Source organism: Trachurus trachurus, assembly GCF_905171665.1.
Source record: "Trachurus trachurus genome assembly, chromosome: 3".
Taxonomy (NCBI): domain Eukaryota; kingdom Metazoa; phylum Chordata; class Actinopteri; order Carangiformes; family Carangidae; genus Trachurus; species Trachurus trachurus.
In genome coordinates, this window is record NC_139893.1 from 21,722,470 (window position 1) to 21,841,339 (window position 118,870).

The 118,870-nt window shown below is 41.4% G+C and overlaps 5 protein-coding genes across 8 annotated transcripts; 1 reads left to right on the forward strand and 4 right to left on the reverse strand.

Annotated features, from left to right (window-relative positions):
- Nucleotides 1-10,483: 10,483 nt before the first annotated feature.
- LOC311006064 (semaphorin-7A) lies at nucleotides 10,484-27,679 on the forward strand. The gene is made up of 14 exons (XM_083998714.1): nucleotides 10,484-10,625; nucleotides 12,749-12,888; nucleotides 12,970-13,023; nucleotides 13,110-13,214; nucleotides 13,473-13,581; nucleotides 13,774-13,881; nucleotides 13,999-14,141; nucleotides 14,344-14,516; nucleotides 15,277-15,385; nucleotides 15,471-15,666; nucleotides 16,874-16,989; nucleotides 17,167-17,312; nucleotides 19,952-20,013; nucleotides 26,007-27,679. The coding sequence occupies exons 1-14, from the start codon at nucleotides 10,502-10,504 to the stop codon at nucleotides 26,357-26,359; spliced, it is 1,938 nt and encodes a 645-aa protein (XP_083854840.1). The 5' UTR covers nucleotides 10,484-10,501; the 3' UTR covers nucleotides 26,360-27,679.
- A 4,464-nt stretch (nucleotides 27,680-32,143) lies between these two features.
- LOC311002016 (AT-rich interactive domain-containing protein 3B) lies at nucleotides 32,144-80,555 on the reverse strand. 3 transcript variants are annotated; one of them, XM_083993211.1, is made up of 9 exons: nucleotides 80,357-80,555; nucleotides 78,302-78,934; nucleotides 55,357-55,431; nucleotides 54,789-54,861; nucleotides 36,454-36,637; nucleotides 34,716-34,975; nucleotides 33,131-33,457; nucleotides 32,733-32,825; nucleotides 32,144-32,630 (listed from the first exon to the last, which is right to left on the reverse strand). In XM_083993211.1, exons 2-9 carry the CDS (start codon nucleotides 78,926-78,928, stop codon nucleotides 32,437-32,439), a joined length of 1,833 nt encoding a protein of 610 aa, XP_083849337.1. In that variant the 5' UTR covers nucleotides 78,929-78,934; nucleotides 80,357-80,555; the 3' UTR covers nucleotides 32,144-32,436. The 3 variants fall into 3 exon arrangements, with proteins under 3 accessions (XP_083849337.1, XP_083849335.1, XP_083849336.1); XM_083993209.1 differs by having other exon boundaries at nucleotides 80,211-80,555; XM_083993210.1 differs by lacking the exon at nucleotides 80,357-80,555 and adding an exon at nucleotides 80,044-80,143.
- An 810-nt stretch (nucleotides 80,556-81,365) lies between these two features.
- On the reverse strand, nucleotides 81,366-89,236 carry fam219b (family with sequence similarity 219 member B). The gene is made up of 6 exons (XM_083995795.1): nucleotides 89,042-89,236; nucleotides 88,462-88,570; nucleotides 85,809-85,902; nucleotides 85,619-85,696; nucleotides 85,098-85,149; nucleotides 81,366-83,983 (listed from the first exon to the last, which is right to left on the reverse strand). The coding sequence occupies exons 1-6, from the start codon at nucleotides 89,114-89,116 to the stop codon at nucleotides 83,834-83,836; spliced, it is 558 nt and encodes a 185-aa protein (XP_083851921.1). The 5' UTR covers nucleotides 89,117-89,236; the 3' UTR covers nucleotides 81,366-83,833.
- Nucleotides 89,237-91,699: 2,463 nt separating this feature from the next.
- cox5ab (cytochrome c oxidase subunit 5Ab) lies at nucleotides 91,700-94,202 on the reverse strand. Its single transcript, XM_083995666.1, has 5 exons — nucleotides 94,052-94,202; nucleotides 92,652-92,768; nucleotides 92,356-92,477; nucleotides 92,015-92,137; nucleotides 91,700-91,832 (listed from the first exon to the last, which is right to left on the reverse strand). Exons 1-4 carry the CDS (start codon nucleotides 94,122-94,124, stop codon nucleotides 92,024-92,026), a joined length of 426 nt encoding a protein of 141 aa, XP_083851792.1. The 5' UTR covers nucleotides 94,125-94,202; the 3' UTR covers nucleotides 91,700-91,832; nucleotides 92,015-92,023.
- Nucleotides 94,203-97,017: 2,815 nt separating this feature from the next.
- Nucleotides 97,018-116,838, reverse strand: LOC311003566 (synaptosomal-associated protein 25-A-like; the record flags this gene model as incomplete). Of its 2 annotated transcripts, none has more annotated exons than XM_083995333.1 (7): nucleotides 97,018-97,110; nucleotides 97,876-98,020; nucleotides 98,920-99,039; nucleotides 101,932-102,049; nucleotides 107,591-107,639; nucleotides 115,453-115,494; nucleotides 116,767-116,838. In XM_083995333.1, 7 exons carry the CDS (start codon nucleotides 116,836-116,838, stop codon nucleotides 97,042-97,044), a joined length of 615 nt encoding a protein of 204 aa, XP_083851459.1. In that variant the 3' UTR covers nucleotides 97,018-97,041. The 2 variants fall into 2 exon arrangements, with proteins under 2 accessions (XP_083851459.1, XP_083851460.1); XM_083995334.1 differs by lacking the exon at nucleotides 101,932-102,049 and adding an exon at nucleotides 102,282-102,399.
- Between the last annotated feature and the right edge of the window lie 2,032 nt (nucleotides 116,839-118,870).

Below are 118,870 nucleotides of genomic sequence, written 5' to 3' on the forward strand. Positions count from 1 at the left end.
ACACCACAAGATTGTTTCCTTGTCTTGTGTTGAGATGTTTGTGTGTGTGTGTACTGTATGTAATGTATTTTAATGGTTGTGAATATGTATGTCAATGTATTACTGTAATGAAAATATGTATTATAATTTCAGTGATCAAGACCCCAGGGAGAGTACAGTAGCTGCGACAAAACTTTAGATGCACAGTTGATCTGATACTTATTCTGATACACTTTTTAAAAAGTAGTTCGTAAACTGACACTTTTTCCACCACAATAAGGAAGTTAATTTAGCTTTGCAAAATGTTTGAAATGTTTATACTGAGTCAATTTGAAAAATGCTCTCTTACAATATTCACAGAACATGTGATTTCTTTTTCCAACAATATCTAAAACTAAGTGTGATTAAACTATGTCTGATATTTGAGCTCTCATACTTGGTTCATGCTAAAAAAGTCAACAGTGATTTTATGCTTTACACAGAGAGCGTTTGACTTTTCACCAGAGCCACAACCTCTACCGAACTTGAGACAAAGTGCTTTGGCTCAGGTTCGGGAGAGAGAAAAAAACAACAACAAAACAAACACAAACAAAGTGCTTTTGTTGCTTGGTCTCAACCACACATGGGAAATAAATAACATTACCAGTCAGCATAAAGTCCAGTTAACTATCAAGAATAAAAACGAGATTTGGACCTGAGGTCACTGTCTATATATAGTCTATTAATATTAACATTAATATTAAGGATAATAGATCCACAGTCAGTTACATAAAAACACTTAACACTATCCACAGGTTAGTGATTGGTGGTCTTATTATTAGTGTGTGCCGATGTTAATGGACTGTCCATCTGTAGCTGTTTAAGGCGAGTGGATTGATAAGAAAGTAAGGCAGTCTTTGTAGGCCAACACAATTTACACTTATTACGCTTATTTTAAATAAATGAAGTTGAATTTGATTGTGGATCTGTAGTAAAACAGTCACATTTAAAAAACAAAAAACAAAAGAACTTAAATTATTCAGATATATGAGAGTGATACTGCATGAAATAGAGAATGAATGAGTATAAGTACAGATAAGAAATATGTATGAGAGTGATAGAATAGCAGGATTTTTCCTCTGGACATGATTATTTTAGTAGTAGATCTCTCTTTTCACACGGCCACTCTTCAAGATTATTTCAGTTACGTTTAAGTTATGGTTGCAGTGGTTGCTAACTGGTAACTGACTGTCCAGTCCAGTACCATATTTGCCAATCAGAAGCCAGCAGCATTATGCACAGCCTACATTTTTGTACAATAAACTTAAAGCAGAAGTAAGCGATCCCGGTCGTTTTGGCTAATGCTGCGTTCCAGGCCGGCTTTTGAAACCGTAAATTACAGCTTCAAGTCACAACTTACGACTTTGTAGCGTTCCAGCCAACCCACTCGTGTTTTTCCGACCTGTTTTACCTGTGAAAGTCACTATAACGGCCACTCGTAACTTCCGACCCGTGAACTCGTACCGGATCGAACTGGTACAACTTCACAGGTCGGAAAAACACGAGTTACGAGTTGCCTTGAACACACCATCACAGTCCTCGTCCCTACGTCACCACATTCACGGCGTCCCTTGGCTGCACACACAGCCCTTCATGCCGTTCTCTCTCCTCATTGGATAAAAACTGTAGGATACGAGAAAAGTTTTCTCCTCGGCTCAGAGCAGAGCAGAGTGACTGAGAGACCCGTGTTTCGGTCCAAACACTCTATGTAAGTGATTGCTGTCGGAAGATATAACTATTTAAGACTTATATTAACACAAATATATCACTTACTTCTGCTTTAATATGATATATTTTAATGGTTGATTTGTGATATATGATACATGAAATTTTAACATACATATTTACACCATGCAGACCACCTTTACCAACTGCATCTAAATATGGTTAACATGTGAAAAGATTGATTGATTTTCACATTCTATAGATGACGACTGACATATGAAATAATAACAACCCACACAATTATGTCAATATTATGGTAATTCTGAGACATGATATTTTAAATGTGAAGACTGCATAACGCTGTCTCTGTAATTCTAGTGTTAGTTGTGTTATTTGAGGATCAACTCACTGATGGATAGTAATAGTCTGGTATACATTAAAATGCTAGCTCATTCATCTGTATTTGAATGAGAGGATATTTAACCCACACACACAAAAGCAACAGAGAAATGACCCTGGGTGGTAATAGGTTTTAATCTGGAGTGACATGAGGCTGCTCTGTCAGCCTGAGGGCTGCCATATTTATAGCATAACAAGGCCCATGGTTCATGTATAGTAGCAGTTTCCTTACAAGCGTGTAATCCCACTACAAGTTAAGAGGCTCTACAGACATATGTACTGTATCTGGCTAAACGTTGAACAACCTTATTTACTTTAAAGCTGCATAACACTTGGAGACAGCATAACAAGATGAAAACTCTCTTTAGCTGGTTATTGTTTCACTGTTTTTACCAGTTATTTGCTAGCTCTGTAAGTGTGTCAGCAAGCAGCAACTTCACAGCTGAAAAATGAAGCCAACACAAAGTATCAAAAAGTTCCTAATGGACACTTGAGGATGGTTCGAAAAGTGAGTCAGTTCCCAAAGACGACCATGTTAAAATGTCCAACTTTCCAGCAGAAATAAGCATGATTACAGCCTGGTACCAAAATGGTTTTGGTCTCTACAGCTAATGTCCATCTTTGTTTATGGATTTCAAAGTGTCCTAACTAGTCAGGGGGCTTAGCACCCTTTTTTGGGCTTACCGATACGTAGCGGATAAAAGCATGAAATTTGGCACGAGGCTACGTCAGTACCTATACGATTTTAGCCTAGGAGCCCACCAGAATTTTTTTTGAAATATCCATAAAAAGAACCATATTCTCTTGATCAAATTATATGATGAAAAATGCCATTTTTCTGAAGTCTTAAGAAGAAATTGATGGTAGCTCATTTTCTATTTTTAGGCTATTGTATAACCTGAATCTGCTTTTAATTTGTACACTGACCAGTAACCTTCCAAATGATGTGTATAAAACATGCATTACATTATCATTATGGATTAGTTGTGCACAGACGCAAAAGCATCTGGAAGGGGTAGAGAAGCACTGGAGCCTTATCATTCCAAAGTTATTATAAATTAAATTAAGTTAATGAATGTCGTAAATTGATAATCTATTACTAGAATGGGCAATCCTTTGTTAGATGATTTCAAAGATCTTGTAACTCTTGACAGTTGCAACTGCACAGATCTGCGGTACAGAGACATAATTGTAGCAAGACACAGACCTGGACAAGGCTACAAAAGAAGACCTGCTGCACTTATTGTTTGTAAGAGCACAGTGGCCTCCATCAAAGGTTTGGGTCAACCAGGACTCTTCGTAGAGCTGGCCATCCAGCCAAACTGAACAGTTGGTGGAGTTGGTTAGAAAGGTAACAAAGAAACCCCAAAAACAAAAAAAGCTGAGCTCCAGAGATCCTTTTGGGAGAAGGGAGAAAGTTAGATTAGTTAGAAGATGGCTCAGAAGATGAGCCATTGCTGCAGCCTCCACCAAGCCTCCACCAATCTGGGCTATACAGCAGAGTGGACCAATGAAAGCTCATATGAAAGGCTGCGTAGAGTTACTCACAATCTTAAGGTGGTTGTTTGCGAATTCAAACCTTTCATATGTCATTCACTGACCACCGCTTATCCTGCACTAGGGTCACGGGTGAGCTGGAGCCTCTCACTTCACTGACGAGAGGAGGGCCCCAGCCGGTGTGTTTGAACCCAGAACCCCCTTGCTGTGAGGCGACAGTGCTAACCACTGCACCACCATGCCACCCATAATTAGCAGCCTGAAAATTGATGGAGTATCAAATTTCTTTTTGTAGCCTTGCCCAGATCTATGTCTTGCTACAATTGAGCTCTTGGGGCAGTTCCTCGTGGATCTCACTTTGCTCAGATATGCAAATGAGCTGTATTAGCTGTATCTTATTGAGGTGTGTCTTTCAAATCATGTCCAAACTATTTATTTCAACACAGTTAGGCTCAAAGATAAATAAAATAAGTTGACAGCTCCTGAATGGCATACATGAGCATTGCAGCAAAGGGTCTAAATGTTCAGGTGATATTTCATTTTTTGTTCATTATTAAATTGCAAACATTTCTAAAATTCTGGGTTTGTGCTGTCATTAAGGGGGGCTGGGTGTAGATTGATTTTTTCTTTCTCGCTTTTAATATAAAGCTAAAAATATGCAATACGTACATTATGTAATAAACACACATACAGTATACACACATATACACTATGTAATGTACCCACATTTTGTGAGTATTCTTATATTTTTTAAATCATTTTATGGTGCTTAGAGGCTTGAAAATAGCAGGTGTTTTGGAAATATTTCATTGATAATGATGATCCGCTCCGTAACGGTAAATTCTGCTAAGCCCCCTGACTAAACCACAGGACTCTGGGTCTGGGTTCTGAATTTACAGCAAATTTGTCTTGTTGCATTTCCTCAGGGACACCACAGTTGTGGGCCTGAAGACTAAACAATGATCCCAAACTGGTTAAAAGGTAGAGCTGAGGGGGTAGGGGAGTAACCCTGTTCGCATTAGACTTAATTCTTTGTTTATACAAATAATCTGGACTGGTGCAGCTTGTAAGTATCTGAGTCTCCCCCTTCTCACACACACACATACCACCTCATGTTACACGGACGGAACACAGCTGACTTGCAAAGAAAACTAAAGGCTAACACTAACACGTGCATTTATCTAGATTTTAGTACCTTCATAATTCTTGACGAAGAGAATCTGAATGAGGAGCCAGAAGAGGAGCAAGAGCACAACACCTTCGATCATCCCACTACAGAAGAAAGAGATGACAAGCTGCCACACAGGGGGGTCGGGGTCATCCTCCTCAGTTGGACGAGGCATCATCTACTGTTGTTAAATCCTTGTAGGGGAATCAGTGGACAAATTAAGTGACCATTAGTGACAATTGTTTGTATAAATACCAACATTTATATCTACATACACACTGATGTTGGAATTTGGTTAATATCACCTAAAAGTTAAAGCCAAGTAGGCTATTCGGAGGATTACAGTAAGAACACAAAAACTATGAGCACTTCCTGTTGTTTGTGGCCACTTTTTTGGATTCCATTATGGAAAAAAAATTAACATCAATCTCAATTTACCTATAGTTTCAATTTATTTAGAAAATGATCACCCTCAGGCTCCATTTAGGTAAATGACTGATGAGATGAGACTAGCACCATCTACAGGCGCCTTTTCTCTTTATGTGCTAAATCCCCAGTCCTCCACATCCAAAACCTGTGCGCTGTTATACTAAGCAGATGATTGCTTGAAGAATAATCTGTAAAATATTTCACACTATACAGTAGGAGGAGAGGAATCGCTTTTTCCAGTGCAGTTGATAGGGATACAGTCAGAGGAAATTTCAGGCAGATACAATCGGTTCACTCACATCAGTAGGGCATCTTCACTCCTCATCAGAACCAGCATCCACTGACTGTTGGTCTGTTGACTGATGAAATCCTTATGAGTAACTCTAATTACTGATATAATACTCTCTTTTATGTTCCTTTCCATGGTGTCATCCTTCCTAGAGTGTCATGAGTGCTGGTCGACTCAGCTCAGCCACCTGCTCTGATAGCTGCAGTGAGCTTTCAGCACATGTGCTGCTGCAGCATCTACAGTACAGAACTTCTGGCCACCTTCCAGTCAGAGCTGCAGTCCAGTTACTTGCCCCTCTGTGTGTGTTGAGTAGGCTATCTCTACGCCTCTACGAACGCACAGCTGACACAGTGTAGATTTCCTCCACTACAGAAACTATGTTTTTCAGCTAAAAAGGCATCTGTCAAAGAAAGAGATAAGACCAAAGCACAGGTACACCGGCTGTGGACACCTGATCTTTACTGTAATTAGGTTTTGCCAACCAGTAATGTGAACAGTAACTATGGTTACAGTGCTCTCTGGTGGCGAGGCAGGGGAAGGTCCTATAGACTTTTTCTTCATGAGATTTATGATTCAGTCATTTGCAGGGAGTTAGCGCATGGGGCCCAGGGGTCTAAGCAGTGCAATGCTCCTGCTGCCAAAAAATAAAATAAAATAAAATGTGTTGATCTGTTTCAGGTTTATACTTTTAAACCTGTATTATTTACATCAACTTAACACAAACATGCATAACTCGAATTTGGCTAATGCTGTAACACCTGTGGAATTAATTAATATGATTTCAGATCATTCATTTGGCAATATTTGGTAGGCTAATGATTGATTGAAGTGTGGTTTATTAGAGGGAAAACAACTCAGTATCATTCCACCAGTAGCCTAAATGCAATCAGTAGCTATCATTTTCTCTGGGGACAGCAAGGTCAGGGTTCAAAATCCCAGATGCCCTAAAACTGCGGCAAAGACGGTTTATAATGGCCTATAGGCTATCTTTGACTACAGCCTACCTGTGGTAAATAAATGGCTATAAACTGCTTGGATTAATTTAATCAAAGTTTTTCATTTATTGTAACTAGATTTTGCATAATCACGATGAACATATACAAAAAACTTGTAAATATGCCAGATTTAGCTCTGGAGCTAATGATGAATTAGTCGGGGGGCTTAGCACACTTTTTTGGGCTTACCGTTACGGAGCGGACAAAACGTGAAATTTGGCACAAGGCTACGTCAGTACCTACTATACGATTAGGAGCCCACCAGAATTTTTTGAAATATCCATAAAAATAACCATATTCTCTTGATCAAATTATATGATGAAAAATGTCATTTTTCGTAGATAATTTGCTCTTTTTAGGCCATTGTATAACCTGAATCTGCTTTTAATTTGTGCACTGACCAGTAACCTTCCAAATGATGTGTATAAAACATGCATTACAGTATCATTATGGATTAGTTGTGCAAAGACACAAAAGCATCTGGAAGGGGTATAAGCACTGGAACCTTATCATTCTAAATTTATTATAAATTATTATAAATTAAATGAAGTTAATGAATGTAATAAATTGATAATCTACTAGAATGGGCAATCCTTTGTTGGATGATTTGGATGAAGATCTTGTAACTCTTGACAGTTGCAACTGCACAGATGCATCTGCGGTAAATACAGAGACATAATTGGAGCAAGACACAAGGCTACAAAAGAAGCCTGCTGCACTTATTATTTGTAAGAGCACAGTAGCCTCCATCAAAGGTTTGGGTCAACCAGGACTCTTTGTAGAGCTGGCCATCCAGTCAAACTTAACAGTTGGCGGAGTTGGTGAGAGTTGGTTAGAAAGGTAACAAAGAACCCCCAAAACAAAACAAAAACTGAGCTGCAGAGATCCTTTTGGGAGAAGGGATAAAGTTACAGAAGATGGCTCAGAAGATGAGCCATTGCTGCAGCCTCCACCAATCTGGGCTATACAGCAGAGTGGAGCAATGAAAGCTCACATGAAAGGCTGCGTAGAGTTACTCACAACCATAGCTCACAACCTTTAGGTGGTTGTTTGCAAATTCAAACCTTTCATATGTCATTCACTGACCACCGCTTATCCTGCACTAGGGTCACGGGTGAGCTGGAGCCTCTCACTTCACTGACGAGAGGAGGGCCCCAGCCGCAGCCGGTCGGTTCGAACCCAGAACCCCCTTGCTGTGAGGTGACAGTGCTAACCACTGCACGACCATGCCACCCATAATAGCAGCCTGAAAATTTAAGGATGATCGATTTTCTTTTTGTAGCCTTGCCCAGATATATGCCTTGCTACAATTGAGCTCTTGGGGCAGTTCCTTTGACCTCATGGATCTCACTTTGCTCAGATAGCCTATGCAAATGAGCTGTATTAGCCTGGTGTGTCTTTCAAATCACGTCCAAACTATTTATTTTAACACAGTTAGGCTCAAAGATAAATAAAATAAGTTGACAGCTCATAAATGGAATACATGAGCATCACAGCAAAGGGTCTGAATGTTCAGGTGATATTTATTTTTTTCTATCTTTGTTAAATTGCAAACATTTCTAAAATTCTGGGTTTGTGCTGTCATTAAGGGGGGCTGGGTGTAGATTGATTTTTTCTTTCTCGCTTTTAATATAAAGCTAAAAATATGTGTGTGTGTGTGTGTGTGTGTGTGTGTGTGTGTGTGTGTGTGTGTGTGTGTGTGTGTGTGTGTGTGTGTGTGTGTGTGTGGGTGATCCCTCGGTGTGTGAGCGGACTAGCGGAGGGTCCAGCCTCTCTCTCCCCGCGGTGACTGATGCTTATCACGGTGTGAACGTGGGCCGGTCGGGGGAGGACGGGCTGTGGCAGCTAAACTGAAAACTGTCGGAGTAACGTCAGGTTGTTGTCGGTTGATCCGATGAATGATCAACTTTCAGAGTTGATCAGAATTTTCCTCTGGATCACATCCAGACTGATGTAAACATGCTGTAAGAAATGATCACACCAGATCAGCAGAGGAGTCTTGATAACAGCTCCGCTGCTGCGGCGGCTCCTTAGCGGCAGTTAATGAAAACAGAGGTTTTTTTTCTAGTTTTTAACACTGTAAAACTAGTTCACAGAAGGAGCAACACAGTGGTGGTCTCCTCTGTGTCTGTTCTAATCCAGTGCCTACACAGTTTCATGTTTTACCGTCTCTGTCTGTAGCTATGTCATTCACTTTCACTGTCTGTGGCTGTCAGCCAGCAGAGGCAACCAACACCGTGACGTCACGGACAGTCGAACGACAAGATGGCGGCGCACAAGCTAAAAAATGCAATTTTCAACTCGCATTTTCTCCTAAATGCTTGTGTTTCATGTGTTAGTTTGTCTAAGTTTAAGCACACTGGAAATCCATTTAATGAATTATGTTAAATTGGCTGGCTTCACCTCCACTTTAAGGGGGGCTGGGTGTAGATTGATGAGGGGGGGGAAAGTTTTTTTTTCTTTCTCGATTTTAACATAAAGCTAATATGTAGGCTAATATACACACATAGCCGTAATAAACACACACACACACACACACACACACACACACACACCCCTTCTCACCGCTGTATGACAGTCGAATCTTCACAAAGTCCTCACACACACACACACACACGCACACGCACACGCACGCACGCACGCACGCACGCATTTTGTGAGTAGGCTATTCTTATTTTTATTTTTATTTTTATCATTTTATGCTTAGAGGCTTAAAAATAGCAGGTGTTATGGAAATATTTCATTGATAATGATGATTTTGTAATATTATATTTTACAGAAAAATGTTTCAGGGCTCCTAGGCTAAAAGTATTTGTTAAACATCATACATATACACATTTTTACGCTTTTATCCGCTCCGTAGCGGTAATTTTGCTAAGACCCCTGAATATCACACGCACGTACGTTGACGTAGGGGCACGACATTTGTTTTGGACCGACCTGGACGAAAGGTGACCTGACCAAAGTAAAGCTGTGGAGAAGGAATTCTTGGAAAAGTGAATCACTGGGAATCAATTAGGCTACTGCTGAACCACTGAGTTCATGCTTTGGTCAACAACCATTAAAGTAAGACACGTTTTCATTTATTCTAAAGTAACCAGACGGGGGCGGGGCTATCATCAATTTATCGACCTATAACTTTTACAAGTGGACTGTTGACACCATGTAATTCTGGGCCTAATGGTAAACCATGGATTTGGTTTAATTAACGTTAAATAACCCGGGAAATGTGTGGAATTAAGTTTTAAAAATGCTGTAGTGGTTGAAAACAGCGTTGCACTGGTACGTGTGATATTGTCCAAATTTGGCTCTCTAGCTAAAGCTAACAGAGCTCTTCTTGTTCACCATGGAAACGGTAGAACGTTGGAGCTGATGGCTCGTGTTGTGTTCATAGACTTGTGTTCAGTTCATCTATGGTTCAGTTCAGTCATCAAAGTTTGTAGATGACACGACTTTAATAATAGCGTGTTTTCTTGTGAGTGGAGACCGAGACCAGCATTTGAAGTAGCCCAAATAGCATTCACTTGTATTGTGGTACATCCTATCAAAGACGGTTTAGTAGCCTATCTTTGACCCTATCCATTCATGTGTTCCATTTAGCAATGGTGCAACACCACCATCTGCTGGATAATTACTTATTATTAATCCATAAAGGGAATTAGACCCCATATTCCCTTTGGGAATAATAGCTACTGTATATGTATGGCACAAGCCTAAGCTTAAATTTATGAAAATAAACTGATGAACTGTTTTGGGAAGAGGAAGTGCTGTCAGAAATGTTTTTTTTTCTTCAATCCTTTTGAACGTGAGAGTGCAAGACTTATATTACTTACTTATATCCAAATTACTTTAAATTTACTTTTCTTAAGTAGCTTTTTATGTCGTTCTCTAGATATAACAAGATCTGCTGTTTTGATGTTATATTAATGATCCAAATATGGTGTGTTCCGCCTGTCCTCTGTTTCCGTATCTAGAGGGTATGCACTATGCAGCATTTCATTGACGCGACCGGCACAACTCAAACTCAAGCAAGACTGAAAGATGGAGAGACGGCCGATGAAGATGTTACGCTCATTTTTGACGGCGTTTTTATTATTGTCATGCCTCCATACTTTGATCGAGGGTGACTCGACGCACTCACCGAGGATAATATTCTCAGTCAAAGGTAAGAGACATCTAGCTTTTTTCTCACATGCATTTGCTTATACATGAATGCACCGGAATGGAAACTGCCCCACAATGTTTGAGTACGTATACGTTAAACGAACTTTGACTGAATACTTCATTCATTCAAATAATGAATTTGAGGAGGAATTTAATGCATTGTTAATGTACCGTAATAGGAAGCAGAAGCAGAAGTTATTGGTAAACCATCGAGTTAGGAGAAACAAAAATGGGAAGTACCTAACTAATTAAAGTTCTGGGATATCTGCTAATAAGAAATAGATGATACTGAGGATAAAAAAACATCACAAATTAGAAAAATAGAATAAAATGTTGTTAAAGGACTGTAATTAGGCTAAGAGCATTTACTTCAAATGCTTAAAATAATGGCTTCTGGTTAATGCAGTGAGTGATGACAAATTAATAGGAGGTCATGTTTCTACAAAGAAAAGCATCAGAAACTCAGATTTGTTTGTTGTTTTCCCTTGACAATTATTACACATTCAATTTTTAAATACTTTGGCCTCACAAAGTAATATTTAAAATCTTTAAATTTGCAAAGAAAAAAAATCACATGTTTTCAAATTGTCATTGTGGATTTTTATTGAGTTTGGATAGATGATAATTAAAAAATAAGCCTTGGTTGAGCTTGCTGAGTGATTAAATGTAGCCTATATGACAAAGATTTGAATCATATGTATTGAACAGGGTTGAAGTTGTTTCTGTTGATTTACCTTTGTCAGCCAACTGTATTTCTTGTTATTTGTTTGAAAAGCTTAAGATCAATGGTGTGCATACTGCCTGGCTATTTCTGTACAGGACTGCTGCTCTGCACTGCGTCTTAGTTTCATCAGCAGAGTGCTTGTTGGGCAGTAACATCAGCAGATCCAAGCCTAATAAAGAACACTTTTGGACTTGTCAAGGACTTTAGATTGTGATGCCAGGAGGAGGAATCGATTACTACAGTTTTAGTCGACCTTCAGGAAAGATGATTTCATCATGGACTTTTTTCACAACAGACATTTTGACAATATCACATTATAATTGAAGTGTGTAAATAAACATAATGGTAAATAAAAATAATAATGGCTTAATTTAAAGGGGAACTACTGTATGCAAGTCCGGTCGTTTTTTCGACTGTTTTGCTAACCCTTCTCCTGGCCGTTGGTATTTGTTTTCAACGAAGTCAGCAAGGAATCAATCCTTGGAGCGGTGGATAACATTATTTATCATAAACACTTTATGATTATATTTGTGGGGTCTTATACATCATCACATCATAAACAAGAGATTAAGGGTTACCGGGTGCGTTTGCGTCATGGTGCTGCCACAACAAGGTTGGTTTTCGGCCAAGAGACGCTACGTGGAAGGCAGAGAGCCTCCATTCTCCCTCGTAACAAATTAAAAGTAATTTGTTTAACCATCACAATTACTCCAAAGCTGTTTAATTAGGGTAAACAACCTGCATAGATCCTCTTTAATTTAACTGCACAATTATCAGGGTGCAGTTGTTTGTAATGTCTTAAGTTTTCTGCTTTTCCTGTGAAAACATTTGGTTGATATTGGCCCGACTTTTAATTTTGAAACACTTATTTAGCTCGTAGAGCAATTTTGCTTTCATATTCAGATCCAGGTGTCAGCACTCACATGCAGTCTCCCATATCCACACTGCTGACTGCACTTCTTTTATACTGCTGATTTAGGAAGCTTAGTGGGACACTAGTTGTCAACTCATCGATCCTTCTGAAAATACTTTGAGGATTGCATTTTTTCTGGTGACAACAGTTGAAACACTAGTTTTGAGGAGCTTACAGGCTCAAATAAGAAAGACTCACCTGAAGTCTAACTAAATGGTATTGTGATCCACCTAAGAGTTGTTGAGACATTTGGGAAAAAATCAAGGCATCAGCAAAGTTTATTGTTCAATGTACAAAACTTTGTAACAATTCATCAAATCAATGTTAAGATATTTCACTGTACCCTTGACAACTTTGGCCTGTTGGTGGCACCAGTGGAAAACTCAGAGGGTACCTAGAGTTCATCCTCTGGGGACACCCGGTCCTCAGAGTGGATATCTAGTGCACACACTCAGCCTTGTTTTTCATGTATTCTGTTTACCTGCAGAGACTCCAGTTAAAAGGTTAACGATACATGGAAACGATGCACCTGTACAGATTCTCCATCAAGACCAGCCGGATGCTGTTACAGCTTTTGGACATGCTCACCTGTATTCGTTCAACTTCTCTCTGAACCCTCCGAAGGAAGTGAGTGACACTGAATGCATTGAAATAATACTTAACAGAAATATAGAGCAAAGCAATGACCCCCATTACCTCCCTTCACAGGTTACTCAGAAAAATATTTTGTGGAGCAAATGCAAGGGCGATGGGTCACAAACGGTGAGCAGAATAAAATGACAACAACAAACTGAATGATTGTTGATGACCGTGGAGAGATTACTGATCTGCTTCTTCGTCTCGTTCAGGTTGGGCGCTATGATACCACGGTGGTCCACAAAAGACAGGACACCAACGAGGCGTTTGTGTGTGGAAGCAATGCCAATGCCAGGGACACAGTGTGCTGTTTTGTGGTAAGATACTTTAGAACTGTACGGCAGATGTGTTACTGAGAATGGGGATGGTGTTTTGTTCTGCTTACTGTGCCCACTTCTCTGTTTGGTTTATTTGAAATGAAGCCCAAATGCAGTTGTGAACTACAGTAAATACATCAGACACTTTTTATTTCAAGATGGATTTCTTTTCTAAGGTCAACATAGGTGGCTACATGGTTCTTGTGCTATCTTGGGCATTTTTAAGTTGTGTTTTTTTTGTTTGTTTGTATTTTGTAGGGTTTAACATCGCAGTCACCTTCAGACAACCCCTCTCCAAGCATAATGAGCATAAAAGAAAGCATAAAGACATTTCTCATAAAGGATGGTTCCCCGTCAGCTTTTGTTGGTGAGTTTGGGAGTTTTTACTGTAAACAGATTCCTTTCTATACTTCACCAGGATAGAAAGTCCACAAAATTCCACAGATTTTGTGTAAAATGTGTCAACTGTCAGGCAGGTGCTGCAGACTAGATGCAGAGTTGGATGAAATATGTGTCTGTCACACCTTAAAACTTGAAATCGTGTGTTGTGTTTTTGCAGAGTCAGCAGACAGTGCAGACCTGTACGTTACGTCCTCTGAATCACATGGGTATCATGGCATCCACAAGTTTGGACAAAGCAGAATTGGACCTTCAAAACATGACAAAGGTAGCCTACTCCTGTATGGCTTAAAACTTTTCTTTATTTAAATGGTTTTCATTTAGTCAGTTCATTATGTCCCAAGGCTGTAGACGTAAGTAATGGCTTTGTTTGTCTGTCTTTCAGAGCAACATTATGTGGGTTTAGTGCTCAGCAGACGGAGAGACGAGCCCCTACAGGACAAAGTGTATGCCTTTTATAAAGAGAAACACAGTGACACGGACATGCAGAGTCAAAGGTGGCTCCCCTTTGTGAGCCAGGTTTGCATGGTAAGGTCTGATTATTTATAGGATTAAATGCACACATTTATTCACATATATTTGGTTAGCATATGAATAAAAGATAATTTCCACCATCAGATATGTGCATGAAGTAACCACTGTAAATACCAACTGTAGCCAAAAAAACAATATCTACAAACTAAGGCATTATGACCCAGTGATTGATCATATGATTTTGCTTTACTTTTAGGCAGATAAAGGTGGTCCAAAGAACAACCTGCAGTTCAAGTGGACGTCCCAGATGAATGCCAGGCTCGTCTGTGGAAACCATATACAGCATTTCTCTAATCTGGTAGATGTTGCCACTGTACACGCAGAGCGATGGCAAGACACCAGGGTTTATGCCCTCTTCACAAATGAGTGGTAGGACTCCATCCTCACTTCTGTATATAGGCAACAGTTGGAAGAATATTGTAAGGTTTTACTCAACTAAGAACACCGCTACTTTGATTAAATGTAATAGAGTTTGGGTCAAGATGGCAGGGGATGTCTCAAAGGTTACAGGAAGTGCAGTACAATGTAGCTGTGTCTCAATTTAGTGGCTGCAGCCTCTGAATTGAGACACAGCTTGTAAGTACTTAGTCATGGAGTGTTTGTCCATGACACTGAAGGCTGTAAAAACCAGAATGACTTTGCTCATCTGTTGTTTGTCTTAATGCAAAACAGTCAAACTGACTTGTCATGAGTCGGACCAACCACACTTTAGTCCACAACCACAAACCACCATGATTCATGTAAAATAAAAATATGGATTGTGTGTCATTAAAATATTCTTTTCCTCCGTGTGGTCAGGTGACACTTGTTTTCTTGCCTCCCCACACGGAAAGAACCTATAGGTTTTATTATAGGTATATATGCACCATATATATTAGCATATATGCGTATATATGAAAACGGCCAATTTTATGTATGTCACATACTGTATATTCAAACCTATATTAAAACCTATAGGTTATTCCGTGTGGGTCCTCTTGAGACAGTGTTTGCAGTTCTTCTTTTCGAAATGAAGTCTGTGTGCTGAGTTGTTTTGTTTTCACTATTATGGGCTAACTGACCTCTGAGCAGTGTCTTGTTGCTACAGATGTTTCCGTGCAGATCTGCTGACATCTGTGTCTCTCCACAGGGGTATGAGTGCTGTGTGCGTCTACACCATACGAGATATTGACCACGTCTTCATGACCTCCCCATTTAAAGGGTCCAGCGCTGATAACACAGTTGTCAGGCCTAGGAAGGTACAGTGCATGTCATGGTTGTCAGTAAGTGAACGTGGTCAGCTGATGTGCAACCAAAACCAAAACACCATGTTTTTTTCTTCAGTGTATTGGGGACAGCACACTGACTGATTTAAAGACCATTAGGTCGATTGAGGAGTCTTCAGATATAGAAGACTGGATCCAGCCTGTGCACAAGTCAGGCCCTCTTCTTTTGAATCACCACCTCTACACTCACATCTATGCTGACGGTTCCCAGAGCAAGCAGAACAGTCACCATACAGTTCTGTTTCTGTCACTGAGTGAGTAAAACAACAATATGAATAAGGAAGAAACAAGAATAGTTCACTGTATGTATTTTAGGTTCCTTTAAATAGTTTTGTCCTTGGTGACCACTCCCAGAAAGAGATCTGAGTAATGGCCAAGCTGCCGTAATTTAGAGCAAAATGTAATCCTGAAACCTCCGCACCCGCTACATGAACTCTGTAGTCCATGTAGCGGGTGCTGAGGGAGCAGCTAACAATGTTGGCCCTGGAGCTGTTTAACCACAGCTGTACGAAGAAAACCTTGACAACATGACCTAACATTAGCCTCGTGGGTTAGCTTGTGCCTTTTGAAATTTCCTTTGGCTGAGTGGGGTGACCTTTTCACAATGAAATGACCTAAAATCATTAAATGATACGACCCCTCTAAACCTTTATTTTAAAAAGTCAACTTCTGATAATTCCAAGTTACAGTTTGGGTCTTGCACTTTTCTACAGCCTTTTTGTAATGACTGAATATGGGGGAACTGGGTCAGTGTGTGTCATGTGATACAGTGATACCAAACATGGCTATCACACTAAAGTTGCGTGAAGGTCTGGTGTTGTTCCCCATGGCTTCCTTTCTGTTTCGTTGGAAATTAAATATTGACTTAATCAAGTCACAGCCCAGACACCACAAGCAGTATCAGAACATCACATACACATTATTTCTTTTTTAAATTCTTATCTGATAGTATGAGAAATAGGAAGTGAAAATTCAAACCAAATTTGGCCACCGGCTGCTTAAGCTAATACTGCTCTTTTTTTTCAAATCAGTCTATGAACTTAAAGTTCTCACTAGCAGAGGAGTAAAGGTCGTCAAAGGAGAAGTCAGATGATACATGAGTGTATATTTATATATAAAACAACCCACGTGTCATTAGTTCAAACTCACACTGTGAGTACTTGCTGCAAGACTGATGTATGATGACACATTAAGTGGTAAAGTCAAATAAATCTTGGTAATAAACGTCTAACACAGTCCAACATGAACAGGCTGCTTTACATCTCCAAACCACAGAGACTTCATCCAGACATTGAAAGACAGCTTGGTCAGCTACATTAGTATTTACCGGATGTAAGATTAATATAAGTTTTTTCAATCAAAAATGTGCTAGACTTTGTTGTAGGAGTCATATGAGATGAGAGACAAAGGGGTGGGGGAGATTACTGCCTTGACACATCCCACTGTTATGTCTCGAAACAGATAACGGGGGGATTCATAAGGTGATAATGGCGGAAAATCAGAGTTTAGTCATTGCTGAGTATCATCCATTCAACCACAAAGACAACATCCTCAACATGATCCTTCACCCACCCTCGGTGAGTAACACAGTCCTGCCTACACAACCCTTCTGCCCATGAGTAGTCAAACAAAAAACAAAAAAACTTGTAGTATTTCTTAAAGAAGAACAAATTTCAGCTGAAATCTGTACATTTCCCAAGATGCTTGTGTATGAATGTTCCAGTGCAATGTGTGCTGTCTGTGTATCATTGCAGAAGAAACTGTATGTGAGCTCCAAAAGTGAACTGGCCCAGCTGAATGTGGCAAATTGTGAAAAGTATGGAAGCAGCTGTGAGGATTGTGTCTTAGCCAGAGATCCCTACTGCGGCTGGAACGGGACCCACTGCTCCCCAGAGACACAGTAAGACCACTGAGCTTTATGGACCTGGAACCTTTATTTTACTTTTATTATTTTTTTTAAATACTTAACTTTAAAGGTGACGTTTGAGGTGAAATAGCACTTTAAATACTTAAAATAGTGTTTCGTTTTGATCCACTCTTCCTGTTATGTGCCTGTATTGCAGCATTGCTGTGTAACTGGCAGCACGGATGTGTATTTATTGTGTCACATGCATGCTCTCGAGTACATGATGATGAAACCAAAACTGGGATCGGCTGGTATAGACACTGGACATCAGAGAAACTACACAATAACTCATGTACAGGTTTAAGACAGGTTCAGTCAGAAGTACGGTGGTAAGGTGTGTACAGTGTGTCATAATCTGGCACTGGTACAACGTCAAGAGTGCTGTTTCGTCAGAGTTATGGTGTACTGTAATATCCTGCCAACTCTCTTATCAAGATAAGAGTCACATCCGTTGTAAAGAAACTCATGTTACCACAATGTTTCCGGTTCTGATCTGGCTGGTTGTTTTTGTGGTCTTGTCACAGCTGGCCTGCTCTCAAACTTTTGACATTATGACATTTTAAGTTATTATGATCTAATTTATCTTTTGTATGCCTTTAGAGGGTTCGGTTGAGCATAACTTAGTTTGCAGAGTGTAGAAATGTAGATCCTCCCACACCTCACTGTAATTGTAAATAACTGATATAAAGGACAGTTTAATTTCCATGTTCAGTTTCAGTAGAGCCAGCTAGTATCTTTGTTTTGCTTCCAAAGCTGCTTAGTTTTCCCCAAAACACGTGACGCCATCAGCTGTTGCTGCACCACATGCTCAAAGGCATCAAGCCAACAACAAACAAAAACACACGTTTAATAGTAGAAGGACATTAAGTGATAACCTGACTGCTGGTTAGAAATAACCCAATAAACACTGAGCATGTGAACGTCACAAGTTCTGGACAAACACGGTCACTTGACTGAAATCACTTTGTGAACTGATCTGACCTATGAAGCTCACTGTGTGTGATGGACAGCAGCCCAAATGTGCTATCATTGGGAACAAGGCTTATTAGAAGAAAGTATCACAGAGTGATAACATGTTCGTCTTTACAGTGAGTTGTCTGACATAGGGAGAGGTTGCCATATGATCACAGGGTCAATTTACACACACAAACAACTTCACACACTCACATTTACACCACGGGGGCTTTAGAATAGAATAGAAGTATAGTACTTTATTAATCCTTTGCGGGAAATTATTGTGTCGCAGCTTCAATAGAATAGAATAAAATATACAGATAAGATAATTAGGAGAATAAAATAATTTAGGCTAACAATATTATTAAGGATACAGTAACAAAATCTGTATAAAATTATAAGGAAACATAAAAGTTTAGTTTTAGAGTCTTCAATTATCTAGTAAAGGGAGAAAATGCACACTTGAACACAGAAAGGTACCAGGCCCAGGGATCAAACCCAGAAGCTTCTTGCTGTGAGTGTGAGTGTGTGTGTGTATGTGTGAGTGAACTTTCCACTACTGGTTCATCAACACTAACAGAACCGACCGCATTCAGCTGCATGCACCTACACACATCACACTGATGATGACACTGATATGATCATTTTGATTTGCAACATTAAGCCTGATTCACTTGCTTTGCTCCACACCTCTGCAAAGAGGAAATGGTTGTGAGGTGAGTCACATAGATGACATGTTCACACATCACACACTCACTCATAACTGGAAATGGGTGGGGGGTCTTGCTCTGCCCAAAGGTGTGAACAGGAACAAAGTTTAAACTGGTTGTACAGTCAAGTGATCGGAGTGAAGAATTTTACTTTGTGAATTTATGTGAAACGTCCTATTACTTAAATTGTCGACTTAATAGTGTTGAAATGTACAAGACATTTTATTAGAGAAGTGCACTGCACGCTGATAACGGTTTTTATTTTACAATAATCAGGAGCAGTCACATACAAGTAATTTAAATGGAGCAATAGTATTACATATACCGGTACACGGTACACGGTGCTAGAAAAAATTCTACAAATAAAAATGGTAACAAGATACTGTTGGTGCATTATGCTGCTTTTCTTAACAAAGCTACAAATCGATTTGCAAACAAAATAACAGAAGTGAAACCTGCACTAGTGTGAAACCTGCACTAGTGTGACTGTGAACACTGCGTCGGAATGCGTTGATGTCCCCGATGTTACAATAAAGGACTTTTAAGTTAACACATTTCAGAGAGAAAAACAACCCAAGTCAAACTTTTCTTAACGCCGTGGCAAAACATTTTCAGGAGGGATTTTTTTGGAAGCAAAGTGGGGGCTCTCCTAGAACTCCCACCAGCAGATCTCACTGGTAGAGAGGGGACATACCAGGTTAAGGTTTTTAGGATCAAGACCATGTAAGGCCTCAAAGATGAGCGAGAGACTTGTGGCCTAAAGTATTGACCTATTGTACTCTATCTCATACAATGCTGTGCCGAGTACTCGTAGAATAGTGTCAGATGTACTAAAATGGGCCGCTAACATCGGAGGTAATGGTTATACCTGGGGTGTGTATAAAGGTGGTGGTGGTGGATAACTTCTGTGCTTGCTGTTACATGGTAGCAGCAGACTTTTCTAACTGAGGTCTCTTTTCCCTCGGACAGTGACACTCTGCAGAACGTGTCCTCAGGGAACCACAGCATCTGCCGAGATCAACCCAAAAAAGGTATGAGAATATCTGTGTGTTCAGAGGCAACTGAAAGATTTGATGTACCGTCTCAATACAGTGGCCAAGTTTACATGAGAGCTTTAATTCCAAATAAAAATAATTTAATTCTGAATTAAAAAACATCATGTAACCGTGGCCAGTGTGTTTATAAAAGTTTCCACTTCTGATCATCTGATCAGACAACCCAGTGTTTCCTGTGGGTTAACACACAGCTTTGCGGTAGTTGTATGTGAACTGCAGGCACGTCCACACAACATTCAAACAGTTCTGAGTATTATTTCACTTGTTTATCATTTGATATAACATTAGAAAATGTGCTACTCCAAGCCAATAAGCCAGGCATATCGTAATTAGGTCACTGTTTGTGCAGCGGCCTGTTTTCAGTCTTTATGCTAAGCTAAGCTAATGTACAAAACTACAGCTTGTCCTGACTCTGACTGATGAGCTTAGTGTCAGATCTGTAGATACACACCACTAGTTCCTTCCTGAAACTGAGAAACTCTGAATGCAACTCCAACTACCTAGAAATTTTGTTAAACGTTAATCTGCCTTTTCTCTGAAAGGGGAACTATGCAAGTCCAGCGGTTGATAAGGTTAGATATCATATACAATGTTATGACGTGTATATTTGTGTAGGCTTATCTGTCATAAACAAGAAATTACAAGTTACGGGGACAAGAGTTGGGACACCAGGGTGGCGGCGATCTTGCAATGTTGTTTTTTGGCCAAAAGTCACTACGTTGACGGCATAGAGCCTCCATTCTCCCCATAACAAGTTACAAGTAATTTATTTAAACATCACAGTTTCTCCGAAGCTGTTTAATTAAGGTAAAAATGTAGCATAGTTAAGATGGAAATCTTGCATAGTTCCTCTTTAAGATCTTCAGCAGTGGCGGACTGGGACAGAAAATAGGCCCTGGCGTTTTTGACAGAGAGAGGCCACACATTATATATATATATATATATATATATATATATATATATATATGTGTGTGTGTGTATGTATATATATATATATATATATATATATATATATATATATATATATATATATATATATATATATATATATATATATATATATATATATATATATATATATATATAGGCTATTGCTTGAAATAACAGCAATATGAATGGAAAGCATAAGGAACATCCAGATCTGGACGTTTCTTATGCTTTCCATTCATGGTATTACAAAATCAGCTGACAGAGGGAGAGCAGCCTCCCCCCTCTCATCTCCCTCCCCAGGCTGAATGAACAGGCGATTGGGGGAAAAAAAACAAAAAAAAACAATTGCTAGTCGAAGCGTAAAAGCGTTAAAAGCATTTCGCGTTAACGCTTTAACTTTGACAGAGTGATCATAATGATGGGGAAAGAAAATGCATTATCCAAACTCAGACGGTTATGGACATAGATAAACGTAGATGCCGCGTTCTATATCTGGCGATACGTCAGCGGGGCCGCCATATTGTGCAGGACACAGAACGTCTAAAGCCTGTGAATATTCTCATTTGTCCAGGTCATTTGTCCTGGTCCAAGAGGCTTCATCAGTCTGATGCGTACATGAACTGATGAAGCCTCTTGGATGAGAGGTGAAACGTCTTCCTAGACAAAATAACCAAGTCCAGTTGCGTTTGATTTAAATTTATTTGGGAATATCTACAGGTCTACAGCTCTAGGTCACTGAATTGATAGACTACACTACAGTTTGGTCATTTCAATTTGCGTGTCTGTGTGTTTTCCTTTTTTATTTTTTATACAATATTAATTTATATGCGGATCAAGAGTGAGCGAGTGAGCAAGCGCGAGAGAAACAGCAGATGCGCACCAGATGCAGATGCAGGTTAGATGTTGATTTTGTATAGGGATTTTGTTGCACCCAAACATTAAGCATATCACCGTGGTGCGTCTTGAAATCCCTCTTCGTGCAAAGCGGGAGATGACAGAAAGAGTCTGAGAACTACTTAATTGAAGCTACATTGTTGCGAGTTGGCTCCGGCGTACAGGAAGCTCTGCGCCGTGCTCAGTGTTTCAGCTGCTTCTATGATAATGTAGTTAACGTCCCCAGCGTAAATGACGCCTGTGAATAGATTTAATCAAAATCTGGGGTTACAACCATGGTTACAACGTTTAGAACGTCAGTCCTTTAGAACTTATGCCCTGCACAACATGGCGGCCAGCAGACGCATGGTGGCGCAGTTCGGCAGTATGGAACGCGGCATCTATGGCTGTTTTCGAAACCGCATACTACCGTACTGCTTACTACATACTGCGTTATATGTACTGTATACTGCATACTGAATGTGGGATTCAGTATGCTGCTTCAGCAGACCGACACCGTTATCATCGCAGTATGCAGTATACGAGTTTCCCAGAATGCATTTCACGGCAACCGGTAGCAGCAGCTGTAAAACAGGCTAAAAGCTGTTTTATTTCTCGCTCTAGCGCTGTAATTATGTAACTTTTTTAAGTTTTAATATTTTTTCATGCGAGAAAGTAACTGTTAAGACCCCAAATATACGGCCAGTTTATCCAAATCACGGCTGTTTAAAAGTTTGATCCGATGTTTTTCGGAGAAGTGAAGCTCCGCAGCGACCGGGACATCACAGAGGCAGCAGCCCGGCTCCTGACGTGCTCGGCCGGCCAGCACTACGACGTCATTCCGGAGGAGAAAACCATCGCTAATTAACTTACCCGCAGGTTTTTAAAGGTTTACCACCGGCTGGTTAAATTATTTTTAGGAGAAAAATGTTGGTCTCATTGATGAAATCTCAATTGTGGCAGTAGCATTAGTTTGTTTGAATGTAAAGTGAAGCTTCTTGTGTGTGAGCAGCGCTGCCTCGGGGCTCTGGAGCCTAACGTTACGTACAGAAATCACCACATTTACAAAAAATAAATAAATATTTTACAATGAACCGATCAGTCTGCATTAAGTTTTATTTTATTAAACTATAGTTACGGTACACGGCTACACTACTGTCTTTGGTTACGCTCTGGTTACGTTAGGACGTCAGGGGAGCATTGCATTGTGGGATACAGTAGGCGATGTAGACTGGTCAGATGCATACTGGAAATATTTCCCGAATCAGTACGACATCCGGGAACTTTTCGCATACTGCAGATTTTGCTTTTGTTCGCATACTGCATACTACATACTACATTTTGGCCAAATCAGTACGTACTAGCAGTATAGTATGCGGTTTCGAATACAGCCTATGTTTCTATATCTATGGTTATGGAGGGATTCGTGTCAGTGCCCGATCCGTACCCGGAACACGATCCGTTCCAGCGCTTCTGCGCATGCGCCGTTTTACGGCATTAGCTTCAAAGCTATGCTAACTGATAGCCTAGCAGTAGAGCAGCTAAAAGTCCGCCGTAGCGTTGTTAAAACGTCACTTTATTAATTTTAAATATTTTTTCATGCGAGAAAGTCACAGTTTAGAGTCCTAATATCTGTGATCAGTTTATCCAACTGACATCTGTTTGGAAGTTTGCTCCGGTTTTGGGAGAAGTGCAGAGCTAGCTGGGAGCAGAGCTGGGAGTAGCCACCGGGAGCTAACGTTAGCTCGCTGCTCGGCTCATCTCAGAGGCAGCAGCCGGCCGGCTGAGGTGATCGACCGGTCACCCAGACGTCGTCATGCCGGTGGAGAAAGCGAGCAGATTAATTTATGGTCTCATTGATTAGTTTGTGTAAATGAAAAGTGAAGCTTAAGGAGGAGCTGGTCAGAGGAGCAGCGCTGACTTGCTGCTGTCTGTATGTGCAGAAATCACCACATTTACATCAATAAATAAATGTTTTACAGTTAACTGATCGGTCTACATTACATTTAATTTAATCAGAAATAGAACAGAGGGGAATTCGTTGCGCCGTGCTTGTGTTTTTCCTCATAGAACGTCTCTGTTTTCATCCATATCCGCGGTGTCTGCCGTAAACTAAAAGAAGGGGGGAGTGCGCATGTGCTTGCGCATGCGCAGAAGCGTCCTGGAACGGATCGTGTTCCGGGTACGGATCGGGCACTGACAATTCGATCCCACACAGGAGCAAGATTTTTGATTACAAGACGAGGTGCTTTACCAGTTGAGCTCATAGACTGTAAAAAGAATGGACGTAGCGTCCATGACGTCACCCATTGGTTTGGGGGAGTCTGTTTTGTGCCGCTACTACGGGGGTTTGAGCCGCGCCATGTTGGATTCTACTTGCCATATTTGGAGCGGTGCGGCCGTTGGCCGGCCGAGAGCCCGCCCACTGGCCTCGTAGCAGCGGTCGCCGGACCTGTCACTCAACGGTTCTGCGCCCTGATTGGCCAGAACTTTAAACCTAATAATAGTAAAACGGTAGAGTTTAAAAAAAATTCACCCCCCTCAGAGTGTGTGCGGGGGTAGAAACTATCGATTGAGACCAAAAAAATAAAATGTACCAGGCTGTAAATATGTTTTTTTAAGCTGTAAAATCGGCTATTTTAACATGGGGCTCAATTGGAGTTGCTCCCTTCTGGAGCCAGCCCCCAGCGACAGCCGGGGGGATTGCAGCTTTTTGAATGCGGAAGTGAGCTTCACTTCTCAGACCGACAACTGCCCCCTTGGTTGAGCTACACGTCACACTCACCTCTCACCGTCAACGGCTGAGTGACGAGTGAGCTTGCGCATCTATGTGCCTGCAGGCGCGTTGTTGCCACCTATTGGTCTGGACATGGAACAACAGCAAGAGAAAAAAAAAACTGACGGCTGCGCAGCGGCCGGCGGCGGCCATCCTGCCGTACCGGCCGTTCTGGTATTCTCCAGAACGTACAGATGGCCAGTCCGCCCCTGCTCTTCAGCCTTCGACCTATATATCACTCTTCTCAGACAACAGTTTGAGGAACCTTCCCACAACAAAACAAAAACAGAAAGAAAAAAATGACAGCAAGCATAAAACAAGTTCAACAAGTAAATACAGGAGGAGAGAGATAGAAAGCCCATCCCAGTTCTGTTTGTCCCCAAAACAACCAGCAGTGTGTTGTTTATGTCGGTTTCAGTTCAGGTTCGATTTCCATCACAGGTTTAGGGGGGCGTCTAGTCTTAATGGCTATAACACTGCTTCTTCAGCAGTGAATACATTTGCAGACATGTATGACACAGCACATAGCCATGGTCATAAAATGAAAATACTGTCGGCTAATGGTACAGCATTAATCAGATATACAAAGAGGGAAGAAACTGCCGTCTGTGTAGACTGCAGTTTACAGTCTGGCAAACTGATGTGAGCTAGCTGCTGATAACAGGCCCTCCCATCTCGACCTGCAGCTGCTGGTGTTATTGCCAGTGTAAACTTTCAACAGCTCTGTGTGTTTGGGAGTGGTGTCTCAGCTCTCTAATAATATCATGAAGCTCATTTTGCCAACCAAATCTCTCTGATGGCAAGACATTGTTGATATTTAGACCCAAACTTTTGCTTCTTGATTTAATTGTATTTATTTATATTTATATTTATTCATATATGTTAATCTGTTTTACTGATATGTTGTTTTATTCTATGACTATTCCTGGCGATATAACTATTTCTGGTTATTTATTTTATTTCTACTTTCATTTTCAGTTTTACTCCCAAAGAGCTCCTCTCTTTTATCATTTTATTAGTTTATCTTTACTATTTCTTCATTTTGATTTGACATTCTTCCCTTTATGATTCAAAAAGCCCAAAGTCGGTTCCTCATCAAACACAAAAGAGCATGTGAAGACTTCATCATATGATAATCATTTGATTAAACACATATTTGTGATAGTCAGCAGCTGACTCTGTCTCTTCCATTCCCACATTAGATGACGAGCGGTAAAACCCTTAAGGTACACAAATACAACCGCTCTTGTGACTCTGCATCCTGGAAGAAGATCCAGGAACCTTGCCTCTACTGTCAAACCTGTTTGATTGAATAAAGATTGAACAGACAAAATTAAATCAACATCTATCTGAAAGCTAATGTTCCCTAACCCTGAGTGTGTTTTCTCAGGATACAGCTCCACTAACACACATAAGGACAAGAATGTGGTGGAAGACACTGTGCCCAACCACTCCAAGTACTTCCTCGAGTGTCCAGTGCTGTCCAATCACGCCAAGTATTCTTGGCGTCACAACAGCAAGAGCTTGGAGCCCTGCAGGACCAAGGGTAAGGAGTGCCTGCATCTCATCGACAGCATGAGCGCCGAGCAGCAGGGAATGTACACATGTGAGTCTGAGGAGCTGGGCCATATAAAGGTCCTGGCCCAGTATCAGCTGCGTCTGGAGAACAGGGCCGCAGGTCGGTTCTCCAGCTCGCTGCTCTGGCTTTGTCTGATCCCTGCTCTGATGAAGAGTATGATATGATTCCCATCAAAGATGATACATGATGATACTGAATTAAAGCCCAATCCTCTCTGAGCGTCTGTGCATGTTCAGCAACAGTGTGCAACAATCTAAGATAAAAACAAATTCTTCTTTGTCAATTTTAAAGATTTGCTTTAATTTTAAGGGTTAAGATTTTATTGCACTTAGTGTTAATATATAAACATCTTGAAGTTTCAGAACCAGTATCATTGTCAAAGGCAGTGACAACTGTTAATGACATCATTTCATTTCATTTCATTGTTAATATTTTTTAATGATTAGCTTTGCTCTTCAATTTAGTTTGACATAATTGTAAAATGTTCCTTTTAGTATTTCTGAGTCCTTTGCCATGTCACTGCCGTTGCTGCACATAAATATGTGCTTCACCAATATAGATGCCTTTCATATTTACACAAAGGTTTTTTTTTATTTTTTTTTAGCATGACTCCAGTTAAACTTAGTCAACACTTCTGTTACAACAACAATAACAATACACAATTACTCACAAGTGAATGTTGCTGGTCCCAGTTGGTACCTGTCGTAGTTATGATGGATCTTCTTATTTTATTTGGTGCCAGAAAGAAATGTTTATTATTTATTTATTACATTGATTAAAATATATTTTTGTAATGGAAAATTAAAGAAAAATAATTTTGTTACTGTGTCAAAAACAAGAAGATCACCTGCAGAATTGTAGCTGGTGAAACTGGTTGAAAAACTGCACGTGGCCCTCTGTGATTTAAAAGGCTGTGATCTAATAATGCTTAACTATATGAGACATAGAAATGCAGCATAGCTGCAACTTGCGGGAAACCTGTGTTGTGTAACGATACACGCAGCGAAACAAGATTAATACAAGAGTAGAAAGCACCTTCAGTCTTGCAATGATTGTTGCATAATTCATTTCAGTGCTTCTGGAAATCTACATGCATGTGTTTTGCATTTCTTGCACGCATTTCCCCACAATGTGAATTATTTTTCTGAATGGACACACTTGTCCCAGCTGCAATGTTCCAGTTTTGTTCTCTACCTCACTCTTGCTTGATAGGCTTTGGGTCGACAACAACAGCCTGAGCGATCGTTTGTTCCGCCTAGACCCCTGTGTTACTCAGATAAAAGGTAACACACTCTTGTTGTGAAATGCTGTTGTGCAAAGTAAAGACATACTTTTTTTTTCATACTGAGTCAAGTGTCAAGTTGGTGCAGCAGCAGCAGCAGCAGCTCGAACCTGTGAGCTTATGAAGGGACAACGTTCAACAATGGCTGCATTTTCTGAACTAGCTCAGTAACAGTTAAGCACTTTGTTTTAAAATGTATTGTTTGAACTTGATGACCGTTGATTGTAAAACCTTGTTGTTAATAAAGTAGAGGAATTAAAGCTATAATGATCCACTGGTTCAGTTCTTCAGGCCTGAGCAGTACAACTCATGCATGCATCGTTTTAACGGAACTGCAAACAGCAACAGCATCACTTCACTGTTTCGAGTGTGCTAAAAAAAAATCCAGAGGGGGCCGATGAGCTGGACAGATTTGAATAATCTGTATGGTGGTATGTTCTCTGGGAATTATTAGGGAGAGGTATGTTTGGGTCGAGTTGTTGAGGGGCTGCCACAGAGAAATGTTATTTGGTTATATTCAAATACTGACAGTCAATCCCTTATGGTAAGAGTGACTTGTGGTGTGTGTGGACTGAAGAAATTCTCTTGAGTGTTGGGGCTGAATTTCCTGTGACCAAAATACTACCTGTGGGCTTCCTGTGAAAAAGTGGAAATGAAAGCGCGAGTTCAGAGTTAAGATGAAACCCACTTTAAAAGGATGTAAAAATGTATCTCGGTGAAAGTATCACATCGTAGCAAACATTGCACTAGACATTTCAGGGAAGAAATAAAACAAACACACAGGAATAAGATATAAAGTAAAACTTTATCATGACATACAAGTTTAAAGCCCTGAGAACCATATCTTTATATTACTAATATGAACAAAACTGAATGTGTGAAAACCACTTTGGAAAAGTGCTCCTCTTAAATACAATCAGCACAAACCAGTTTTTACAAGCATTCATGTGTTTTGTCCTATTTTGTTTACTTTAATCAAAGAGAAAACTATAATATCAGTAATATCATTATTATCATGTCCATAATAATAATAACAGTACAAAAATATGCACAAACCCCACAGTTGAATTAATATACGGAGCATTGTACAAGCCAAAAACAACAACATAAAATTGATAAATGAGGTATTCGATAACCACTTGCATATGCGCCTGTTTTTACACAGATCAGGTTAGTTTTTTTTTTCTTTTTAAAACAATTTAAAACTGAATTAACTCCAAAAATCATCTGAGAGACAAAAGGTTCTGCAGACTTCCAACTTCACAGCTTCCTGAGTGACGAGACTTTGCCTGCAGTTACTGACGACAAAAAACAAAAAAGAAAAAAAATGCAACACCAAAACCAAAGTAGCATTCAGCGAAGCGACTGCAGCTTCCGTCAGTACTCGTCCCCCAATGCAGCTTCAACATCGAACGCAACAGTGAATACAGCCCACTGCCCTGAGGTATTGTGGTATGAAGAGGTCGAGGGGTAGGGGGGTGAGGGGGTGGGGTGGGGTCGCTATTAGATACGCGCGCACACGGTTACAGGTCTAACATATCATATATACTCATCCACACATCTGGTCCGGTGGTGGAAACGTGGAGGTCAGAGAAGTGAACGACCAAACACTCGACACCTTCCACTCCACTAACAATAAAACACAAAGTGCCCTTCAAACAGCAGAAGATGACTGCGGCTGTACTGGGAAGTTCCCACTGAACAAACTGGGAGCTGTTCAGTTGTGAAGGAGGCTATTGCAGAAGAGAATTTCCTCTCATTGATGTAAAAACACGTCATTAAGCACTTCCTCCACATTGATATAAAAAGCACGGCAACCACCAGCAGCATCCACACTGTGTAGTCAGTGTAGACTGGACCTGTCTCCACACACACACACACACACACACACACACGCAACCAAATTCGCAAACATACAAAGGCAGTGAAGCTACATTATCAAATGGTCAATGCTTACACTGAACAGATTAAACAGAAAGCTTGGACTTAGAAATGAGAAAATGTTTTAGTAACAGCCTGAAATCACTGGGCTTGGTTGTTACTAAAAACAAGGTCCACCAGGAAAAAAAAAAAAAAAAAATCAACACAGATAAATAGTAAAACCCTCCTTTGACAATTGGTGTCCAACGTCTGACTGAATTGTTTCCCCTTTAAAAAAAAAAGAAGAAAAAAGAAGTGATTACTCTCCAAAGGATTAAGCTTGAAGAGAAAAGACATTTTCCCAGCCAGCGGAGCGAGTGAAGCCTCCACTGGACCGGATCTCACCAGCAACTACTTTTTAAGGCAGCATCTACAATTCTCACCTTTATAAAATACAGTTCTGTGTCATACAGGGTTGTGAAGGGATCTCCACGAGGACAAACAGCACCGTCCTCAAAACCCCTCAAACCCTCAACCTGTGATCTGCACTGCAAAACCTGACACGTAATGGCTAAAATACAGTCTAATAAAAAGAAACAAGGCTGCCCACCTCAGATCACTCTGGGCTTCAAAAGGTTTCTAAACAGGTAAAATGCCTCACATTCAACACAGATAAAGCTAGAAATTTTATTTTCATCCTTTATGGTTTTTAAAAAATGCTAAGAATTGACTTTGAAGGGAGAAAAATATGAAGACGTGGGTCTTTTGATTATTAGACTCGTGGGCCTCTTGTCTTTTGTCATTGGCCGAGACAGTGGGTGGGGTTAAATTAGGGAGAAGCAACAGCATCTGTTCTGGATAATAATAATAATAATAATAATAATAATACTTAAATATCTGCTAATAGTCTACAAAAAGGTCCATCTGTACATATCACCAAATCAGATTTTGAGACTTTCAATCCAGTTTTAAATGGACTTATTTCCTTTGTAACTTTCCAAAAATTAACCACTGCCATTACATGTGAAACAAACTAATTTACCTACCACCACTATTTTTTTAACCTATTTAATGGGAAAAAACATCCTCAAAATCAGATTTAAGTGAGATTAGATGCAACATTTTTTCCAGTTCAAAACGGATCTTGAACTGCCCCAGCAGGCAGGAGCAGGATTGTGAGGGATCATTATAGAGGAGCGACTGGGCTAGTCTTTGGTATCTAGCTGTGCAATAACCTGATGAGTCTAATGTGAACCAGAGGACCAAGGTGTTCAAACACTGGTCACATGATTGTACACATGCATATTGTTCTGCCGCTGCCGTGATAGGAAAATATTTACTGCGATTCAGAGGAAGTGCGCAGGCAAATTGAAGGATGACTTGGTTGTTAATTATGTTTCGTGACCCAATGAAACCTGTTAACAATCCTACAAATCTACACGTGTCAGTGAGGAACTAAATATCTTCTTTTCCTCTTCCCTGAAAAAGATGCAGATATATCACTCTTCCCAGACAACAGTTCGAGGAACCCTCCCACAACAAAACAAAAACAGAAAAAAAAAAAAAAATGGAAGCAAGCATAAAACAAGTTCTACAAGTAAATACAGGAGGAGAGAGATAGAAAGCCCATCCCAGTTCTGTTTGTCCCCAAAACCACCAGCAGTGTGTCAGTACGTTTACGTCGGTTTCAGTTCAGGTTCGATTTCCATCACAGGTTTAGGGGGGCGTCAAGTCTTGATGGCTTTGCAGCCGTCTGAGGTATGTAGTGTAGCTCTCCTTCTGAGAGCCTGATGAGGTATTCTTGAAACAGTCATGTAGACTTGTGCATTCTTCAGGTATAAATCCTTTTTTTTCTCTCTTTCTTTAAATTAACAGTGATTCCTTGCAGTCAGGGTCACATCGCTTCCTGAGAGAGAGGGATGCCCTCCAGAGCAGAGAGGCCGGTATGAGGTCTGAGAACTACGTGTGGACCAGGACGCCATCAGGACTGACATTCAGCTCTGTGGCTGCAGCTGGAGGGAGGGGACGCACAGCAATGTGAGGAAAAACAAACTCAAACCGAACTCCTTAGCACTGGTGGAGAAATGAGCTCCGAGTCTGGGTCTGGGCCTGTTGTTGTGGGTGAATAAAGAATTGCTGCCCCCTCCCCTACCAAACTTTGTGCGTAACTTTTTTTTTTACAGACAGCTTGTGCGGAACAGGAGAAGTTGAATTCTGGGTTTGTACTTCCAGCCTTTCAATAACGGAGCGAGGGCGGACTGAGAGAAATGAGGTATTTCATGTGCTGATCTACAGCATCTGATGATTCACCAGTTTGAGTTCAGCAAGGGGCTACAGCGTGTTAAAGGAAACCTGAGCAGCCCGGGTTGGAGGCCGCTCACTGTGAGGTGGGTGCTCTGTACACGAGGTTCCACTGGTGAGTTACTCGACTTCCCCTGATTGCAACTAGGTCAAAAAGAATACAAAAATAAAGTTGATTCAGGTTAAATATACTACAGCTCCTGAGGTAAAGACACCACTGCAGGTTACTTGATTTGAGGTATGTAAAAAGAGAAAAAACTAAAAACACAAAAAAAATCATTCTAAAACACAAAATCAAAAAAGACAACAAAATGGCAACAAACAAACAAAAGTCCTAAGATAAAACTTTTCAAGTTCAGTTGTGACTACACCTGTCAGTGGGTTTGGCTGAGCTGATTGTGTTTAGCATGTACATTAGAATTAACGTGTGTGTGTGTGTGTGTGTGTGTGTGTGTGTGTGTGTGTGTGTGTGTGTGTGTGTGTGTGTGTGTGTGTGTGTGTAAAATGTATGTCTATATATGCATGATTTTGTGTCATGTAGTGAGTGTGTGTGTGAGTGAGTGAGTGAGTGTGTGTGTGTTGAATAAAATGCATAGCTGTGCGTTTGGGCACGTGATGTCATATAATATTCTCAGGCTCTGTGTTCATGATTGGACAGCCAAGAGGTTGACAGGGTTGATGAGGTATTTGTTGTGCAACAGTTTGTTATTCTTATCGGTTTCTCATTGTATTGTATATTCATGCGGGGTCTCCCGGTGGAAGAGAGGCCTGGGGAGCACGTACAAAGGGCAGCTTGAGTTAGGGAGACCCGCTGGGGGCCGGCTCGGCCGAGCCTGGACCCTTTGAGGAGGAGGAGGACGAGGGGCTGAGGGTCTGAGCCAGGGGTGCAGAGAAGCCAAAGCTAGTGCTGGTTCCAGCGGAGGAAGCTGAGGCAGCGGCGGCCGACACAGCGGGCCCCGGGGCCGCACCAGACTTGTGGGCAAACAGGGTTCCTGTGGGAAAGCAGGAGACATCGTGACAAAAACATCAACACTTTTAGAGCTTTTATCATTTCAGTGCTGAAACTTGTGTTTTTCGACCGACTCCGTACATACCTGAGTAGATTGTGCCATTAACCTCCACAGAGACAGTGATGCTGGCATTTCCATTGGTTGAAATGCTCAGAGACATGTCCTGCTGCTTCTCATCTGCAGTCACAGAAATTACACTTGATTATATTTTTGTGTATTTTACATTACAGATTCAAAGACTCTATATTATCCCATTCAAATGAGCTCTTCCAGAGAGTGTGAGATACTCTTCTGACAAACTGAGATGAACTCTCTGTAACATGTTTTACAGGATAATCAGTTTTCTGGAAAAATGTATCGCAGTTGCGTCATTATTTACTTATTTGAATGTTTGTTTGAGCAGAACATTGTCAAGACAAGATGGGTTCATAATGACGGTCAGGTTTGTTTTAGAGTAGCTTGACAGCCTTGGCAGCACTGACCTCTGGTGGTGATGGCGGGAGCTCCCAGGCGCAGGTTCATAGGCATTTGTGAAGCCATCGCCAGCAGGTTGTGCTGGAAAGCCTGCTGCATCAGGCGCTGCTGCTCCTCTGCCAAGCGGGCCATCTTTCTCTCTGGTCCTTCTCCACCAGTCTCCAGCTTTTCTCTCAGCTGCTCCAGCGTGGCAGCTCTCGCCAAACCAGCCACCTGCTGCTGACCCAGAGCCAAGGCCATGGAGGGCCTTGCTGCCATGATGGAGGGGGTCAGGTCATCTGGAAGAGAGAGATGGAGGGATCCTTTCGTGAATTGGAATGGGTCAATTAGTCCACCTGCATAGAGTAAAAATACCATTACTGGAACAATTATGTACATGCATGTGCTGTGTTATTTTACACAGGCATGGCACAGGGAATTTCATTGTACTTTGTACAATAACAACAAAAGCCTATAGGCAATTTTGATCATGTGCAATTGTCATCCTCATGTCTGTTTTTCATTTCATCAAAAACATTTTAGTCAGCTTTCAATATTTTAGTAGACTGTTGCCAAATCTCTGCTTTTTCAGCAGTTGGTTCCATTTTGACTTCAACTAACCCCTGGCTGTGTCACTGTTCCCTGCATCTATTAAATACAGTCTATTCTTCACTCAGCTGACAGCTCCACTCTCCCTACAGGATCACATTAAGTGAATGTAAGGTGTAATACAGCACTTTACATGAGTACAAATGTGGATATTTTCAGGGTCCAGGGCAAAGTCACATTCCAGCCAAGTCAAAGTGACATCAGATAAGACAGCAGTGTAATGACAGTTATCAACAGGATCCCACTGATGTGGACTAAAAGGCTTCAAAGTTCATAAAATGTTCCCCCTGGCGTGGGAACCATGTTATTAATCAGTAGTAAAGGTGATGGCTCTCCTCAGCCTGGGGCAAGATTGGTACACACACACCTGGACGAACGACACCCCCATGTAGGCATGCATGCTCATTAAGTCATATAAAAACACCAAAAATACATGCACACAGTGACAGTAAGTCATAGCGCAGGGATGAAAAGCGGGGCATTGCGAGAATGTAATGCACAAAATCTAACAACACGATCTCATACCAACATTCCTGCAGAACACGGCGTCATACAAATCACCTTACATGTCACACACATGTCAAAACAGGAGTAAAACACTGTATGTAAATCAGTATTTGGTCAACTGTCATGGCTGATGTCTGCTGACTTACAAATGTAGTAATACTGACACTATACTTATATACAAGTACTGTGGTAACATCATGTGCCTGGATGCTGCTCTTCTGAATTGCGACAGAGGGCAGTATTTATCTGTGTATCCTCAGCACATGGGGTGACTGGGACACTCCAGTCTACACCAATCACTATAAGAGGTCACAGTGTTTTAAGTAAACATTTACCCAGTTTAATATAACCGTCATCAATCCAGAGTCTAAGTCTATACGCTACCTGTTTGTTTGCCTGTTTAAGGGCTTATCATGAACTAATTTTCCACACTCTTATTTATGAATAAACACACATCACCACATGCTACCATGCACCTCTGTGTTTTTACATGCCTACCTTTCTTCAGAGAGGGTCCCGGTGAAGCCTGCAGGCCATTGAGGGCCGCCGAGGTCCCGGCCCCCAGAGCCGAGAGGTGCATTTTGGGGGGTGAGAGGATGTGGGGGGCTGTGCTGGGAGAAGGGGAGAAACGGAAGAGACTGCTGCTGTAGCTCGGACGACGGCCCTCGCGTCGGTTACTGTCGATAGCAGCCTGTAGCTCGCCCGGGGAGCTGAGGCCTTTCCTCTCGCACTCGTATGGGTACAGGTATTTCATGTACCTGAAGAGCAGAGCACACATACAGAAGGTAAATACATCAGATCCCCACACGGACACATCCACATGGTTGCTGTTAGCATCATCATTAAAACTTATCAGTAACACTTTATAATAAGAACACACTATTACGCATTCGTTAAGCATTAAATACTGAATTCTTCATTTATAACACATGAATACTCATTAGTATGTGTTTCTACACACAGTTAAAAATGTTTTACTCATCATTGATAAGCACTAAATGTATTTAGAAACTACTAATGAATATTTATGTGTTATAAATGAAGAATTCAGTATGTATTAATGCTTAACTAATGCTCAATAGTGTGTATTTATTATAAAGTGTTACCAACTTATCAGCTTGTGATGACTACAATAAACAATTACAGAAGAAGAGAGTAATAGTGAAGTTTGGTAAGCAGCTACAGTGAATTTTAACATTTTAGTTTCAGTAGTAGTCGGTGTTCAATTTGCAAAATCACCTGGAGAGACTTTTTTTTTTTTCTTTAAACCTGTTTTTCTCTGACAGAAATGTAGATGTATTGATTGTACCTAATCCCCTATGCTTGTTGAACAGACTAGGTCTCTACAAACATCAGGTTATTCCAGAAAGCTCTGTCTTGAGATTTAACAAGGTATCTGGTATGAAAATTGTGGGGGGGAAAATGCTTTGCGTGTTGACATCACAGCAGCTATACAAGTATGCACAGTCACACCTCTGGTATGTTTTCCATCCCATCAGGACATACGGTGAAATGAACATCCAGTATAATACACGCTGGGCTGCATAATGGTGGAACAGTAACACCAAGGATCAATAAGAAGCTAAGAGCAGCAGCGTCCATTAGATAGAGCTTGTGAAACAACGCTACAACAACAGCCCACCGACATTAAAAATACATAAAGGTTCATTAGGGCACGCTGCTAGTGGACGGAATAGAGAGGTGTTACTCTACTGAAGGATTTCCATCAAGAGAGCAGGCGGGGTTTTAGTCAAGGCTCGGCATATAAACTGTCAGTCAAACCCCACCTTAGTCATTGTGAACTCTGACCCAAATCACATCAATAAATCTATGGGGATCAATGGGCTCTATGTGTGATGTAATGGATGGAGGGATTGAATGGGAACAGGAAAGGTGGCCTGGTGGAGGAAACAAACTGGCATGTGTATAAACACACAAGCACGCATAATATTGACATCTGTGCTCATACCAACACACACATACACACAAATCCACACGCTCCAATGCCACACACACATATTTGTGGCATAAGGGAGCTTGTTTGTTGCCAGATGAGAAGTCACACACTTCAGAGTCTTTATTTAGTTCCGGTGATTCAAATTACAGGTTATATAAGATTAACGTTAGACTGACTGGGTAGCTGCGTGTAAAGTCAATTTACTGTATAGCTACTACAGCCAATGAAATGAATTCTGTTGACTGTTTTGTGACACAGTCACAGACTACAAAGACTTACTGTGTGCGCAGGGTGAAAGCTGCACTGGTGATAGAGGTAGGCAGGTTGAGTCCCTTTGTGATTTCTCTCCAGATCTTCTTGTTGATAACCTCAACCAGGCCTCCCTTCTCCGTCACCAGCTTGTAGAGCATGTACAGATCCAGGACCTGCTTCGCCATGATGGGTATACGATTGACTGGGGTTCCTATGCAGGAGAGGAGGGGGGAAAAAATCATAAAAACGATCAATACAGTACAAATCAAAGGTCTGAAGTGGAGCAGCTTAGCGAGCGGATGCTTTATGGTGGATGATTTTATTTCAAGATGCATTTGTGCATGCATTTTTTAACATGGTCAGTCTCAACGGGAAAGGGAACCATAATGCTGACAATTTCTCTCGTGTGCATCCCTGGAGACGCAAATAGGAACCCAACACAGAAAACGCATTTAAAAGCTGATACAGTGAAAATAACAACATGAGATGAACTGTACATTATGCATTAATCCATCCACCAATCAATGCTGAAACACAAAGGCTTATATTGTAGCCCCCAGATAGTGATCTAAGTGTTGTCAGGGTGATGGTAGGACTAGGGTGGCAGGCCTGTTGCCTGCATGCCTGTTAAATTTGGCTTGAAAACATATTAGCCCAGTTAAGGCAATCTGGCTTGACCTGGAAAAGGGGATTCGCAAACAACACAAAGCAAAGCGGCTCTAGACTTTTGATACAGATGCATTAATCTTGTCAACAGCTTATCTGCAGCGAAGCCTGCCAGGAGCGTGTGGGGAGGAGGCGGGGGGAGGACGGCGAGCAGGAAAGGAGGAGGAGGAGGGAGGGGAGGGGGGTGGGGGTGGTGGTTCGGCATATGCAACAGAATCAAAAAGTGCAATGTGCAACAGTGTAAGCATGGAGTGGGAGGAGGGGACTGGGGATTGTGACGACCTGCTAATCCATGGGCAATGGTGGGTGGGGGGCTCCTGGATAGGCCAGTATAATGAAGCTCATTTAAAGGATTGCACCGGGTAAATCCACACCCCTCTGCTGTTAGTGCTGCCGGCCGGCCGGGCCCAGCACAGGGGAGTCATACAGATTGGCCCTCACAGTTAATGCCAACCAATCCTCCAACCCTTCCACAGGCTGCTCTTAACCTGGAACTGGACTCATTAATGACTCTGTAAAATAGCTGTGTGATCAGGCCATGAAGATTAGCCCTGATTCATTTTCTTAAATTAGCAACATGTCTTTAAGCCAAAGGGTGAACACATGGACCTGCATAAGAGGGGAGGTCAGGAAGGTGTGGCATTTGGTGCACTACTTAATAGAGAATATATATATATACACATATAGGTGTATGTGTGTGTGTGTTGGGGCCGAGAAGGACTGAAGACACCTGTTGCAAGGATCTTTACATTGAAAATACAGAACAGCAACGTACTATAGCAATGATACAGAAACAGAAAACACAATGAAATGTGTTAACCACTTTATTGGGCATATGTGTGAAACCAAATTCAATCTAATACGGGTGGCGGTGGCACCAGTGAAACTGTTTAAGACGTAAATGCCACTTTAAAATCAAAAGTTCAAACCTCAAAAGAGACTTATTGTTACGCCTCCCCTCTGTCAAATAAACATAACCACATAATCACAACACCACAGTATGTGGTTAATATTGTTCAGCTTGCTAAAGCTGCAGACAGCACAGTTCTCAGAAACCAGCCATCTTAGCACCAGAGCCAATTAACTCTTAGCAAAACAAGCTGGCCGTTGCCAAGTTGGCAGCTTCTCTAACCGATCATTTGGATTAGCCATGCACAGAGCGAGGTGAGGAACAGCATTATAGTATGTAATGTCTCTGACAAAGGTCAGGCCTGTGTTATTATTTAATTATCTAATAAGCTCAATGAGCTACAATCATAGTGAACTATTACCCTTTAATTTTAACAGCAAGTGTTTGATTTACAGATGAGAACATATACCTGCATTTATACACATTTTCAAAATCAGTTGGTCTTCTTTTCCTCTCTTGCTCAATTATTTGCCTTTGTATCATTAAATATAATGTTTGTTTTTTATCATTGTGCACATGAATTCAAAAAAAAAAAAAAAAAACAGGTCAACCATATTGGCTGAGACTGAAACGAACACTGTACTATGATGTGGATAAACTCTAGGTAGATGTCCGACCTTCCTCCTACATCTCTGGGCAGCAGCCGCATTTCCAGAACACGCGGTGCAGCAGAGCACCAGGAATGCTTCGCTGCCAGTGCCTCGTCAGTTATTTAATGCAGCGTTGGACATCAATCCTGCATCAAACAATTAGTACAACTAGAGGGGTCAGAGATCAGCCAGGGGTTATTGATGTGTGAATTAAACTGCAGGTCAGCAGGAAGCCATGTTTTCATACTGGCCCGGCCATGAACAAAGAGAGCACAACAAATGAGACACAACAGCACTGGCCCCATAGTGACAGGCCAGCAGATAGTTAGGCTTTAATTCATGCCTACGCTTTTATTCACCTCTTTATCAGCATCTGCTGTCAAATCAACATCAGATTGAACAGATTTACAACAAGGAGCTATTTTCAACTCATAAAATTACAAATTTCAGACAGGAGAGCAAAGAGAGAGGAGAATGTGTGTGTTTGAGAGGAAACCAAATAGTTTTCTATATATCTTAAGTGGACCAAAGGTGGTTTGGAAACCAAAAACAGCATTAATTAGTCAACACGTGACATCAGCTGGGTTTCAAATTTCAGCATGGCTCCAGCACATATGAAACTGCTATGAAAGCTCTGGAAAACCTCTTTGACAATGCTGTAATTGACCAAAAATCACATTACCAACACTTGGGCAGTTACTAGACCAGAGAGTTTTCTAATTTAAGAGAATCAACGTGCCGCCTGCCTTTGGTGTCCAACATCTGCTCTTTTTTCAAACCCTGGAGACATTTAGCTCTAACAGGCTTAATTAGACCAGTCCACACAACATGATCATAGCAGCACTCCTCCGCCCCACAGTTTTATGCGCTCTACTCTGCTGTTATCATATTTCTGCTTACATTTCTTTGGAGGGACAACATGATCGTCAGTGATATGAGACCTCTTCGTGGCATTCGGCCATGCAGGACTCAAGTAGGCAACTATTGGGTATTTCATTTCTCTGTAAAGCCGTGATTTGTCCACTTGGCTGCTCTGAGCCAATCTGTAATTGGCTGCAGGCTTCACCTCCCATCATCCTTTGCCCCGGACTGATTTTCCCCCAGGGACAAGGCCATCAGGAGCCTAGTGATTAATGGCACCAGGGGTCAGAGGTCGCTCTGGTGGGAAGTGCCGTGGCTGAGGGCCCCTGAACCACTCCCTAAGTCCTTCCTCCAACTTCCACTGTGAACACAAGAGCCACACGGCTAGCCTTCAAACGGCTAGACTTCAAATGATAAGGGATATAGATACAGAGTCTGACAGAGGAGAAAAAGGGCAATGAGTGTGACTGAGAGAGACAGATCAAAAAAACTGAACGACAGACTTATTCAAGGTTTGACAAATACACGTCTTCTGAAGGTTAATACATTTGGAGAGAGTTTGATATTAGATATTATCTGTCAATGATTGCTCATATTTATAATTGATAAGTTTCATGACGGACATGATTCCCAAAATAAAAAATAATCTACAGAATCTAAACTAGAAACATAAATCTCTTCACTGACACGCAGGAGAAAAATAATAAGACACATGCATGAGAATTCAATTATTAAGTAACATATGTAATCAACAAAAAAGCCTCTTATTCATCATTTGACAGGCAGGAGACATTTATTGGACATTATACTAATCACTAAGGCTTCCCATTTACCAACTTACATTACAGTCCAATCTTTCTAAATCTAAATGTGAGGACAAAAAGGGAAGGAGAAAAAAAAACGGGGGAACAAGGTCATTTTATCTGACCCCTGACCTATTTTTAGCAGGAAACAGCTGTTCGCATTAAAGGGTCTCTATAATAAATCAATTGGGTGCCCCTGACGCCAGTAGTGGTAAATTAAATATCGCTGAATTCACATGATGGGCATTTTTTAAATAATTAAGTGAAAGAGTGACAGCCTTCCAGCGGACAACACACAGGAAATGAATTCTTCACCGGATGAGCAATGGCTGGTGTGAGGTTTCAACTACCGTCTACAGTGAAGGGAGACACGAAGAAGAGGAGGGAGAGAGGGGGAACGCCACATCATCTCATTGTCTTTGGTTGCTTTAATTGCTTTAATTATTCAATTGGATTATTCTGTTGTTTTCAAATCACATTAGTGACAAGAAAAAAAAGGGAGGGGAAAAGAAAAGAGAGAGATAAGCAGAGATGAAAAAAAAATGAAGAGATACTTTTTGCTGCCTCTAGAAGGGAAGGAAGGATGGAAAAAAAGGTAGGGGGAGGTGTAGTAGCCAGCCAGCTGGAGAAAGACTGGATTACTGCTGTAAGGAAGGTGTCAGCCAACACAAACAGCCCCTGGCCTCATGGCAGTGTCTGAGTCCTTTCAGCGCACCCACCGCCCAGCCGCCCCCCACCCCCACCACATCTACACATCAGATCAGGACTATATCTCCCTCTCTGCACTTCAACCGTTCCCTCAGTTCAACTGAAGTATTATTACTGGAACAACCATTAGAAAGAAACTCTAACCCCAGAGTAGCATTAGATTCATCCGCTCAACAACACCCTCTACTTTAGCACCTGTCTAGAAGATTATTCATTTGATGGCATAAACTGCACCACTATATGTTGCTGCTGGTATTTGATCTATCTAAATGTTTTAATTTCTACTTAACTTGTTTTATCGTGTAAAAAATACTTATGATCTTCTATTCTCTCAAAAACATTCCACTTCTTTTAGAAAATTAGATAAATGTTATGTTTGCTCACATATACACTCACATATTTCATATCTGCCACCCTGCATTTATAATTTGAAAGAAAAATAGCTTAATTTATCACCACAGAACAGCCCAAACCCTTCATTAACACAGGACAGAGAGACACTGACAGGAGAGACGAGTGTCTGGGCTCCACATGCTGGAAGTTTACTTTATGTCGGGCAGCCCCTGGCTGTTTAGTTTATATGTTCGTACGTCGGGGCACCATATTGTCAGGACCTTGCTGTATGCTGGGGCATGTTTGTTTTATTTTTAATGCATGGCCAGGGACATAAAAGGTAAAAAAGCCTTGAGTGTATGGAATTTGCTATCTTTAGTCCAGGCAGAGCCACCACTCGCCTGACAGACCAATTCATATCAAGTGTTAAGATATGTACCCTCCTCGTAAGGGAAGTTAAATGTAACGTTACACTATAGATACATTGCTATTCCAAGCATGAGGCTAAAGGCACAGCTGGTGGGCACACAGATAGGAAGGCAGGAACAGTCATCTAATAAAGTAATATTGTCGGTCAATATGCTTTGTAGCGTTGGCTGTGTAGGTTTCATTCCTGTCATGTCAATAAAGTGCAATTAATGTGAATTGACAAGGGAGAAAGGAAGAGAGACAGACAAAGGGAGAGAGGCAAGACAGGAAAGCCATAGAGTTAGCTTCTACCAACTATGCTTCACTGTGCTATTAGCAAAGAAAACAGAGTGTTTTGCTTGGCCTGTGAGTTGAAATGCAAAAACAAAGGCATACTACAAAAAACTTAAATCTTGCTCCAGTAAAGCCACATCATATATAGACACAATGACAGTGTGCTCCATTTTCAAGTCATGGCATGGCAGTGTATGACTATACCAACAGTAGTTCAATAAAGGGATAATCTGTGCAAAGAAACATGAAAGGAACTGTCAACATGTCTGATCAGGTCATAAACACTGTGTGTTTTCACATGAGCACACTTGATCTATCCACTATTGGTTAGATGAAGAATAAATCTTTGAAAAGAGAAACAGCTTGGAGCACCACTGTCATAAAAAAAAGACTTGATAAAAGTCATTTCAGACACATTTCAGATTCAGCTTGTTATTCTAGGATGATCGAATACCACCTGATCCTTCTCTCTTGTCTCTTCCTCCTTCCGTCTCAATAAAAAGAACAAATACAAAGGGAGAAAAAGGTAAACATTCAATGATGGAGAAGGCACTTGAACCTATATTTACTCAGTGAACATTGAGAGAAGCTTCTTAGTAAGAATTATTACAGTGAACAGGCATCCAGTATATTTAAAGAGCTGTCTTCTGTTCACCGTCAACAGCTTTAGCCTGTGGTGTAAAATATTGCAAAACTGGCGAGAATCCAAACAACAGCCAAAAGCTGTAAATCTCCATTTGTGCTGCTCACAAGCTGCAAAAGCCACATGAATAATGACACTAATGGAGCTTTAATTGGACAATTGTGACACTGTCAGGTGCTGTTTTGCGATAAATCTCTGCAATGACAAGCCCAACTCATTTTTATATGATCTCTAAATTAGTACTGTCAGCAGTAACCCTGCTAAAACATCTCAGAAATGAAGTAGAGTGACAAACAGTAAAGAAGGACAGAAAGAAAAAGAGAGAGAAACATGACTCCTTCTCCATGGGTCATGAAGATGGGTCACCTGGTGAAATAGAGGGGGAGGGGGATTGAAAAGGTTGGATGGCGCGAAAAGTGAGATGGCCTCTCCAACTGTAACCCAAGTCCCCTCGATCCCCAGAGACCCAGCAGATCAACTGACTAGACCCCAGTCAACACCGGTTGATACGGAGCTAACAGCGAGAGAGATGGATGGATGGATGGATGGATGGATGGATGGATGGATGGATGGAGACATTTTTCAGTCCATTATCACGTATCTCAGTTATTTTTCCTCACAGCTAGCCCAGAAGAAAAGATTTTCTCATATTCAATTCAGAAAATTTTGGCAATACAAATGAAGAGGTGCTGTGATTTTGTGATGAAAATCCACAGAGAGTTGATGGATTTAATAAAAGTATTGGATGGACATCTAATGTTTTGAAAGGATCTAAAAAGATTTCCACATTACCAGATGAAATATACTTCCCTCCCTATAGAAAGTGTTTGATCCATTAGGTTTAGGCCATTTCTTCTTGTCATATACATTAGTTACCAGGACACCCAGCAGCTGTATTTGTAGCTAACTAAACAGTAGTTCAAAATGTTTGTCTTTCATAAACATCTAGTTGATCGAGGTGTGCAGGTGGCTCATGAACTTGCTACCTACTGAGAAAAATGAATGAGACAATTAAGTCAATTTCATTGTACTGACCCGCTGTAAGGGATTGATTTGAAATGCTTGACCAGAGTTATTCTTCTACCTTCATATCTTCAACAGCTACTGACGTCTGCTGCATTATTCTTATGAGCTTGGAATTTAAAGTGAAAACATTTTCCCCATTCTCACAATACCTGATTTAACCTTACTCACTCTGATGGTTGCAAACACAAAACATTGCATAACACCTTTTCCTAAACAATGTGTAAAGTTGGTCATCAAAAAGGCTGGATAGGAACTTTGTAATAAATGAATCCATTTGTTAAACACATCTTCTATATATACTGGCTTCAAAGATCCAAGCTGGAAATCTAATTGCACTGAAAACATAAATATTTTGGCAAAATGCTATTTTTTACATGATACAAGGACAGCAGATGACGCTAGAATGGGAAGTGGCTGTTGAAGCGGGTGGAGTAAAATCTTTGTTTACATACGCTGCACTTATGAACACTGATGACAGATGCCTGTATTGTGAGTTACAGTCAGTCAGGAGAAAGGTCAATAAAAGCTGTTTTCTATCCACAAGTTGAACTCCAGCATGAAGACACTATGGTATACAGTCAACAAGATTTAAGACTTTAACACAAGTATTTGTGTGCAGGTTAGTTGTTGTTGCAGATATTAAACACTAAATGTTAAACCCCCAACAGGGAAAGGTGTCGTAGTAGAGCATATCCTGTCAATGTCAATTCGCAACCAAAACAATGTTGCAGTGTGGTCAGATATAATGGACTCTAAACTTACATCTGTCTGGAAAATCAAGCGAGAGAAAAGTAACACAACAGTTTGCCCTTGTAAACATCTATCTCTGATCTTTGCAGAAATGTCAAGAATGTATATGTCACAGAAACCTGACAATGGCATGTTGTGCTCATAATAGGGGGAGGGGCTTTGGCATAAACTGCAGATGCTTGTGATTAAGCTACAGGGGTTGGGCAGCATTTTCCATACATGGAACCAATGATTATTTTCTTTATCGATTAATCTGTCGATTATTTAAACGATTAATTGATTATTTGTTTGGTCAATAAAATGTAAAAAAAAAAATTGAAAAATGTCAATCAGTGTTTCTCAAACCACAAGATGACGTCCTCAATGTCTTGTTTTGTCCACAAACCAAAGAGATACTCAGTTTATTGTCATAAAGGAAGAAAGAAACCAGAAATATTAATATTTAAGAAGCTGGAGTCAGAGAATTTGGACTTTTTTTCTTTAAAAACTACTCAAACCGATTATTCGGATATCAAAATAATTGACGATTAATTTAATAGGCCTAATTGATTATTGTTCGATTAATAGATTCATTGTTGCAGCTCTATACATGGGCTCTACTTGAGCTACCCACCCAGGTAAATAAAATCACCTGGTTTCAACTAAAATATTAAATTACATATTATTTCACTTTTTAAGTTGACCAATATTGAACCTGACCAGTGGGGACATGAGGCGTCTCTGTACTACACAGCCACGTAGCTACTGTGGCACATAACAACAGCTTGCATGTGAGTTTAGAGGACATCTGTAAATTGTAGCTACTAGCTATACAACTCAAGTAGCTTGAAACATGGCTAAAACAAATGTGAAACGGAGTTAAGACTAACATTCAAAATGAGTAAATGGAAAAAACAGTTAAAGCCAATGTGAATAAAATGTAGAAGAATGAAATTATTCAGATTCTACATTAGAAATTACATAACCTTTTACACCACGAGAATGAGAGTGTCTGTGGCCAAACACTGGTGGCAGATTACTGATCACAGTGTGTATTGCTGGTTTAAAGTGTCAGTAGGTGACAGTGATGTCTTCAGTGGCAGGTGCAACGTTGAGGGGGCTTCTGTCCCTTCTAGCAAACCTTATAACACAACTAACTGCTTCAATCAATGGACACCCAGATTGACAGATAAAGCCATCAGCCGACAAGCCCCATTTGGGGCCCAGCACCACTGATCAATACGGGAGACATCAGCTGCTATAAGCTGTGGAGAAAGAAGGATATGTTGAAACTGGGGAGGGGATTGTGGGGGGGTTGGCCACTCATCTTGTAAATTTTAACTCCCATCAATGCTAATTAGTTTTGGCATTTGGAATCCATGACAGTGGGTCACACTTTACCTTTCAAGGATTTAGCTGATGCGCTTTATGCAAAGTGAGTTAAAATCAGGTCAGCAGCAGAACATGCTTTAATTCCTATAAAACAATAGATACTTTTTTTTTTTTTTTAAGAAAAAAAAAAGACGACATAATAGAGAATGAAAAGTCAATGTTTAGGTCTGGCTGCAGAGGATGAACATCCATCTTTACACATTCATATATCATCACTTGTCCATTATCTTCATCTAATTGTATCCCACACAACGAGTCGCATCAACGAAAATGCCAGTGGCAAAGTGGCAATAGTGTCTGTGTGTTTCACGTCCATTTCTTCCCACAAATCAAGTGTCTTGTTTTCCATTAGGCCCCTTTGCACTCAGGTCTCTGTTGCTGTGTGGCTTATGCAACACTGCTGCAGAGCGGTACTGGAAGTGAGCTCAGGGCTATTGTACTGGTGTAGGGCTCCTCTGGGGGCTGTAATGTATTTCATACCATCCATCACAGGGGTGTGGGGGCCAGGAAACATTGCTTTAAGAGCACACACAGGACACAGATGGAGAAGCAAGACACGCAGATAGGCAGAGATAGCAGACGTTTGGGAAATTTGTTGATCACAGGAGAGCTTCATGTGGGAGCAGCTGAACAAAGTCCCCACAAGAAAGAAATATTATATGAAGAAACAGGAATGTTTACATTACATTACTTTTAAATCTATTTAAAAAATAATAATTTTGGAAGAAATTATGAAAAAATCCTAAATCTTAACCCTAACAACAAATTTTCCCACCAGAGCAATGGATTTTATCCAAATGGTGCGTCCAGTAAACCTTTGTATAGCTCCTAATTCGTATTCATTAAGGAACTACTTCATGTGTGTTTCTTTAAATCTTAGCCCTGTAAGTAAGAACTATTTTTCCTCAGTGCTAAATATATTTCTGTCTCACTTTTGCTTTCACAATATGCCTTTTAAAAATTGCTCTTTGACCATGGCATTGTTTGTTTGCTGCTGGAGTTTCAGACGCATTTCATTAAATTTGCCATTATATGTGAGGACCTGTTTACAATACAGTTCGTTTTAACTACCAAGTCCCTTCACTACTTTTGTTGCAAGTTTTTCCACTTGGTGTCAATACGTCATTTCGTCTTGGACCATGCACATATCCCCCCAAAAATGGATGAGTATCTAATAGCCCCATTCATTTTGCACAGTATTTGCAAATGTATTCAGTTGAAGACTAAACAAGATGCATGGATGAACTGAGCAGCCAGTGTTATTTTTACCCTGACCGATGACCTCGCTGGGAAGCATGAATCTGCTTGAGGCCTGCACTTGTCGTTGTCCCTGCTCAGTTACTTATGAGCATGGTGATTAAGAATCTCCCAGCTCTGGAGCTTAGAGACTCAAATCCCTATACAGTATGGTCGTAATTAAAGATGGACAGCAGCACAGTGGCAATCCAGCACTGTGCAAAAAGTCTGGCTAAATGACAGAGGAAATAACAAGGAAGCAGCGTGGATTGGGGGTTGGGATGACGAAACAGAGAAAGGAAGAGACACAAAGAGTAGTATTGGTTGGTAAGAAACAAACAAAAACTAAAACTAAAAAAAGTCACAAGATTTTAATCTGAAGTCCCATAACACGCCCACACACATAAACATCAGGAAAACTACTATTTCCTTTTGTTTTGAAGGAAGAGCAGAGCATAACCATCGTAGATGTGCTCGCTCTCCAAGGCTGGGCTATAATTTGCCAGCCAATGGGTGGAGTTTACCGAAGGCAAAGATAATCTCAGCCCTCAAACGTATCAACACAGTAACCATAAGATCTTTGATCATGAATGCAAGGGAGGATGTGTCCAATAAGATCTGTTGGAGTTTGCCTTGGGGCAATGATTAGAAAGCAGTGGTTGGAATCTCTGTATCATTTGGGTTCCCACCCTTTCCTGAGAGTAGGGGCCCTTTGCTACCACTTCTCGTCTCCTTATATGTTTGTCTGATTATCCGTCTGTCTGCTTGGTGAGCTTGGTCAGCTTCAGCCCACTGACACTGTGATTTCAAAGGGAAATGAAAGAGAGTGGCCTTAACCTCCCCTCAGTCACCCAGGCACCCTGTCTGCCCTTGTCTCCTACTGTGGTTTCCATTTCTGCCCTCTTCATCCTTCATCCCCTCTTTTTGCCCTTTTCACACATGCAGACGCGGAACCGTCACTCCCTTGTCTGCTGTCCGTCAGCGGTGCACTATCAAAAAGGTTGGCCCCCACTTATTTGGAGACCATTAATCATTCTGTGTAGGACAGGAGGCCCCTTAATCCAGCCCCTCCTCCCCCTGGCCTCACCAAGCAGGCCACAGCACGGCCCTCCGCCCCTATCCCCCATGGTGTTATCAAGTTTCAGTGGTTGTAACTGTAGCACAATAAACAGAGGGGGAAGGAGAATGGGGTGGGGGCAAAGGAGGAGGAAAGGGATGGAGACAGAAATAAAGAAAGACAATGGTGGGCAAAATGTAATTCCCCAACTACATTTTATGCTACACATCCTTTGTATAACAGGGTTGTCCTGTCTTTATTCCATCTTGAAAGTTACATCCACAAAGAGTCACACTATAAAAACTGGTTGAAATGTGTTTATCACCCAATTACAGACCAAAAAACTTTTATATTTGTTGTGCAAAGTGACAGGTCAAGAGATTGACCCCAAATGAAAATGATTTCACTCACACAATCCCAACACTAATCTAAAAATGGACAAATGTTGCTCAACGCTCAGTGTTTCTGTTGTTAAACGAACCAGGTGCTGCCACTTTCCAGAAGTTGTGGGGTGTTAACTAAAAGGAAAATGAGGCCATATCAAAGAGCCAGAGAATGTTCCTATTGTGGTGTGGTGTTTGTACAGAGGGCCTGCCTGTTACGAGGGCCAGTGTGAGGCTGACCGGGGGAGTAATATAATGCATACATGGATCCCCCAGAGCCCATTCATGGTGTAATTGGTGTGGACAGAGCTCTCGGTCTCAGGGTTACAGTTAGGGAACTTCCTCCAATGTCCTGCTGGGAGGCCACTCTACCACACCACCAATACAGAGGAAAATATCCAGCTCAACATGGATGATGCCAAGCTGGATATTTTCATATATGGCACACTCTGACGGATATATTCTAATTTAATACTTGATTATTGACTGTAGCCTCTGCAAACATTGCTGGCAGCTTTATTGAAGCTTCACAGGGCAGAGCGTCTCATAGTATAGGTTCGACTCTGGAGGAAAAGAAAAATAAGATATCTTCAACAAAACCATTACCGTCTCCCCTCCTTCACTCCTTCCACAAGTCCTATCAGTCCCACTACAACTTAATGACACAGACAAGCCCAGCTTACCCACTTAATAACTATTAACAGACCTAAACCTAGTACGCAAGGATTTCCCCCCTAAAATAACTCTAAAGCAGCGATAGCACACCATGTGGTCCCTCTTAAGCTGAATCTACACTTCCCATTAAGAGTGTCACACAGGGCTGGATCTAGCCTCCGCTGACTGCGACGTGTGAGGCTCTCTGACCGGAGCGCGAGGAGCTAAAACACTTGTCCTTACACCCCTACTCCCTCCCTCCCTCCCTCCCTTCCCTGACTGATGATTTCACTGAACAGGAGTCTCTCTCTCTCTGCCTCTGTCCATCACAGCCTGTGGCCATTAATCATCTCAAGTGGACAGCGCTGACAGGCAGTTGGCTGCATCACTCTTATTTTCTTCCTCTTTCGTTTTTTTTTGTCTTTATTGCACACCCGTAGCTCCCCCCAATCTCACCTCCTGCCTCCCCCCCACCTCCTATTCCAAATGAGAAAGTGGCTGGGTGTCAAACCAAAACAAACAATCACCCATCTGCTTAATCGAAATCTGTGAAGGGGTTAATGGCGTCGAGCCGGCATCAAAGCTTTTCTGTGTCTCCGTGTGGGGGTGAAACAGCAAAAGCTGTAATTGATGTGATAAACAGTGAAGTCGGTGTAACTCATAAAGGCTAATATTCCTCACCCACATGCTTCCAACATACGCAGGCCTAGTGCATTTACATGATATTTACATGTCAGGCTATTAGCCAATTTTATCCAGTGTAAAATGGCAGAGGGATTGTTAAGCTGAATAAGGCTGTGCTTTTACAAGCAACAAACAGTACAGAGGTCGATGGTGAAAGCAAAAGGGGCCCAACAATTGATCTAAAAAAAATCTGTTATCCTCCAAACATCTTGACAGGAGTAGCCAGCAAAGATATAAGAGCCAAGAAGGGAAAGGTAGGAGAGTGGGCTTGTGTGTCTGTGTGTGTGTGAGTCTTCTGCCATTTCTGTGATTCAGAGCCCATCAATGGGCCCCTTACGCACAGCAAGGATTTAGGACAGCTGCTAAAATTCCTCAGCCATTAACACACACACACACACACACACACACACACACACACACACACACACACACACACACACACACACACACACACACACACACACACACACACACACACACACACACACACACACACACACACACACACACACACACACACACACACACACACACACACAGTGTTTTGAAGCACAGAGGCAGGAAATGGGAATCCCTCGTAAGTTTTCCTTCCGTTGTTGCCTTCCTCTCAAGGCATGGAGGCCCCCCGATGAGGTGGGAAAAGCACTTCACCATTTGTCTCTCTCCAGTCACAGATTCCACGGGATTTCATTTAACCTGACAATCTGCTTCACACCACGAGGCACCGTTTCAAAATATTCAGTCTGAAGGCTAAAAATGAGGAAGATGACATTTGTTAGCTTTTATATTGTAGCTACTGCCCAGGTAAAGCACATATTTTACGGTCCTCCAGCCAAACAACCTTTCCTATGTTGCCTCGCAGCACATGGCTCTGGTCTGCCTGGGGCTTCTGTCATCAGATGTCTGTAACTCCTTCACTTTCCTGACATAATAGATCATGACAGGTTTTATCTTGGAAATGCCACTACAGTGCCAGGTATGACTCTGGTCTCCCCTGGTACAATAAAGTTGCTTTGGACAGACCATCAAGGATGGCCACCTGTCCTCATTTCAAACTGTCCTGTTCAGGTAGTTTGTTGTTGACTTTATTTACTTGACTCTATACACAGTTTCTGGGCCCACACATAAAGCTGGACATACTCTGAACTCACAATGAGATTCTTTTCACACAGTTTGCCAATCAAGTGTTTGCTCTCAGAGGATTTTCCCTCTCAGTGAGCTTTGGTGTATTATGTTTAATATTCTTCCAACTTGAATCTGCTACCAAATAAATGTATGACTAACAGAGGCACATCATTAACCGGCGCACAGCTGTATTTCACCCAGATGTACTGTCAAGCCAGTATGATGCAGAGCAACAACAGTGCTCCTCTGTATTGGACATAGTGACTCCTTTTACAGCAATCTCCCCTGTCAAATCCTCATCCTGGATTAATAAATCAATCTTGCTCCACAAGGGCCAGTCTTCTCCAACAATAATCCTCTCAAATGTTCTGCAGACAAAGTCGTTCTGTGAATCATAGGCCTGTATCTGAGCTGCTACTTGTGTTGAAACTGCTGAAAAAAGTTGTGCCATGTATCTAAAAGTGAAATACACAGCGTGACCAGCAGCTTTCAATCAGGCTTTTGTAAAACGCATTAAACAGAAACAGTTCTTCTTTAAGTACCTACCAGAGATGATTATTCATGTTTTTATTTCTTCTTGTTTGGATTATTTTAGTCCATTTACATCTAAATTCTCTCAACCATCTGGACTTTGTCTACACTCATGTCTTAATTAAGTTAATTAAGCAGTTGAAAATGTTTATTCACATAGGCTTTTGGTTACCTTGCCTGTAAAGCTATGTCATTTTATCATTTTATCCTTTTTATTCACAATAAAACAATAAACAATAAACAATTCACCTATTTTCTTGTCTGCTTTGAATTCTTGTACTCCTTAGTTGATGCAAGGTACTCGTAGCTGTACAATACATTACGTAGATAACCTTTACTTAGTTACCTATTGCCCTTTCTTAGGTTTCCTGCTTAATAAAGATATGAAATTAAAAGGGCTTCGAAGATGCCATTTAATCTAAAAAGAGTGCAATGTTCATGTCTTCACATTTATACAGTGAGTGAAATGGAGGGGGGAGTAAACGCACAGTAATTAGAGGTTACCATCAAGAGGAGCTTTGCGAAGCTTCTTCTTCATCTATATGTTTGGCACTAAAAGCAAAAATGGAATCCTGCCAAGCAATTTGTTCCCTGTGATTAGGACTACAGGTCGAGAGAGCGCACGGGTCGGACAAGTGCCTCTTTTCTTACAGAAGGAGTGAAGAACTCACCCTTGAGTAGCTGAAATTATATCCTTCCCACCTGTACAATGGTAGCATCAGGTCTCTAATGTCAATAGCTACAACACTGCCGCACATTTGAAGCACCAAGGCTGTTTAATTTTCACCGTACCAGTTAGAAGAACTGTATTTTTCTGGTGCCCTTTGATTTCCCCTCGTTGAAAGAAAAAAAAAACACTCAAATAAAAATCAACAACCATGACTTGTTCTATTTCCCACCGTATTATTTTCAATTGCATCAAACTTGTCTATTATAGATGAGCGTTGTCATAGCAGTTACAACTGTTGTCAAGCACTGACCCTTGCACTCTCTTTCACCACTGGTCACTTGTACTGATGATGACACAGGAACTTGATCCATGCAAGCTAATTCCAGTTGCACTCATTGTAAGTCAGCCTGGAAATTTAATTCGGCTCCCACAATTAATCCTAACGTTCAAATGCCTTTTTTTTTTTTTTTGCTGTCACTTGCTTTTAAATTGAAACAATTTTACAAACTTCTTTTTTTTTGAATATCAATGACGTAATTCATTTCACATTACTGTTGTTTAACATGTAAGTTAAATAAATGCATCCTTGTTAATAATATTCAATTAAAAATCAACCTATTTGTGCTGCCTGAACTACATGCAAATTTAGTGAAAGTAACACGACACAAAGCACTGTAATCAGCCAGTTATCTCCTGTCAGGTGGCATTTTAGTCAGCTTGATGGATTTCTCCGTCTGACCAGCGCGAGGAAGGGGTCAGCCAACCACTCCCAGCGTCTGCCACTGGACAGAGATGCTAACAGGGCCCTGACAGATCCCGTCCCTCCCTCTCTCTCTCTCTCTGACTCGGCTTAATTCATCACCCGCCAAACAAGAAAGACCTCCGGGCGCTGAGATCAGATCAGACACTCCATGCGTACGAGTACCTACACATGCATGTCAATGCACATGGTCCCATCTACACAAACGTGTGCACTGCGCCATCATCATCCGTCACAGTCTGACAAAACAAACTACGCATCGCATACACATTCACATACATACTAGATCACCCATCATAGCCTGTGACAAAACATAATGAAGTATGAACCACACACACAGACCACCACCACCCATCACAGCCTGCCAAAATGTAATGTAAAGTATGCGCCATTGTAATAACATTGTGATTCACCTTGGGAGGTATTGCTCAAGTCATGTAACTTACTTGGCAACAGATTTGTCTGATAAAAGCCTAAGTGCATTAGCTGCCCTACTCAGAGGGGTCTTGCAGGCAGTGTCAAAGCTGCACGCGGTCAGCTGAGCTTCCCCAGCTGTTGTCCAACTACAGTAAATAAGTTAGGTCACTGCGAGATCCTCTTGAGTCTGATACTGCAGAACCTCAGGATCAACAGGGGAAGATCTCACCTGCTGACCTCTTAAGGCCTTTACCCTGGCGAGGGGAATTAGTAAAGGATTTCTGAGCCAGTGAGAGTGACAGTATGTTTTTTAAGTTGATCAGTAACATTGTGAATGGCAGCCATGGATCGAGCCGAGATATTTTTGAAACACAAAGAAATTTGTACTTTTATCACTGCTCAGTTTGAATGGGTTCAAACAATTGTAGGACAAAATAAACAGTTTGTGCTGTGGGCCGAACACCAATCAGTCTATAGTGAAATTCCAGATGCCCTGTAAAAAACAGCACCACCCCCCCAACACTGAGACAGGAAATGACTCTTAAGAAATTGAAGTCCTTTGGTACTTGCTTTTTCCACATAGGCAGAGGGTGAGAAATGAACCTCAACCGATGTTGTGTCTGTGACTATAAGTTCACACTGCAATTTATAATGCAACTGTTCCCCTGTTGGATTGATGATGCCCTGCATGCTTTGTGAGCTACTAAAGCAAACAGTATATATTGAATTGTCAACAGGCTTTAAAGTCTCATTGTTGAGACTTGTTTATGCTGAACAGCTGGATCTGACGTAAGCAACATGAAATCAGGTGGAATGATCATCATAGTGGCTGCTTAGTATGATATAAGTAAGTAAATTCCTTTATTGTCCCGAAACGGGCAAGTGTTTTGCAGCAACTGCTTCAACATTTAAAATACATGACAGGCAACAAGGAGATGGAAAGACAAAGGGACAAGGAACACAGCACTACAACAATGATGGCAGGTAAAAAGCAACAAGCCACTATAAAAATCCAGAAGAAATAGATAAAACAACAATCGATCAAAATCTAAAAATACCTGGACATAACCATAATAAATAAATAAGTGCAAAACAAAGTGACTGCGTGACTACCTCCTTTTCCCCGCATTTAGGAGGGTGATAGCTGTGGGGGTGAATGAGTATTTGTATCTGTTGGTTCTGACTGGGGGGAAACTAAAGCGGGTGCCAGAGGGGAGGAGCTGAAAGTGTTGATGAAGGGGGTGAGAATGATCAGACAGGATCAAATTTGCCTTCTTCACCACCTGCCTGTTGTAAAGGACAGAGAGATTGCTCTGCTGCGCACCAATAACTTTGCTGCCTATGTTCACAATTCTATTTAAGGCATTCTTGTGGGTGACATTCAGACCTCCAAACCAACATATACAAGAAAATATCAGAACTGACTCAATATAGGACTTGTAAAAAAAATATGAAAATACTGTTTACTGAGAGCACTCTTACCTCTTTTTTGCATGAAGGTGAAGAGATCATCCAAAAACTCCTTCCTTTTGGGGTCACTGTCCAGCTCATACAACTGAAAGAGAAAAACAGAAGCTTGTTAGTTCCATGATGAACTCTCTGACCCATACTGTCTGGGAGTAAAATCGTCATTGGAAGTGGAGCTTTGTGGAAGTTCGACCTAGTGAATTGTGCAATTTCTGGTGCAGCTTCCCTTTATTCTATCACTTCCGTCGTTCCTTAAACATTGTCATAGTTCACAATTCAAGAGCCGAGCGAAGTAAAAACATTTCTAATGTTACTTTGTTCCACATTCTCTACATCTCACATATCTCCACATTTCACAGATGCACAGGAACAGTTTGTTTTGTTGTCTGTGCAATGTTCTTTGAATAGAAATACTGACGAGCTCACTGCAGCGTGCAACTTCTAACAGAAGAGGCAACATGAAGCAACGCATACGTCAGTCTTTGTCAGTGCTAGGTCTTTGAAGCTGGCTTGGAGTTTCAGGGCAATGAGGATATATTTAGATGACTGAAGCATCCTATGATCACATTTTCCAAGTGCTCACCTTAGCAAAGTCTCTGGAGGCCTCTCCTCTCCCTCTGCTGCTGTCAGCCTCATCTGCCCAGCTTGCACTCCCATTCTAAAACAGACAAGAGACACAACACAGATAAAGTTGGTAAACAAACAGAAAGAGGTTACAAACACACAACTGGATTCAGTATTTAGTGGCCCTTATCTCACGACCTTCAAGTGTTTTAAAAGTAATACAGTTTTGACATTTCACTTTTATTTGAACATGACAGTAGAGACAGTTGCAGAAAACATGGAAAGAGAAAAAAGAGAGGGCAAGACAAGCTAGAATTGATCTGTGGACGCTGCCTGGTGCCACAACAAATGTAGTTGAAAATTTACAAATCTTACGAGTGGATTTTGACCCCTACATGTTTTTTTTTCCTAAAACGCCTTAATCTAATTTTCCTCTGTAAAGAAACCATCAGGTTGACACTGATTGTAGGTCAGGAAGTTCATGTTTAGTTAAAAAAAAAAAACCTGTCTTAACTCTCAACTCTATGCAAGTCACCACAACAGCCAACACTCTGCAACACAAACACATGAAAACTAATATATACCCAAACTTCAAGAATGCATTTTTTCCAGGGGTTGGAGGAGTAACCTCTGGAGTTATTGTGCCCCTGAGCTCCTGTGTCCCCCTCCCCCTTCGTCCTCAAACATCTCCATTTGACCTAAACCATCTGCATCTGGGCCTGCCCTGCCCCCACCCATCTCTTCGGACCCAGCTGGATACAAGGGCCCCCCATCCTTCAATCTTAACGCAGCTGTGATGGGTGGCCAAGTTCACGGAGTGTAGCTGGCTGTCAGGAGGGGCCAGGGGAGGGTGGGCTGGTCAGTAGCCCAAGTGCACACACACACACACACACACACACACACACACACACTTGAGCAAAAGGCTGATCATTGCTGTGTGTATGTTTGTGAGTGCACAGAGCGGGGCAATGGCCCCACAAGACGGGAAGGAAGGAAAATAGGGGCAGAAAGGGGTGCACGGTATGTGCCGACCAGGAATGTCTCCTAAAGACAAAACCTATAAAAGCATCAGGAATCAAAACAAGATCCGTTCGGCGGGGACGTTAATGGCTGCAGCCTGGGGTCTAGTTACAACCAGGAGCCCATTGGTCAGTGGCAATTACATGGCCTGAAACGAGAGCCAGGAGGGCAAAGGTTGTCAAGGCCCTTGAGAGCAAGTCATTTTCACCCTCTCGCTCTCTGTACGTGTAACACTTGTTGTAATGGGAAACTTTGTTTTTCTTTGATGTGTTGTGTAACATTTCTTATAATCAATTCTGTTCTTATTAAACAAACTGCATGTACAAATAGCCTAATGCTTAACGTCATATGATTAATCTTCAAACACACTTTGTACTCAAGATGGAATTTGAACTGTCTGGATAAATATGTGTATAAAAGAACCGATCCTATCATCAGTGGGTGTCCAGACTCTGAGACCCCCGTGGTTGAAGGAGACTGCACCCTATGCCGGATAGCGAGACTTGGTCTCTTACTCTGTTTGATAATAAACTGACTAACGCTGGTTGTTCATTCTAATTTGATATTTTATTCTGTAATAAATTATTTAAATCTCGGTAGACTTATTGTTGTCTTTCCTTCCTCACCATAGAACAAACTTTTGCCTCAACACTTGTCAACATTCATACTCCCTAAACAAATACTCATCAACCATCAACTTGCCAACCCCAGTGCAAATGGCACATTCATTCTAACGTACGTAAGTTTGGAACAGCTCATGTCCCTTTTCATACACTCAGAAATAAGTTTCTCCAAAATACTACTGTCATCTGGGTTGAAAGTATCTAGTATATTTACAACATTGATCAATTCTTCTACAATGAAAAGTTTCAAGTATCAAGAAAACAATGGGTTAAGTCAAATTCTCTAGAAAAGTGAGTTATATACTTTTTCAAAAAACTAAAATGATTTGATCACCATCTCCTCATCTGATATTGCCTGTTGAAAATTAATCTACACAGTTCATTCCTTATCAAAAATACATTCTGCTGTCAACCTGTAGTATCTGTAGCATATTACAGAGATTACAACAGAACCATTATGTGAAAGTAAATATACAGTATGGTACATTTGGAGGCCTTACAGACCTTTGCACACAATTTGACCACCTCTGTTAACGTTTAACCATTATAAATGATTATAGGAGAAGATAATTCAGATTGCAGCCATGTATAACCTCACATGCTTGTTCTCACATGAAAAAAACTTAACATTCGGCACATTTTATAAGTGCTGGATGTTCCCTTTTCAGTGGCCAGAGGTCAATGCTGTAATATTACTGACAGTAAGCAAACAAGGAGCCATAGAGGTTCATGGGAAACACAAATCATTCCTCTTCTTAGCAAGGTTGATATGATTTGATAATTGTCCAAAAGTTTTCAATAACAGATCTAGATATGTAAATTTCTCTGTGAGAATAAAACCTTCAAATTAAACCTCAGATACATTTTACTTAATTACTATCTTTAGTATTACTATAGGCAAGGCAAGGCAATTTTATTTGTATAGCCCGTTTTTACAAACAGTTTGTCTCAAAGGGCTTTACATGGCATCGTAACAACATCCTCTGTCCTTAGACCCTCACATCGACTGAGGAGAAACTCCATGGAAAACCCTTTTAACAGGGAAAAATCGGAGAAACCTCAAGGTGAGCAACAGAGGAGGGATCCCTCACCCAGGACGGGCAGACGTGCAATAGATGTTGTTACAGACAGGAAAACAGTTTACACTATAGTATACTATCTGTGTCTATGTCCAAATTCTGAACTAGATGTGGGGAAAATATTAATTCAAACATTCATTCATAAGATGTGAGACCGGACTGGATGTACGTAATATTGGCTTAACAGGTAACCAGTATGCATTTTAACCTGACAGTATAAAACCAGCCCTGTCTCAGTAATTTGTGCAAACATGTACACACACACACACACACACACACACACACACACACACACACACACACACACACACACACACACACACACACACACACACACACACACACACACCATTGTCATAACATCTGACTTGTTGGTGTATATTGCTGTAGCAGCTTTCACCACATTTCCACACTCAGGCATTTCTCACAATGGAGGAAAATGAAGAATGGCAAAGATTAATGTGGTAACAAGAACGTTCATGAGTCAGTTGTGTGGGTTTTTTTGACTGGATGACATCCAACTTATGCCGCAGAATAAAAGTATGACTGGTTGATGATTTATTTCCCCAAACAACATCACCCAGGGCCGTCAGAAATCAAGTTAAGACTGGCAGCTTTTACAAGATTTGTGTTTTAGCACAAAGATAATGAAAGGTGGATCAGCTCAGGAGCATACACTTTGGGAAAAGAGACAGTCCCCCACCCACACACTGGAGAGGGCATTTCAATTCAGGTAGCCTACATCTTGAAGTCCTCCACAATCTGCTGTAAACTCTGTTTCACAGATAGTTTACTATAACCAGTTCACTCAGCTTCTCCGTCTCACTTTACTCCTCCATGTTTTCAGACATTGAGCTGACTGAGCTGTGCAGTCACAGCAGGGTTTTTCTGAAACTCCACAAATCCACAGTGACAGTATTTTTGGCAGCTTTGGCCTTTAGTTCGACACTGCGTGCACATCACACAACAGTGAAGGCAGAGGTTCAGGACACTCACAGTGATCATCAGATGGGTGGTTCATTGAGTCAGTGAATAATTACAGTACCTTTTTATCTCTGCATATGTAACACTAATCTTAAACCTGCCTGCATCATGTCACCATATGTATCCTCATTTTATTGCACAGTTATATTTTACAGCTTTCCATGATTACAGTAAACATTACATTGCCAACAGTGAAAGCACCGAGGTTAAAGAGGCAGCATTACAGACATTTGCGATAGCTGTGTGAAAGGGCCGACAAATAAAACTTTGAATGACTAAAAGAGAGCATTAGTAATGTTTGGGAAGGTTGTGCACTAAAATGTGTAACAATTACTAGTCTTTACACATAAGCCTTGTCATATGATTTATTCGGACTGCATGTCTCGGAGTGTTTCTGATGGACACCTTACCTCTCCTACCATGTCCAACCGACACAAGTGCAACAGATCTGTGAATCAACTGTGCTGCAGCTGCGTGCAAAGGGTTGCCAGTAGTTCCTCATTTTGGCCTTTGCACCAACTTATCATGGGTTCTTCCAGCAGGTGGGGGTGGAGCAAGAAATGAGGAGCCAGCTATTTCTCAGCTCTTGGCATTTGACATTAAGACATGAAATCTTGTTCCCTCCTGAGATGTCGAGGTCTTGTTGGAGTCGACCAACAAGGTCTCACATCCCCCTCCAGGAGTTCACTGATGCCTTATCAGGTAACAAGTATATTACTAACCCCCCTACTCCAAACCAGTCGCTGCATTTGTTCAGTACCAGCATTGTGGCAAATCAGATTAACATAATTCTGGATTACTTTAAACTTTAGTCCGATCATCCAGACACAAACAGCCTGTTGGACATGGTACCCCTCATGGACCCCAGATTGAAGAGTGCATACTGCCTCTGGGAACACTGAATGAGTCAAGAGTCCATTCAGAGGTGGAGTAACTTGCTTCTGACTGACAAGGGCAGCTCTGAGCCTGACACAGAACTGCCTTTTGACAGTAGCAGCTCATGAGGAAGAAGATGAACCATCAGTAGCAAAGAGGAACAAGAAGATGTTGATGGTTCCTTAAGTAACGCAAGTGCATCAACAACATCCTTCTCATTAATATGGAGCTGGCTCCCTTCTGACGGCTTTTGAAGTTAGACAGTATTCAAAGTCTGGTGGGATGGTGGAAGCGTCTGAAGCAATCTCACTATCCCAACCACAGGTTTCCCTTCTGAATGGGTGTGTAGCCTCTGTGGTAATGCCACAGGCCATCCCTGAAATCAGACACTGTTGTCACAAAACCTGCTTTAGGAACGGTGCAAATCTTTTCTAATAGTGTAATAGTAGTGTTTTGTTAGTTGTGTTTACAGACATAAACAATTCATAGAGCTTTTATGTTGAAATTGCCTTATTTTTTTAAGACTTTATAGTAAGATGAATGTGTGTCCAATTGTCTCTGGGTTTTTTTTTTTTTTTTTTTTTTTTTTTAAACTAACTATACATTTAGATGTTTCAGAGTTAAACAGAATACTGTGCTACCAATACTGATATTTTAACATACAACTTTACCCTTTCTTGAAACGGTGTTTAGTGATTTATGTGGTTGAATGAATTCATTCAACAGATGCTCTTCTCTAAAGTAAAATATGTCACTTCAAAAGAACAGGCGGTCGGAGCCGGGTTATTGGCCTTGAATTTGTTAGGGGAACGCAAAAGTGTTTATACACAAGCCACACATCCACCTACACATACACACACTTACGCCTCCCGGAGGGACACTCTGTATTATGGGAGCACAGGAGTCAAGGTGCTCCTGACATCAACAGAGAACAAAGGTCTAAGTGACTGGACAGTGTCCGCTCGGTGCCCGACTTCAGCTTCCTGCTTAATCCCCTCCACTGCTGTAGATACATTTTCTGACTGTCATACATGGGATGAGGTACAAAACTGGATCATTTGCATCGTATTGTCAGGTCAATGAATTAGGCAGGGGTTTTACACAGAGCTGGAGGAATATTCTATTGTGTTGTTTTCTATGTTGTGGTTAGCCCCCCCTCCTTTAGTCCACAAATGTCTCTAAGAGAAAACCTAAGACATTAATCTAAAATGTGGAGGTTGTAGGCAGAGTTGGGAGATGAAAACAAACTAATTAAGTGAATAATATCAAACAATTATCTTAAATTCCATATGTTGGACAATGTATTAGAATGATCACAATCACAGTAAAAGGATTACATTGCATTGGTTCCACATTTGGATGTTAATTTATAGGCCTGTCTGACAACTGCCACTGATTCTCTGTCATCTGAGAGTGTACATTTTGTCTTCATCTATGCCAAAGCAAGTAAGTGTATTTACAGAAAACCTGTCCGCTTCTCTGGCTGCTGCTTCAAAAAAACGCAAAGCGATTGGAACATGGAAGCTGTTCACCATGAAAAGACATGTTGGCTCTTGAACCGGGACCTTGGTCAGCTGAGGAATGTTAACACTATGTTGCTTTTTGTCAAGTTAGAGTGGATACTGATGTGTTGGGACCACTCCTTATGATCAGTCACCTCAGCCCCTTCATCACATCCAGCACTCCACCCAGACACAACTTCTTTTAGAGAAAGAAATTCCCACACCCTACTGTACGTTCATTCAGGACAGACATTAAAGGCTTACTGTAACTTTCCAGATAGCAGTCTTAGTTAAATTATATAAAATTGATTGATGTGCTTTTCTGAATGTTTCTAGTGTAGCTCACTTTTTTTTTTTTTTACATTTTTTGCAAGATACAATTTCATTCAGGTTAAATGAAATTATAGTATTCCAATAATCTAAATAATCATAATCCAATCTGCTTGGCGGAGGATGAACAGAAGCCCTCATATATTTAAGCAGCCTGTGTTTCCTCTCTCCATCTCCCTCATGCTGTTAGCAGGTTTAGGCCAGGCGGTGGGTGGCCTAATCACATTATGGCCATACGTGACTGACTGGCGCAGCGCCAAATCAGGGATAAGAATAACGTAGATGACCAGAAGTGAGCTGTAACTGGTCACCGCCAGGGGCCTTTCCATACAAACTGTTCCTCTGTGCCAGAAAAGTTCTCACTGTGGAAACAGTATTTAAGTCGAGGTCCAAAGGTTGTTAGGCTGTCACCACATAATTTATGCATATTTTGGGTTTATACTGTAGAATTATAGGAAAAAAACATCATCCCATCACCTTTTTTGGAGTGGGTCGTATTTGGCAACACCAGCTCTCATTTGGTCCTCACACGCCAACACTTAATTTTGAGTGCACCCGTTTTTAGTGCACCAGCCTTTAGTCTGCAACAAGCTGACATTCTTTGCATAACCCTGAATCGGACAAAAACCTCACAACACATGCTACTTGAATGTTGATGCATAGCCTGAAGGTAATTCTACGCAGCCATTATAGAAAGATGTCTGGAGTAGAGCCACCATTTTAGTGAGGCCAGGCATGCCGGAACAAGAAGGGTTAATGGCTGCTGCTTGGGGAGTGGGGGATGGATGGCATTGATTGTTCAGGATGTTGACAGCACTTCTCCAATTTGATAGTGGAACCGTTATTAGATGAAGAGGCTTGTTCTTAATAAAAGCATCATGTGATTCCAGTCCTCCAGTAGGAAGCTGACTGGGCTCAAATATCAACCAGTGAGCTGAGGGACGATTCGCCCAGTTGGCCTCACTCTGATAATCGTCTCAGGATGACAAAAGCAGCAAAAGGAGTGAATCTTGTGAATTTGCACAGATACTTTGAAACAGGTCAGACGCCAACAGCATACTGTGTAGGTAGAGTTCAACTAATGTGAAGTAGGTCATTTTCATACAATACATAACAAGTTTATCAGTCATCTGCAATGAGGAGCAGACCAGTTTGCTTTGCAGCCACTCAGCGTGACCCCGTGGACTGAACGCGGCCTAGAGAAGAGAGGCACGTGTCTGTGCTGTATTAGAGCCCTGTTAGCCCTCAGCCATGTCCCCCCCAACCCCTGTGCTCCCACTTCGAGCCGCTGTCACGGCTCTCTGTGTCCCTCCGTACGCAGCCTCACACTGCAGACCAACTCCCCTGGGCCACAGCCATTGAACAGGAGGCCCAAATCAATAGGCCTGGATGTGCAAACACAGGGAAGTCCCCAGCCCCCTCCGGACGCAATCTCACAGCACACGTCAATACTCATCATCCTCAGTCATCTACCGCAACGCCAGGGAAACTGAGATGAGGGCGGATTCGCAGCTATACCCATGATGACCAAACCACTTCAGCTCCAACAAGACACCCTAACTTTCTCTAACACAGTGAATGTTTCCATGGAAAAAACCCTCATCAAATCCCACCACTTCACAAAAAAGAAAAAAAAAAAAAACACTGCGCAAACAGCTAAATAAATAAAAACAAAATCCCTATGGCAACCCCAGGCAGTAAATCTAGGGGCACAAAATGTCACCGACGTCTCCGTGCGAGCTCTGCCAGGAGGGAGGGTGACTTTTAGGGGACTCACCAACATTCCTGTACACCAGTAACAGGACCTCACAATAACAGGAGAGCACCCCTCATCCCACAGGTACTCTTAACATCTCATTCTCAGACTAATCTTTTTTAGCCAAATTGCTGCCTGTCAAAACAGTTCAGTGAGGGAAATCTTTTAAACAGACACAGCGGCAGTAATTTAATCACAATCAAGGCCTCCAGCAGGAATCTGGATCACAGCCAACTACAGTGGTACATGGCTACATGCTTGCTTAGTAGTCAAACTGTTGCTAATTTTGTTCATTTAAATAACAGCCATTAAGACAACTAAGGGATCAGGTTTCTAGGGTCTTCGTTTTCTACAATGTCCTGCAGTGACCTTTAATGCATGTATATTTTTAATTAATATGTTATATATAATGTATTTCTAATGTGCATCTGTGATTGGAGGTGATATTAGAGCAGTAAGTTCATTTGTAAGCATGTTTCCTTATCTAGTAGAGAAAGCAATTGTGCATTTGGTTTTCGTCTCATCTGCAGAGTGGCTTCATGCTCTCGAAGAAAGCGAATCTGCTTCCTCTCAGCATGACTGTAACAACGAGCATCGCGGGGGGGCAGCAATCTCTAATCCAAATCAAATAATTGGGGCCTTGATCCCTCTGCGGGACTCCGGGAATCATTTATAGTGGCTCTTGCCATGGGGAGGGGTCGATGGGTGAGGGGCGGGTGTGTCGGAGCTCGGCTGAGAGGATGGCGTCCTTTATCTGCTAACTACTGTAAAGGATCTCATGGTGAGCTGGCCATACGCCACTGCCAACAAAGGCTCTGAGGCTAATCGCGATTCCATGTGCAGGGGGGGAAGTAAATCTCACTGCCACTCAGGAACATATGGTAGAGTTTGAACTTATGAATAGATCCATGAGTGATTCTCTACTCTCATTAGGAATTATTATGGAACATAAAAGAGTCACATATCACATGAGAACACAGGCCGCCGGCAGAAAACAGGACCTAGGGGCATGCCTGCGCCTGGATGTCCAGTCATGTTTGTAGCTGGGAGATGTTTCTGGCTTATGGGGGGGGGGCAGACAAAGTGGAGAGGACAAGGGGCTAAACGTCCAGGGGCTGAACATGTTGCTACCTGCCGCAGCCTCAGCACTGCTGCACTTCTAAACAGGCCACTGAAAAGCAGGCCTGCAGGCATGACCACCCCTCCCTCCATTAATCACTCCAATTACAAAGCTGAAAAAGAGAAACAGAGGAGAAACGAAGGTGGGGGAGTTCACAGGTAAAGAGACAGAACAAAATTAGGCGGGCCGAAATACACGACAACAACTAACTTATTGATCGACACTTTCTCATCTCATCCAGTTTCACAACCACAGAGAAACAGAGAGAGAGACCACGTCGCAACCAACAAGAAAAGGCCCGAGTCTGAAAGAAAGGGGTGGATCTGCATATTTAGTTCCTGGGTAAACATGTCTGATGGTGACCAGCAAGTCTGGTTTGCCAAATAAACTGACTGCATTTGTTCAGCTCCAGCCCTTTCACCAAGACACCACATTCCACAGGCAGAGGCCCCATCCCCCATTACACTAGCTGGCCCCTTTCGCTCACACAAATGCAACGTTTATAGGCTGGTGTGGCCAGAAGTTCACACTCATTGGTTCAAAGACCCTTTCACAGGCAGAGCAAACATTTTAGTGAATCACATCTGTGCCACCACATACAGTACTCCATAAGTTAACCCTTTCCATTAGTATAGTCCAGGCCCATAAGAAACTACACATCAGAGACTAGATTTTCCAACTTAACTATGCCCAGACTTGCATGGGGCCCCCCTTGGTGTCCCCCTTACAGATAATTTGATTTAAAGCTATTAGTTTTGCTCTGTGAAGTGTGCACCAACAGATATTAAGTTGTCTCTGATATGCAAAGCACTTATCATCTCACAAAGGCACAATACCATACTCTCACAGCACATTAAGGTTAAAAGAAGTGTACAAGTACAAAAAAAAAAAAAGAACACGCACGTTTGGGTGACCCTTGTAATCAACGCAGCTTAAAGCAAGAAGCTATACTGCTGCATTCAGGTCAAAGCAGCTATTAGCTGTTTTCTTCTGGGTTAAAAGCTTTGGCTAAAAATACCTTGCATATCTCACATCTTTCAAAGAGCAAGCATCCACTTCACCCCCATGTTAATGGCAGCTGGAGACATCACACAGACCTGATAGGCCTTTATATACATTCTCATTATAGTGACAGCGCCGGGAACTTGATACATTCACAATCGACAAAAAAACCTTGACTGCTATTAGGATACATCACATCTAATTACTTATGAATTGACATGGGTCACAACGCCTGCAGTCAGATGGGTAAATGACTTCTTTGTCCAGAATAAGGCAGAGGCGCAGAGATGTATGGGGAGGGCAACACACATGCACCACTCCCGGTATTCTCAGGGCTTCCTCCATCCGACAAGTTAATGTTATGACTATCTCTATGAATCTGCAGTATCAAATGTTCAAACCATAAGCGCAATTCACAGCTTTCTGTAGAGTCTAATCGATAGGGAGCGATTTCTCCGTTCAGCACCAGAGGTATCTGTTTCCTCTCAGCTAGCGTTAAGTGTGCAGGGGCATTCCACCTCTGACAGGCCAGTACCCCCCGGGGACCCGCGCTGGGATGGTGCAGCCCGTCACGCATCTGGAGCTCATCTCCAGGGGCTGACAAGCAACTACATCTCTACTGGACACTCAAGAAATGGCAGAGAGAGTCTCAAAATCATAAAAGAACAATCAAATTAGTGTGGGATTTTTTTTTAAACAAGATAAGAACAGTGTAAGTTCACTGTCGGTGATGCAGTGATTACATTAATTTATTTGGCCCTTGACACTTTTACCCAAAGCAACTTAGCAGTGAGGGGCAATTATTACCCAGCAGCCATGATGCTGGCCTCACAGTTGAAGTTAAGACTAGTCAGTTAGCAGAATTCATAAGCTTTGATCATTGTAGTGTTTATCAGGTATGGTTATTATTAAGACCCTTTAAACCAACCATGATGTATGTGCATCCATACTCACCTTTTTACTACAGGCTAGGAACCACTAACAACAACAACAACAACAACAACAACAACAACCGTCCCCAGTGCAGAAAACCCAGATGAACCCACTCATTTTCACCCCTTTTAAAAACAAGAGGCACAACACTTTTACCAGAGCATCAACCCAAGGATTTGACAGATCCATTTTCCAGATTGTACTGCAGTTAGCTGCTCACGCTTCCCCCACTGCATCTGTACGTACACATGATGACATCACTTCCTTCAGTTGTGTAGGAACTCCCTCAGTCTATCCAGAGAAAAATCAATCAGCTTTTATTTTTTTTAACTCCTGTTAACTTTGGTGGACAGGGGTAATAACTGTCTTACAGCCATGTTGGCTTCACCAAACAGACAACTTAAAGCACAACATTTAACATTTCTGGCAGAGGGAAAAAGTATTTCCAGCAAATGTATATTTATATGTAAAAACTTAAACCTTTTATTTCAAGAATATAAACTTTAAGAAACCAGGAGCCAACAAAAACAACATGAACATCTTTGTTTGGTCTGTTTTGTTTGGAGGATCAAAGGGGCTATGCTTAAAGAAGTAGCAGCCAGTAAACAAGCCAGTTCCAAAACCTTTTATTTTGCAACTCCTGCGTAAAAAACAATTGTTACATCCAGCGTCCCAGGCTCTGCTGCTCACAGTTGAATCATGGTGCTGTTATCTGCAGCTCTGCAAACACCTCAGAGAGAATGTGGAGCCTATTTGGTGAATTACTGGTTAATGAATTATTGATGATGATGATTTATGATTAATTAAGTTATTAACAGAAATAAATCAATTATTAGTTAACCATTATTATATATCAGCATATACATTACATTATGTTATATACCACACTAACCCCAACTCCTGTGACAACGTAAGGTGGTTTAAGGAGAAAGGATATTTGGCAGGCAAATTGTTATGCTCAGTCAAATTAAGATATTTAAATTGTTGAAAGCCTCAGGGTACTGAGCACAATTAAATGTTTGCTTTTTACTAATCTAGGTTGCAGTTCAGTCCACAGAAAGACATGACAGAAGAGCAATAAATATGATCACATTCAACCAAACTCATGAGGAAATTGGGCTTTTGTTGCTGGAGGGAATACGATATAGATAACAGAGCAAACATGCTGTATTGATGTAATGCAACAAGCGCGAAGGCTCATACAACAATAGTTTAACCAATAAATGCAAACAGTGTTTCTAATGAGAGACTTACGGGTAAGTAGATGTTTGTTCAGCATGATTCACATGGTTCACAGTTAAGCTGTATGCCATTATTGATTCAAACAAGCACTGTGAAGAATAGTTTTCAAATCATAACAAAACATTGGCTCCATTATGCTCATGCATGTGAAATGTAGATGCATTAGTGTGATTCCAAAGTACGAGCGATGGACCAAGAACAACACAGCAATTTAGTAATTGTTGCTGTCAGTCCTGAATGGAAAGATCTGACCACACGTCCTCTGTGCTGAAAGCATGGTGCTTCCTCAGGTTTTCTAATCACATTTATTTAGGGCAGGAAAACCTGAGATGTCTTTGTTTGACCAGATGGCTGGCTAATCAAGGCTCACTCCACTGGGGGTTGGGCCATCCCAAATCTGCCACAAACATTATTGAACCATGTCCCACATAAACATGCGGATGTTTGTCGGAAAAGAGTGATCTTGTGACCTGAAATATAAACTGTAGACTGAAATATGTAAACTGTTAACGTGAAGAATCACACAAAGTACCTGTTTTAAACTGATGCTGGCCTATTCGGTAAGATTAGATTTATTTTGTCAAATATTTTTCTCTGTCAAGTGCAGAGAAAAAAATATTTACATTCTAACCTCATGAAAAATACCAAACGATGGAGTAACATTTATTGTCTTAACCTTGAAGAGCCGCAATGTATAGTTCTTATAATAACCTACATTCAGTGTAGTCCCTGCTGTTAATAATTCAATTTTCTGTGCCACTCTTTAATCATTTACTAGCATGGCTTTTGAAATTATCGACATGGTCCATAGTACTATTCACAGTGCAATTGTCTCTAAACCAGATCAGCTGCAGGTCGGGACATGATTGACAATTCAACAATATGTGTGCTGCTGACACCCACGCAAACATTAATTTTAAAAGGAGATGTTAACCTTTTTAATTTCAAACACTCAAATATACTACTTCTATAAAGTTAAATACATCAGCGGATAACAGAAAGATGGACAGTATCTTTGAAGATCTTATTTAACCCTGATTTTCTATTACATACTTTTATTATTATACTCTTTGAAACATGATAGTATGGTCAAGTGTTTTGCTTAGTTACATTAATAATTTTCTGTTTGACACACAGTTAGAAATGTTCAATATCTAACCTCTGCAAAAATATTTTTTATTTGCAAGAACAAATAAAATTGTCATTACTCATTATTCTGCAGCACAGCTCTGCTCTTCATTAATCTGTGGAAATCGAAAATCACTATTGACAACCCAGCTTAGCTCTGTCAAATGAGAGTAAGCAGCACTGTTTTTTCCCCATATGAACCTATCTAATGCAGCAGGTTTACAGGCCAGTGGTTTTGACAGACACACTATGTACTTCTGGTTTCTTGTGATAAATGTCATTCAGGAAGTGAGTAGCTTTGCGGGATGTACAGCACTGGCTGTAGAAGCTAAATGTTGGAAGTGGAGCTGTGAACACATTGCTCTCAGTGTAATGTGACGTTTCCTGGGCAGCAGCCAGGAGCTTTTTTTTTTTTTTTTCTCTTTCTTCCTCCCATGCAAGTAGCTCCCTCTTACAAGCACATGATTGCGCTCAGCTTGTGTCTGAGGACTTGGCAGACAAACAACTTCACCACATGCTACTTTAAACTACATAGATTTTTTGGCAGGCAGTGCAATGAGTGTGCAGACTGAAAAGGAGGCTGGCCACAGGGAAAGGAAACTGTCATACGCCTCCTTTTACCTCCTTCTCCTCTGCATGGCTTTGTGCCAGGTCTCAGTCAGCTGCTGTGTTTACCCAGGGGCCTTGACACAATGGCCCAGTTAGCACCTACAGGCCGCCGACACCAGTCTGGAACTCGGCCAAAGCAGTTGCAGAAGACGGCCAAGAAAGCCACTAACAATAGGCAACTCTCACTCTTCAGCACCACATTTCCTCAATGTCTGGTATACACGGAGTTGAGTCGATATTGTTTTTCTGCAACCGTAAAGTCTTAGAAAACATTTGGTTTCTTTTGCATTTTTTTTGTTAAAGTACTTAAAAGTGTGTTGTTTGTGGATAAAAAACATGCATACAGACTAGAGTAACAGCAGTGACAACAGTATGATATCTTACATCATAAATCATTGGTGTGATAAATCATCAAAGAGTGAGTTTTGGAATCTGAAATGCATTAATAAAAAATCCCTTTGAACACCAACTACAGTACACTGAGAATCTATCATGCGAACAGTAGCACCAAGACAAATAAGTCCAATATGTGCTATGGGTCATTGCAACACACAGTGTGAACAACAGTCACGGTGCAGTACAGGAGTATACACATGTGTACAGTATATCACTACATGCAGTCATCCTATGTAAAACCAGGGGAGACTTTGCTCAACAGTGTCATATGACCTTGGCTCCATTTCACTGCAGCTGCCAAAGGCGTTGGTGGATGTCTTTGTTTCATTTGGCTATTCTCCTTTCTCTGTTTGCCTTCATTAAAGAGCAGGTGTTGAGATATGCTGAGTGGGAGTGGTTGTAAAGGAGGAATGGAACCAGCACTGGCGTGGGGAGGGGGTCTTGTGGTTTCACTACCAACTGATCGAATTACAGCAGGCATCAGTAGCTCAGTTTCCATTAGTTGCAAAGGAAGCCAATCCTCTGGGGCTGATTTGGGGGGGGGGGGGGGGGAGACGTGTGACAACTCTAATGGACGTGCACTATTTGCATTTAAATGTGAGAACTTTTGCCTTTCAATTCAATTAAACAGCGAGGAGCAACGTGGCCGTCGGTGACAATGCGCATGAGGGGTTATCCAAACGGCAAAAAGTCATTTGCATGACGCAGGAGCGCTTACCTCAGCTGTAATGCAGACACCTCTCACACAAAGGCAGGCAAAATGAAATGGCCCTGTTCAACGAAGCACGGCACGCTTCTTCCTCTTGTGAGGACATTTCTGTTGATCTAAGGACTGGGCCATGTAAAGTGGGATCTGAACAGGAGTGTGAAGCACTTACAGGGGGTTAGAGGGGCATATATTTGTGCAAACACAGCCTTCATGCAAATTATTATAGAAGGTAACTCCAAAAACAAAGTTAGCACATCAACATCATTACAGCTGTGTATTCTCTATGCTTCTAAAGTAAGTACGGGCAGAGGCAAATATGACGAAATATCAATTTCCTTTATAAATTTATATAAAAAAACTAAGAGCAGTGAACATTTGAGTGTGATATCTTGGTGGATAACATTTGCATAATGCCATTAAAAACTGACACCTTATTCAAGTGACCATAGAGCTGCATTTCAAAGATATTTGGCCTGAGTTTTCTCCATCAAAAATGTTTGTGTGGTTTATATGTCGCCCACATAACCAGTGTTGGGTGGAGATATAATCATTAGTCCAACAATTCCTCACTTTGATGAGGACGTGAACGCCGTAGGGTCTTGTAAAGGACACAGGGCTGTGAATCCATGAGTGAATGACTAAAGAACCCGTGTAGAGGACACAATCACCACAAAAGACTAGACACTGCCAATTAGCCCTGTGTTTGACCAGGCCAAGATGTAGCAGAGGTGAAGGGACTATGACCACCGCGAGAAGAACTCCTCCCGTCTGCCAGTAGCAGATGTGCCCTTTGGGACTCAGACAAATAAAAAAAAAAGTGTCTCTGGCTGCACCAGGGGCCCTCCCATCCAGCTCCTCCCATTCAGGCCCTTTGGCTTTTTTCTTTTATAGCCCCTGTGACACTGAGTGAAATGAATTGAAAGATCACCAATCAGGGTCCCAACTACAACCCGGACATGCACCCACCCACCCTCTCACCCACCCCCATCCAAGCCCCTGTCTCTCGCTGGGAGCCCCCGGTGGGAATGTTCACTGTTTGAAGAGTTAACTCTTTAATTCCGTCTGGAATGTTTCCTCTGGGTGGGGCAGTGCAGTGTGCTGAGCCAGACCACTAACTCCTCTTCCACAGCATCTCCTCCTCCCTCTCCCTCCCCCCTTCATCTCCCTATACTAAATTCAATACCTCTATTTCTGGGCACGGGAAAATCTTCCACACTTGGCTGTTAAAAGCAGGTCAGCACAAAATAACACTTGTCCTACACCAGGATGATTACACCCTGAATAAATCTGAAAGTGACATTAGCATGTGAAAAATTTCTCACCCACACTGTTACTTTACTGTTACTTAATAGGTACTAGTGTTAAAATATCAGCTGAGCAAGTTCATGTCACTGAAGCCAGCAGTGTACAGGACAAATATGGAGCAAAAAGTAGTAAGCAATGCCACAACAAGGGGTGCACGATCAGGCAAAAATATCTTATGGCAATCTTTTTTCAATAAAATCGCTATGTTAAGCTGTGGATGTGGACACATCTGTCACTTTAACTCCAGGCTTAATCCTTGTGATGCCACAATTACATTTTTTGTCATTTATCTATGAGTGTGATACACAGTTATTTTGAAAATCTTCCACACGGTTTTGTTTTGGTGGCCTGTTACATCATCATTTTCATCTTATAAAACAGTAAACAGTCAGTATTGTTACTACCACTGTAGTAACAATACAACCCCTAGTCATCCAGCAGCGGCGCTTGACTGACAACCATTTGATTAGTCCATCTTGTCGCCCTATACCTGTAAGCTCGTCTTCACCAACGATGCTAAACTGGTAACCAGCCAGTCCAAAGTTTGTGGTGTTTCATGTTTTTCTACCTGCATGGGAGGATTAATCCCGCGGATGGACTACAGTATCAATGGCTTGGACAGCAGTTTGCTCCTCATCTTGTGTGGAGTTTGTGAGATTCAGAGAACAGAGCAGTGGGCTAGTTCATATTTAAATATGGTACAATACATGAAAGTCATACGTGATTATTTTCTTTTAATGCAAAGAATGATTAGCATTGAGTTAAATATTTCCATATTGCCTCTACCCCAACTCTACTGGGAAATGGAAGTGCAAAATATAATTACGAATCACCAATTGGGCAGCTCTTTCCATCTTTCCATGCAAAGACAAATTCAACCATAGCCATAACAGTTGGGCTACATTAAGCACAGAGTACCATTAATCAGAAAAATGCCATTAAAAAGTCAATTCAGAGTTAAAGGCTCAAGTCGCCTCCATTCAAGCCAAGCAGCCAAGGTCTGCTGTTAATGAGGCAACGCAGGGTTCACACAGCACTGAGCTGCAAACATAAACTGATAAATCCCAGAGGAACACATCATATAAACAAATGTATAAACACTATACCTCCCCTCAATCTGTTTAAGATGCTGAACTACAAAAACACACATTGGGGGGGGGGTTCTAACATACGGTAATATGCTTTTATTTCTCATGAGGTCAGAATGTAGACGACTTTAAAAAAAACAAAAAAAAACTAAATCACATTCTTTATATCAAAATAAAATGAAGCAAACACATGAACACATCCCATTTGTTAAGAAGTTGAAAAATGTATGTAATGGAAGACAAAGAAATTGTAGGTCACATTGAAGGGAATTACGCCCAAGTCCCACCCAATAACTAGAATCTGACACCTCTCCCAGCCTAATCTGAATGGAGGTCACTGTTATAGCTAAGGGGGCAAATTTTAGAAATGAGGTTAACCATTTAGTGTCCTGGCCGTTCATCACAAATGCCGTTAGTAATATCATTTTGTAGTCATCTAGATGGCAAAGAAAGAGATTAAAGAGATCCAGCAGAAAAACTGCAGAGAGCTTTAAAGTGTTTAGATTTAAGTTGTACATTCTTCAATACATCAGGGAAATTATTAACATATCTTGTTTTTCTATTACAGTGGGTGAATTGCTCAAATTGTACTTTTCCTAGTGACAGTGAAAAATCATTGAATGCAGGTCCCAGTAAATTCCTACACAAATGTAGCTTGAAAACGGAAAATACGGGTCAGCATTTACTCTCTGTGTGTATAATGTTGTTTGACTCTTGTACAGTTAAAACAGGTGAAACAAGTATTCATTGTTCTATGGATGCATTGTATGGCAGTGTTAATGCTTAAGTGAACAGTCAAGGCTGAGGTTTTCAACTCCCCGTGCAGTTCAACAGTTTGAGCATGGCAGACACAATACCAGCTTCTTGTTCTGAACAAGCACTGAACAGCAGCTCTGATGCACCTCAGCCTTTGTCATTGCTTCTCATCTGAACGACCTCCATGTGTGAGCTGGTTTTACAAACCGGGGTCAGGTGGTAATTCCAGACTTATTACATCAGCGCAACAGGAAGTCCAGTAAAGGGAATAAGACTTATTACACCATTTAAAACCCGCTAACAGTTATGGCATGTGAGGCACACATATAACATTCAGAAAGCAGAAACCAGGTCAGGTTGGCGTATACAGGATGCACATCAGGCAGAGAAGCGTCCTGGCTCCCGCTATGACGCCACTAAAGAGACACTGTTGTTGTTGAGAAAGCTGCTGGATGTGTGAGAACAAGTTGTGCTCCACACAAACTTGAGTGCATCTGCTAAATAAAATGTCTTCCTCATTTATCATAAATGAACCATAAATGAGGCTGAACATTCCTTCCTCTAAAAGCTCACACACACACACAATCCATATCGATCTCCGCGCTGCAGCCGTACAGCTCCCCACTTCCTGGCTGGTGTGTTGCTGGGGCGACAGCTAAATTATGCAACAGCACCACCAGCTCAACAACAGACAGGCCTCAGTCCCTAAGCAAGGTAGGAGAAGCAGGTTCACGGACGGGCGGCAAGCGATGGCAGGGCTCAGTACTAACAGATGCCCAGTTCACCCCAGAAAACAGGATTTGGACGGGTGTGGTGAGGTCTGGGTTGGTCTCCTCCTTTTCCTGTGTTCAATGATTCTCTCACCCTTTAAGACCAGTCCTGGTTTCTTCTGCCCTGCCTCATCAAGTGAGCTCGCCTATTGCACTGATTTATTTAGTCTGAAACGATGAAACATAAACAAAGTTGTCCTGATTTGTAGAATCTGCTGTGATCAAGAAGAGCATCTCTGATCTGACCCGAATGACAAACTACAAATCTAATAAGGGTGCAGGGGTAATTATTCAGACTCTTGTAATTGAGCCTGCTAAACACATTAGCTTCCAAATGCACTTCCACATTTATTATGATAATGTTCTTGGCTATTGCTTCATGAGAAAAGAGAACCGTTCTGAGTGATGGTTACGTTACATGTTCCTAACATAATGTTCTTCCATGAATCATGGGACATAATGACAAGGGAGTAACCAACGCCCCAATTAAAATGTAGCCGTCAATCTGTCAACTCAAAGACGGGCAAACATTCCTAACTCAGGTCTGCAACGTGACGAGAGAAGTTGTCATCGCTCTCCGCTGCTTTGTGGCTTCGTCGTCACTCTCTCTTTGTGATCACACGCCAATGCAAATGTCGACATGCTCTGCTCGCCGTCTCCATTTTGTCTCATTTGTCAAAAGGCAAAGTTGCACAGGAACGAACAGCAGAGAGCGAGAGCCACTGTACTCACACACACACACCACCTGTAGCACATGATGGGATGTCCGCGCGGTTACAAACACTCGCCCAATCCAACTGGAGCAGTCGCCACCAGTACATTAGAGCAGCGGACACAATCTGCGTTCTGTAATCACGATTAAACCTCTATTAATCACACTGGGATTATCACGAGGAGGTGAGGGTCTATGGGCATGTGTCTCTATGTCAGCAGAAGGGGAAGGGGTTGGGGGTTGGAGGGGGGGTGGGTGGTGGATTACAGGGGTCACGCAGCCTCTGTCCCACTGCGGCGGAGGCCAGAGGGCTGAGGCGGGCAACTGGCCGGCCTTATAGCGCTCGCACCACGCGACGGCTTTGTCCATCCCCTTGTTTGACAATTATTTACTCTGCTGTTTAGGACGGGGCTGAGGTCACCACACATACATCACTGACACGAAAACACTGGCTACCCGTGTCTGTCAAGCCCTCGTCCAACCCCCCACCCCCCTCCAAATCTGACCTGTACGGGCCCTCGCTACTCATATACACTCTAAACACTCATGGGTATAGGGCGACAAGATGGACTAATCAAATGGTTGTCAGTCAAGCGCCGTTGCTGGATGACTAGGGGTTGTATTGTTACTACAGTGGTATACACTGACTGTTTATTGTTTTATGACATAAAAATGATGATGATTTTATTTGTTTGAAATGTTGGTAAACTGGCAAATGGACATTATTTCCATGTTTGTGTCCCTAAATAAGGCTCTGGATGAAATTACGACCCGTACATATCGTCTGCTGTGACACAACTACACAGCAGTATCTCCATGATGGTGCTTGGATCCACCCACTGTGGCTGACTAGCTGAAATGTAAATGTTAAATGTAAATAGTCTTGCGCACATTTGTCTCTCCAGCTACTCATCTCATCTTCCCCCTGTCACTGCTTTTAGAACGTAATAAATGTGCCCCCCACCCACCCACCCACCCACCATTATTATAGGGCTTCGGTATTTGCAGCATCTGCCAGGCTTGTCTCTGGCCTCTCGAAGACAATGACATCAAAAATCCAACTGTCCCCCTCCCCCTACGGCAGTGCAACCTGAAACTGCCTGAAGAGATGAGCAGTCATTAAATACTGCAGAGCTGACATAATGACAGGAAAGATAAAAGAGAGGAAACAAAAAAAGGCCAGACCAATTCTCATCCGACAATGCCTCCCCCAACCCCCAGGCTCAGCCCGCCTCTCCTGATAAAAGACGCCAGGCCACAGATAGGGCACTGGTCAGCTACAACTTTGCTGCTGTGATCTTCTGTTCTGACAACACTCACACAAAGCCCTGCCACCTAACAGAATAATACCACTCCTGACTCTCTTTCTGGCACCTCTGGAAACAATAAGCAGCCAATACAATACAGCAAAACTCACTCTCATACAATGTTCACATCCTGTGGAGTTTTCATGATGAAATCATGTAGCGTTAGCTAATCGACTCAAGCGGACCCACGTGAGAGCAGTGGCTCTGTTCGATTAACTATAATAACAAAAACACAACTACAACTGCTCTATCTCCCACCACCTTCATACACGGCCTTCCCTCAGCATCTCTGTCCTATTCGTCACTACCAAATGTCCATGTGCCAAAGCTAAATTAGGAAATGTTGTCCAGAGAAGCACCATTCAAAGACATCCGTCTTTAAATAGACAGTAATAAAATCCAGACACATGATAGTCCTGCACCCTCGGTGATCAAGCGCAGATATGTCCTCTGACACGGCCCACTCTTGTGCAACCAAGGCTTTTTATATCATCCACACAGGCAGCAGAGCTCTCTTTACCTTGCTATGTCCCGAGCTATGATGCTAAACCACATGTAGCTCGGCTTGGTTCCCAGTTGGCATTCCAGCGCTCTGTAACGCTGTGCTGCTGAGGCAATATTTACCTCCAAGAGAAAGTGCACTTGGCACACAGCCGAAAGTCTCGGGGTGGTGGGTTGGGGGTGGGGGGCTGAGCTGGGGGTGTGGTGGTGGTGGGTCGCTACTGTGTACTACATCCAACCTCCCCACCCACCCAAAATGCTCGTGCTGACCCGGCCAACCACCCACAGCCTCACAGCGGCAACCCTACGCTGCCTGACTCCGCTACCTGGAGCCGAGCCAAACCAGAGCCTGAGCAAAGTGCCAAGAGGGACAGAGAATGAGACACACACACACACACACACACACACACACACACACAGTCGAGTGCAGCAGGGGAGAGCTAGTGAGCGTGAACACATCGCGCCTCAGCCTGGCCCTCTGCCAGGACTCACTTAGGAGGATTTTTAGCCACAAAAGCCAATCAGCGGTCAACCCTCCACAGAGACTTGAAGTGTCTCACAAAGATACTGCCAGGGAGATTTGTCCCGGAGTCAAGATTAAGCAGTTCCTCACAGCAGGAGGATGGAGTGAGAAATCAAACCAAAACACTCAAAAGGGAGTGTGGTGAACAGGGAAAGTCTTACTCCTTTGCATCACAATAACTAGTAGTGTTTTCATGCAAATTCAAAAGGTTGAAATAGATTTTTTTTTTCCAAGATAAGGGGAGACTTGGAGTAGAAATGTACGGATCCCATATTTCCTTTCTGGGTCCAATACAGATACCACTGCATAAAAGACATGTTTTAGCAGCTGTTTACTACCAACTCTGTATGAATGTGATGTGGGCTCAGTTTGTAAAGGATGAACAAATGCAGTTATGAAAACTGTACATGTTATTAGGCTTGTTGACATTTTGCCAACAGCTAATGTCATACTATTTACTTTAGTATTATATTACTATGTACAGACAGCAGTTTCCAGTGCCAGGATAGCTCAACTTCCTCATAACAATGACCAAAACACATGCTGGATGGAGGGATCCTGGGTTAATACTCATTAAACCAAGACCGATCTTAAAAAGGACAGTGTTTTGAGGACTAGCTGGAAAAGACCAAAACAGGAACTTATGTAATAAGAAGGAAATTGTGTGGCAAGGAGCCAAAGCAGGGCACTAACCTGTCTGAAGTGATCTTCAAAGCCCCAGTCCGCCTGTCCATTAGGAGAGGTGGCAGAGTGAGGCCCCGCAGGAGACAGGCCCTCGTCAGGTTCCTGTTTCACTCTGATAGGTGGGGAAGCCGCCCGCTGGGGGGCCGAGGCCGAGTAACTGCCAAATGGACGGGCCGGGATGCGGGAGGCGCTCTGCTGCAAAGCGAGGGTCTGCTTGCGGAGGAACTCCAGACCGCTGGCGCTTCCCTCATCCTCATCACTGCCCTCGTCTCCTTCCATCATCTCATTGTCGTCGTCCTCGTCCCCAGAATCCCGACCTCTGTCCTCGTCGTCCTCTCTTTCTGAGTCCACACTGCTCTGATTGGAAACTCGTGGAGGCAACCCACCACCGGGGACACCTCCGGCCAGGCTTTTGCTCATGAAGCTGGCCCCAGACGCCCGGGCGGCTGCCAGGATGGCCTGCTGGGCAGCGACCTGCTGAGCATACATGATGTGGGCCTCTCGCAGCTTCCTCTCCTTGCGCTCCATTTCCAGTCGGGCCTGCTGTTGGCGCTGGAGTTGTTCCATCACCGCCTCCAGCTTCATCCCCCCTGTAGAGGTGCTCTGAGGAAAGGCCACACCAGGCTCCTGAGACATGCTGGGCTGTGGGAGACAGAGAGGGAGTCGCGGATGACCAACCATACACTGAAATCTAATTACTCCTTTTATCTCATTATACAGGATGAAACATGTGTGGGGCACGCACATGATTTTTTTTTTACTATGGACACAAAAAACCTTGATTTACACAAAAACTCACACTCAAATCAGATAATTCGAAAGATGTTCACTTCATACATCTTTACTGCCTCTGCATGCCATAGACTGATAAACAGGACAATCTGCAATAAATGTTGCAACAATATTTGCTCATACATACAGAGAAAATGTGCATACTACCTTGTAACCTTGGCTCTCAAAGTTCAAATTAAAACCCAAAGACGTAAGCACTTGTAAAAGCAGAAATAATGAAGCAGGAAAATTCATTAACTCTGTTTGTAACTTCTGTAAACACACTCAGTGGGAAGAGGCCATGTCAACCCTTTGCATAAAAAGCCCTAACCCAATCCAAAAGACCAACTTAAAGCTTTTAGGGTGTTTAAATAGACACAAGGATTTAAATATATAAAAGGTAAAATGTTGTTATTTTAAGTATCATGTTTAATTCTTACAATAGGATTGCAGTGAACAAAATCTTGTTTCACGTGAAAACGCCTTTAGCAAAGCACGGAGTGTATAAGTGGCCTCCACTGCTGTAACTATCATAAAATGGCCATCCATATTGCCAGTGTTGAAAACCGGACAGGAAGATAAACTGCTTCAAAACAGCCTGAAGCATAAACTTCAGTGTTAGCTAAATGAAAAGGGTAAACTGACCTCCAGACAATTTAATAAAGCAAACAACCACCAAAGTAAAAAAAACAAAACAAAACAAAAAAAACAGAAAAGAAGAAAAAAACAGTACACACAACAAAAACTCGGTTTAAAAGTGAACAGAAATATACACCTTTTCCGCATTTGGCTAGCTGCCACATCCTCAAAATACGTGGATAAGGTCTGCGTGGCTTAAATAGGTTTTTTTAGGACAAGTGTGTCGCACAAACAAACAAAACCAGCCATATTAATGTAATTCACTTTGTAGACGTATGTTACAGTGTTGTTGTAAGATTGTAAAAATAAAAAATAAATAAACTTAAAAGGCATTAACCTACCATAAGGTCAAATTAGCTCTGAAAGCTTCGTCTTCTCTCCCCCTTTAGTAAAACGTTAAGCTGGCTGTAACTCTCTCCCGGGGCAAACTGCCTCTTTTCACCGGCTTTTCTAGCTCGTTCACGGGTCACATAAATGTAAAGGGACGCCAAGCAGGACCGCGACTCACCATTTGTGCCTTACTACTGCTTGAATTGTCCACCATCCCTCCTTCCTTGGGCTTTATCCTCCTTCTTCCCTCGTTTCTGGCACTCGTTCAAACACTTGTAAACACACACACACATACACACGGGGGGAGAAATACTGTGCACGCACCGCAGACTGTGACTGATCCCACGAGCGGAAAGCCTCCGTTTGGTTTTTTTTTTTTTTTTGCTTTCTTTCTGGGTGTTTTTTCTTGCTGTCTTCTGGACGACCTCTCCCAAAACAACGTGGATATGTTTCTCTCTGTCACTCCCCAGTTATTTTCGTGATTTTCTTCTTTAATAGAAAAGGGGGCCGACAGGAAAATGGCCCGATCTCATATCTCGGAAAGCGCTGAGGTAACTCCCTTCAGTCGTTTTTTTTTTCTCCCCTTCAATTGACACCCCCCGCATGGCGCACAGCAGCTATAGGCCCGCCCAGCTACAGCAACAAGTCCCACAACCTTTACAGTTTCATCACATTCTGTATATATTAGTAATTGAGTCGTTGTTTCCCCCCTTTAATTGATGCATTTATTATTACTGTAGCTATGAGGAGCCGCCCACCCCCACGTCATTAAGCAAAAGTCTGCATAACTTTAATTTCAAACTTGCTACATAACGCCACATTTGTCAGTGCATACATTCAACTACATATTTATAATTTCTATAGGTGCTATCAGGGTTTTACATTTGGGATCCGTATTATTATTATTATCATTATTATTATTATCAAATTTACTTTGAAATGTTAACATACAAACAGTGACCTCTCACCAAGTATTGCAAAAGCGTCTTTATTTGATTACTGCATGACTTAAAACTGGTTATGATGCAATGTTTACATGAAATACTACAAAACCCTCAGGGGACGCCCAGTAGGTTTTGCATTGAGGATGCAGCGTAGCTTCATGCTGCCCCCTACAGGCATCAACTAACGTGTTCATATTAGTGACCACATGTATACAACTCGTTTTCAATAAAGCTTCGTTCACATAATGATCTCTATGCACAGACATAAAAGAAAATTATGCTTACATAAAACATCACACACTAGAGTGTAGATAACTGAGTTTTATTTAATAATGTAAACCAACACAGTACAATCAAATAAAAAACATTAGTTTTTGCTGTCATAAAATAACAATTTAAGTTATTGCATTTAGCACTCAGTAACACTATATATCATCACAATGTTGTATAACAAGCAGATTGTCCCAGTTGTTGCATAGTACAAGTGAGTCAAGTGTACTTGCTACTGACCACTGGTGTTGAGTGCAATATTTCTGTACATTAAAAACACCGTGCAGATCCAGGGCCGGGGGTCGATACACTTTAAATGCGGCTCTTACTCTTAAAGCAGCTCACACTTGTATCAAGTGACTCACACTTAGCGTAAGAATCAGAATCAGCTTTTATTCCTACATCACTCACATTGTAGCCATGGAGTGCTGGGTTGTGTACATTGCTAATGTTATTAATGTAACATTTTCAACAAGTATTTTAATTGCCAAGGTTTTCACAAAAATCCACTTCTGTGAATTTAATCCAAGTCTGTCAAGGACAAATTTTGCTTTTCTTGTCCAACACGTCAACACTTCCTCGAGTCCTCGACCTCCTTCACCTCCTATACTATGAGAAGTAACAATGTGGCCGACAGGTTAAGTACAACATGGGCCACACATGTTTCCTGACATTAAAACCTCTATGCACTTGACTTTATTTTCATTTGATAAATTTATGTGGAAAAAAGGCAAATTACTCTAGTTGCACACCCACACATACACACACAAAAACAAGTCTCCTGAGTAAGTGATTGCCGTCACTTGCTCTGATATATAATTTTTTTTTGTTAATGCACATGTTTTAAAATAGACATCATTAATAGTAAAATATGACCCGGACTGCAACATGAGTGAACAGATGTTTCTTCTGTTTTTAAGTGAAAAAAATAATATACATTTCTTTCTTTTTTTTCATACATTAACAATAGCATTTTCAGCAAACCTGTCTGTTGTGCAAGACACAAAAAGAGACACACAACAACACAGAGAGAAAAGAACAGGAACTAATAATGCATGTAGTGTGACATCTGAGAAGCCTAATAGCTGACAAACTGAATGCAAAGCTGGTTTACTGACAATTTCGTGCAACAGCTGTTCTCACTGTCCCCAAATAATGTATAAAAAATATTAATAAATAATGAATGATGAGACTTATCTGTGCTCTATACACACACACTGTTATGTTAAAGATGAGACAACCTTTCTAAGATTTATATGAGATCCTCGGTAGAGTTCAAGCTACAAATCAACCTTTGCCCAAAACAAAACAGAAACAACAACAAAAGAGACAATTCTAAAAGTAACCTATTTTTGATTCTTTTCATTTGTGACAAATTAACTAAACATACAGTACATACATATATCTAACCACATTCCCAAATGTCAGAAGATGACAGTATGGGTTATGCAGAACTCCCCAAGATATTTAGTTTCTGTGCCGACTAGCTTTTTTTTTTGTAGCAGCATTTTAAAAAGTGACAGGTGTTGATTTCTGGAATTAAACTTATTTATACAACACAGACACTGTCATATCCAATCTAATCAAACATCAGAGTTTCTATCAAAGTACTTCAGTAACTCATCTGCTGACATATTGTGCCATGTATGACATTTGGTAAGAATAATAAGCATTACTCTTTATAACAGCGATAAGACCGCTTTTTGTATGAGCGAGTCCTTCTTGGTACGTAGCATAACTGAGTTAAATGTAACGAGCTCTTTGTGTCTAAGACGCAACATATGGAGCCAGAAGAAAATAATCCTGGCCATGGATTATCTTCTACCCTTGTATAAAAGGTTTTTGAAATCACCACAGAGACAAAAACAAATAATTATCATCATATATGAGCAATAAAGAAAAGAAACGGCAACGCTACTCGTCCTATTTTAGAGTGTCCTGCTTAGTTTTGAAATATCAATAATGTTATATTTTCCCCAAGAGGTGGCCCTGTCAGTTTGGAATAAAATGTATTTTTTGAGGAGTAACAGTGTAAAAAAAAAAGGCTTTATGCAACAGTAGTCATGGAATGTAAATGTTCAAGTGAAGTGCCTTCATACAACGGTTGATTAATAAGAAAAAAGGAAATCAACAGGAACATTGAAACACATTACATTACACCGTAGTATGTGTATGAATGTCGTGCTTAGAGGCTTGCAGACCCGTTTACCAGACAGTAACCAGCTCTCCACTGGGTCGACATGGACACAACCCAAATGACAAATTAATTTCCCACTCAGTTTGAAGCAGTGGCATAGTTAGTGTTTCCTGTAGTTCTATAAAAAAAGAGAAATAAAAAAATAGTCAAGCTTTGGGGTCACAGTGGATAAGGCTTGTTCTTACGTCCTTCTGCGTCTTCTTGTGGGGTGAGCGATCTCGGTGCATGCGGTCCTGCGTGAGCAGGAGTTTGGCTTCGAGGCTGGAAGTCCTTAGGCAGCGCAGCAGTCAAGCTGGGATAAAAAGAAGAAGGCCTCAGGCACCGGTGACAAAAGTCAGCGACAACAACTGGAGCCAAGCCTTTGTAAGGTTCGAGTCAATGGCACCAGCATCACTGCATGGAGCAGGACGGGCCCTCGGAGCAGCAGCACACCGAGGAGCCCATGGCTTTGGGCGGAATCAGGTCCAGGTCCTCGTCGTCGGGGATCTCGTCCAGACGGTAGCCGTCCTGAAGCAGCTGCCTGCTTAGATCAGGATGGACCTGGAGAGCACAGAGAGGAAGCTGAGGAACACGCTCGTCATGGAGCAGCGGGGCTAAACCTCCGTTTATAGCGATCTCTTCATACCCATGAGTTGGCGTCTCTATTGTTATCAACCAAAGTACATATGAGAGTTGTGTGGTCTCTGTCTGTCTTTTACTGTATTTTTATATTTCTCAGTGTTTCATCTGATCTTATGATTTTCTTATTGCTTTTTTATGCTTTTAATTTATTGTATTTTCAATTTCAATTTCTTTATTTTACTATAAAGTGGATTGGATTGGATACATGAGTAGCCACTGTTACTGGAAAACTTTTAAATATCATTGCACATTATAGATTAGGTTATTTAATTTGTACCTGCAGTTACAAGTGTCTCTTGGGTGATGTGAAAATTCTACAACTACTTACAAAACCAGACAAGACTGATTTTAAGCTCTGCAAACACCTCTGGCTACATATCTGAGGTCAGGACAGGCCTGAGGCTCAACAACAGCACAAAAACAAAACACATCATTTGCTCTCACATGTCACCACAAAGGCACTCCAGACAGACAGACAGACAGACAGATCTCTCTCTTATGTCAGGCTGCTCTAAAAGGAAATGTGCAAAGTTAATAAATAAAATATAAAAGGAAATATATGATAAAACTGCAAATTTACTGACAAATAAAAGCCAGATCTGGATGTTTAATGTGCAGTTTCAATCACTTTTATTCAGACCAAAGTTGTTTTGATTATGGTTCCTTTTAACCTATTTACAGTTCAGCAAATATGCATTGTTTACTGACACGTCCATTCTCCAAAAACTGCTCATATCATTTGCCAGTTTTTCTTTGTATACGGAGTAGTAAACACCTGCACAGTCAAGGCTTTATGAGATGAAGGGCAAGGCTTTAAACCTCCAGCTGGGTGTGCTGGCCTGACAAGCCAAGCTAAGTGTTTGTGAAAGATTGAACAGAGCTCTGATAATGCCATCATTTTTCTTTGACCTTTAACAGAGATGTGACAGTGGAAAAACAAGTGTTTTCTCACCCACGCAGCAGAAGTCGTAGAGCAAGTTCCACTGTGTGATAACCGAGATTATGAGAGAAATCTGAAGAATGGACAACTCACCTCAGCTGAAGAGTATCCTGAGGAATACTGCTCAAAATCGATCTCTTCGTCACTGTAAAGACAAGCAGGACAGGTTCTGTCATTCTGATGTCCGTAACTTAAGCGTTTCAACTGAAAAACTTGTTATGAAGGGCGACACTGGGGGTGAGGGGCTTAAACTGTAACTAGACAAAAGCATAGATAACATGATGGTTAAGTCTAATTGTAAAATGGTGAGTTAAGATTAACATGCTACATGTGACTCCTTAAATCTGTAATTTCACATGTAACACTAGAAATTAAGTTTGTTTGTGCTTGTGCACGCAAACATCTACACAAATAAACCTATAAATAAGTGATCATTTAAAAATAATTCAGATTTTTTGGAAAAGTAAGGAAACTTTTGTGGCTGTTGAGGACATATCTGTCAGATGTGTACGCTAGTGAGAATAACACCACGTGTGCAGATTTTCACAACAAACAACGGCACTTTTTCCTTGGCAGCCACTGACAGTGAGCAAAGTTTGTCAGTATAACTTTACCTGTCTGAGTCCAGTGCGACCAAAGTGTCCTCAGCATGCTGGCTCAAAGCAGCATAGCCCTTGTTATACTTCACCGTCCTAAAAAGGAGATAAGGAGATTGTAAAAATTGCTCAAGACTAACATCTCTCTGACGTCATAAAAAATAGCTTCCTATTTCCTCATCATCATCATCATCATCTGTTCCCTCACCTCTTGGGCCCTTGTCTGGGCTGATGCATCACTGGAAGCCCTGGTGAGAGAGCTTTCTTCTTCAGCGCTTTTCTCGCCATCTCCCTGTGTTTCTCTGTGGGGATCAGAATTAGAGACTTGTTTGTGTGTGTGTTGACAAGGACTGACAGTATGGTGGTCCAGGCAAAGGTTTGTTGTCCTAGTAACACCATAACTTTGTTCTATCTGAGAATCGGCTGGATTACTCCAGTCCATCCAAAAAGTAGGAGACCCATAACCCTTGACATTCAGTATGTCAGCCCAACCCTGCCTTTATGAAGACCTGTATGGTTAAAGCCTCAGACTATCTCCCCAAGGAACATCACTGAAATGTGTTGATGCGGGAATGAAAATAACTCTCAACTTACAGTGGGACTGAAGATTTATGACACGTATAACTCACATTCTCAGCAAGCAGAACAAGTTCTTCTTTGTAAAAGACATCGCCATGACATGTTTGACACTTAAACTCAATTTATGAAGATGTTTGTTTGATCTCTATGCTGCACTGGGTACCCTCAAGTCTCATGTGCTTTTTTAACACATACACATGTTGTTTTGCTGTTCAACTCTCATGACCCAGCACACCTGAGCATCAACAAAAATATGTTTGCTATAACTGTCCTGTCATTTTCCACTTGTAAGAGAGTTTAAAAAGGTTGGAGCAGGTTGATTTCCTCAACTTGAATAAATGTAATACTCCTCAGCCAACAACAGAATCTGTATCACTGGATGGAACAAGTCTTTAGACGTGTATGGATCAGAAATTGAACCCAGGGGCGGTGTTTAGCCCAGGGGCGGTGTTTAGCTCAGTTGGTAGAGCACCCGCCCTTTGTTGTGAGGCTATAGTCCTCACTGCAGGTTCGAATCCCGTGCCGAGTGGCCCTATCCTGCGTGTCATTCCGCCCCCCTCTGCCTCCCATTTCCTGTCTCTCCCTCTCAACTGTACTGTCCATTAAAGGCCAAAAAGCCCCAAAAATATATTTAAAAAAAAGAAAAGAAATTGAACCCAGACTGTGGAACTGGAGGTTATAGAGCGGAGACGGAGTATGTGGAAATGTAATTGTAATTGAGTGTAATAGTTCAAAGCGGGTGTAACAGATAGCTAACAGATATTAATACAAAGCATCTGTAATGTTTCAGGAGTTCAGAGGATGAACACAGTTCCACTACACATACGCTTTCTCTTTCCTCATTTACTGCATGTGAACATATTTAAAACAAAGGGGTCTGTGAAGTATGTCACATGTCTAAATGCAATGCGTTTCTTGGGCCTCACATGACGGATCAACTCTGCATTGATTTCCCACACACACAGAAGTTCAACATCACCTCCTCTCTGGGAGGACAGCCTGCTTTGTAGATGCTCAGAGTCAGAGGTGTCATGACAGAAATAGGCACCTCGACAGCTCCACATGTAACCATGTTCCTGTTCAGACCTTATATCACTGATCTATATGCAAATAGTGTCAATGGGCCAAGTTTTACCACTAGGTGTCACACTTGACTCAACAGACGCTCCTGAGTGAACCATAATAAAACTGAAGAAAGGTCATGAATGTGAGCATTGTGACTCCAGTCCACTTGGTGGTGATAATGCATCTCTAAGACTGCTTTTCAACCAACAGCAAAATTTGATCTACTTCATGCTGCTGGCTTTGGCTTGCCAGTAAAGTGCAATGCAGCCCATCAGATACTAGTAACTTAATTAGGCCATTCAAAAACAGACATAATGGTATTTTAATCAGTTTTATTGCTTATTAGTATTTGCAATACAAGCTGGATTTGATATAGGCCCCTCAACGTCTTACAGAGTTGGTCATAAAAAGACCTACCAGTATTTATAGTTAACTGTCACAATAATACATTTTTTGTTGTTTATCCAGTCATGTACTGTTGGGTCATTGTACAAATATATATTGAGTGTTCTCCATTTATTGGTCAATCTATTAATGTTGTTGGCTGTATTTGTTATTTTTGAGGTTTACTTCCTCTTCATATGTCTGATTTTGTATGCATCAACCAATCAACGGAGAAAAAACCCTTCTCATCATCTCCTTTGCTCCGTGCATGGGTGTAAGGGATTGGCCTCGCATCCACGGGTTAGGGTTAGCAGAACTAATTAGACAACAATAACAGAAAACATCAGTAGATCAGATCAGTAGGGTTTGTGTTCACACATCTACAAAATGTTGCCATGTGTGGCCTGGACCACCTCTGAATGTGGTTTGAGTGATCAGGCCTAAATAAATTCTCAATACAACCTGAGTGCGCTCACACCTGTGGCTACATATAGATGTCCACTTGTGATTAGATCGACCAAGATGCATAATAACACCATGTTTGAACAGGGGCCGGCCGACATACTGGAGCTTTGAAAGAGGGAGGTGAATGACATTATGAAGAGCTCACTGCAAGTCAAGATAACACCATCAGAGTCCATTAGAGTCATATTACTCAGGCTGTAGCCTACTGAATGTGTACTCAGTTCAAAGCTGTCCCACTTTGCACTTGTATTTAACAACACACAGCTAGACTCATGAAAACAATTATGAAATGACATCTGATCTGCAGACTTTGAATCATAATGACCGGTCCACATCATCAGTTATTATGAGTCAAGAGAAACACTTACGTAGTTTGAGGTGGATGGCTGGAGCTCTGGACATGATGTAAGGTCCTCTTTTCTCCACAGGCCTGATGCCTCCATCAGTAATCTTAGGTCTTGTGCCACTGCTAGGGCCCTGGCATGGCAAAAACGAGAGAGACATTTGTTGCTCACTGAATGGACTTGAAATGTAAAAGACAAACTGTGTTGTGCGTGTTTTAAATGAACTCTAACATGAACAACGTGTTTGATTCATAATGTTTAATCTGTCTTAGAGTCAGTTTACGTCTGTGTCCGATGATAAAGGACAAACTTTGAGCTAAAAACACATGATCTGAAAAAAACACTCTCCATGAAATTTCCCATCAACCCCTTCGGTTATGAGGAAGAGAAAATCAATTTAGTGCGTTTCAAGCATACCGAGGCATGTAAAGTCGACATTATTTACGGTCAAACTTTGTACCGTCGGTACGTTTACCCTGTCGAAAATAATCTTAAGGACATGTCTCATCTTAGAGAGCTGTCAGACTCAGAAACCACAGCCTGGCCTCACTCTCTCTGTTTACAGGCTACAGCGTTAGCAGCGGGCTAAGTTAGCTGACATTACCGACACAACTTGTGGCTGCGGCTGCGCCTCCAGCAGCGAGTCCTTCTCCGGCTCCTCCAGGATGTCGTTCATCATCGTGGCGGACAAGATGTCACACTCTGCCCCCCCGCAGCACGGCCATGACGACGGACAGGTGTCCCACCGGTCAGGGACAGGGACTTGTTGTTGTTCCTCGGCAGCAGCAGGGAGGAGGGAGGTTTCTTTTTCTTTAGGGGGGCTCCTCTCTTCTTCTTTAGAGCGTGTACTCGTCTGCTTCCTCTTCGCTGGGGTTAATGGCGGTGGATATTATGTCAACAAAGTTGCATTACCGCCACCAACTGGACTGCAGGTCAAAGTAGATAGATAGATGTTCACTGTTTTTGAATTTTATTTTTGTTTTTTCAGACTCGTGTGTTACAGTTTTTTGTTAAACAATGCACATCTTACTGTGCTTGTTTTATATAATGCGTAGTTGAGTTTATTATTTTCTCTTAATCATACAAACACTGCTTTCTTCTCATCTGCTATATTATCTGTCCTATACATTTCCCATAGCTGTTGTCTGCTGCTGCAAGCCTGTACATTTCCCCACTGTAGGATTATCTCATTTTATTCTCTTCCCCGTTTCTTGTCTCTTTCCTACATCCTAACACCAGTATTTACCATTATAAACTGTAAACTCTTTTCTATAAACTGTAAACTGTTTTCTTGTCTGTAACGACATCTATTGCACGTCTGTCCGTCCTGGGTGAGGGATCCCTCCTCTGTTGCTCACCCTGAGGTTTCTCCGATTTTTCCCTGTTAAAAGGGTTTTCCATGGGGTTTTTCCTCAGTCGATGTGAGGGTCTAAGGACAGGATGTTGTTACGATGCCATGTAAAGCCCTTTGAGACAAACTGTTTGTAAAAACGGGCTATACAAATAAAATTGCCTTGCCTTGCCTTGCCTGCCCTTAATAAGAATCAGGTTTATTGGCCAAATATGTTGGGAATTGACTCGGGTTTGCATAGCTCCTACTCACATTAGGCATACAACACCTGAACAATAACTTAATAATAATAAAAAATAAGTAAAAAATACATTTTATTTTTTATTTAACCTTTATTTACCCAGGCAAGCAAATTACAGTCACGTGTAGTGCAAATAGACAATGAGGTAGTGCTATGAAAATAATTAATAAATGCTGCAGCTGGATAGATATTTGTATGAGTTATGAGCCATTCAAAATATGCATATGTCCTGATGAATATCTTGACTTGAGCCATCAGGCTTTCCTTAATGGGACATATGGGTCTACTTGCTTTATTCTGAGAAACCCCTAGGTAGCTTCCTTCCCGTTTCCTCCCCCCTCAATCTATAGCAAGGCCATTTCTATTACCAATAACTCTTATGTATATTGGCATGTGATCTGTCAGACCCATAGCCTACATAGGCTACAGCATTTCCTGTACAACTTCATCAGGATTTTAGAAACTGTCAGAAAAATGCTGATGAGAGTAGTCTTCGGTTATGTATCATATTGGAGGTTGCTCTGGTCTAGCCTTCAATTCTTACTGTATCCTGAGATATTTGGCAAGGCCAGTAACTGTGGATGAATGGAAAGAAGTGAATCTGTGTGTCTGTAGTGGAATTGGAGAAACCCTTGATATTTTGTCATTCACCTGTCCATCCCAAAACATGTGAGATTTGTCTGTTCCAAGCCGTCTGATAAAACACCTTTGGCATGATGTTAATCATGACTGACCAAGTTACATAACTGTCTTACTTCTACCTGTATCACTAATACAGGAGAAGTTTTGAATGATCCAGATTATCAGTGTCTGAGGTGTACTATAATACATCTAACTTCTTGGGATCTGAGTGTGCACAATACAATGGACAGCTGCGCGCACACACACACACACACACACACACACACACACACACACACACACACACACACACACACACACACACACACACACACACACACACAGTGTGTAAGTGAATATCCTGTTATCAGCTCTGTCCTGGCATTCAATGGAAAAGTACTGTCATTATACAGAAACACCTTCGAAAAAGCAAGATTTTGGATTCAGAGAAATGTTAGGAACACACTCATGGCAATTTTCCACTGAGTGTAAAATGTATTATGAAATACTGTAGTTATTTGTCTTGCGTAGCTGCAACATTGTCAGTGTCAGCCTCACCTTTCAACCTTCTATGCTTCCACCCTATCAAGTCAGCACAATGTTGGACAACAGGTGCACATGAGACCCACAAGTAGACGAGCCAAACATTTCTACCAGAGGACAGTGAAAGATTCAGGTGGGACAGAGAGAAAGGGACGGCAATTGTCAACCTCGCTGTTTTGTAGCGCAGGTTGCTATTGTGATTTTCATTGTGTGAGCGTTCACAACACAAATACTACTGTTTTGAGTCAGGGAATCTAGGTTGAAGTGGCCATGGTTTGTTTATAGTCTTTAACTGCCTACACACAGACAGTACATGCACATATTTAGACTTGAAGCAAACGTGCAACTAACGGCATCAACAATGGCTCCATTCTATTTAGGTAGCCGTGTCAGCCATGCCAGTGTAGACAAATAAGACTGAATGCATCAGTAACTAAACCTATCATGATATTAGATAATATAATATTCAATTATTTGCCAGTAAAAGAAAAAGAGACTAATACTCATTCTTCGATTATTGGTTTTCTTTATTAGGTCCACCATTTTGTACACAACAGGACAGCATGGATTTAATCAACAATATAGACATTTTTGACAGGAGAGAATCGGGAGAGTTCATCTCTTTATACATCAAAAGACCTGAGGATGGAGAGAGAAGAAGAACATTTCAGCTGCAAGCAAGTAATGCACAGTATTGCTCATTATCTACTGTACAGTCAGTATAAACATGCAGGGTGTGAAGCAGCTCTGGACAGTACATCAGTATATCTATCCCCCTGCAGAGTGACATGTAGGAGGAGTGTGGCGCTGTGCAGTCTCACCTCGACAGTCTATAACTTGTCAATGCCTAGCTCTTCTGGTGTTGAGATGCCGAGTTCTGTCAGGGTGGGCTTCAGTTCTTGGATCACATAGGGATAGATGTCTTTGCGGGGGCCTGCTTTTTCCTGCAAAACACAACATTCACCAACAAATGAGGAGGATTTTTCACCAGCAATACCCAATGAGCATAGTTGGCACCCAGTGTAATTAACAGTTTCTCCATAATCTGTCTCCATAACTGTTGCAATTGATTTTGTTTATCATCATCTTTATTTTCTCCTTTTCTTTTGGCAAAAACTACATAATAAGTTCAACAAAGACGTTATAGCATAGTGTGACTGACCTTGATAGCCTCAAGGATGCGGATGGCGCTGGCCAGGTCGTTCAGTCTCCGACAAGCTCTTAGTGCTGAATCCAGGATCTTGGGCTCAGGTACCAAGTCATACCCAATCAGGGTGTTCATGCCTTAAGGTTGAAATGATTGGAAAACACAAAATTACTTCACAGAAGCAGCAGTGTAATAACAAAAAAATATATATATTGGAAACCTGAACCAAAAAAAAAGGGGGTCAAACCGAGGAAATGGCACGACGGGGCCTTGTCGTCAGAAAATGAAAAACATTAACTGTGAACATTCACCTTTCCTCAGTTCCCAGGCATCGATGTCAGGCTTGCTAAAGTAAGTGACCCAACGAGCGTCAAACTCCTCGTCTGTCTCCACCTTGCCGTGAGAGTAACATCTGGAGGCCAATGGAGCTGAAACACATGAGGGAGAAATGATTTACCAGTCTAGAATTGGAAAAAAAACAATTTACACCATTACACATTCAAGCGTATATGAATGCAAATATGACATTTAATTTAGTGGCAATTACGGGTACATCATTGTCTCTGCTACAGACGCATTTCACCGCATGCTTAAGTGCTGAGGTTTAGAGGTTTTCAGACAAAAAAATAAGAGTGAAAACTTTGAATGACAGATCGAGATTAACAGAAGTGACAATCACATAAAGGTTTATGACCATGACATGCCATGCCCATAGTGTATTTGGCTGTGATGGCATCACATCACATGGCAAAACCAATGTGGTTACATTGTACACATAGGTTGCATATGAGTCAGTTAGCATGCATCATGGGGCAACACTAACATTAAATATCAAACAGAGAGTATGTATTTGTTGACACCTTTACAATAGTGATTATTTGGCATTGACATAATATCAGGTACATCTACAACCACCAGAATGGCTGATGGGTCTGCAAGTCACATTTGTAAATATGTAACATACAAGCGTATAAAGTTGTGTTTGTGTGTTAGATTGGTTTCAGTTTCATTAAATAAACAGTGTACTTCGTCATGAGACGTTCACAACAGGTTCAGAACAGCATATCCAAATTAATTTAATCTCGTGTCAAAACTTCACGTTGTTTCTAATAGCACACCTTATGCACATATTGTTTTTAGACACTAAAGATATAAGTTAGATATTTAGACGCTAACTTGACCTGAATGCAGGGTGTCACTCTCTGCACGTATACCAATGACCTGACCGGGGCATTTCAGGACACAGAGTGTGGGAATGTAAGTAAGTTACAAACAAAATTATTAAAAACTCCTATTGTTATCTGTGTATTAATTCTACACATGCCAGGTGAAAATCCCATAATTCACATGATTCAAACTAGATATTTCAACGTGTTGGTATCATCTGCGCATAAACTGCGGCCACTGACTCTCTTGAATCATACACGGAGGGTCATGACAAGGTCGTGACTTTATTTTTAACTAAATATAATCCGCGCCTCTTCAGGTAAAATCGTCCATGAAATATAATTGTGAAAGAAGATGTTGATTTCAAGCCCACACAAAGAGCTACTCACAAAAATCATTCAATGTCACCCCGCGTTAGCTTCTACTCCCCTACACACAGCCGGAGCTAAGCTAGCCGGCTAAACCGGGCGAAATGAATTTGGTGTAATTCATCACAGAGACTTTTTACTTTCACGGCCGGAAGGAGGGCGACAGACAGTCCTACCTGAGTAGCAGGGTCGGGACCGAGCCAGGCCCCGGGCCCCTGTGGCTGACAGTCGGAAGACGGCTCGGAACATGGTACCGCGGCGGATGCTAACCGTCCCTTACACTAGAGAGGGCGACTCTGGACGGAGAAGCACGAAGAGGGAGACGACAGTCACGTGACTGACGGAAAGAGCCGAAGCCCCTTACGTTCCAGCAGCTGATTGGTGCGTTTCTAGACCACACTCATCAATACACGAGCCATTTTAAAAATAGTTTTTAATATTTTTTTCCCCTTTCATTTCATTCATCATCAGCACCTATAGAGTTTTTGAGATGAATATCATAACCACACTACCAGTTATTAATTGATTGTTGCCATATATTTAGCGTATCTAAGACTAATATATTTATTATATATTATATTATTATTATATTATAATAACAGTTTTTCTACTTCACTTACCAAAATTCAAGGCAGCCAAGATAAAATATATATATATATATCCTCACTTCTCTCAAGCTTCATCTACTCTTCATGATGAGTATCTTGAACTTATAATTATTTGTAAACTTGGTGGAATGTCCCTTTAGTTGGATCAGGTAGTTGAGCTATCATCTATCGCCAGCAGAGGGAACTCTTGGTCTGACAGATTCAGTCCACCACAAAGTAAAGCAAGTTTAGCCTATATGTTTACTGTAATAGGTATGATCCAATACAAATTACTTTTATAAGTGGATATGAGAGGAACTGACAAATCCCAAAACAGGAAATCTCCTTTTTAAGGGAAAAATCTATTTATAGCCTATTCATTTATCCACAAACAGTCATTATGCAAGATTTCCCACTGTTGATTTCATTGGATGGATTTTATTTGACTCTGTGCATATGCGCAAACAGGAAATATATCTACAGCAAACATAATGGATGTAACCAAGGTATAACCCTGTGCTGTATATCTGTTGTTGATTCAACTTTGTGTGTGTGTGTGAGTGTATGCTCCTCGTGACGTGGTAAACTCTAATCCGCCCTAAGCCCGTGGCACCACAGTATCCATTAGTGTAATATGCTGCTACACATCTTTCCTTCTCTGTCTCTGCCTGTCTCACTTTCTCTGTCTTGTATTTCCCCCCATGCCTGTTACACACTATATCATGAAACAGTGTGTTGACAGTATATTTTAGATCCTTAGTTCAAGTATCAGTGTTTTAAAGTAGTAGTTAGGGATAAGCTGACCTGATCTCTGACCTCACTGTGAACCAGCACAGGAAACCAAAAACACATTTTCCTCAATTGGATTAAAACTGTATAACACTGTAACATAACATTTACTTTCCCTTGTGAATTGTAAAGTTATTACTGTAGTAACACGGCCAGCAAAAAAAAGTGGCGTTGAAGCTTGTGACTTTTTATTTTTCCGGTGTAAATCTCTAGGTCATGTGACATGTGCGTGGAAGATAAAGACTCAAAGAACAACTGTCACTCATCAGTCAGTGAAGGAGTTCACTGTTAACTCAACAGTAAAATGAATCACTTTCAACAAAAAATAGAAAATTATACATAACACAAGACAAGTATTGAGCATAGTAAAAGAAACAAAGCTCAGTTTGGTTCTATGTTTATCGTGGTTTTATTGGCATTTTCCAAGGTATTATTTTACAGTGATGGTCACAGTCTGGAAAGGTAAAGAGACATGAAACAAAAAGAGTGGCACTATTGCAGATAAATATGGGCCTCTCCTGTGTGGCCTACATATGTAGCATGCGGTTGCCATGTTAGGATATTTTTGCCTGGATAAATTAATTATTCAGTGTCTTCTAGCAGTGGATGGACATGCACAACACACTTAATGCGCTACTTGATATTGCTAGGGTTGAATCATGGGTAAAGCAGTGTGGTCTAGTGTGTGTAACTTTGCCCAACAGTCTGATTGGTTCCTGCTGTTCTATGACCTCAAAAGCTCTACCTCTTTTCATTATCATTCACAAAATTAGCTGTTATAATTAATGCCCAATCATTTATCTGATGCTTAAACAAGTACCATCAATAACGCTGTTCAAGCACAGACACTGAGCCTTATGATACAAATATGAAATGTCAGCTTTTATGGTTACAACATCTCAATTAAAAATTCAACCCTTGCTTTTGAACGGTTCGATTTAGCTCCCTGAGGAAAAAAAGTATATACTACAATGTATAGCATCAAATTGTTTATGTTGCTCCATCAGAGTTGGTAAAATACCGGTGCACTAACAGTCCTGACCAAAAGGTTCATACTTTCATGGCTCAAATACATCACTGAGTATCCATTGGTCTGCTATGTTATTAAGATCTGAGCAGCTCTACATTATCTACATTAAATCATTGCATTGAAACAATGGCCATGATTACAAGCTGTGCGGGTTGCATGTTCACTAACAACAAATCACTGTGGCCGTATCATGTACCATCACGATACCTAATGAATGAATACACAGTGTGTCTCACATGGACAACACCCAAATACTGACATGGAGGGAGGGGGGAGGGGAGGGGAGGGGGGACATCATGGAACGAGGTGTACATACAGTTTATATTACACGCAGACTTAAAAAAAAAGAGTGATTAAACAGGACAAGTGATCTAGATCAATGAAGCCACTGAAGGAGCACTATGTACAGTGTGGAGAGAGGACATCGTGTAACAGGACTATTAGTTTTTAATAAAATCAGAAGAGAGACAACACAGAACAACACTGACAATAAGGGGAGGGAGGAGGGGGCTGACAGAGGGGTGGCAAGAATGAGATGGCGGGGGGCAGATGGTGTATGATATGTGCATGTGTGCAAACTTCTACAAGTATCACAATGAAAGCATGATATTGCAGCGCCTGCTGTTGAGCCAAGGAAGTGGGCGCCGTCAGAGTTGGGGGGGGGGGGGGGCGGGGCTGGGTTGGGTTGGTGTTGTTACTTTTAGGGTGCCTGGGGTTAAACGGGGGATGAAAGCACTTTTTTTTTCTTGCCGCATGTAGTTTAGCCACTGCCCAACATCTTCGTAGCACGCTGGTTGGCCTCGTCAATCCTGGTCTTGTTGGAATCAGCCTAGAAGAAAAAGAAGGGACGGGTTCAGGTGACAGGTGCTTAGTGCTCAAACTGGTGCTGAACGACGGGGATGAGTCACTTTTATTTATTTTTTTATCAACAGTTTTTGGGTCAGAAATTTGAGTTTAATGTTTGATTTATTCTTTTTTTTTTTTAAACAAAGCATTTTATAAAATAACACATGAACATGAGGTGTTTAAATAATTAACTCATTATATAAAAACTTAAACAAAAAAAAGGGCCTTTCAGGGAAATTCGAATTTGGATTGTTGAAGCCTCATTGAGAAAGTGATTGGGATGTAAAGGGAGTAACTTTACTAAAGAAATACATACTGATGGACAAATGATGTTTAATCCAGATTTTGTCCATTGGCATGTGAATCTCATTTTCTCCATTAGTAGCTTAACTTGTTCAAAATCAGCACAGCTGCATCTGTTGTCACTTTGCCTAATGCTCAGCATGTAAATCAGACCAAACATCATCTAACACTATAGTCTCTGCTCTATATTAGCTGCATGAGCTGATGGTTGCTTTTCATTTATGTTCATTAACTTTACAGGATTAAACCTTACTTTGCTTGCCAACAACAATGTGGAGGTTGGTGCGTTACGTTGTTAATGGCCGACTTGTTTCCATCAATAATTATGCATTTCCAACAGTGAGGCAAATACATAAGTCATTCAATTCTGTAGAAATGCTCCAACCCCTTAAACCCCGACCGTCTCTGTGGTGACTGTTTACATGTAGAGCTCATCGGACAGTACCTTCTCCATGATCCTGTCAATCTGGCGGTTCTGGGTGTCAATCTCCTGGCCCATGTCCAGGGCCATGTGACGCAGATTGCCAATGATGCCTCCCACCTGCTCCAGATTCTCATCCATCTCATTCTCCCGGGCATCATCTGTTACCCTGCAGGGTGAGGAAGTGGAGAATAATTAATAGGCAAAGATTAAGTGGTGGCTACTGTTGTGACCTGTTGGACCGCGCTTGAAGGCACAAGAAGAGACAACTTGATAGTACTGTTGTACAATATGGTTTTGAATCCATTCCTGGGCATCTGTAAATCTAGTCAGTGCCTTCGGATATTGGAACATTTAAGGATATAATGAAAAGAGACACCGGCTACCTCTGGCTATAATCTATCCGCCTACCACAAAGTCTGCTCTCAATCTTATCCTAGGTTATCTAAAAAGTCAGTACCATGGACAGCACATTGACTCAGAGAAAGTCCAAGCAACAGAACTCAACACTGATCCAAAATACAGTTTTACGCACTGATTTCCAACTAGGATGTCAGGACCTCTCCAGTTGTTCAACACTGCTGTAGTTTGAGGGCAAAAGGTTGGAAACTACTGGAATAACATCAGGTTTATAGCTACACTGAGATTTGTTCCAGTTCCGGCTTTGTTTTAAAAATACGAATCAAGTACATTACTTTATAGCCACTGACTGTCTGGTGGTACGTCTGGGCATTCCTTTACTCTGTAATCCTCATAATAAACATGAGGTTTCAACCACTCTGAAGAGGAAACTGTATTGTCGCAGCAGCACATCTTGTGAATATACACTGTACAGGACACCAATTGAAATACTGCCCATAATAATTATGTAATATTACTTTAGAAGTCAAAATGTAAAATCTCTCCCAGGGTAAGTGTTGGCATCATTTTTTGTAAACATTGACAAATAAACACACAAACAAACAAGTGTGCCAGCTACACAAATACAGAGGGGCACAACACCTACATACACACACACACACACACACACACACACACACACACACACACACACACACACACACACACCTGCGGATGAAGCCCCCACTGATGGCCATCTGTTCACGCTCGTCCACCACTCGAGCCCCTGGCTGGCTGTTCACCACTCCATCCTGGTTCGCTCCCCAAGCCTGGCCCCCGCCCTTAATCCTACCACACACACATTTCAGTCAGGGCCAGTGCAACTGTTGTATTTGTGTGTGTGAGTGTGAGTGTGTGTGTGTGTGTAGATCTGTTTGTGTACAGGTATGTGTGTGCACGTGTTTACTTGTACTGGGTGTGTGCATGTATGTTTAGAAAGCAGTGGATTGTATGGTTTGAGGCCAGTTAGCTACTAAAAGCAACATGCCACGTATGATAAAGGCACATACATGCACAGTTGTTGAATAATTGATCCAACTTGCAGATCAATTGAATCTGAGTACAGTGAGCTCACATGTAGCTTGTGTTAGAAAGTAATTAAGACTTAAAAACACTCTCCCACAAGCACATAGAGAAGACATACAACACAGTGACCAGACTCCAGACAGAGGAGACACAAAACACACACACACCCACACACACACATATATAAACACGCAGAGTGAGAGGGCGTGCAAGGCAGACACATAGTACACCATGTTTGACATCGGCAGGGAAAACACGTAGAGAGGAACAGGATCAGACACATGTTGTATCTATCAAAAGAAAGTCAAAATAGTTAGATCGATTGTGGAAAACCAACGAAAAAAACATAATGCATGCGAGACTGAGTGATACAGCAGCTGTGGTGAGCCCTTCATTTCATCTGGATGGATAGATCTGGAGGATGATACACTGTATACAGTCAAATAGTCAAATGTAATTCTTAGCATTTGTTTTATTATGTTTAGAGTACCTTGTGGGTGGACGTCCCAGCGGAGGACAACACAACAGCTGTGCAAAGAAACTATTTAATGTTGATTTTGTTCACTTTTCAATTACAGAGAACTACAGTACAGTGCACAGCAGTGGTGTCTTGATGTGGTACATCACACCCATCAGATGCTCCAAACAGTAGAACAACAAGCAAGAATTATTCCTATTATGCTATTTGACCAAGGGCCGCCATATAAAAGAGACTAGATCAGATGAAGCACATGACATAACCACAGGATTACGTAACAAGTGGTTCATGACAGGGACGACCAAAGAGCTATAGAACAGACAAGATCTGAGCAGGACTCAAACGGACCAAGTGGAGGCAGCAAACCCTAAATATAACGTCGTATAGAAAATGAGAATTTCAGTTCAAATGATGGTGACAAAAAAAAAAAAAAAAGGAAACTGACACTAAAATAAGTGCTATGACACAATTACAGCAGATTAGTTACATGTGCTATTGTCAAGACCCTGTTCAGCCCTGATGTGGAGAAAATAATAATGTGATGTACTGAATTTAATCTCCTATAAGTTAAAAATAAATAAATAAAGGGACACTGTGAGGGCAGAGATTACAATTCAGCTTTCCGGGTCTGATATAACATAACAAAAATCAAGCTTTTTGATTTTCTTCAACAAGACAAAAACACATTTTATCTCATATATCCTCAATCCCATGCATCCCATGTTGTAAAGAATCACTTCATTTCCTCCCAGGGTATTGACTGAGGTACATGCTGCTGCTGACCCAACTTTAAACAATCAAAATCACCATTTCTGCCTTGGTTTGTCAGCCACTTGCGTTTTCTATAGCTCTGAGATAGACAACTGTATACAGTACATGTATTGGTCCTAGAGTAAAGTTTGCTCAGACATGACTCAGCGGCCATAGTTTGGCTGTGAAGGTCCAGAGAACAGATCACACACGAGTTTGGCAAAACTGGCATTACAGTAGGAACCCATCTTCAAATCAAAAGCTATAAATGCAGCATCACAGAGCTTCAACACTGGCATTAGCCTATGTGGAGTGGGCTAATGAAGAAGTTTGCCTTACTCATGCATGCTATTTCATCATGTAGGACAGTACTGGGGGGGAGGAGAGGAAGGGGCTTCTGAGGCGTCTTAAGTTTACCATTTATCTGAGGTTCATGCAGAACAGTTGGTGTATTAAAGAGTACGTTCGATTCAAAAGTATCTTTACTGGGTGAGTTTAGTTATAAATTTGCTGAGCTGGAATAATCATAAAATATGCTGCATCATTACAACAGTAAAATCACCTTGAGATACATTAAAAATCACCTGAACCCCTGTGTACTGTCTACAAAAAACATATAATCCCTCATTGCACCTAAGAATTACACCTTCATAATGAACCTGCAGCCATGAGACTGGAATCTATTCTCCTATCCAACTCTCCTTTAGCACATTTCCAAAATATTGAACCATAACTTGAAGGTAGGAATCTGATCTAAATGACTTAGAAATGCCAGTGGGTTAATATGCTGTGTACTGTAATGTCACATACTTGATTAGAATAAGAGCCAGTTTCTGAAAATGCAATGCATTAATAAATCAGGAGAACGCTTTGGATCCCTTAAATTCCAGGGACTGAGAGCCTTGATGAAGCATTTCATCTAAAACCAATTACTTTTTTTGCACAGCAATAGACCCACGTAATTATATAAAACATGGAAAAATACCAACGTTAATAGATTTTTAAATAGCAACAAAATGGAATATTTCAATAGAGAAGGCAGCTAGTTGATTTCTGATTGCAGCATAGGGTGGGTGCTTGGATGAGGTTGAGGAGGGGTGTTGGGTGCTGTGGCCAGATCCCTGCTGATGCTGCTACCTGCTGGAAGACAATCTCTCATCCAATGTGTAATGAAGGGCTTTTGAAGAAAACAGTGGCAATCGGACCTGTTTGTGCGCGAGTGTGTTGTTCATGCACGCACACATAGATTCACTCAGTCCAGTCTCAAAGTCAGCACAAACACACCCACACGTGCATGCAGTGTTGTTGTTGTTGTTGTTGTGGCTATGGGACTGCTCACACCACAGGTCACCATGCTCTATACACCAGAAGCAGGCGGACGGATAGAGAGGCAGGTAGGCGGTCACTGAAACACATGCAGCACCTACTTGTTACAGGGACATGAACATAGACCACAGAACTGTCCTAGATTGTTCAAATTCTTTTCTGCATCCTTCATGTCCTTATTGATTTGGTCCATCCCCTCCTCGATGCGCTCCAGTTGTTCTGATTACCAACACATTGTCATTTTTCCCAGCAAAAGAACGAAAGCACGTGAGAAGAGAAGAGAGGAGGAAAAAGTCGCAGGTGGAAGGAAGGGAGGGGCGTAGAGAGGGGAGACAAAGGAGAAGAGACAAAAAAAGACATTGACTGTGACAAGAGAGACATCAGACATCACCACCACCACCACCACCAGCACTGGACAGGCAAGAGCGTGGGGCTCCTGGCCGGTACCTACTTTTTAATACATGGGCATATCAGACCACAGCATTGTCCTAAATCTTTTAAATCTTTCTCGGCCTCCTTCAGGTCTGCGTTCACCTTGTTCATGCCCTCCTCCACACGATCAAGTTGTTCTGGTAAGGACAAAGGCATGAGAGCAGTGAAATAAAGTAAACTGTTTATTTTATTTAATTTTTTTCAGCTAGTTGCTACAGCGCAAGAGGCAAAGTGTTTTGGCTAGATGCAGAAGGCAAAGCAGGCAACAAGCAGGAAGATTACCTGGCTGGTGCACAGGGCTGCAGCCGGTCGGTTGGCACCACAGCATCACACCCATACTAGTATCCCTACACTGGTTATCGAGTTTAAGCTTTTATGTGTTTTTAAAGGCACTACAAAACTCTACAAAACTCTTATCCCTTGTGCTTGTCAATCCTCATTGTTTTAAATGTACTTTATATATAATTTCATTAGAATTCATTTGATTCTCTTGACAATATTTATTTGGAACAGCTCTTGTTTCCTATCTCCATCCAGAGGAACACATTTCTTTTCTGGCTAAACATCTGAGAGGTGGTGTCAGTGTGCTTCATCCAACTGGACCTACACATGATGACGCTCTGTATACTGCTGCATACCATGGAGATAGGGAAATATAGGGCTGCAGTGATGGTGCAGAGTTTAGAGGAACAGCAGCCACACACTGACATGACCCAGAGACCAACTCACAAAGATGTGACAGGTGGAGTTTTGAAAGACAAATGACCGAAAGAGCAGATAATCAATGAATCATGTTGTGAAAATGATGGAGAGAATCATTCCAGCACATGTAGTCATGCATGTTTCCTTACTCAGGTAGTCAATAGGGCACGGAGCTATAAAAAGGCTCTGATTCAAGGTTGGATCCTCTCTCTGGCTGGTTAATGGTGATAGGACAGGACAACAGTAATCTCCATCAGTGGAAAGGGCCATTTTGTCCTCCAGGAGGAACTCAAACTAAAATTTGATTAGTCACATTGTGATGCAGAGGACACTGACGGTTAAGGTGCTACAGCTGCAGCAGGTTAGTTATTTCCGATATATGATGGTAATTATGACCTTACCTGACCTTGTGGTGAAATGCAAGTAAACATACTCTTGTACCAGATTTTATGATTCATAAGATAGAATCATAGATCTAACTAGCTACTTGAAACTAATCTACTTCAAATTACCACCTAAAAACACTTCACATTTCTTGATCAACATTAACTATCTATAACGTTGTATGTAATAATATAGTCCATACAGTAATGCTATATCCCATGCTACAGTATAACCCTACACATCCTATATGAAGGTATAATATATGAAATACCCATACTAAATTTTGTATGTGAACATATTGAACATACAGTATATCTTCATATTCTCCCAGTCATAGTATCATATAGATATAATATTACCATACTGATAAACATATGTCTTATGTAGTATATAATATCTACACATGTGCTTTCATATATATGGAAACTCACCATATGAATATGTATTACATTTGTGTTAGTTGTGCTTTTATTTGTGACACTTTAAATTCATTTTGCTGATAATGCTTTGGTTCTTTTACAGCCGGTTTTCTGCCTAATCATAGTTATTTGATCTTGGAAACAATAATCAATGAGTTCTGTCATTTCATACTGATACAGATCCTCAATAAACAGGGGACACGCACTGTCAGCTACAGATCAGGGGACTGGAAAACTAAACGTACCTGTAGTAATTATTACTTTACTCTCTGTGTTGAGTATTAAATGGCTGTATTAGATAAGTCCATAGAGGAGGAACGTGAGAGAGTGAGCGGCATTGTTTATCGCCACAGCTTCGGACAGCCAGGCCAGACTTAACAACCAGCCTCCTCCCATTCCACTGAGGATTATAGGGCTGAGGGCCTTCCCTCCTGTCCCCTCCTCCCTTCTGGACAGTGAGTCAGTCACAGGTTTAACCAGAAGGAAGGGTGACTCAATCAATGAAGAGTGAGTGCAATAGGCCATTTTCACAGCAGCAGGAACAGCACAGGTGTTACTAATCTGTCCTGTTGCAGTGAGACTGAAGCAGCTGAATTCAGCTATCTCTCATACAGCAAAGTAACTGTCCCAAATATGTCCCTAAATGAAGAGTCATGTGATGTTTTAATATTATTTACATATAGGCTATGCTTATATGTGTTTGTCTTTGATTTCTCATTCATTTTGACTTATCTTTTCATTGTGTGAAAGAGATCTCAAACTTTTGGACCCCACTGTGTAAGACATAAGCATAAATTGACAGGATATAGAATATATTCATGATGTAACATATATAAACATAATGTACACAACATACATGTACAGTATGTATATATTTTATATAACTTACATACTTACGTAATATAGAAATTCATTATATTCATATTCTACATTTGTGTATGAGATCATTCATTTTATCACTTAAACCCTGCTGATGTAAGGCCACAGCTCTACATGAAATATTCATTAAGCTTTAAATCCCATTCAAACACGGTTTTAATAATACACACATCACAGGCTACTTCAAATTAATTTTTAAAAATCAAATTAGAATTCAAGCCATACAATGTGTTCAAACATTTTGATCCCCACCCCAAGATTTCAATTTCCATTATTTATATTTCCAGTCCAATAAACAAAACAAAGGGAAAACTATGAAAAAAATTTAAGGCAATTTGCATTCATCATTAGTCACACTCCCTGCACTTCTTCAACCTGTGAATGTGTGTGTGCATATTATTCATCATGTGACTATGGCTATGTCTGGCACTTTTCAGCCCAAGCCAAATTTCCTCTTGGGGACAATAAAGTTCATCTGATCTAATCTGATCTGAAACATGTTGCTACATGAGTAGGGGCTCAGTGAAGTGCAGATGCAATCCATCAGCCCTAACTCAGTGTAATTTAGGTCAACACGAATGTAACAGCCGAGCAAGGAGCGACTCATTAGCTGCAGTGAGACCTCCACCACAGATTATATATCACTGCAAGTGATGACAAATCTCCTCCTATGCATGACCTGCATGTGTGTGTAAAGGTCAGCTACCCTACTGTTTACAGCTCAAGAGGACTTTATTGATTAACAAAGGCATGGGAAGATATTACTCATCAGTTTTTTTTTCTTTTGGCAATGTTAGAGGGAATTATTGATGAAAATAACATGGAAAATATTCCAGAGATGAAGAAGGAAGAGACTTGTATAGTTCAGTAGTCACTGCAAGCAGGAGGAGGAGTTGGGAGAAAGGACAAAAAAAATAATGTAGAAAAGAGCCAGGGAGTGATCGAATGAACTGAGGGGGAAAAAGTGAAGGTCAGGGGAAAAAAGCAAAGGGAGCAGGTGTTAGCGTGAAAGAATAGGAGCGTGAAATAAAGAAAAGAAGAGAAGAAGGGGAGGATAAAAAGACAGATGGGGATCACATATAGACGACATTAGCTGAGAGGCAGAGGTAATTTAAATCTGTGAATTGATTGGTGTCCGGTAACAGCAGTGAGCTGCTGTGCACTGTGGCAGTTGTTACTCCGGGGGAAAAGGCAGGACGTGAGAGAGTGCGGAGGGGGGAAGGAGGCTATCTGTTCCTCTGACAGGCCAATTAGACTGCTCTTTCACGCATGGAACGAAGTGCAGGCCTTTGGTAACACACATGTCTTCCACACATATTGTAGTAATAGACACTCTGTTGCACATTGTAAATGTACCCACAAAACTCCAGCCACATTAATGTGGGTACAAACTGTGAAAATGTGGAACCATTAGCCTGACTGAACCTGTGAGCTTTGTTGCTCTGACCAAGTCTTTAGAGCATAAAAGGGGACTTATATAAATCATAGTCTTTAGCCTGGCATGTGGAATCCATTCCAGCGCCCTATATGTTGATATTTAACCGATCAGGCATAACATTATGACCACTGACAGGTGAAGTGAATAAATAACACTTCATCATGGCACCTGTTAGTGGGTGGGATACATTAGGCAGCAAATGAACATTTTGTGCAGTTGATAAGCAGGAAACAATAGGCAAGGATAAGCGTATTTTGACAAGGCAGAGCATTTAAAAAACTGCAGCTCTTGTGGGGCCGTCCCAGTCTGCAGTAGCCAGTATCTATCAAAAGTGGTTGAAGAAAAGAACAGTGGTAAACTGGCGACAGGGTCTCTAAACACATGGGGAGCGAAGGCTGGCCAACTATGGTTTTGTTTAATTTCTGTGTGCAAACATGTGTATCACAGAGTTGTAGAATATGCCGTGTAACCACTGTAACCAGTACTGTATTGTAAAAAATGTGATTGAAAAAAACTTTGATTTGAAGTGTCACTTCATATGTCATTTACATCTGAGTATCTACAGTAATTCTCTCCTATATGAGTCATAATATATTAGCAAGCTAAAGTTAAGTTTGGTAGTAAATATCAATATTTAGTCCCTATTCGTCTCTATGTAATAGTAGGTGGCACAACACTTGTGAATTTAGTGATATGTAAAGTTTCCACCTTCTAAATGCTAATGCAATAAATCTGTGACAGTCCCCGGAAAAACTGATGAAGAAAATTCAGTGTTTGGTTGAACTGCTCATTATTTCTGATAAACACTGCTTTATACTAAGTGCTTGGGAACCACTGATTTAGGTGATGCCACTTGAGTCGGTCTCTCAGACTTTTGAAAGCTCTTCCAGAGACATACTGTACCGGTAAACAAGGCAGAACTGAAGAGGATGCGGAGGGACACTAAATCATTGATTTACCTCATAATAGGGATAATTGCAAAATATATCAATTATCAGCTGACCTCTGACCTCTCAGTCAGTCAGGAATCCTAGAAAACAACCAGGTTTTACAGAGCAAGGTTAGAAACACTGATGTATTGTTTTAAACTGGTTTATGTCCTTGTTCTATGTCTGAACAAAGTAAAATCTGATTTATTTAGATTCAATTAATTCATAGTTGTCTGAAAAATAAGCATGTAATAGGGAGGCAAAGCAGAGGCTGGCTGCACAGTCACATCCTGTATAATCATGTTAGCCACATTAGCACAGACTGTAGCTATGGTTCATTTTAACTTGGCACAAGCTCAAAAAGAAATAAACTGTTATTTTAATCAAGCAATTATGAAATCATAAAAGTCATTTTCCCTGGTATTGTAAATTCAACTCCACAGTCTTATACTGGATGCACTGCTCAAGATGGCTCTCTATACAGCATAAAGTGGTAGCAAGAGAGAAAGGAGCAGATTGAAAGTGAGACCAGGTGTTAAGAGAGATAGCGTTTGGTGATCTCTCCCTGACAACTTACCTCCCTGCTCATCCAACATGACCAGAGTCCTGATGCCGGCATCTTTACTCTAACAGACAGAGAGAGAGAAAGAAAGAGAGGAGAAGAAAGAGAAGAAAAAAGATCAGTGAGGTTAAACAGTGTAGACAGAGCAAAGCCATTAGGACAGCAGAGGTGTCATAAGTTGAATAAGATCGATATTGCTGTCATATACAGTATGTTTGTGAAATGAAGCTACAGAGAGCCGCTGGTTAACAGATCTTAACTATGATCTTGAAACAGTGGCAAGCAGTTAGTCTAGGTATGTCCAAAGGTAGCAGCTCACTAATTAAAGGGATAGTTCAATAGGCGAATTTCATGATGACAATAGGCAAATTCGCCTATTGTTGACAGGGGACCTTGTACCCTTCACCTCCATTGTGTTCGCTGAGCAGCTTGTGTCTCTGCCGGATCTCAACATGCATTGATAATTAAAGGTAATGAATTTACCACTGTGACTATAAGGGATTATAGCAATAGGCGAAATTGCCAAAATGTTGAACTATCCCTTTAATATCTCATTTGTTTCATCCAAACATAAACTGGTGCATGTGTTGCTAGTGGATCTGCAGCTAACACTGTGGTTGATACACTAGCTGCCTGGAGTGAATTGGTCAAGTGGTGACGAAGCAGAAGCAGAAGATTCAAGTTGCTTTCTGTCTGAACTGCCTTGTATATATATTCTATATAGGCGGAGGTACTGGTAGGTGAGATCTGTTAACTTTGGATAAAGGCTGACAGGATGTTTTCCTGTTTCCAGCCTTTATGCTGAACTAAGTTAACCATCTGATGTTTCAAACTTAACAGTGACTTGAGAGTAATATTGATCAGCTATATGTTTGGTGGGGAATTCTCTGGTTTATTCCCTTTGGTGTGTAAATGAACAATGAATCCTGACTGTTAATGTAAATAGAAAATCAAATCTGGGTGCAATTACAGTATCTTTTTCTCTAAACATATTTGCTGTTACAGTTAAGTAAACAAACACAATTTCTGGGAGACAGTGTTGCATATGTAGGCAGATTTACATCCACCTAATCGAGAATCAGACACAAGAAGAAACATTACATGCTCTATAAAAACCTCACACAAGAGGAGCAAAACTCTCCAGAGAACATATCATAATGCAGTTAATATATTCATCCATGTCTCTGCACAGATTCTCAGGATAAACTCGTCCACCAAATGGCATGTGCTATATTTGTTATGTTCACTGGGCTGGTACCAGAGATTTGTTGACAAAGCTCCAGTAATGAAACATTCTGATTTGGCTTACAGAGTTGGCACGTGCTCAAACACACATGCTCACACACGTACACACACAGAACGAGAACATCAGACTCATATACAGTTATGTATGGGCTTCATCTCATTATAACACCCTTCAGTGAGCACACAATAACCACATTAACCACTGTGTGCACACAGCAAAAAAACAGCTTTGTGCTCTCCATGAGCCAAAGGCTTCTGCCGACACATATTTAAGTCCAAAGGCCATTCAGTTCACGCATCATCTGTTTTGGATCAAACTGTACTCTGACCTTCTTGGAGCAGTGATAGTCGACTGATGGAGGCCAGTAATGCATGCAACTGGTACAGGTATCAATCAAAAAAATCTAGTCATGGCGATGGATCTATATGAGTTTAAAGTTAAGCTAAGAAGGCGAAAAACAGGTTGATTTACATAAGCTAGGACTGGAGGATATCTACCAGGAAGCATGTGAAATCACAGACATGCAAAAGGTGGCCGCCGGGCTTCAGAGCTACACGGGACAGGATGTTTGTCCACGCCAACTGGCATAATCTGATGAGGTGACCTCACTTCTTTTGGCTGGTTAAACACAGAGGAACATACTCACAAACAATTATGTCATTTTCACACTTTGCTGTAAAACATTAAGTCACACAGTCTCCAGTCATAACCTGCTCATTTTAACGCATTCTCCCAAAATAATTTTGTGCCCAGGAAATGACCATGTGAGGCTTTGATTAATATTTTAAACTGATTTAATCTCTTTCTTTCTTCTTCATTTCTGTGTCGAGCCAAGTGCTGGTGGGCCCTTTTTATATCATATATATTTTATAAATGTTAAGCACATTAAGCTGAATAACAAGAATAACCCATTCAGTCAATTAAATTTGTTGCTAACAGTGATTTCTATATCATTTATGACCAAAAAATGTAACAACCTCAGAAAGAAAACAGAGATTGGAGTTAAAAAATAACCAAGGCAAAGACAGAAAGAGAGAAAGAGGTCTGTTGACATTAAGACACAGCCCTCAGTCGCTTTGTATTGATTTTCTTAGTGAGATATCCTCTCTAATGCCTCCTGGAATCTATGCTAATTCAGTCAATACAGAGACAAGCGCGGCAGAGTGACCCACATGTCCACCTGCTGCCTGCCAATGGTTAACCAGCTCCTGATGTGATATCTGATACATGAACACATAAACTGCCAGAGCTGCACACTTTGGATGATTGGTTGGTTGACTGAAGGTGTCCCTTCTGGAAAAACTACTCAATAGCAGCTATTTTACAAATTTATGTTTCATTTCATTCTTTGGCTTTCTTGCTGAGTTGAGTAAGATGAGATGATCCATATTGTATTTAAATATAATTCAGAATAATAATATGGGAGTCAAATCACAATGACCTGGCATGGCGTAATGTAGTAGTTTATTGGCATAAAACAACCCTCATGAATGTAACATCATGTCCATCATCTGTAACGTATTATCTGACTTCAGGCCCGACGATGCTTAAATCAGAATCAGATCAAATCTGATTTCCCGTACCGCCAGTTCCACAGAGACACCAGCTTTGGACCACCATGTCCTTCACAGACTATCTCTCTGTTTATCTCAGTCTACATGATCCCTCCATTGTCCACGTCTGTCTTACTTTCTCCTTTTCATTTCCATCTTTCTCTGTTGCTTTCTTCACATTTAATCCAGAGCCACCAAACACTTTCTCATTTCACAGAAGATAACACTTTCATATAAACCTCTCTGGGTCTGTCTTAAAAGACCATATCAGAGAAAATATGAAAAGTGCTGCTCTATGAACAGAATTGCACCAGAGCTCCTCACTGCTGACACACCTGCTACTCATGGAAAGGAACTACAGTGAACCAATGTTTTCTAACTTGAACGCATTGACGCAGTGATTCAGAACCTAATGAAAAGAGATAGAAACATCTATCTCTGTTATGTAGAAGTCTAAAACCTTAAAAGTGAATACTGTATTTTCAAACTATTTCTTCACTCAATAAACTCAGCAGATGTTTGACACTGTAAACATTTAAGTCGGTTGATGCAGTTAACAATCTGACATTTCCTGCCATCGCACAAAATAAAGGTCATGTAGCACCCTTGTCCAGAGAATGAATTATGGGTTTATGCATGAGACAAAGACGCATTATGTCACTCTTGTTTCAAGGAAAGAATGTCCTCTACTGTTTTATGGTTGTAAAACACCAGATGTTACAGTAATACATAAGACATGTGGACACGCTGAATATTCAAAGTGGCTCTCATTAGGAGAAATTGTGTAGCCACAGAGACAGATATTAAAATATTTTAATAAAAATCATCTGTTGAGTGATGACACTCTATTTTACACATTAGAACAACTGTGGCAACATTACTGTTATCACTGTTAACCTATAACTGAAACTGAACATGCATTCACTGTGTTGTTCTCTAATGTAAGTCCATGCATTGCAAGTGAGAATCTATGCATAATGTTATTGTGATGTAGGATCTGCATCGATTTATTACACTAATTACACTCTAGGAATAACGCTGAGTTGAACCAGCATGGCTTGGATATTATGGGCAAAACTTTCATTTCTGGATCATCATCAACATTTTAAAAAATGGCTGCCTAGTTTTAATATACTTTTAGTGAAGGAATGTGAATACTGCCTCCACCACTGAAAGTCACTGAATAACACACGGTAACCAAACAAGTCAGCGGTAGATCATCAGCTCCAGTCCTCTGTGAGGTAAATATTGTGTTTATCAATGGAGGCTGGTGGGCTGAAAATAAATGGAGTGAAAAATATATATATCTGCTGGATTGAACAGAGTGATATGACAGCTGTCCCTGGTTAAACAAAATGGATCTTTATATAATACAAAAGGAGACACATCCATCATCATTGTTGTAACAAACACATGGACATGTCAGTGGCAAAAACAAGCTCTCTTAGTGGACATACTTTGATGCAGACATGTCCATGTTAAAAAATCCTGCTCTTATCCTTTAAGCTTCACAGAGGAAGCACGAGACAGCAACGTCTAAATGCCATTGTTCTCCTTTAATACCTTTTCAGCAGGACACTGTGCAGTATCCAAACTCCATTATGCAGATGCACATAACTGAGAATGTTTTATCTGATGTGGTCTGAGAGCAGACACAGACCTGGAGGCCACAAACAGGCAGGTATCACCGATCTCAGATAGATCACTGAGTGTGGTCTGACTGCTCTCCACTTATTCTATTAGTGTAAGCCTTTTTAACGCTGAGCTCATGGAGTATTAGCATGTGCTTAAAATTTCTGAGGGAAAGGTGCACTGGATGGTCAGAGACAGAATCACATTAATTACAGGCATGTGATTTGTAGCCACCCTGAACACTCTACCACTATGGGCAACATGCAGAATAATGAAAACTAAGAAATGTAAGTTGCTTTGGCACTTTGACACTAAAATTGCGTGCTCGTGGTAACATTTTGCATGTTTTGTTAGTGTTTTGCAGGTGATCTGCTAGAGTGACTGCCTTCCTGCTCTCAACAAAGGCGGACGCATCCCTCCCTCTCTCCCCTCTCCCTTATCGTCCCTGCTTTGCTTCTCATGTCTCGTCCTCTCTTGTCTCAAACTTCGGGAGCCTCTCCCCGCATTGCTCTCCAAATGTAAATCATGGAATTTGTCAACTGGTCTCCCAACGCAATTGACAGAATTTTCTCGACAAGAAGCTTGGGTTCGGGGGAACCTGTCTGCCTGACGGAGCGTTCACCGCTGGTTACACGATGGACTCGTGGGAGAAGGGGAGGGTCGTGTGCCAGGCGATTCTTTCCGTTGAGGTCATCAAGGATATCTACATATTCGGAACCATGATAACAGGTTATCTGCTGATTGGATTAGGCATTGCCCTGGTGTATCGAAAAATTCGGAAGACGGTGACAGCAGTCCAAAGCCCCATGAAGCTTGCCCGACATGATTGATGGGGTGGGCAGAGCTGTTAGCACTCAGACTGTGGGTATAAACTTTAGAAACCGCAACACGGAAACAACTTGGAGAAGCTTTCGGCTTTGCAAAGGCGAATGGATCGATTTGGAGATCAGAATGGACAAAGAGAGTAAGTCGAGTTGGAATTGGAATGCGACTACTCGCCCTAACCCAAACAATCATACAATCTGCATTTCGGCCTCCTGCGGCAGCGCAAGGCCGTTGCTGTCTCCATGGCAACCTGCTGTGTTATCGCGATGACACCCTGCGAACTGAGGCACTGATTGTGAGGCTAGACGAAGCGACTCTCCAGGCTTATACACACACAAATCCATGGACACTTACACACATGCACATATGCAACACACCCCCCTACCCCGCCATCCCACGCCTTCGCCGCTTTCACCCCCCAGTGCGACAAGCGGGGTCCGCAGGCTGCGCCGAAGATGGCTGGTAATTTTGCTGTACTTCTGTATAGTGACAATAAAGGCTGATTCTAAATAACAACACGTGCAAACCGCAGTATTGAAATGAGGGTTTTGCGTGTTATAGCCTTATGATGATGATATGTCTGAATGATCTTTTCTTCTGTCATTCCATAAATGTAAACACGAGTCAAACAAGCTTATTTTCTATTATGTACTCTTAAATTGTGCCTCTATCTCCTTCTCGTTGCAGTAACAGCAGCCATTGTGCGTAATGGTAGGCTCAGGCTGATCAGCACCTCCTCAAATGTGTTAAATTCAGACGCAGTCTCAATCACAATTCACTTCCAGGCTTTGTAAATCACACTGTGTGAGCTAAATCGAGCTGTCTGCAAACTCCCCATGTTGCATAGGCCAGGGCTCTCAATGGACAGCGCTGTCATTTTGCTAATTTGAAAGACGCAGTCCTCAGCTTGCATTTTTTTGCAGGTGATATCAAGCTTGCACATGTTTTTATGCAAGCAAACTTTTAGTAGATCAGACACAGAGTCTGAACAGTTAGTCTGGACCATCATTCATTTAAATGCTAAAACTCAAGTCACCAAAAAATATTAAATCCATAAATCCAAAAAACCCAGAGAGAATTTTATAACAGTGCATTATGAAAAGAAACATGTAGACTCTCATCCATAATTCATGTTACTGAGTCTGTTTCTCTGGAGAGATGCTAAGTGAGATGGATAAAGATCACGTTGTCAGCCAGACAGAGAAGAAAATCAACATTTGCCCCTGTGTTTTTCACTGGTTCTTCACTCCAAAACAACAGTCTGGCATTGTCACACTCTGAGCAAACACATCACTGAGAGAGTAGCAGTTGAAACAAACAAGTGACATTATCGTGGCATTCTCCTTAAAGGTCACATATTCAGCCACCGTCAGTATGATAGCTTGTCTGCTGAGCAAGTCACTGTTTAGGTCAACTGCAGGACTCAAACTGTTCCCCCAGGCTTTGTCTCATTAAGACGTACTGTAGTGGTTACTCCCTGAAGCCAGTATGGGAACAGGAACTGGAGCCCAATGCACATGTTGTATTAATGCCAGTATGGTCACTCTTAAAGTGAATTTCATCCTATCTTTTCTGAGAGGTACAGCTATAGCTCTCGGGAATAATAAAAAGCTCCTTTTGGATTTTTGTGTCTGGGTCCACACGTACCTCTGAAACGGACTCAGCTATATTAGGACATAATATATGAGGAAGTTCTTTTCCGATTCAGGAAAGGTACAGTAAGAACATCCTTTTCAGGGTGACACATCCTTGTTGAATCTCTTCTTCTACAGCTAAAACCTGCAGAGCAAAAAGCAACCCACAGCATGACGAACAAACCCAGAACAGACACCTGGCTGTACAACCCACCATAAAGTTTCGACAGATGGTTCCCACCAATCACATCACTCATTCAGTTCACTGAGCTGCTGAACATTTGGTTGCAATTTTCAATGTCAGTTGGAGCGATTCATTTGCCGAAAATAGCATAATGAAAACCAACCAAATTAAATGAGTCAAATATATTTATGTTCAAAACTAGCCTATTTATCCTTTGGGAGATTTCAATTGCAGGATCACCACTTTAGATAATTATAGAGAAGTTTTCCAAACTTACAAGGATAATCTCCCTGATTGTCTGTCTCTCTGTCTAATAAAGGCAAAAATGACCAAAAAGGTACCGTAGCTTAAAAAATAGTTGTGTTGTTGATGGAAGGAAGTATCCCTTTAAACAAAAATGATACTTTATTACAAATAGTGTTGTATCTACAGTAATAGTGTCAGAGATGAAGGTATTGAATCAAAGTTCAAAAGACCGGCTGGGTGTAAACGATTTTTGCACTATTGAAAGGACTTAAATAGTGTTGAAGTAAAGAAGCTAGTTTTACCACGTACTTTTGTTACTTAGCATGACTCTCACACCAAGACAAATCGTCAGCTATACTACTTATCCTCTGAGGATTACGGGGGGGGGGGGGGGGGCTGGAGCCAATCCCAGCTGACACAAGTAGAGAGGCAAAAGGCTACCATACACCACTCACCAATCTGACATGCCATTGTTTGTGTAATCATAGGCATGCTTATTCCCTTTTTGTCTCGGCTGGTAATGTAAAGTGTGTGCGTCATTGTACTGTTGGACTCACCTCCTCAACCAGAGCCAGCATACGCCGAGTGCTCTCCAGAGACTGCAAGCAGAGAGAAGCAAGAAAGAGGCAGAGAGAGCTGATTAGCTGAGAGTCCACAAGAGAGCAAATACACAGACACACAACACAGCACCTGTGACACCACAAAGATATTTCAGTATATTAAAGCAGAATATGAATAGTTTATAATCAAAAGTTAAAAGGTGCTCAAAGGAGATCAGCAGACCACGAACATGCTACATAGTCAAATAAGTAAAGACAGACAAATTACTGAGTCATAATGAACTTTGATTATTCCTCTCCTCTCCTCCAACTCCAGGATTAATTATCTGATTTCTGCCTTGTGTTTGCGAACTTTCTACCCTCTGTAGGATCCCTCTTAAACCAAACACTCTCTCCTTCCTAATCCTTATTTCACTGTTTCCCCTTGGTAATCTCATCTCCATCCATCAATCCCTGCCTTCCTTATTCCTCCGTTCCTTTCCTCCCATCACATCCGTGGAGCCTTTTGGCCCTGCATTATCTCCTCATGAATGTTTAATAAGGCCATTTGAGCTCCTCTATTATTCTACTGCACAGAATTATCTACTCTTCCTGAGCTCCTCTCAACTCATTAAAAAGGGAAAAGTTCTCCCTTATCCCAAAAAAGCACAGTCTTGATGAAATAGACTTAGAGAACAAATGACTAAAACAAGGGAGGGTCACATTAAAGCAGCTGCGTCTGGTAGCCCGGAGGCTTTAGGGATATATTTGTGTGCTTAGGAGAACAGGTCATTTTGAAATGTCAAATTATAATGGTCATGTCACGGACCCAAAATCAGTTTAGACTGCAGACCACATTTGAACTTAAGTTCAAAAGTTTTTGAAGTTTTCTGGCTTTCTTGTGTATAACTATCTTCAATGTCGACACCGACTTGTGACTTATTGATTGGCTGACCAACTGAAAACCAATAACCTTGGCTACAACATGCTTCCTCGACGAGCAGATTCAATTGTGCATATAATAAGTAATAATAATAATAATAATAATAATAATAATAATATGACAGGTGTTGCTACGTTTTAAAGAATGTGATGCACAAAATTTACAACAAATAACACTGGGCAAAATGAATAAGCCCTCGCCAGCAGCCACTTGACACAGGGTCATATGGAATTACACATATTCTATATCGATTCTCAAACAGTTAACATCAGCATTTGTGTTTGAGTGTGTACAATGTCAATTTTAAACCAGAAGTAGATAAGACCATGGGTCTATTATACATCTATGGAGTAGAGTAGACCAATGTGTAAGTGTGTCTTCTACCGTACATCATCAGCTATCTGGTCTGCGCGCGTCTGCAGGTCGGCCAGCTCATTGCGCATGTCCGAGTCGTCTGCCATGATGTCTGTTGAATTTTGACTTCAAACAAGAAACACTGAAAGAGAAAGACAAAGAGAAAGAGGGAAAGAAGGCAGGTTAATCCCTCAAATAATAACCACAAAATTAAACTATAAAAACAATAAAATATGTTTGGACACAATGTTAAGACTGAAAACAACATGCAGGGTGGTTCAGGTATCATTAGCTCCCTTAGCTGTAGCCCTTTGTCCTTTCAGGGTAACTGGGGGCTGAAGCTATCCCAGCAGACATTGGGCGCCAGTCTATCATAGGCCCGACATATTAACAATCATGACATGAAATATAATCCAGGAAGTCCAGTTTAAGTAACAGATCATCCTACAGTTCTAGTTGGAAACACATAAACTGAGGTCAGAGGACAAAGGAATCGGTTTTCTGATCTGCATCAACAGACTATTTCCCATTTGTCCCTACAACGACTAAAAACACCACATTAACTTGATGGTCTAAAAGGCAGCACAGCTCTGATGTCTACTGAACTATTTGAGTCTAAAAGGTTTTCAAACAAATGAATAAATATTCATAATTTTCTTTTGGATTTATGGCATTCGGTCGCCATCTGTTGTGAGATTCATCTCGAGGTTGGAGAGGTTGTTATAACAGAACAGGCCACAGGTTCAATAGCTTAGTAGCAGTTATTGTCCAAGTGTCCTTCAGCAAATCAGTGAAGAGCTTTTCACACCAGTATTGACCCCTTTCTGAATCCTGAAGTTAACACGTCAAATATTCATTCCACACTCGGAGGAGCTACTTTTTTGGGCAACAGGATCTGTGTCATCAGAGCCGGCTAGGATCATGTGTGAAAAGCTTTTGTCAGACCTGCTCGGTTGCTGTCAGTGGCCCCATAAATGAGACACAATCAACACATGAGATGAAACAAAGCAAAGTTGTTGACTGAGCTCAAGTAAAAGGCAAAATCACAAGCACACACAAGTGACGCATGATTTCCTGTTGAAACGCTCTGGGTATAGGCTACTACAGTATGGGTTCTGCTTTCTGAGTCACATGCACGTACATGTGCTGTGCATGGACGCCGACCTCAAACTGCACCCTGGTGACCCTGAGTTTCCTCCTCAGGGATCAACAGTAAATCAAGATGAACAAGGTAGGGGCTTCATCGCTCTAACGGTTAGAAGAAAAAGTATCAGGACAGAGACGAGGGTCTATTTTTGCTCCTCTGGCGCACTGCCAGTTTTTCATAAAGCCACACACAGTAGAGCTGGAGGTATGGTCCATAAAAAATGTATGTGGCTGTTACTCTGCAGGCTGACAGAGCTACATGCTGCTGCTGCTGCTGCTGCTGCTGCTGATGATGATGGTGGTGGTGATGGTGGTTGGGGCGAAGGTGATGGAGGCTGAGGAGACAAAGAAAAGCTGCTCAGCCTCTCTGCTTCTTTTATTCCTTATTTCACCCGCCCTCGCTCACTCTGCCGCAGCCTCTCCAAACAATTAAACCTTTAATGAGGCAAATAATCTGATCTGGTCCAATCAGACCTCAAATGTGCGACTGTGCTTTAGTTTCTGTTGCACAAATTATATTGAAGACTTTCTCTTCTAATGTGTCTTGTCGCTGATATAAATTTAACCACCCAGCTCTCCGCTCAGGGATAATTAATGCTTTATATAATCTAATCTACTGCGATGTACAGTGTAGCAATGGGACCAAGGGACTGCTGACGTTTGGCGTTGTGTGACTGACTCTGACACTGACTTGAGACTGACAAGATTTTGTATTTGTTACTTTCTAGACTTGGTTATGCTGTTTTTTTGGGGGGTGGTACAAGCAAAAACAGCAAAAGCAGCCAGTGCATTTTTTCTAATGTACCAGATTTCAGTAGTTTGTTATGGTAGCTTTCTGTCCAAGCCAGAGGCGTCCGTCAGTCAGTTCCTGTCAGAGCATCACAGAGGTGAACAGAGAGAAGGTCAGTTAGAGTCACAGCTGGATGTTTGATAAGGTATATCTCCTTGTTGTGCCCCGCCTTCTGTCTGTCTGTCTCTGCCTCCATCCCAGTG

Coding starts and splice junctions, on each gene's coding strand:
- LOC311006064 (XM_083998714.1), top strand. CDS start 10,502: ATGGAGAGACGGCCGATGAAGATGTTACGCTCATTTTTGACGGCGTTT. Junction 12,889..12,969: donor CTCTGAACCCTCCGAAGGAA/GTGAGTGACACT, acceptor CTCCCTTCACAG/GTTACTCAGAAAAATATTTT. Junction 13,882..13,998: donor ACCTTCAAAACATGACAAAG/GTAGCCTACTCC, acceptor TCTGTCTTTCAG/AGCAACATTATGTGGGTTTA.
- LOC311002016 (XM_083993209.1), bottom strand. CDS start 80,246: ATGGTGGACAATTCAAGCAGTAGTAAGGCACAAATG. Junction 36,638..54,788: donor CACCTTCATGCAAAAAAGAG/GTAAGAGTGCTC, acceptor TCTCCTGCATAG/GAACCCCAGTCAATCGTATA. Junction 32,631..32,732: donor TAATGGCACAATCTACTCAG/GTATGTACGGAG, acceptor GCTTTCCCACAG/GAACCCTGTTTGCCCACAAG.
- fam219b (XM_083995795.1), bottom strand. CDS start 89,116: ATGATGAACGACATCCTGGAGGAGCCGGAGAAGGACTCGCTGCTGGAG. Junction 85,903..88,461: donor AGCCATCCACCTCAAACTAC/GTAAGTGTTTCT, acceptor TGATCCCCACAG/AGAAACACAGGGAGATGGCG. Junction 83,984..85,097: donor CAGGATACTCTTCAGCTGAG/GTGAGTTGTCCA, acceptor TGTGCTCTCCAG/GTCCATCCTGATCTAAGCAG.
- cox5ab (XM_083995666.1), bottom strand. CDS start 94,124: ATGTTCCGAGCCGTCTTCCGACTGTCAGCCACAGGGGCCCGGGGCCTG. Junction 92,769..94,051: donor GTCCCGACCCTGCTACTCAG/GTAGGACTGTCT, acceptor CATGTGTTTCAG/CTCCATTGGCCTCCAGATGT. Junction 92,138..92,355: donor GCATCCTTGAGGCTATCAAG/GTCAGTCACACT, acceptor TGTGTTTTGCAG/GAAAAAGCAGGCCCCCGCAA.